Source organism: Sus scrofa, chromosome 18, assembly GCF_000003025.6.
Source record: "Sus scrofa isolate TJ Tabasco breed Duroc chromosome 18, Sscrofa11.1, whole genome shotgun sequence".
Taxonomy (NCBI): domain Eukaryota; kingdom Metazoa; phylum Chordata; class Mammalia; order Artiodactyla; family Suidae; genus Sus; species Sus scrofa.
The window spans coordinates 50,379,163-50,518,566 of NC_010460.4; the positions used below are offsets into that span (position 1 = coordinate 50,379,163).

Consider the following 139,404-nt stretch of genomic DNA (forward strand, 5'->3'; position numbering starts at 1 on the left):
AGCCTGCCCTTCGTTTCTGTTTTGTTACTTTGGGGATGTGCTGTAGAGGAATTGTTCAGTAGATAACCTTTAGAAATTGGGTTTCTTCATGGGCAGTTCTCCGAAGCTTCATCCAGCATCTCCCAACATCCTTACTGCTGTTGGGCTGTAGTTCACCCTGTGTGGGGGCGTCCCTGCAAGCCTGAGTTTTCATTTCTCTGGGACGAGTCCCTGGGAACGCAGCTTCCAGGTTGTATGGGATTTATTCATTGGTTAAGAAACGGCCACGGTGTGTTCCGGAGGTGCTGTGCCATCCTCCGTTCCCCCCAGCGGTGTGAGAAGCGGTAGGTCCTTGGCATCCCTGCCCGTAAATGGTGTTCACGGACTACTATAGCGGCTCCGATGGGTGCGGAAGGATACCTTCCATTTCATTTGCTCGTGACTAGGCATGTTGCACACTCTTCCCTTCCAGTCATCTTGGTGGCTGTGGAGTGCTATCATTGTGGCTTTAATGGTCATTTCCGTGATGATTGATGATATCTTTTCATGTGCCTGTGGCCCGTTTGCACATACTTGTCTTTGGAGAAATACTTACTTAGATTCTTTGTCCAGTTTTTAGTTAGGTTGTTTCATTGAATTGTAGGAGTTCTTTGTATGTTCTTGAAGCAGATCCCTTGGCGTTCTCACGGTGGCACAGTGGGTTGAGACTGCAGCAGCTCAGGTTGCTGTGGAGGCACAGGCTCAATCCTCAGCCCCGAGCAGGGGGTTAAGGATCCTGCAATGCTGCAGCTGTGGCTTGAATTTCATTCCCGCCTGGGAACTTCCATATGCTCTGGGCATGGCCATAAAAAGTAAAATAATTAGATCCCTTGTCAAATATTTTCTCCATTCTGTAGACTGTATTTTCACATTCTTGATGGTGTCCTTTGCAATACAGAAGTTCTAAATTTTGGTGTAGTGGAGTCCTCTCCCTCAAGTGGGGGCTAGGCAGAAAAGAGAGCCCCACCCCTTGCCTGGGGCTCCACCTCAGCAGCAGGAACCTCCCTGGAAGAAAGCCCTGTGGCAGGAGCAGCGTGGGGTGGGGGCCAGGGGTTCTGGGCCCTGCAGTGGCTGCTCCGCCTTGTGAGGGAAGGAAGACCCTGCTTCAAGTGGTGGGCTTCCTTAGCACGCTGGCACAGATTTTCTTGGAGAAGCTATTTCTTTACCTGTTTGCCCTTCAGACCCTTCCATGAGCTTTAAATGTTTGTTGTTTTAGAATTTTTAACAATTTCCCTGGGGAACTGGTCAGTGGAGCTCCTCCTGCTTTCATGCTCAAGTCCATCTCCCTTTTTGTTTTCTTTCCTTATTGCAGGGGTGAGAATTTCCAATACTATTAAAAACAGAAACAACACTTCTGTTGAGAGCAAGCATCCTTGCCTTGTTCCCAGTCTCAGAAAGTGTTCAATCTTCCACCATCAAGTGCGAAGCTGGCTGTAAGGCTCTTATATATGGTCTTTATCAAGTTTATTTTAACTGGCTGCAAAGTTTCTTAAAAATCTGAAAGGCTCTTGGACTATGTCAAGTGCTTTGTCAAATGTCTCTGTCAATTGATACATGATCTTTCTTCTTCCGTCTGTTGGTGTAGTGGATGACATTGACCTTCAAGTGTCAAACCACCTGGAACAAATTCCACTTGGTCATGGTGTATAATTATTTTTACACATTCTTGGATTTGATTTGCTTCTATTTTATTGAGAATTTTTGTGCCTAAGGTCATGCGAGATATTGGGCTTTAGTTTTGGTTTTTGGTATTATCTTCGCCTGGTTTGGGTATCAAAGGACTTCTTGTCGCATAAAATGAATTAGGAATGTTTCCTCCTATTGTGTAAAAGAAATTGTTTAAAGTCATTGTTAATTCTACTGTAAATACCTGGTAGGTGGAGGTGCCACGGGCACATCCCAAACCAACACCTGGTAGAACGCCAGTTGACACTAGCTGGATCTAGAGACTTCTTTGGGGAAGATTTAAGTTACAAATTCAACTCTTTCATGGTTATAGGACTATTCCTATTATCTGTTTCATCTTGTTTGAATTTTTGATCATTTGAATGTTCAAGGAGTTGTCCATCTCTTCAAAGTTGTTGCATTGATGAGCATCGAGTTGTTTGCAGCCTTACCTTCGTATCCTTGTACTGTCCTCAGGCTTTGTAATGTTAGCCCTGTTGTCAGCATTCTCCAGAGAAACAGGATCTATGTACACACACATAAAGGTAAGAGGAGATTTATTACAGGAATTGGCTCACGCAGTTATGGAGGCTGAGAAGTCCCATAATTTGTTGTCTGCACCAGCAAGAAAGCCGTAGCCGGTGGTCTAAGTTGAGTCCAAGTGCAAAGGTTTGGCAGGAGGAGGGGGTGTCACTGGTGTCAGCCCTGGAATCCAAAGGCCAGAGAACCAGGAGCTCCGGTGTCCAGGGGCAGGAGATGGTGTCCCAGCTCAAGAAGAGAGTGAAATCCGGCTCCTTTGCCTTTTGTTTCTCTCTGCCCCCGCCCTCGCCCCCCCCAACAGATTGGCTGGTGCCCGCCCACATGGGTGAGGGCGGATCTCCAGACTCCGAATCACATGCCAATCTCTACAGAGATGCCCTCACAGTACACACCCAGAAATAGCATTTAACCCGTTCTCTGGGCCTTCCTCAGCCCAGTCAAGGTGACACATAAAATTAACTATCACAGCAGAAATTATCACAACATTGTAAATGAACTAAACTTTAATACAACTTTGTTTTTAAATGAAAAAAAAATAATTTAGGCCTAAAAATAGAATTAAATGATCTAATAAATAAATAAGTAAAATCGACCATCACAGCCCCCATTGCATGCTGATCATTTCTGTCTGTATTTTTGCCCATCTTGCCATTTTATCGAATTTTTTCAAAGAATTATTCTTTGTTTCATTGATTTCCTCTGTTGTTTTCCTGTTTTCAGTTTCATTGATTTCTGCTTCTGACTTTGTAATTTCTTTGTTTCTGCTTGTGTTGCTCTTCTTTTCCTTGTTTCCTGAGGTAGGAACTTAGACGATTGATTTAGACCTTGCCTCTTTAGATGTGCTATAAAAACCTCTCAGCACTCTTATCTGCAGGCCACATAATTTGATAGTTTGTATTTTTGTTTCCATTCACTTCAATTCTGTGTTTTAAAATTTTCTATCTAGTGGTTTTCCTGTTGGATTGACTAGTGATTTTTTTTTTTTTTCTTTTTTGTACCTTGGACAGCTAGGCTCTTATGTTCAGGGTTTTTTGTTTTTGGGGTTTTTTTTTGTCTTTTTGCTATTTCTTTGGGCTGCTCCCGCGGCATGTGGAGGTTCCCAGGCTAGGGGTCCAATCGGAGCTGTAGCCACCGGCCTACACCAGAGCCACAGCAACGCGGGATCCAAGCCATGTCTGCAACCTACACCACAGCTCACGGCAATGCCGGATCGTTAACCCACTGAGCAAGGCCGGGGACTGAACCCGCAACCTCATGTTTCCTAGTCGGATTCGTTAACCACTGCGCCACGACGGGAACTCCTCTTATGTTCAGGTTTTTAATTTTAGCAGACAGTCACCCTGTTTGGGTTCAGGATGCAGGTTCTGGGCAACTTTCACAGCCTGCGGCTCTAAAGAGAGTGTAACACTCAGGCCTCTCTGGCCTGCATTGGCTTCATCCTGCTGGTCCCTGCTGGTGCTCTTGAGCGGGTGGGAGGCACTCTGTGGGCTGAACCCTCCCACGCCTCTGGGTGGGGAAAAGGGAGCCTGGCCCTGGGGAGAAAGAGTGACTGGCTGGACTGGAAGCCAGTGCCCCCACCCCCTAGAGCCTCTGCGGGGAGGGGGAGGAACGTGCTTCCCTTGGTCTCTTATCTGGAGGCTGCCCCTTGGTCCTCAGGCCAGTTCTGCTAGAGTTGTCACAGACTCCAGTCCATGTGGGGATGGATACATGATCCCCCTCCGGTAGTAGCTGGGGTCAGGAGATGCTGGGCCTCGGTCCCCTTCTGTTGGGGGTACGGCTCTGCTGTTCTTCCAGTCCTGGAGCCCCTCGCCAGCTTATCTTCCATCTTTCAGAGTTCAGGTGGGGTTTTTCGTTTTTGTTTTCTTTTTAGGGCCGCACCTGTGGCATAGGAAAGTTCCTGGGCTGAGGGTCGAAAAAGATCTGAGCTGAATCTGCAACCTCTGCTGCAACTTGCAGCAGCACTGGATCCTTGGAGTTCCCTCTGTGGCACAGTGTGTTAAGTGTCTGGCTGCAACAGCTTGGGTTGCTGCAGAGGCTTGGAATTTACATATACCGTGAGTGCAGCCGTAAACAGACAAACAAAAAAGTAAAAATATTTTCCTTGGAGTTCCTGTTGTGGCACAGCAGAAACTAATCTGACTAGTACCCATGAGGATGCTGTTCGATCCCTGGGCTTGTTCAGTGGGTCGGGGGTCCAGCATTGCCATGAGCTGTGGTGTAGATCACAGACTCGGCTTGGATCTGGCATTACTGTGGCTGTGGCCAGCAGCTGTAGCTCTGTTTCAACCCCTAGCCTGGGAATCTCCATATGTCACAGGTGCAACCCTAAAAAACAAAAACAAAAAACACTAGATCCTTAACCCACTGAGCAAGGCTAGGGATCGAACCTGCATCCTCTAGTCGGGTTCTTAAGCTGCTAAGCCACAGCAATTCCAAGAGTTCTTATTTAATGGTCTTGTTTCTGCATTTTTACTGGATTGGTCGGGAGAAGCAGAGAGAAAAGCTTATGGCATCTTGTCCAGGCTGGAAGACACTCAGGCACTGATGAAAGTCTTTTGGTTTCTGGAAAGTCAGTAGTGTTGGCCAGGCATAGGGGTTGGCAGAGCAATGAAACTTATGAATGATTCAGCTAAGGCGATTGGAGACGGCAACTTAGAAACTCCTGGGAGGTGAGGATGAAGATGGGTGCTGAGGAAAGGGAGGAAGAAGAGGAGCCCCCCCATCAGTGGGATAGACAGGTTTCCAGAGACTGAGAGGGATGCAAAATGCAGGGCTTAGATTGGGATACGATGGGTCTGGCGCCGGATGCAGTGGGGAGATGCCCAGCAGGCAGCCCCTGGCTCTGCGGGCTCCGGGATAGAGCCAGCAGAAGACTGAGGAAGTAGCAGACTCCCCCCACCCCGCCACAATGGCCGCTCTGATTGCCTGCCCCCGCCCCTGTCTAGCTCTGGGGTGGTGACAATGTTCTCTGTCTCTCGGAGCCTGGCACAGGGCGGGTGCTCGGCGAGTCCGACTGCAGGAGGGCCTGTGTGGAAGCAAGGACGCATCTCCGGAAAGCTCAGGGAGGGCTTGCGTCCTTGGGGGTGTGGCAGGGGCGGCTGCGGAGAATGGAGGAAGGCGTGTTTCTGCATCTTCCTTCCACTGTCTGGGAGTTGAGGGATGGAACAGCGCTGAGGTGCTGGGAGCCCCGGGGACCGCTCAGCCGAGGCTGCCTTCCCTGCTGCTCTCCCGCCAGCCAGCCTGCTCTAGTTGCCATGGAGCCAGGAGGCGGTTGCCACGGAGACCGACGTGTGAGAACCAGCCAATCAGTGAGGAGCTGCAGCGCCAGCTCACCTCTTGGATGGAGGCACCGGGCTAGGCCCCCGGGGCAGCTGCGGGCCGGGAGTTCGAGCAGGGGAAATGCGCTGCCACCTCCCCCAAAGAGCCTTGGCCACCTATAACCTCCAACCACCCCCTCGACCCCGCACCCCCTCTTCCCCACCCGGCTAAGGGGTGATGCCTGGAATGGCCCTGAAGCCCTCTCCCGTTAGTGGAGGGGGGGAAAGGGGGAATACTGCGGGAAAGGCGGGGCCGCGCACGCCAGGAGGAGGATGCGGCCGGGGGAGGGGAGGGGGAGGGGGGAGGCTCCCCCCCCGCTACGCCCGCCCCCTCCGCTCTGGGCGCACCGCAGTGCCTGGCGCGCCCGCGCACGCTCACTCAGGGCGCTGGGCGGGCGGGGCGGTGCTTACGTCATCCACGGACGCCCCCCCCAACCCCCTGGCAGAGGGGCGGTGGCCGCGCAGGCTCCCGCAGACGGACTCACGGACAGACAGGGGACGGAGGGACGGGCGGACGGCCAGGCCATGCCCGGGGAGGCTGCCCGCGCCGAGCTGCTGCTGCCCGAGGCAGGCGGGCCGGGGCCCCGCACAGGTGAGACCAGGGCGCTCTCCCGCCTGCGTGTATCTCCGCCGCCGTCCCTCTCTCTGTCCCTGTCCCCTCTCTACCCCTCTTTCTCTGTCCCTATACCATCTCTGTCCCAGTCTCACTTCGCCCCCCCCCCCGCCTCCGCCCGTTCTCTCTCCGTCGCTCCCCCTCTCTGTCCCTCTTCGCCCCTCTCCCTTCTTCATCCCCCCTCAGGCCCCTTCCTTGGTCCCCTGCCCTCCGTGCCCCTGAATCCTAGCCCACCCTGGCCCCACTCAGGACTGCAGGGAAGGGCGTGGCGGAGCAGGGATGTCCTCCAGGAGCCAGAAGCAACTTGAAGGCCTGCGGGCGTCCCAGGCTCCGTGGGCTCCCAGCCGCTCCGCCGCCGCGCCCCATTGTCTGAGCGGAGTAGCTGGCCTCCCTGGGACCACGCAGCTCTGGACCTAAGGCTGCAGGTCCAGACAGCACCCAGGCCGCTATGGATGCACCAGGCACCGGGGGCCTGCCCCTCAGAGCTGGGGACAGCTCCTGGCTCAGGAGGGAGGACCAGGACGGGAGCTGGAGCCTGGGGAAGCCAGAGGTACTGGCTAAGGTCTGGAAGGTGGGAGGCCCTGGGAGCGTGGCCTGGGGAGCAGCAGCCCCGGAGCACAGGCCTGAATCCTTGGAGAGGCTAAGTCAGCAAGTGTGGGTGGAGGCTGAGGGGAGCAGCCTCGGCTGGGAAGGCCAGCCGGGATGGCCCCTGGGCAGGTCAGCCATGTGTGACTCTGGGAGGGCCAAGGGCACCTTGCTGTGGGTGAGAGGTCACCTGGAGATGACACCAGGGCTGGGTCCAGGGACCTCCCTCTCGGTCCAGTAAAATGGGTTGGGGCCAGCTCTGCTCGGACCGTTTGATGGGGCACAAAATGGTTTTTGTGCCTTGAATGAAGCACAAAAACCTCTGACCTTTGGCTTCCCTTCCTCTGCCCTCTTGGACCCACTCCACCCTCTGCCTGCCTCGGGGCCCTGGCATCCACTGCAGGTGCGCAGAGGTACCACATCAGGCTCGGTGCCCAGAGCCCCGTCTCCGGCACCCAGCCCTGCCTGCCACACCCACCTCCAGAATTAGCTGTTCCTGGGGCGTGGGGACCCAAAAGACCCCTTTTCTCAGGACCCTGTTGCCACACCAGCACTCCAGCTTCGTGGCCCAGGGGCCTGGGATTCTGCCTCTGCTGCAGCAGCCGAGCAGCCTGGGGAGGGGGCTGTCCCTTCTGTCAGCTTCATCTCTAATCCTGGCAGAATCTTTGCAGATGGAAAGCTGAGGCCCAGAAGGTGTGCTTGTGGGTGGCCGGGGTGAAGGTGGTAGAGCAGGAACCCTCTGGAGAACTCAGCAGGCCTGGGCAGCCCCTGTCCACCACCATGGGACCCACTCAAATGACCCTGGCAGAGGGAGCTGCCCTGAAGATTCCGCTGGATGCTCTCACAGCCCCCAGAGCCCACAGCCCCCCAGAGCTGGATGCAGGGCAGGGCGGGGCCCCCTCTGTGCTCCACCCGATGACTGTCACCACTGCCAGCAGTGCCCCCTGGCCTCAGGCTGAGCTGGGGCGCTGTGGCCCTGCTGCTCCTCCTCTGTGTGCCAGCTCTGGGCACAGAGTCGGGGTGGAGCCCAGTAGGACCCTGCCAGGTCGGCCTTGGGGGTAGGCAGCAAGGAAAGGGGAGAGAAGAGGCCGAGAGGCAGGACCCCCACTTCACAGCAGGAATGATCCTGCCCTGGAATGTTCCAGAGCTGAGCGGAGTGCAGGCCTCCTGCTCCCTGGGGGCCCACAGGCCTGGGGGGTCATGAGCGGGCCTCTCTTGCAAGCCCGGCCGAGGCGGCACAGATTACGTGCAGGAAGTCAGCAAGCTGCTGTCTGAGGAGAACAGACCTGGTCTCATCTGTACCGAGCGTCTCGGAGAAAAGCCAGACCCCAAGCTGCTCACTGTGGTCAGAACTCTTGGAAAGCCTCCCCCAGGCACAGCCATTCCCTTTGCCTCTTCTGTCCTCTCTCTTCGGGGACACCTGCCCCCGCGGCCCCTGGCCCTGAGCTCAACTCCCATCGGAGGGAGGGGTGGCTGTGGTCTGGGAGCTGCTTCTCTCGGGGAAGATGCCCGCTCTGCTCATGCCCTTCTCTCTCCACAGATCTGTCCTGTGATGCGGCTGCAGCTACCACCCCGAAAGGGGACCGGCTGGAGCACTGTGCCCTGAGCCCTGGCCCCAGCACCCTGGCCCTCACGTTCCTGCCCAGCAAGCCGGGTACCCGGCCCCCGCCCGAGGGAGCCAGCTGGGATGCAGGGCCGGGCCGCGCCCCCTCGGCCTGGGCAGTGCAGACAGAGGGCGGCCCCAGCCCAGGGAGCCCCGAGGTTCGGCCCGCCGAAGGTCCTCTCCCAGCCTCCCTGGAGCCCCGGATCGTGATGGGCGAGGAGACGTGCCGCCGGGCACCCCCACTGCCCAGGGCAGCCCTGCCAGAGCTCAGGGACTGGGAGGGTGGGCACGCCAGCCCCCACCCACCCCCCGAGTTGCGTTCTCAGGGTGACCCTCCTGTGCCTTTCCCTGCCCCAGACTCTGACTCCTTCTTCACGCCTCCCTCCACCCCCACCGAGACAGCCTGCCCCCTGCTCCCCGGCCCCGGGCCCCGCAGGGACGCCGGGGATGCCCAGGCCGAGCTGGGGGACTCGCCCCCAGCCTCCCCCTCAGGCTCCTATGTCACAGCAGATGGGGACAGCTGGGCCTCCTCTCCATCCTGCTCCCTGAGCCTGCAGGCCCCGGCCGAAGGGCTGGATGTGCCCTCAGGCTGGGGCTTCTCCCCAGCCGGGTCTGTGGCAGATGAGAGGGAGCTGCCCCCGGCGCAGACCTCGGACACCCCCTCCCCAGAGTCCAGCCTCTCGGGGGACAGCAGCTCTTCCTGGGACCAGGAGGGCCACTTCTTCGACCTGGACTTCCTGGCCAACGACCCCATGATCCCTGCTTCCCTCCTGCCCTTCCAGGGCAGCCTCATCTTCCAGGTGGAGGCGGTAGAGGTGACACCGCTGCCCCCCGAGGAGGAGGGGGTGCAGGAGGAGCAGGAGCAGGACGAGGAGCAGGAGGCCCCCGTCCCCAGGGGGGACCTGGCCGGGGAGGGTGAGGACGACAGCACGTTCGCCTCCTCCCTGCACTCGCTGTCTGACCTCTCCATCACCGAGGGCATGGACGAGGCCTTCGCCTTCCGGGATGACACCTCGGCCGCCTCCTCTGAGCCCGACTCGGCCTCCTACGCGGGGGCTGACGATGAGAGGCTGTACAGTGGGGAGCCGCATGCACAGCCCACCACTCTGCTCCAGGACAGCCCCGCTGACGCCGCCTTCTGGGGCCCAGAGCCTGCTCTTGGAGCGGCCCCCAGAGAGGCTGGCACTGCTGCCAAGAGCCAGGAACCAGGCTCTGAGATACCCGAGGTGGGTCCCACGTCAGGCCAGGCATCCGCGGCTGGCGTGGGCCCTCACATCCCACAGGAAGCCCCAGGCCTCACTGGGGTGACCCCTCAGGCCCAGGTAGAAGAGGCAGGCTCCACCATGGGACCAGCACCTGTTGCCATGGTTGCACTCGGGCCCCTGAAGGAGGGAGACAGCCCTGCCTTGGGCACAGAGCCACGGACTTCGAAGGGAGAGGAGGGCCTCGCCTCCCTGCAAAACCGGAAGGAAGAAACAGGCCAGGGGTCTGCGGCTGCAGCCAGCCCCGAGCTCCAGCCGGAAGAGGATCCGGCCATATCCTCACCCTTGCAGGATACAGGCCTCCCCTTGGTTCAGGGGTCTGCCACCGAGGCCAGCCCTGAGCCCCAACCAGAAGAAAGGGACCTGGTGGCACCTTTGCCCCTGCAGGATGCGGGTCTCCCCTCAGACCAAGAATCTGCCACCGAGGCCAGCCCTGAGCCCCAACCAGAAGAAAGGGACCTGATGGCACCTTTGCCCCTGCAGGATGCGGGTCTCCCCTCAGACCAAGAATCTGCCACCGAGGCCAGCCCTGAGCCCCAACCAGAAGAAAGGGACCTGATGGCACTTTTGCCCCTGCAGGATGCGGGTCTCCCCTCAGGCCAAGAATCTGCCACCGAGGCCAGCCCTGAGCGCCAACCAGAAGTGGACCTGGTGGCACCTTTGCCCCTGCAGGATGCGGGTCTCCCCTCAGACCAAGAATCTGCCACCGAGGCCAGCCCTGAGCGCCAACCAGAAGTGGACCTGGTGGCACCTTTGCCCCTGCAGGATGCAGACATCCCTTTGGTCCAAGAATCTGCCACCGAGGCCAGCCCTGAGCCCCAACCAGAAGAAAGGGACCTGATGGCACCTTTGCCCCTGCAGGATGCGGGTCTCCCCTCAGACCAAGAATCTGCCACCGAGGCCAGCCCTGAGCCCCAACCAGAAGAAGTGGACCTGGTGGCACCTTTGCCCCTGCAGGATGCGGGTCTCCCCTCAGACCAAGAATCTGCCACCGAGGCCAGCCCTGAGCCCCAACCAGAAGAAAGGGACCTGGTGGCACCTTTGCCCCTGCAGGATGCAGACATCCCTTTGGTCCAAGGATTTGCCTCCGAGACCAGTCCTGAGCCCCAGTTGGAAGAAGACCTGATGGCATCTCTGCCCCTGGAGGATGCAGACCTCCCTCTGGTCCAGGGATCTGACTCCGAGGCCAGCCCTGAGCCCCAACCAGGAGTGCACCTGATGGCACCTTTGCCCCTGCAGGATGCGGGTCTCCCCTCAGGCCAAGAATCTGCCACCGAGGCCAGCCCTGAGCCCCAACCAGGAGAGCTGACTGCAGCCCCACCCCTGCAGGATGCAGACTTTCCCTCAGGCCAGGGGTCTGCCTCTGAGACCAGCCCTGAACCCCAACCGGAAGAAGACCTGATGGCATCTCTGCCCCTGGAGGATGCAAACCTCCCACTGGTCCAGGGATCTGCCACCGAGGCCAGTCCTGAGCCACAGCCAGAAGTGCACCTGATGGCACCTTTGCCCCTGCAGGATGTGGTTCTCCCCTCGGGCCAGGAATCTGCCACTGAGACCAGTCCTGAGCCCCAGCTAGAAGTGGACCTGATAGCATCTTTGCCCCTGCAGGATACAGAACTCCCCTTGGTCCAAGCATCTGCCTCAGAGGCCAGTGCTGAACCTCATCCCAGAGAAGGAGACCTAACTGCAGCTCCACCCCTGCAGGATGCAGGGCTCCCCTCAGACCAGGGGTCTGCCTCTGAGACCAGCCCTGGACCCCAGCCAGAAGAAAGGGACCTGAGTGCACTCCCACCCCTGCAGGATGCGGTTCTCCCCCTGGTCCAGGCTTCTGCCTCTAAGGCCAGCCCTGAGCCTCAGCCAGAAGAAGTGGACCTGATGGCATCTTTGCCCCTGCAGGATGCAGGCCTCCCCTTGGGCCAGGAATCTGCCTCCAAAGCCACTCCTGAGCCCCAGCCAGAAGAAAGAGAGCCGACGGCATCTTTGCCCCTGCAGGATGCAGGCCTCGCCTTGGACCACGAATCGTCCACTGAGGCTGGTCCTGAGCCCCAGCCAGAAGGAAGGGACCTGAGTGCACTCCCACCCCTGCAGGATGCGGTTCTCCCCTCGGTCCAGGCATCTGCCTCTAAGGCCAGCCCTGAGCCTCAGCCAGAAGTGGACCTGATGGCATCTTTGCCCCTGCAGGATGCAGGCCTTGCCTTGGGCCAGGAATCGGCCACTGAGGCTGGTCCTGAGCCCCAGCCAGAAGAAAGGGACCTGAGTGCACTCCCACCCCTGCAGGATGCGGTTCTCCCCTCGGTCCAGGCATCTGCCTCTAAGGCCAGCCCTGAGCCTCAGCCAGAAGAAGTGGACCTGATGGCATCTTTGCCCCTGCAGGATGCAGGCCTCCCCTTGGGCCAGGAATCTGCCTCCAAAGCCACTCCTGAGCCCCAGCCAGAAGAAAGAGAGCCGACGGCATCTTTGCCCCTGCAGGATGCAGGCCTCGCTTTGGGCCAGGAATCGTCCACTGAGGCTGGTCCTGAGCCCCAGCCAGAAGAAAAGGACCTGAGTGCAGCCCCACCCCTGCAGGATGCAGTTCTCCCCTCGGTCCAGGCATCTGCCTCTAAGGCCAGCCCTGAGCCTCAGCCAGAAGTGGACCTGATCGCAGCCCCATCCCTGCAGGATACAGGCCTCCCCTTGGGCCAGGAATCTGCCTCCGAGGCCAGTCCTGAGCCCCAGCCAGAAGAAAGAGAGCTGACGGCATCTTTGCCCCTGCAGGATGCAGGTCTCCCCTTGGGCCAGGAATCTGCCACTGAGGCCAGTCCAGAGCCTCAACCAGAAGAAAAGGACCTGAGTGCAGCCCCACCCCTGCAGGATGCGGTTCTCCCCTCGGTCCAGGCATCTGCCTCTAAGGCCAGCCCTGAGCCTCAGCCAGAAGTGGACCTGATGGCATCTTTGCCCCTGCAGGATACAGGCCTCCCCTTGGGCCAGGAATCTGCCTCCGAGGCCAGTCCTGAGCCCCGTCCTGAGCCCCAGCCAGAAGAAAGGGACCTGATGGCATCTTTGCCCCTGCAGGATGCAGTTCTCCCCTTAGGCCAGGAATCTGCCACTGAGGCCAGTCCTGAGCCCCAGTCGGAAGTAGCCCTGACCATATTCTCGACGCTGCAGGATGCAGGTCTCCCCTCAGGCCAGGGAGCTGCCAAGGCCAGCCCTGAGCCTCAACCAGAAGAAGTGGACTTGACAGTATTTCTGCCCCTGCAGGATGCAGACCTCACCTCAGACCAAGAATCTACCACCAAGGCCCTGCAGACAGATGCGGGCTGCACCCCAGGGACCGGGCCCATGGCCACTACCGCCCAGCGGAAACGAAGCAAGACCTCAGGACTGAGGCCAGAGCCTGAAGAGAAGGACCCAGACCACAGTGGAGGCGCAGACGCTCTGGCCTTGGATCAGGCCCATCCCAGTGGCTCGGAGCCGGCTGCAGATGCTCGGACACCTTGGGCCTTGCAGGGAGATGTGGGCCCCCCTGAGCCTACCACAGAGACCCCGGACCGCCCTGAGCCTACCACGGAGGCCCCAGATCTTCCAGAACCTGACTCCAGTGGGGAGGAAACGGCCAGGGCACCTGAGCAGGGAGCCTGTCTTGACGGCCATGTGCGCGGGGATGATGAAGCTGAGCCCAGCTTGTCCCCGAAGGAGGCCCTGGGGGCTGAGAAGCAGGGCGGCAAAGTCCTGGAGCCGGTGGCCCTCAGCCCAGAGGCGAGTCCTGCTGCCTGTCTGGAGGCTGGCCCGGTGCGGCCCCCAAGCCCCGTGGAGGAAGGAAGGGCCACCCTGGGGCCCAGGCTTCCCAGGGCTGCGGCCTCAGAGGCTGGGCTGGGTCCCGGCTCAGAGTCTCCATCGAGGGCTGTGCCCAGGTTGGGAGGTGGCTGTCCCAAAGATCCTGCCCCAACACTTCCACTGCCCTCAAGGCAGCCAGAGCCCATGCTGGGCCGGGGCAGTGGAGGACAGGCCCGGGCAGCACTCAGAGTCCTCAGCCCCTCCCCGCCGCAGCCCCCGGAAAGCCGCGCCAGGCACCTGGCCAGTGCACCCCAAGACAGGACGCGGAGCCCTGAGCCACCTGCTCCCGGGGTCCCCATGGAGTCAGCCCCCACCCCATCCGGCCCCCCTGCCCCCTGCTCTTGCCAGGGCCCCCGGGAAGACTTAGGGGAGGGCCAGGAGCCCCTGGGCTCTCCCGGCCTCCCACCGCCACGGGCAAGAGCCCGGCGGGCAGCGGCTGCCTTCTCAGGGACTCCGAACCCCCCTGGGGCCGGGCAGGTGGGCCTCCCGCCCCAGCCCCTGCCCCTCAGCCCCAAGGCAGCCCCCAAGGGGGGCAACCATGCCAAAGACCTGGCCTCGAGCATCTCACCCCCCTGCCAAGTGCCTCTTGGCTCTGGGCCCCGGAGCCCAGCCGGCCCTCGAGGGCTCCCAGCCACCGAGCAGCAGGATGATCAGGACAGTGTGGAAGAAGGTGAGCGGGATCCGGGCTGGAGCCCTGGCCTGAGCAAGGAGCTGCAGCGGGCGGGGGCGGGCAGGGGCCCCGCTCCTTGGCACGGAGCCAGAGCAGCTCGCCCCCGGCCCCTGCCCGGAAGGCAGAGGCCACCCTCACACCTGCCCGGTCCGCAGACTCGCCACGGGCTCCGGGCTCCGGGCAGCACTCGGACAGCCACGGGGAGTCGTCGGCCGAGCTGGAGGAGCAGGACCTCTCAGGACCGCAGACCGCGCAGTGCCTGGCCCAGGTGCTTGACCACGGGGGGATGGGGGGGGGCAACGGGCCACTGGGAGGGCTCCGCACCCCACTCTCGGGTGCTCAGACAACCTCTTGTCCCCAGGCCCCGGCAGGCGGCGCGAGCGAGGAGACTGTGGCCAAAGCCAAGCAGAGTCGCAGTGAGAAGAAGGCCCGAAAGGTGGGCTGGGGGGTGGTTTCCTGGGGGGACCGGGGTGAGGCCAGACGACCCCAGCCACCCCAGGTCGGAGGCGGGCTGCCTAAGGGGACCCTTTACACCCCATGGCTGATGAAACCCCCCCCGGGGCCCTTGGGTAAATGCAGCAGCGGGACACCGTGGGAAGTCAGCCGCGGCGGCCCTGTCAGCCTGAGTCCACACGGGGGGCCCCCAGGAGGGTCCCCTTGGCCATGTGCCGCCTCCCCCTGGGCCCCGCTTCTTCCCCCAGACCCCCGACAGGGCCCCTGGGGCTTAGGCCCTGGTCTGAGCCTGCTGTGCCCCCAGGCGATGTCCAAGCTGGGCCTCCGGCAGATCCAGGGCGTCACCAGGATCACCATCCAGAAGTCCAAGAACATCCTCTTCGTCATCGCCAAGCCCGACGTCTTCAAGAGCCCGGCCTCCGACACCTACGTGGTCTTCGGGGAGGCCAAGGTCAGACGGGCTGGCGTGGGCACTGGGCAGGGGCTTTGAGCGGGAGCACAGCTGACAGCGGGGCTCTGTGCTGCAGATCGAGGACCTGTCGCAGCAGGTGCACAGAGCTGCTGCCGAGAAGTTCAAGGTGCCCTCCGAGCCCTCCCCGCTGGTCCCCGAGTCAGCACCTGGGCCGAGGGTGAGGCCAGAGTGCGAGGAGGAAGAGGAGGAGGAGGAGGAGGAGGTGAGGCCCAGGGGCGCGGGGCCCCCCCTTGCGAAGGGGGGCAGCTCTGCCTGGGGGCACCCGGGGGCCTCTTCCTGGGGGATGGGGCCGCTCCAGCACCTCCCCGCTTGCCCTGCTCCAGGTGGACGAGGCGGGGCTGGAGCTTCGGGACATTGAGCTGGTGATGGCACAGGCCAACGTGTCAAGGGCCAAGGCTGTGCGGGCCTTGAGAGACAACCAGAGCGACATTGTCAACGCCATCATGGTGAGTGGCCGGCAGCCCCCGCAGTGGCCCCGCTGCTCTCTGCTGGGTCCTCCCCCAACGTGGCCTTCTTTTGCACTTCCTGCAGGAGCTGACGATGTAGCTGCTGACCCGCGACTCGGCGCCACCCCTGCCCCCAAGCCCTGCTGCTCAATAAATGGGTGTCCCTCACGGCCTCTGTTCCTCCATCTGTTCCCCAAGTGCAGGCTCTGGCTAAATGGGTTTCCTGAAGCCACGCGAGGAGGGGGGCGGTCCTTCGCCCATGGTCCCAGAGGGTGGCAGTCCATCCCCAGAGTCCCAGGAGGCCCAACTTGCCCAGAGATTGCGGGCAGTCCAGTCACCTGCCTGTGGCCCAAGGTGTGGGTCTGGGGACTGCAGGTGCTGGAAGAAACTCCCCAGACAGAGGGGCCTGAGAAGTCTCTGCAGGAGTTCCTGTTGCGGCTCAGTGGAAACCAGTCTGGAACTAGTATCCATGAGGATGTGGGTTCGATCCCAGGCTTCGCTCCGTGGGTTAAGGATCCGGCATTGCTGTGAGCTGTGATTTAAGTCACAGAAGCGGCTCGGATCCCTTGTTGCCGTGGCTGTGGTGTAGGCCGGTAGCTGCAGCTCGTTTGACCCCTAGTCTGGGAACCTCCATATGCCCCACGTGTAGCCATTAAAAAAAAAAAAAAGAAAGAAAAAGTCTCTGTGGGGGCACCTGAGCTGGCGGGGCTGCGGGAGGCGGTGTCTGCTCAGGGGTCGGCAGTTAATCCCCCAGTTCTCGGCCCCTTAACCACAGCCTGGCTCCAAGAGCCGCCCTTCTCTCCGTGTCCTCTCCTCTTCTACAAAGTCCAGGGACCCACCGGGTAGGGCCACGTACAGTGGCGGCCCTGCAGAGGATCCTGGCTGGCCACAGAACGTGCACAGGGCACCAGGTCCCCCTGTGTTGAAGCACAGTTTGGGCTATGGCGGGGCCAGCCCCTGGACTGAGTGGCTGTCTCTAGCTCTTCCAGATGCTTCCAGGGCTGGTCCGTTTGCACACGCACACGCCCACGCCTAGAGACAGCATCTGCCAACTGTCTCCCTAGCTTTGTCCGGCCTGGGCCGACAACCTGCTCTGGGACAGTCGGCGCCAAAGCAAAGTCTGAGACCCCATCTCCCATCCCGCCCCGGCCCCGGTCAGCAGGGAGCCCAGGGGACAGCAGACCCTGCCTGGTGCCCGCACAGCTGCCCTGCACACCCACGGCCCTGCCCGCCCTCCGAGGCTTCCTGCACGTGCAAGCGTGGGTCTCTCAGGGCGAGGCCTCCTGTGGGTGAGGAGGGGGTCACGGAGCTGGTTCTTCCGCACCTGCCCCAACCTGACGGCCCCACCCTCCCCACGTCCCAAGGGCACAGGAGGGGCCAAGCCCGGGGGGGCCTGAGGCCAAGGGGTGAGCACAGTGCCCCCGCTGGCCTCCCTGCCCACCAGGGACCCTGGGCCCCAAAATGACCCTCTCTCAGGATGGGAACGCACTTCTGGTGAACCGGCTGGCATCCAGGGTCTGCCGCAGAGACCACACGAAGGAGGGTGAGACCCGGGAACTGGGGGCGTGGGTCAGGGGCTGGAGAACGGCCAGCCCCTCAGAGAACCACTCCCGCCCGCGTGCGCCGAGGACACCTGCTCGCTGCCCTGGGTCCACGAAGCCAAAGCCCAAATCGGGCCTCTGTGCAAGCCGGCGTGAGAGCCCAGCCCAGCTCCCCGCGGCCAGCGTGCGCCCCAGGGCAGCCCAGGGCCCAGACACCCCGGCTCCTACCCGACTGGAGCAGAAACACACCGGCAACCAGAGATAAATTATTCACATTGCGGTAAACTTTTAAGGTCTCTGAGAGTTTCAATAGAAATGTCATGTGCAAAACTGACAGCTGTCCAGGGACGGGCTGACAGGACCACCCCCCACCCCCGAGGCAGGGTCTCGTGCGGGTGGGGGCAGCGCTGTCTTCGGCGCCCGCGCCAGGGTTCCGCCTTCACGGTCCAGCCCCCGCGCCCGGCGCCCCCACGAGCAGGAGCAGGGCGGCCCGCGGGCCCGGCGGCGTCAGGCCGAGTCCGGGTCCATGCTGCAGCCCAGCGCCTCGATGTCATTGCTGATGTCCGAGATCATGCGGTCCCACTCGTCCCCCTCCGAGGGGGCCGACTGGTCGTCGGAGCTGCCCGCGGCCCTGTTCCCGTTGGAGGTGGAGGTGGAGGTGGAGCTCATGGTCCGGCGGTACCTGCCAAAGCTGTCGGTGATGATGCCGCGGCCGTCCTTCACGCCGATGGTCTCCAGAAAGTTCTCGAAGTGCTGGCTGTCCTTCTCAGGGATGAAGGGCCGCAGACCTGCAGGCATGCAGCACGCCTGCCCCTGCGCCTCCCGCGGAAAGCACACGCCTGCCGGCCACTGGGGCCCCACGGCCCGGAGGCCCCCACCCCGCCCGCCGCCCTGTCTGGCCCCACCCTGGCAGTGGCCGTGGCCCCACTGGGCCTGGTCTGAAACGGGGCCGGTGCAGGCCAGGAGCACAGCCGCGCGCCCACGCCGCTCCCTCGAGTCCTCGGAGAAGCCCCACTCCACTCCTCTGCGGAGCCTCCCCGGGCCCTCGACAGGCAGCACGGCTCCTGCCTCGCCCTCCGTCTGGCTCCCCTGGGGCCCTCTGCTGCCTCCCCGGGGGCAGGACCCCTCGGGCCCACTGGCTGGGACCCACTCCTAACGGGGCCCCTGTTGGTCCGGGACTCACCGAGCAGCAGGAACTTGCGGCTGTCCCCGTAGAGCTGCCGCAGGTTGATGCAGAACTCGTGCACCGAGGCCCCGTCGCGGTACTCGTGCAGCAGCGCCGCGAACTGCTGGATCTCCTGCGACGACAGCTTGGTGCGCAGCTGCCGAGGGGGCCCGGCAAGGGGTGGGTGGTGAGTGGTGCTGCCAAGCCCTGCCGCACCCCGCCCAACCCCGGACCACCAGCAGCTTCACTACCCTGGATGGCAGGGGGTGGGCACCAGAGCCCCAAGGCTCCCACACTGGCCCAGAGAGCCTCGGAGACCAGCAAGGAGCCCTTGCCGCCTGCCTTAACCTGTGCCGGGGCCACCAGGGCCGCCGGGGCCGGACCACAGTGGGGCCAAGGGGGCGCCTGCGCACACCACTGCGGGGGGGCCAGCATCCTTGGCGCCCAGAGTAGTGCTCAGCCAGGTGACCGGGTTTCTAACGCCAACATCATGTGCGGTCGGGGGACGGGGAAAGAACGTCTGCTGAGTGGTGACAGGGCCCATCTGGCCCTTTCAGGGGGTGACCCGGTCCCCCTGCCACCATTCACCACCAGAGACCCAGGGACAGGCCCGTGGTCCAGGCCCGGAGGCCAGAGCAGGCCCCACGCTCGGGCCTTGGTCAGCGCACGCTCTCCCAGCGACTGGCCTGGTGGGAATGGCAGCGACGCTCAGGCATAAGCCAGGCGTCTGCGCCTCCCGCCCCGGCTCCCCCCATGAAGAAGCCAGCCTCTCCCCCTCCCCTCCTCACCCCCCACCCCCAAGGAGCTTCTGTCCCCAGGTGCCACGGGGCCAGCACGGAGGAGCACGTGGGCGGCGTACCGTGAGCATGTAGTCCTGCAGCAGCTCGGCAGCCGTGGCGCTCAGCTCGCTCTCACTGACCGTCTTGGCGTGGGGCGCCGTCTGCATGCAGAAGGACAAGGGCGAGACGCCGCCTGCATGCGCACACTCGGGGAAGGTGCTGCGGGGACACAGCTGAGTGTGGGTGGGTTGCCTCCCAGCCCTGCTCCGGACCTGCAGCCCGCCACCTCTGCGGGGGGGCCTGGTCAGGGACAGGGTCTGAAAGGAGGCGGGCCTGCCGTGGAAGGACGGGCTCGGGGCAGAACAGAGAGGACACGTGCCAGGAAGGACCCAGAAGGAGCCAGCAGCCTGGCAGGGTCTTGGCGGAGTGACAAAGTCACCGCTGCCACCTTGGGGAGCCCACTCCCTGGAAAGGTCCTGAAGGCAGACTGGGGCTGGGGGGTGGGAACTGATGAGGACGCGGGGGGGTGGGGGTGGGCGGGGAGCCGTGCTGGGGCTCTGGGACGGGGCGGACCACTCACAACGTGCTGGCTTCCGTCTCATAGGGCTCCTTCAGGTCCACCTTTGTGGAAGAGTCGTCTGTACAGAAAGCACAGAACACAGAAGCTTCTGGTTACGGGAGGGAGGGGGCACTGAGCCCAGCGTCCAGGCTCCCAACAGGAGATGCAGAGCCCTGGTGGTGGGGAGCCTGCAGGCCTTCGTGGGCAGAGGCAGCCAGGCTCCTGGGGTGCACCCCACGGGCTGCTCCCGCTCCTGCGCCTCCTGGAGGCTGGAGGAGTGCACCACGTGCGGCTGGACTGGGCAGGAGCCAAGGCAGTGCTTCGGTCCTCGGAAGAGGTGCCAAATGGCGGGCCTGGAGGGGACTCCCTGATGGCCAGAGACAACAAAAGCACTATTTGTGGACATGGGCACCACAGCCGGCAGCGCCCTAGGCACTGTGCTACCTTGCCTCCCCTGATCCCAACAGGTGTTACCACTGCCCCAACTTTTAGGTGAGGAACTGAATCAGAGAGGTTATGCAACGTGCCCCATGCCACACAGCCAGGGAGGGCAGGAGGCACGATTAGAGCTGGCAGGTCTGACCCCCAGCCTGGACCCAGCCGGGCTCCATGTATGAATGACTGCTCGCCAAGGACAGGGCGGGGCCTCCAGATGCCCGAGACCCTCGAACCAGCAAAGGGCCTGGTAGCCAGCATCCAAGGGTGACACTGAAGCCAGCAGGTAGGAGCGACACTGAAGAGATGGCCTACGGTCCCCATGCCACAGACCACGAGGGGCACCAAGCACTGCTACTTACACGCAGCAGGTGAAGCTTTCAGAGAAAAGGGGTGAGGACGCGTGGGAGTGCGGGAGCGGACGGGGAGGGCAAGGGGACGTGGCTGGCAGTGGGAAGGAAGTGTGTGGCGGGCAGAATAACAGCCCCAAGATGCCCCCATCCAAACCCCAGAGCCTGAGCACCTGCTAGGTGACGGGGTGATGGGGGCGGAGGTCACCGGGCAGCTGACCCTAAAGCAGGGAGACACCCTGGGCCATCTGAGCTCAAAGTGTGCCCGGGGCCCTTCCATGGGCAGGGGCAAAGGGGCAGACAGAGCTGTGACAACAGGAGATCAGAGATGCCACCATGGCTGTGACATGGAGGGAGGCTGCCAGAAGCTGGAGAAGGCAGGAGACGGCTTCTCCCTGGAGACTTGAGTAACAACGGACCCACAGTGGACACACCTACAGAACTGTGAGCAGTAATGTCTACGTGGCTTAAGCTGCTCGGTGGCGGTGACCTGTCACAGCAGCAGGACAGAACTGAGGCAAGGAAAGCCCCGAGGCAGAAACTGGCAGACGACACGTGTGTGAGAGCCTAGCATGGCGTGTCTGTGTGCGTGAGCGTGTGTGTGCCGTGCGAGCATGAGACAGGTATGTGTGACATTTGTGATGGGTGCGTGCGTGCAGCTACGGGGACCCCCCGGGAGCCCTGGGGGCAGGGCACAGAACACACCTATGCAGAGCGGAGGCAGGGAGGAAGCGGGCTCAGGGAGGCCCTGACAGGAACGTCCTGCGTTCACTTCATGAAAACTCATTCGACTGTACACTTAGGCTTGTGTGCTTTTCAGTAAAAAAAGTTTATTTTTTTAAAAAAAGGAGGAAGTTCCCGTTGTGGCTCAGGGGAAACAAATCTGATGAGCACCCATGAGGATGCAGGTTCGATCCCCGGCCTTGCCCAGTGGGTTACGGATCTGGCGTTGCTATGAGCTGTGGTGTAGGCCAGAAGCTATAGCTCCAATTTGACCCCTAGCCTGGGAACCTCCATGTGCTATGGGTGCAGCCCTAAAGAGACAGCAAAAAAAAAAAAAAAAAAAAAGAGAGTTCCCACTGTGGCACAATGGGATCAATGGCATTTCTGGAGTCCTTGACGCAGGTTCAATCCCTAGCCCAGCACAGTGGGTTAAGGATCTGGCGTTGCCACAGCTGCAGCGTAGGTCGCAAGTGCGGCTCAGATCTGATCCCTGGACCTGGGAATTGCATGTGCCATGGGGTGGGGGGGAAAAGAAGACCCTATTGGAAATTTTAATGCACCAGGGACCAAGCAATCACACCAAAGCTGAATGTTTAAATCCAGCTCAATAAACTACCTGCTACCCACTGGGGAGGCCGCTGGCCTCTGGGCCTCAACTTCCCGCCCGCAGTGAGGACAGACTACCAGCCTGGCTGGGCCGTCTCGTCTCTGCGGGTTCAGCATGAGCAGCAATAGGAGGAGGAGCAGGTGAGAGAAGCAGTCCTTCCTCAAAGAGCTGCCCTATCTTCCCGAACGCACAGAGCTCCGAGCTGTGTGCCGAGCAGTGCGAACCGCTGAGGAGGGGCGAGGGGCTGGGTCTCATCTCCACAGAAAGACCAGAGGCGTCCTGCACCAGAGGCGACAGCCGTGGTGCCTCCAATACCTCTCTCTGCTCATCTGACTTACAGAAGCCGTGAACCCACAATAAACTATAGATTTGAAAAACAGATGCTCTTGGCGGCTAGATTTAGCTGAAGTGGGCAACGCGAGAAACACAGTGTCCCGCATGCACTAGTGGATGCGTGAAACTGCTCCTCAGATACCCAGGCGGCTGCACGGCCTTTAGGCTCCTTCTTCTTCCTGCCCCCGTGCCCTCCCCACACCCACTCTCGGCCCCGGCGCTGAGAGCCCTTCCTGGCCCTCTGCTCTGGGTTCTGGGTTCTGCTCTGGGTTCTGACTTTAGCCACAAGTGGGTCCAGAAAAAGTGACCGCAGCCCCTGAAGTTATGGCTTAAAGGAGGGGGTGAAGGGAACACAGAGTACCATCCACAGCGAGGTCTGGGGACAAAGGATGCCTGCTCAACCCCCCAGGACGGTGCCCTGTTCTGGGCGGACCCGGACTCCCAGCTGACAGCAGGGCCCCGGTGGGAAGGGGGAGGCCGCCCGCTGGCTCACGTACCGCTGTGAAGGGACAGGTGGTGGGTGGGCGTCGAGGCCCCGTCAAATATGGCTCTGTCCAGGAAGTCGATGGTGGACTCCGTGTACACGATCTGGAAGACTTGGCCGAGCAGGGAGCACAGCTCTTCGGCGGCGACCTGCCGACAGAGCACCAAGCTGAGCCTTCCCGGGCAGCCTCCGGACACCTCTGCGGCCCGCTGCCCACCGGGGCCGCCAGGACACCAGCCCAGGCCCCGGAGGCCCTCCAGACCCCAGGCGCGCCTGCCGCCGGCCCTCCTCTTGCCACCGCCCTGGCCGGCCACCACCGTCTCCCCGCTCGCTCATGTCCCAGCCTCGGAAAAGGTGCAGGGAAGGCACAGCACTGCTAACAGGTCACATGGACGCAGTCCCAACGTCTGCAGGAGCCTCCAATGGGGACAGGCCAGGGAGGCAGCCCCATGAGGAACCACCCGGTGGGGAGGAGGGCAGAGCTGGGGAAGCCACCTAAGGTGGGGGCCTTACAGACGTGAGGACTAAGCAGAAGGGTATCAAGGGGCTTGCGGAGGGGGCACCCGAACCCTAACTTGCCACCCCCAAGAACCCTCCCCAAGGACGCAGCTTGGGGTGCAGACCACGGCCCCCGTCAGCATGGGGGACGGGGATGAGGCCAACCCAGAGAAGCAGCAGCGGGAAGGCGTCAGACTGGGACCCCGACGGCCCTGGAGCAGACGGTGGGCCGCGCCTGGGTCAGGAGCTGGGACACGGGAGGGGCAGGCTGCCAACGCCGCTCACCTTGCTCTCCGCGGCCAGGATCACCAGGCAGCAGGCCTCCACAGGCCCCACGCCGCTCTCCGACAGGGAGCCTGTGGTGAGGCCTCTGGAACTTTCTGCACACAAGCTCTGGCTGGGGGAGATGCCGGGGTCCTGGGCTGAGAAGCCAACACCGTGGCGGGTTAGGGGAGACGCCGGGCGGCCCCTACCTGACTCAGGTGGGACAGACCCAGAGCAGGCACCTCCCCTCCGTTCCCTAGACAAGGGCACGAACAGGAGAGCCCCCGCCCATGCTCACGGTGCCCCGCCACTGCCCGAAGTCATCACCTTCCATGACCTTCCAGCATCGCCCTGGCTCTCACAAAGGCCTCAGACACCCCCTGAACTACCGACCTCAAACAGAAATACAGCTGTCCCTCTGCGCTGCCTGGGCCTGGGTACTGCGTGCAGCCCAGGCAGAGGCCCCTGGCCACCCTGGCCTTCGGGAAATAAATGGCTTCAATGCTCAACCCAGCCACCACCGGGACCCAAAGGAGCCCAGATCGGTGTCAGTGCTGCGGCAACAACCTGCCAACCGCCTGCAAAGGGCCCAGCGCGCTGGTTTCTCCCGTTTCTCAGGGGCTCGATGCCAGAGCAGAGGCTCTGGCCCCTGACCACGGTGGGGGCCGCTGGGCAGAGGGAGCCGAGGGCTGGTTTCAGCTTCTTTCCTGTTCTCCTACAAGGGCCCGCCCGGAACGTCTCCCCGACTGAGGGCTCCTCACTGGCTGGTCCCGTCTCTGCACCCCCGGCTTTGGGAAGACCGTGCGGCCGAAGGAGGGCCCGGATGCTGGCTGGGCTGAGCGGAGGCCCCACCTCAGCCTGCGGAGCTGCCTGCTCCCGGGGTCCACCCTGCCTGGACACCAGAGGCCACTCGGGCACCCTGGGTGGAGGCTGTGCCAAGCGGAGGGCAGGCCCGCAAGGCTCTAAGCTCAGCACCTGCCCTCAGGGCCTCCCGGGTCACTGCCCTCTGGCCGAGGCTGACCTCGGAGCCTGGAGGGCTGGTTCTCGGGCACAGCTGGGCACCCCCTCGAGTCCACAGACTCTCCCCAGGACAAAGGCACGGGCTGCTCCTGCCAAGGACCCCCGAGCCCGCCTCGCAAGGCGCACCTGTCTTCAGCACCACCAGGTGCGAGGCGTCATCCCGCACGTAGGACACGGCGGCGATGTCATGGATGGGCACCCTGAGGATGGTGTCCTCCCCGTCCCTCCAGGCCAGCTTGACGTTGTAGGCAGACAGGCTGATGACAGCGTCATGCTCCTGGGTCAAGTGTCCGGGGAGCTGGTGGGCTCGCTGCGAGGAACCAGGGGGCATCGGAAACCCAGGGCCCGGCCGCGGGCTCCCCTGGCCCCCGCAGTCCACACCGCCGAGGAGCCGGGAACTCTCCCTTCAGGGCAGCCCAGCTCTGCTCTGAGGCACGGCCGGGGCGGGGCGGGGGGCGGGGGGGCGGGGGGGCGGGGACCAGCATGTGGTCTGGATATCTCGAAAATGTGAATTTTGAAAACATCCCAAAACCAAGAGGAACAAATCTGGAGAATAAAATTAATGTTGAGACCGAGGAACAGTCACTGTGGCCAAGAACCAAAGCCCCCCTTAAACATGATGGGACCGGGTCAGCCCTCTCAGCCATGGAGGCCCAGGGTCAGAGGACCAAGAGCTGGTGTCAAAGAACAAGGGTCAGAGGTCAAGTTGGGAGGTGGAGCAGGCCGAGGGTCAGAGGTCAGGTTAAGAGGTGGAGCAGGCCGAGGGTAGGAGGGCAGAGTCGGGAGGACGCGTTACCTTTGCGTTGTCTATGAAATGCAGGATTTCCGTCCTACTGGAGGGATTCAGGTACCCTGGTATGGACGTTAACTGACCTAAATACTGAAAGTGAGGAGAAAAAAGAGGAAGATGCGTTAGCACCGTCACAGGCCCCAGAGCCTCGGACCTGCAGGCCACTTCTGGCACCAGGCCCAGGCCTGCAGCTCCAGCCAGAAGCGGAGGCCTCCTCCAGGCAGCTCCCAATCCCCAGGGACATCTGGCCCCGGAGACCAGCCACCCTGCCCGCCACGCTGCATCCAGGCTGTCATCAAAAGCCCTGCGAAGGACACTTGGAAACCAGTTCGCTGGAATCTGGATTCTAAGAGGACAGACAAGGACGGCCTGTGTTTCCGGGTCACCATCGGAAACTGACAACAGCGGCTCTGCGCCACCATCCAACCCAAGGGGCCAGGCAGCTGAGAGGTGAGCAGAGCAACGAGGTGCCACAAGGGCACGGGGCCGAGGGACCTCAAGGACGAGGGCCTTGAGTGCGGTCCGACACGCGTCCCGCCAGCTGTGTTCGTGTCACATCTTCACCACCTGACCGTCTTCCAATGCGATTTAACAGGTGACTGAGTTCTCTCACACTCGACATGTCTCATCCTCTCACTAGCTCACTTTCTCTGTGTTTTGGGGGGGTTTTTTTGGCTGCATGCTTTTGCCCTGTGGAAGTTCCTGGGCCAGGGATCAAACCCACACCACAGCAACAACCCGAGCTGCTGCGACAACAATGCCGGATCCTTAACCCACTCTGCCACCAGGGAACTCCACTAACTCGAGTGTTTAAGGTCCCCATTAAACAGAGTGACACGGACTTCAATCTCCATTCCGACATGTCAAGGGCTTAGGGGCCATCGCTCCTGTCCTCACACACACACACAAAAGCCGAACAAACTGAAAATCAACACACCTTCTCAGGTCCAGGAGCAACCACAAGGTCACAGGGCAAACCGCTGCCCCCAACCTGGAGAGAGCAGTGGGGGACAGAGAACCGCAGCCCCCAGAGGAGCCCCGGGAGCCCGCGGGGACTGGCCAGGGGCTGGACACGGGCAAGGACGAACTCGAGACAAAACTGTGGGGGCCCGTGCTTACGTGAGCTCTGCCCCAGGAGCCCTTGGTGCTCACGGCAAAGGCTGGGGAGGAAGCGCGGGGAACCACGTCCAGACTCTGTTCCCCTCAACAAGCGCCTTCCGCCAGGAAGACCCGTCTGCCAGCACCTGGCCCACCAGGGGCGCAGCCAAGCCCACCCCCCCAGATCTGACCCTCCTAAGACAGGAACCCGAGAAGTGAGCAGTGCGTGTGACAGCCACAGCCCCGGGCATGAGTTCACAGGGACCTTCAAATGGAGAGGACTAGAGGGCGCCCCTCCCCAGCACCCCCACCACCCCAATGGGCTCCCGGACAACAGATGGCATGTCTGAGACCCTAGTGAATGGCCCCCAGCCGCAGCAAACAGTAAACACAGCCTAACCCCTGGCCACATAAACACACAGCCTCATATGAAAGGCTCCTTTCACCTGAATCACCGCACCCAGCTTTGTTTTCTTTTTTTTCTTTTTAGGGCCGCTCCCACCGCATATGGGGGTTCCCAGGCTAGGAGTTAAATCAGAGCTGCAGCTGCCAGCCTACATCACAGCCACAGCAACGCCAGATCCTTAACCCACTGAGCAAGGCCAGTGATCGAACCCACAGCCTCATGGATACCAGTCGGGTTCGTTACCGCTTAACCCCAATGGGAACTCCCGCATCCAGCTTTCAACAAAAAATTACAAGGCATGTTAAAAGGCAAAAAACACTGAACAGAATCAGACTCAGATATGGCAGAGACTTTGGAATTATCGGACCAGGAATTTAAAACAATTATGATTAATATGCTAAGGGCTCTAACAGAGAAAGTGAGCATCACATGAGAACTGGTGGGTAATGCAAGCAAAGAGATGGAAATTCTAAGGGGAAAAAACACAATGGGAAATGCTAAAAATCAAAAACATCACAACAGAAATGAAGAATGCTTTTGATGGGTTCATCAGTAAATGAACACAGCCAAGGGAAAAATCAATGAGCTTGGAGATATGTCATTAAAAATCTCCAAAACTGAAAAGCAAGTAGAAAAAAAAGAAGAGGAAAAAAAAAAACCCGAAGGAAAAAAAAAAAAAAAAAAAAGCCCACAGAAAAAAAGAACAACATACCCAAAGAGAACTGCATATGATTGACATCTACAGAATACTCCATCCAACAACAGCACACAGGAGAATTCATATTCTTCTCAAGCTCCCATGAACATTCACCAAGACAGAGCTCATTCTGGGCCATAAAACAGACCTTCACAAATTTAAAAGAATAGAAACCACACAAAACATATTCTTAGACCCCAATGGAAGGAATTCCTGAGATACAATCTACCAAGATTCATATGAGGAAAAATGGACAATGTGAATCTGATCTGCTAAAGAAATTTAATCAATAATAACTTTAAAAAAAACACACAAAAAGACTGGAGTTCCCATCGTGGCTCAGTGGTTAACAAACCCGACTAGGAACCATGAGGTTGCAGGTTCGATCCCCAGCCTCGCTCGGTGGGTTAAGAATCCAGCGTTGCCGTGAGCTGTGGTGTAGGTCGCAGACACGGCTCGGATCCCGAGTTGCTGTGGCTGTGGTATAGGCCGGTGGCCACAGCTCTGATTCGACCCCTAGCCTGGGAACCTCCATATGCTGCAGAAGCAGCCCTAGGAAAGGCAAAAAAAAGACAAAATCATAATAACAACAACTTTCTAGGGAGTTCCTATTGTGGCTCAGCAGTAACAAACCTGACTAGTATTCACAAGGATGTGGGTTCGATCCCTGGCCCCACTCAGTGGGTTAAGGATCTGGCATTGCCATGAGCTCCTGTGCAGGTTGCAAACTCGGCTCAGATCTGGTTTTGCTGTGGCTGTGGCATAGACTGACAGCCACAGCTCTGAGTCAATTCCTAGCCTGCGAACTCTAATATGCAGCAGGTTTGGCTCTAAAAAAATAAAATAATAATAACTTTCTATAAAGAAAGTATCAAGATCAAACAGGTTCACTGGTGAATTCTACTCAATGTTTAAGAAAGAAATTATGAGTTCCCTTGTAGCACAGTGGGTTAAGGATCTGGCATTGTCACTACAGCAGCTTGGGTCCCTGATTGATCCCTGGGCCCAGGAGCTTCCACATGCCATAGGCATGGCTGGAAAAAAAAAAAAAAAAAAAAAAAGGAAAGAACAGTATTTCCTTTTTTTTTTTTGTCTTTTGTCTTTTGTCTTTTCTAGGGCCGCACCTGCAGCATATGGAGGTTCCCAGGCTAGGGGTCTAATCAGGGCTGTAGCCGCTGGCCTCCACCACAGTCATAGCAACGCCAGATCCTAGTCACATCTGCGACCTACACCACAGCTCATGGCAACGCCGGATCCTTAACCCACTGAGCGAGGCCAGGGATCGAACCCACAACCTCATGGTTCCTAGTTGGATTCGTTAACCACTGTGCCACAATGGGAACTCCAGACCAATATTTCTTATAAACATGGATACAAAAACCCTCAACGAAATATGAGCAAATCGAATCCAAAAATGTATAAAAAGAAATTATACACCCAAAGCAAGTAGGATTTATCCCAGGTATGCAAAGCTGGCTCTACACTGATAAATAATTTAATGTGATCCATCACACGAACAGGCTAAAGAAGAAAACTCATATGCCCATAATCAATAGATGCAGAAAAAGCACATGACAAACACTCTCAGCAAACTGCAACTAGACGGGGAACGTCCTCCACGCGAGCAAAAGCACGTACAGAACCATGACAGCTAACGTCACACGCGACGGTAAGAAGCGCCAGGACGGCCTACGGTCAGGAGCAGGGCAAGGCCGTCCCCTCTCACACCGCTTCCCAACACTGTACTGGGAGTCCTGCCAGACGCGGGGAGAAAGGAACGAACGCTGTATGTGGGAGGAAGAGACCAGAGGGGCTTTGTGGGCAGATGCCCTCTCTGACCTTGGAACCAGGCGAGTGCAAGCGAGGCAAACAAAGAGGCCTGAGCCAGTCCACCTTCTGCTGTGCCAGGCAACCACCTGCCCACGCAGAGCAGGAAAACCCGCAGAGGCTCACACAGGGCACCGTCAGATATGCGCTGGTCCAGGCACAGTCCGGTGGGGACCCTAAACGTCAGAAAAATTGCTTTCAAACGCGGTTCAGGGAGTTCCCTCGTGGTGCAGCAGGTTAAGGATTCGGTGTTGTCACTGCAGCGGGTTGGGCTGGCGCCATGGTGTGGGCTTGATCTCTGGCCTGGGAGCTCCCATACACGGCAGGAGCAGCCAAACAAAAAAAAAGTTGTTCAATGTGTGCTGGGTGGCGCCAAAACTACTAAGCTGTGTAGGAGAGTTCCCCGGAGGTCCAGTGGTTGGATTTGGCACTTTCACCACCGCGGCCCAGGATCAATCCCTGGTCTGGGAACTGAGATCCCACGTCCAACCAAGGCACACCGTGGCCAACGACAGAACGCAAGAAACCCAGCTCAACTGTGTATTAGTTTCCCCACTTTCTACAGGGCCTGGAACCCCCCTGATTCCTGACTCAGACTTAGTTTGTCACGAATGAACATTCCAGAGCATTTCCACAGAGCTGCAGCCAGCAGAGGCCTTTCCAGTCAAATGCAGACCCTGGCTAACACTTATCGGCATTGCATTTCGTCTCTTCTCTCACTTCCTGATTTCAAAGCTTATTACAAGTTCCTGCTGTGGGACAGTGGATGAAGAATCCGACTGCAACGGCTTGGGTCACTGCAGAGGCGTGGGTTCAATCCCTGGCCTAGGAACTTCCACATGAGCTACAATAACCAAACAGTGTGAGACTATGCAGTCTAAGGAGAGACACACAGAGCAACGAAACAGAATAAAGAGAGAGCTGAGAAAGAAATCTTTACATAAAGGGTCCCCTGACCTTCGCCAAGGGTCGCCAAGACCATTCAGTGGGGAAAGGACAGTCTTTTCAACAAAGGCGCTGGGAAAATACGAGTCCACGCATCAAAGAGTGAAGGTGGCCCCTCACCATATACGAAAATTAACGCGAGTGGACCAAACACCTAAAGTGAAGACCCAAAACTATGAGACTCTTAGAAGGAGCCACAGAGGAAAAGCGTCGAAACACTGAATTGGCCAATAATTTACTGGGTATGACACCAAAAGCACAGGCAGTAACAAAAGGCGGAAGCAGCCCGATTCTTGACGGAAAAATGGATAAACACAGTGTGTTATAAACAACGGGTATCATTCATTGTGGAAAAGGAAGGAACTCCTGACACATGCCACGACAGCGATGAAACAGTACATCGTGCTAAGCCAGTCGCAAAAGGACAAACACTGTATGATGCCACGGAGATGTCCCTCGAATCAAATCCATAGAGACAGAAAGTCGAGAGGCGGCTGCCAGGGGCTGAGGGAGGAGGAGCGGGGAGTTGCTATTTAGTGGGAAGGGTTTCGGTTTGGGAAGACGGAAAAGTTCTGAAAGCGGATGCTGGGATGGCTGCACCACTATGAGAATGTTCTCGGCGCCACTGAAACGTACACTTCAACATGGTTAAGTCTGTGTCATCCGTTTTTTGCCACAATAAAAACAAATCTTAGCTTTACTCAATAATTTCACTTGCTAAAAACTTTTTGAATCATAATCCATATTATACTGTACATTACTGTATATTTGCTATCAGGTCTAGATTTGTATCATCCAAAATGATTAATTTCGGTTAAATTTAGGTGGTAATAAAAAATATTGTCTAGGAGTTCCTGCTGTGGCTCAGCAGTAATGAACCTGGCTAGTACCCACGAGAACACAGGTTTGATCCCTGGCCCTATTCAGAGGGTTAAGGATCTGGCCCGGGAGCTTCCACATATCACAGACGCAGCCGGAAAAAAAAAAATGCCCTCTTATTACGTGCACAGGACCAGACAAGGATTGCCCCAGCTCCGTGTGGCCTGGGGAACTCAGTGTCACCACCCACATCCGACTCGCCTTTCTCAAAAAGCCACCACGCTCCAAATTCAGGCGCACAGATCGCCAGAAGGATTCCACTTTCTTCACAGAGGTGAGTCCTCATTCATTCAAGATTTTTTTGCCATAAAATATGTGTTAGTGGGGAGTCCCCATCGTGGCACAGCGGAAACAAATCCAACTAGGAACCATGAGGTTGCGGCTTCAATCCCTGGCCTCGCCCAGTGGGTTAGGGATCGGGCGTCACCCTGAGCTGTGGTGTGGGTGGCAGATGCGGCTCGGATCTGGCGTGGCTGTGGCTGTGGCTGTGGCGTAGGCCGGCGGCTACAGCTCCGATTTGACCCCTAGCCTGGGAACCTCCATATGCCGCGGGTGTGGCCCTAAAAGGACAAAAAGACAAAAAAGAAAACAAAAACAACAGTAGGAAGCATTTCCAAGAATAACTGCTGATGAGACGCAAGAGATGTTCATTTCTACCTTTTTTGGGGGGGGGGGGCACCCGAGGCACCCCCCCCACACACACACACACACTATTCTTAGAAATGACACGCAGGCCTCACTGGGACAGGCGCCTTTCATGACAACGCCTGTCTGCCTGGGATCCGCCCCCGCCTCCTGTCCCTCCCTCCCGGCCACAAGACTCCTTCCTGGGGTCAAACCTCAACGTGGCACAACTGGGGCCTGCTGGTCCTACTCAAGGGCGGGGACCGAACACCCCGAGCAGCTGTGCCGGGCAGAGGGGGATGGAACCCCGGCTGGCTGAGCGTGCCCATGGGGCTCTGCCCAGGGCACAGCGCTTAATCCCGCTGAGGGGCCCGGACGCACCTCCTACACTCCTAGCACAGCAAAAGCTCAGCAGAAAGTGAGGCCCAAATTAAACTCGGCGGAGACTGCAGACCTGCAGGGCAAACGGTGGATAAAGGTTTTAAAAGATGCAGAGGTGGGCCTGCTGGGTGGGATCTACCGTGTCAGACACGGAACCTCCTTGGGAGGGCTGGGAAGACGCCCCACTCTCAAGGTTGAGCTGGAATGAGAGGCAGGGGTGCCGGCACCCCGAGCAGCTCTGTGCTGGCCGCTCTCTGGGGGAGCGCTCATGGGGGAGATGCTTTAAAACCAGGCTTCCTGGAGCGAGGGGGCCCCCAGGCCCCCAGGAGAGCAGGAGCAGGTAGCGGCCCTTAACTACCAGGACGGGCAGCGACTGTAAACCGTCGAATGGCAGTGGGGCGGGGGTGAGGAGGCAGGAGACCCCATGGAGCTGCAACTAGAGCAGAGAGGTTCCCAGGGGCAGGCGAGCTGTATACGGACAGCTCGTGGACACAGACTGGGACACCCGGGAGTGCGGCTGCACTGCGGCTCCACTGCAGAGCGGGCAATCCCTGACCCCGTTTCCAGTCCCAGAAACGGGACTGGAGAGCGAATATGTAACACCAACCGAGTGTTCGCTGCAGCGATGCCCCCAGTTCCCTCCAAAGGGACTCCCGTCACGCGCCCGAGTACCAGCCGACTTGGGAGTGAGACGCTGATAAACGTTTGGAGAAGGGCGCCTGAGACAACACCGGGACTCAGCGGCCCAGGGTGCCAATGAGGCCCTCTAAAACGCAGGGCATTTCCAGCGCAGGACACCTGAAAGGATGCCCCATCTCTTCAGGATGCAGGGCACAGCATGAGCCAACAGTGTTACACCGGGCTTTGTCCCAGGAGACAGATGCATGGGTCTAGGGTCCAAGGTAGGGTAGCAGGAGTGGCTCCACTGCCGTCAACCCAAGAGACCCATGTGGGGAACATGTGCTCCCTGCCCTACAAGCTTGGGCTCTGGGGGGTTTGAGAGCCTGGCTCTAGGGGGAGAATGCTTCTGTGAGGGGACGCGAAAAGGATCTAAGCGTAAAACTGCAGTCATGGAGTTCCCTGGTGACTCAGCGGGTTAAGGATCCAGCGTTGTCACTGCTGTAGCTTGAGGCGCTGCTGTGGCTCGAGTTCAATCTCGGACCTGGGGATGCCACCCCAAGCCGGTAGGGGGAGTCACCTCCAGACGGCAGCAGACAAGCAACAGAGAAAGGAGGTCCCGTTCTGCAGGGTGACCGGCCTTGACCGTGATGAGCGGGGGGAGGCTGCCAGGCGCCGGGGACAGAGAGATGCCGTGGGGTCCGGGGGGGAACCTGCAGGCCCAGAAGCGGGCAGATTCAGATCTTTTCTCTCCACCCAGTCCTGCATCCTTCCCTCCCCTTCTCCTGAGAACACGCCCTGAACTGTCAAGCTTGCTCTCCGGTTTCAGGTTCTGCTTCCACAGAACCCAAGCATCTCCAAACACAGACACGTGACAGACAGGGAAACCCTGAAAACAAACTTCACGGCAAAGGGCAAACTCACCCGCCACGCCGGGCACTACGGAAAATGTATGGGAAAACCCACGAACCACCCAACAGAAAAATGGCTACAGAAAGACATTTAGGAGTTCCCGGAGTGGCTCAGTGGGTAACGAACCCGACTAGGAACCATGAGGTTGCGGGTTCGATCCCTGGCCTCGCTCAGTGGGTTAACGATCCGGCATTGCCGTGAGCTGTGTTGTAGGTTGCAGACATGGCTCGGATCCTGCGTTGCTGTGGCTCTGGCGTAGGCTGGGGGCTACAGCTCCAATTGGACACCTAGCCTGGGAACCTCCATATGCTGCAGGTGAGGCCCTAAAAAGCAAAACAAAAAAAGAGAGAGCGATTTAAGAGATCTGACTGGACCATTTGAACAGACACACAACCTCACTGATGAGTACACACTGAAGAAACAGGCCACAACCATCAGACTGGCGAAGGTCAGAAAGTGTGCAAGGACACCGTGCTGCTCTCTAGTGTGGACAAAGAGGTGTCACGCTGGCTTAAATCCTACACGATGGGCAGCCTGGAAATGTCAAAATAAAAAGTAGGAGTTCTCTTGGGAGTTCCCATTGTGGCAGAGTGGAAATGAATCCGACTAGGAACCATGAGGTTGCAGGTTCGATCCCTGGCCTTGCTCAGTGAGTTAAGGATCCAGCATCACTGTGAGCTGTGGTGTAGGTCGAAGACGCGGCTCAGATCCCACGTTGCTGTGGCTCTGGTGTAGGCTGGCAGCAGCAGCTCCAATTAGACTCCTAGCCTGGGAACTTCCATGTGCCATGGGTGTGGCCCTAGAAAAGACCAAAAAAAAAAAAGTAGGAGTTCCCATTGTGGCACAGCATAAACGAATTCAACTAGGAACCATGAGGTTTCCGGTTCCATCCCGGGCCTTGCTCAGCAAGTTAAGGATCTGGCATCACCCTGAGCTGTGGTGTAGGTTGCAGACGTGGCTCAGATCTGGCATTGCTGTGGCTGTGGTGCAGGCCAGCAGCTACAGCTCCGATTAGACCCCTAGCCTGAGAACCTCCATATACATATAGGTGCGGCCCTAAAAAGACAAAAACAAAAACAAACAAAAAAAACTGTAAAAAATAAATGAATAAATAAATAGTAACGGAACCTTACACCCACAAGTTCTACTTCTGGAATTTCTCCTATAGGGTTAGTCGAATGTGCAACAGACAAACTAAATATGTCTGAATAGATCCCTAGACAAATAAAATATGGGCCAGCCCTGTAATGGAATACTACGCAGCCACCGAAATGGAAGAGGCAGCTTTATGCATCCCTGTTCCCCAAGGCACCTGAGACAGACTGCTACGTGTAAACGAGGTGCAAAGTGCACACGAGGTGATCATTCGGCTTTTCTTTTTAGGGCCACACCTGAGGCATATGGAGGTTCCCAGGGTAGGGGTCGAATCAGAGCTGCAGCTGCCAGCTTACACCAGAGCCACAGCAACACAAGATCCGAGCTACACCACAGCTCATGGCAACACTGGATCCTTAACCCACTGAGCAAGGCCAGAGACTGAACCTGCATCCTCGAGGATACTAGTTGGGTTTGGAACCCGATAGGCCATGAAGGGAACTCCTAGGTAATCACTTGGAAACAAATGTGCATGTGTGCTTGTGTACAGACAGACGACCAGTGCCAGGATACGGGAGAAACTGATGCCAATGACTCCTTCCAGTGGGGAGATCTGGTGACCTCTTCTCACCAAGAAGCCCCTCACCATAGGAATCTTGTACCACGTCCGTAACATACACATTCAACTTTTAAAAATACAGTAAATAGGAGTTCCTGTCGTGGCGCAGTGATTAACGAATCCGACTAGGAACCATGAGGTTGCGGGTTCGGTCCCTGCCCTTGCTCAGGGGGTTGACGATCTGGCGTTGCCGTGAGCTGTGGTGTAGGTTGCAGACGCGGCTCGGATCCCACGTTGCTGTGGCTCTGGCGTAGGCTGGCAGCTACAGCTCCGATTCGACCCCTAGCCTGGGAACCTCCATATGCCGCAGGAGCAGCCCAAGAAATGGCAAAAAGACAAAAAAATAAACAAAAATATAGTAAATAAGAGATAATAACAAATCTCATCAAGAAGCACCTTGGAGAGTTCCCTGGTGGCCTAGCAGTTAAGGACTCAGCACTGAGGCTCAGGTTACTGCTGTGGCACAGGTTCGATCACTGGCCCAAGAATTTCTGAATGCTGTGGGCATGGCCCCCCCAAAAAAGCAGCAGCAGCACCTTGGGTTTCAATCACAAACTCCAGAATTAAAGGCCAGAGTGTCCATTCACGGGTCCTGAGCCTGCACCACACTGGACCCCGCTCAGACAAATGTCAGCTTGTGATGGAAAATATGAGGAGGACGCCTCTGCTTTAAACAGCCTGAGTGAGGATTAAATGAGAAAATACATTTAAAATGTTACACAGGGAGTTCCCGTCGTGGCGCAGTGGTTAACGAATCCGACTAGGAACCATGAGGTTGCGGGTTCAATCCCTGCCCTTGCTCAGTGGGTTAACGATCCGGCGTTGCCGTGAGCTGTGGTGTAGGTTGCAGACGCGGCTCGGATCCTGCGTTGCTGTGGCTCTGGCGTAGGCCGGCGGCTACAGCTCCGATTAGACCCCTAGCCTGGGAACCTCCATATGCCGAGGAAGCGGCCCAAGGGAATAGCAAAAAAAGACAAAAAACAAACAAAAAAAAAAAAAAAAAAAAAAAAAAAAAAAAAAAAAAAAAAAAAAACAAATAAAATGTTACACAGGAGTTCCCACTGTGGCTCAGCAGATTAAGAACCAGACATAGTGTCCGTGAGGATGTGGGTTCAATCCCTGCCCTCACTCAGTGGGTGAAGGATCTGGCACTGCAGCAAGCTTTGGCACGGGTCACAGATCCAGTGTTCCCATGTCTGTGGCATAGGCACCAGCTTCAGCTCTAAATCGACCCCTAGCCCAGTAACTTCCACGTGGCACAGGTTCGGCCATAAAAAGAAAAAAAAAAAAAAGGTGAACAGAGTTAAGAGTTCCTGTTGAGGCTCAGCAGTAATGAACCAACTACTATCCATGAGAATGTGGGTTCGATCCCTGGCCTCACTCAGTGGGTTAAGGATCTGGCATGGCTATGAAGCTGTGGCATAGGTTGCCGATGCAGCTCAGACCATGTGTTGCTGTGGCTGTGGTGTAGGCCAGCAGCTGCAACTCGGATTAGACCCCTAGCCTGGGAACTTCCATAAGCCCCAGATGTGGCCCTAAAAGAAAAAAAAAAAAAAAAAAAAAAGGTACGCGGTGTCGCGGTATACAGTAAGCACTCAGAAAAGAGAAGCTGCTCTTAAGTGCCTCCCACATGCATGTTATTTATGTTCATTCTAAATTCAAAATACTTTCCATAAAGAACCACGGTGGAGTACGTGGGGGTAAAACGTTTCCTCATCAATTACGGATTGTGCTGTTGGCATGGTTTTTATTTTATCCAAGTCACACATGCACAAAGAAGACATGTAAGTGGGTCCCAAAAACGTACAACAAAACCCGACCATCTGGTCCCAACCCAGGCAATCCTACAGACCACTTCCCAGAGACAGCCACACACACCCCCCCCCCGCCCCCCGCCCCCGGGGCCAGATGGAGGGCCAGCTTTCTTTTTTTTTTTTTTTTTTGTCTTTTTGCTATTTTTCTTTGGGCCGCTCCCACGGCATATGGAGGTTCCCAGGCTAGGGGTCTAATCGGAGCTATAGCCACTGGCCTTCGCCAGAGCCACAGCAACGCAGGATCCGAGCCGCGTCTGCAACCTACACCACAGCTCGCGGCAACGCCAGATCCTTAACCCACTGAGCAAGGGCAGGGATCGAACCCGCAACCTCATGGTTCCTAGTCGGATTCGTTAACCACTGCGCCACGACGGGAACTCCAAGGGCCAGCTTTCTAAATTGCTACTGCCCATCGCTTCTCGGCCTTTTGGCTAAGATCAAGTGTAAATTGCTACTGCCCGATGCATCAACTTAAGACACTATCTGTTGATTTCCAGTTGCCGTGGAGAAAGCTTCAGCTCTCCTGTATCACCACCTCCACCTCGCCTTCCTTCTTTCTTACAGTGTAGATCATTGATTACTTACCTATTACTTGGGGTTGGTATCATTCTATTTCACTGTTGCACCAAGAAGTAGTGAAATCACAATTTTGTTCAAGCATGATTATTTCTTTTTCAATCTTTAATTTTAAGATAATTATAACTCACATGCAGTGGTAAGACATAATACCCAGAGATGCACGCGCCCCGTACTCTGTCACACCCAATGGTAACATCTCGTGATTAACACGCATCACCGCCAGGAGCGTGGCTACACAGTCAAGTTGCAGAAAATCCTGTCACCACAAAGGCCCTCCCACTCCTTTTACAGGTGTACTCACTTCCTGCCCACCTGGTCTTCTCCTTAATCCCTACCAGCCCTTTCTATTCTCCATTTCAATAATTTTGTCATATCGAGAATGTTACACAAAGGGGATCACGTAGTCTGTAACTGAAGATTGGCTGGTTGGTTGGTTTGGTTGGTTGGTTTTGTTTTGGCTACACCCACAGCATTCAAAAGCTCCTGGGTCAGGGACTGAACCTGTGCCACAGCAGCCACCCATGCCCTTGAGGTGACACCAAATCCTTAACCTGCTGAGCCACCAGGGAACTCTGGGATTGGCTTTTTTCACTCAGCATAATGCTCTGGAGATTCCTGGGGGTTACTGAAGGAATCAGTAATTCATTCCTTCTTTTTTTTTTTTTTTTTGTCTTTTTGCCTTTTCTAGGGCTGCTCCCACAGCACATGGAGGTTCCCGGGCTAGGAGTCCAATTAGAGCTGTAGCCACTGGCCTACGCCAGAGCCACAGCAACTTGGGATCAGAGCTGCATCTGCGACCTACACCACAGCTCACGGCAACGCCAGATCCTTAAGCCACTGAGCAAGGACAGGGATTGAACCTGCAACCTCATGGTTCCTAGTCGGATTTGTTAACCCCTGAGCCATGATGGGAACTCCAGTAATTCATTCCTTCTTACAGCTGACCAGGGTTCCACGGGAGGGATCACATCAGCTGTTTAACCAGCTACCCACTGAAGGACCTCTGGGCTATTTCTAGTTTTTAGCTATTATGAATAAAGCTGCTCTGATTTCCGTGTACGGGCTTATGTGTCAACAAAAATGTCCATTTCTCGGGATAAATACCCAGAGGACAACGGCCAGGTTATATGGTGGTTGCGAGTTTAGTTTTTTTTGTTGTTGTTGTCTTTTTGCCATTTCTTGGGCCGCTCCCGCGGCATATGGAGGTTCCCAGGCTAGGGGTCAAATCGGAGCCGTAGCCACCGGCCTACACCAGAGCCACAGCAACGCGGGATCCGAGCCGTGTCTGCGACCCACATCACAGCTCAGGGCAACGCCGGATCCTTAACCCACTGAGCGAGGGCAGGGATCGAACCCGCAACCTCATGGTTCCTAGTCGGATTCGTTAACCACTGCGCCACGACGGGAACTCCCGAGTTTAGTTTTCAAAGAAACTGCCCAACCGTTTTCCGCGTGGCTGCACCTCTTTACACTCTCAGGGCCACGCCTGGGGGATCCTCCGCATCCTGGCCAGCGTTTCGTGTTCACACTACTTTCTTCATGTTAGTCATTCTGGGGGGCATGTAGTGATGTCCCCCTGAGGCTGTAACTTGCACTTTTCCCTAATGGCTGGTGATGCTGAAAATCTTCGTGTGCTCGTTGCCATCCAAATATCTTTCTTGGCGAAATGTCTCTTCGTGACTTTTGCCTGTGTTCTAATCCTGTGAGCCGGATTCTAATTCTAATTGGATTGTTTGGTTTTCTACCATTGGGTTGTTTTTTGTTTTTGTTTTTGTTTTGTCTTTTTGCCATTTCTTGGGCTGCTCCCGCGGCATATGGAGGTTCCCAGTCTAGGGGTCTAATCAGAGCCATAGCCACCGGCCTACGCCAGAGCCACAACAACGTGAGATCCGAGCCGCGTCTTCGACCTACACCACAGCTCACGGCAACGCCGGAGCCTTAACCCACTGAGCAAGGGCAGGGACCGAACCCGCAACCTCATGGTTCCTAGTCGGATTCGTTAATCACTGCGCCACGACGGGAACTCCCTACCATTGGGTTTTGAGAGTTCTTTACATGTTCTAGATGAAAAGCCTGTGGCAGATGTGCGCTTTGCAAATACCTTCTCTCAGTCGGTAGCTTGTCTTTTCACAGAGCAAAAGGAGAGTCTTCTGCAGAGCAAAAGTTTTTAAACTTTATGAAGCCCAGTTTACCAATTGTTTCCCTTTTTGGTGTCAAATCTAAGAACTCTGCCTACCCTGGGTCCCGAAGTTGTTTTTTTTTTTTTAAGCATTATCGTTTTACCTCTAAGTCCATGGTCCATTTTGAGTTAGTTTTGGTACTAAGGTGCGAGGTTCAGAATGAGGTTCACTTTCCTCTCTGGGGGTGTCCAGTGGCTCCAGGACCACTGCTAGGATGGTCCTTCCTCCCCTGACTTGCTTTTGCACCTCTCAGTGATCGGTTGGATGACACGCATGAGTCTGCTCCTGGGTTCACGATTCTGTTCCCCTCATTTCTGGGTCAGTCCCTCTGCCGTGAAGTCCCAGCTTCGTTGCTGGACCTCCAAAGTACATCTTGAAATCAGATGGACTGACTCCTCTCATTTTACTCTTCTTTTTCAAAACCGGCTCTTCTACTTCTTGTGCCTTTCCATATAAATTTTAGAATACTCTTGTCTATATTTACAAAATATCTCGCAAGGGTTTTGATGGGAATTACATCAAACCTATATATCAATTTGGGGAAAACTGGCATGTTAACTAGATTGAATCTTACAGTCCATGAACATGGTATGTCTCTCCGTTTATTCAGATCTTTGATTCTTTCATCAGCGTTGTGTCGTTTTCAGCACACAAACCCTACAGATGTTTTGTTAGATTTGTACCTACGTACCTATATTCATGTCTGCGATTTATTTCTGTTTTGTACTATCTGGTTTTGGTTATCGGGATAATACTACCCTCACAAAATTAGCTTAAAAGTGTTCCTGTCCCTTCTGCTTTTCTGGAAGAGATCGTATAGAATTAAGTATTAACTCTTTAAACATCTGACAGACTATTCCAGGAACCATCTGAGCCTGGAGATTTTCTTAAGGAAGTTTTCAAATTAGATATTAAATTTCTTTAATAGTTATAGGAGTTTCCAAACGATCTATTTATAGCAACCTGTGGCAGTCTGTGCTCATCAAGGAACTGGTCCATTGGCCACCTGCTGCCTGAGCACAGAGTCACCTTCTGTGCTCTCATCATCCTTTGATTCTTCGGGGTCTCCCGGCACTTGAATGTCAGTCATTTCCCTTTTGCCCTGTGGTTCCAGATGAGGATCTATCATTCTGTGTCCCTACAGGTAAAGCGTTCTTTCTCAAGACTCTGTCTTTACTTTTGAGAAGTTTTACTGTGATGAAAAACTTGGTGTGGGCTGCTTTGGTTTATCCTGCTAGTGGTGTGCTCAGTTTTTTAAATCTCTTACCACATCAAGAAATTTCAGCCATGATTCCATTGATCAGTTTTTCAGCACCCCGCCTCCTCCAGGACACTGATGACACAAGTGTCAAAAAATCTGCTCTAGTCCCACAGGGGGAGGAGAGCACACCCTGTTACCAGGTAGGAGGTGACGCCCCCTGGCCTCTGCTGTCACCTGAGTGACAGCATGCTGGGCATGGCTGGCATTCTGGATCCCCAACTACGCCCCACTGACATGAGGGTGCTGTGTGTCTCACTGCTGCCATCGGAGGGCAGAACTCCAGACTCCCCCCAGTCTCCACTGACACCCCTGTTTCACTGGGGGTTCATCAGGGATGAAAGTCCCCACTCCCTACCTGGCCTTCTCTGGGGTGGGTATAAGCCCCCACTCGGCCTTTGCTGGCAGAGGCAGAGGCAGAGGTGGGGCCACAGAGTTTTAGCAGCGTTTGTGGAACCAAGCAGGTATTGCTAAACATGTTCTGTCCTGCATCCCTCTTCCGGTCCTCTGGTCAGAGGGAGCGGCTTTTGCTGGAGTTTCATCTACACCTATGGGCTTCTCCGGGATGTGACCTTCTTCAGCTCCAAGCTTGGGGAACATGAGGAAAAAGAGAGCTGTGGGGGGCTCACCAGTGGGTAGCCCCTTAGGTTCAGAGGTCCCTGGCTGGTCTGCCATCTCTCTATGTCTCAGAGTCTTCTTGTTGCTGCATATATAACACCCAGGATTTTAAGGTGTACTTGATGGGAGGAGCAGGGGGACACCTGTCGACTCCAACTTCCTGGAAGCAGAAGCCCCCAGACTTCACATTTTCACGTAATATGGGCCTATCCTTCCTTCCACTTGCCTTGTTCTCAAGGCTCTCTCCCCAGTTCTTCAGCAGCCGCTACCCAAACACATGGAACCAGCCGTATTCCCTTCTTCCAGGGCTGCTTGGCCTGTTCCTCAGATTCCCGCCATGCTGGCAGAGGCAGAGGCAGAGGTGGGGCCACAGAGTTTTAGTAGCGTTTCCCTCGCTCCTTTCCATGCTGGAGCCTCAGTTCCGGATCTGCATCCTCCGCCTCCCGGGTGCGTCCTTGTGCTCTGAGGCACCACGTCCCCAGGAACCTCCTGAGAACAGCCTCTGTGGGCTCACGTTTTGGAGACCTGACTTTCGGGTCACTGTTTCCATCTGACAGTCGTGTGTGCTGGTGATTTTGCAAAATGTCCCTTCATTACTGTCTGAACAACTTCCTCCCACGCTCCTCTGTTCTCTCTTCTCATGAGTCAGATGCTGAAACTCCCAGTTGGATCCTGTGATTTTTTTTCTCTCTCGATACCTTTGTTTACTAATTTTCTCTGTCTTTTTGTTATTCTTCTTGGGTGACTGCATCTTTCGACCCCTCTAACATTTTTAGGACATACAATTAAGGTCCTTTAATTCCAAAAGCTCTTATCTCTACCTCTTCTTTATTTAAAAGTAGATCCTGTTACCTCCCAGTTAACAGTATTTCATCTTATCTTCCTGAGAAGATTATGTATCTTTATTTCACCCCAGTTTCCGCACTGCTGCTGTTTCATTCAAGGTTACTTCTTGCATTTGTCTTGGGCTCTGACTTTAGGGTAAATGTTTTCCTCAAATGAGTGCTTCTGCCTGGCTGCCCAGGACAGAAGCCATGTGCAGGGACAGAGGTGTGGACCATCCCGGGCTGGCCGGCCGGCCGGGCACCCCAGCATTACCCTCGGGGGCCCTTCTGTGCACTTCTCAGCTTCCACATAAAAGCACCCCTCCCAGGATCCTCTTGTGGGAGAAGCCTGGCTGCAGGTCCTCCGGAAGCACGAGGGAAAGGGGGTTGGCGATTCTCACCGTTTGGGACACAGACTTTGACTTAACCTGCTGGTCTTTACACCGGGTCTCTCCCCGCCCTCCTCGGAGCCAGGGGTCCCCATGTCTAAAGCCTCCCTCGTGCCACGTCTCCACCAGGGCACACAATGTGCTCCACGGCCTCTCCAGCCCCAGGCCCAGCTGGGCAGCTCCCTGTCCTCTGAGGGACTCAGATCGGCTCGATCGGCTCTGGGAGCTCGTTACCCGACCCTCATCAGTTCCCTCTGCCGGGGTACGGGCCTCACTCATCTCTGCTGCCCCTTCCCTGTTCCCTCTGAGCCCGTGGGCGCAAACCTTTTTATTCACTCCTTTCTACTGTAGTGTTCGGTGGAAACACTAACAACACACGGGTGCACGTCGTTTTTATCCACGAGTGGCCACAGGCTCTGACAGGATTTGGGAGCCCTGGTTCTAGGCTGTGACAATGACACATGAAACAGTGCCAAGACGTGAGCAAGGAACCGAAACACACAGCCAGCCTTCACAAGAAAGGAGGCGGCTTGCTGCTGTGAAGAAAAGCAGACACGGGGCCAGAAGACAGACATCTGGGGTCTGGGTACCCGGTTACCAGTCACAACACCCCAGGCGGGACCACGGGTGGGAGAGCCAACACGGCGTGCGTGGGGACGGGTCCCAGAACCGCAGCCCTCGGTGCAGCCGAGGGGTCTTTGCTGGCGACGGGCAAGCGCGTCCTGCAGCCGTGAACTTACCTTCACCTCCTTCTCGATATAGTCGCTCAGCAGTCGGTCGGGCTCGACGCGCTCAGGCAGGGACAGCACCACGGTGTGCAGAGGGCGCCTCTCTGTCACCTTCTCATGGGCTTTCTTATCTCTACTCTTCTCACCCTTTAGGAACACGCGTTTAAACGGCGACACAATTCCAGGCTGCAGGCAGAAACGGCAATGATTGCAGTTCATTATCCACAAAGGCTTTGCGTCGGACCTACGGCCGCCGAGCAGAAGCAGCCACGACCACCACCACGGTCCCCGCGCAGCCAGGGCGGGCCACGGCGGGGCCGCCTCGGGCGCCCAGGGGCTGGCCCCGCACCTGTTCACGGACACTGAGAAGGTCAAGGGCCACTTCTCAAGGTGGGTGGCCTCGGCAGGGGAGGAGAGGGCAGAAAGGGGAAGATCGCCCCGGAAGACAAAGATGCAGCACCGCTCTGACCCGCGCGGCCCCGCCGGGCCCCTTTCCTGCACAGTCCTCGGAGAAGGCGCAGAGGTGCAGCCGGGGCCGGGGCATCAAGACCAGGGCCCTTTCCCTTGCCTGTGGGAGCGCGGCGCCTGCTCTGCTTTGCCCTCCCTCCAGCAGGGCCTCGGGGCTCAGGGTGCTGACGGTACCTGGGCCACCTCACACCCTCGTCTGGACTAGAAGGGCCTGGAGGCAATGGAAGCAAACCGGCAGAGCAGAGCTCGGGACCGCAGGGAGAGTACAGTCAGCCTCGCCCCTGGGCCCCGGGAAAAGGCCGAGGATTCGTTCCCTGCAGCTCTGCAGGGTCCTCCAGGTCCTCGGCGGGCACTCACACACAGAGGCCGTCACCCAGAGGGACATAAAACCAGAGAACATAAGATGCCAACGTGCAGCCTTCGCGGAGAAACATCACCAAACACAGGCGTGAAACCCAAAGCTAGTGACCTACGCCAGCCCGAGAGCTCACTTTCCTCTGGCTTGTCCGTGATTCTACAGCTCGCCAGCCCAGGCGGGTGACCTGGCGCCAACAGCATCCGGGGCCCATGGCAGGCCTGGCTCTGACCGTGACAGAGACAAATATTTACACCGCACCTGTATTAAATGCTCTTGTTTCCATTTCTCCTCTGCACGGGGGAAGTTCAGCCACACGCCAGAGTCCCACCCCAAACAAGGTCGCAGAACCCCCAGTCCTGGGAGGCGCCTCGTCGCCTGTCAACCTCACAGACGGAGGAGGGAGAGGGGCAGCGCCTCCCCCACAAAGGCAGGCAAGGCCTCGGGGTCTCCCAGGAGATCCTGCAGAGCCCGCCCCACGGCCACCAAGAGGCTCAGCTGCCAACAAAGGACACCCCACGTAAAACACGCCCTCTGCCAAGCAAACCCCAACTCCCTTCCTGCTCCTTCTAGCCTCCTCCTTCTAGCCAGGCTGGCTTTTCTCCTCTGCTCCCTGGCTTGAATCCCCAGCCCTGGATATCGGCCCGCAGACGCCTACCTCTTCCTGGAGTACCCCCTCCTTGCCCTGGGTACCCGCCTGTTCCCACTCCCCACCCCCAAGGCAGGCCCTCGGTGCCGCTTTGCTGCCGTGAGGCCACGGGGCTGCTGCTCATCCAAGCCGCACGTCATGCATGTGGGGCTCCACCGACTTCTCTCCCTGCTTTTGTTTGTAGGTGAAATTGTCCACAACGGGGGGGGGGGGGGGGGGCAGGTTGTAAGGACGAGCACAGCTCCTTCCTGCGGCTGCTTCCACCTAAGCTGAGACAAGCCAGCGGCATGAAAAGTTAAGGGGGACAAGATAACCAAGGACAGATCCCCTCCACGGTCCATCAGAAGGGACAGAGGGTGGGTGCTTCTCGGAGGAGCCTGCAATGGCCGACCCCAGCTCTCAGACAGACCCCCCTGGGTCCCAAAGGCGCTGTCAGCCCCCCACACGCATTAGGTGGGTGGGCGAGAGGGTGGGGGCGCTTCAGGTGAGATCCCGGGGGGTGGGGTCTGGACCAGGCCGTTGCCTTGCGGACTCGCGTAGAAACAAAGGGAAAGGGTCGAGACCACGTGCCAGGTGAGCACCGATGAGGAACTTTCAGTGGAAAGTGACCCTGGAAAAGGAGTCCTGTACACAGCACATATCACCAGCCGGGCCGCGCCCGGGCCAGGCCATCCTCAACTGGGACTGCCTCTCTGGCTGGCATCCCAGGCCATCAGATGGCACACAGATGACACTTCCACCCCGTTCTGCCTGGTTGTTTATCTGCACAGAGAGCCTCCGAGTTCCGGTGATGGGCAAGGCACCGCCCTAGGGCTGTGGAAATACCACAGCATGTAACACAGTGTCACACAGATGATCCGAGTCTGAGCCTGGCCAGAAGTAAACATCTGTCCCTACACCCAGTCCACCTGGTAACCTCCTCCACGCTCCCGAATCAGAACCAGCAGGGGCGCAGCCCAGGATTCGGAATCCGACGGATCCCAACGGCGCGTGAGAACAGCTCGGCTCCGCGTGTCTGCTGTTCCACCTCGTTACTCCTCTACACCTGGGAGCAACGGGAGCTTATTCCGAGAGGAGAGGCTTGCCAGGCTCAGCCTCTGACCAAGAAGCCAGTGCCCCATCGCCAGGTCTGCAGGCCACGGGCAACCGACGCTGTTTTCACGCTGAGGAACCGGTCACAGCATCAGAGCCGTGCGCACGGAACAGGCTGTGTTGACAAGGTGCCCAAGTCCCGCGACCTCCCTTAAGGACACACCCTCTGCCGGCCGATACAGCCGCATCCGTCTGGCCCCCGCAGGCCAAGGGAACCAGGATGGCCCGCCGCAGGCGCCTCCGACTGCGGGGCCGGTTTCCCTCTGCTGAGCCCCGCTCCCTCTCCCTCTGCCTTTACCTCCTGGGACTCGGCACCCTTACAGCACCCCAGCACCCCGCAGGGCAGCAGTATAAGCTGGTCAATGAACGCCTGGTGCCTGTGCCAGCCGGGCATCGGGAAGGCCCTGCGGGGATGAGACATAATTCCCGCTTTCAAGGTCATGGTCAAGCAGAGGGGAATAAGCCCCGAGCAGACGAGCAGGGACTAAATCCATAATGAAAACTGCCAGCCAGATGCCTCGGAGGTGCGCTTTAGTGCCAAAATGCCCTGTTTCTGAAGGAGCTACCCCGGCAATGAGGCACGACCCTGTGATGAAGAGCGGTGCCCGCCCTCCACTGCTCACAGGGTGGCAGAGGCGAGGGGAGCCGCCCCTGTAACCTGGGCCCCACACCTAACCACCCGGCCAAGCATGAACTGGGCATGACCGATCTGGGAGCAGACACAGCTTCCCAAACCCATTCCTTGGCCTTGAATATACCAGGCACTACATGCTTTTTTCTTTTTTTCTAAATGTCCCAAATAAGTTAAGCTGGTGGGTGAGCCTTCCTAGAAAGTGGAATATTGAAACTATTATGTAAGGAAATGCACCCTAGCAACCCTGAGGCTTCCCTCTGCCACCTCACCCCATTTCAGTGCAGAACGGGGGTGGCTCCTCCACCCGATGACAGCAGACATGTGACACTGAGTGGCACATACCCTGCTCCCACTGCAGGAGCTGGAAGGCACACACAGCTGGGGGACGAAAGGGGGTGGCAGGCCCAGGCGCCCCAGCTTTTCCAGAAACACAATGAACAAGAGGGCACCTCAGGGTTTTAGAACTGATGCTGCTTTTAAACCTGAAAATGTGAAGGGCAGGAGTTCCCATTGTGGCTCAGAGGTAATGAACTGGACTAGGATGCATGAGGAGGCAGGTTCGATCGCTGGCCTTGCTCAGTGGGCTAAGGATCCGGTGTAGGCCGCAGACTCGGCTCAGATCTGGCATTGCTGTGGCTGTGGTGTAGGCCAGCGGCTACAGCTCCAATGAGACCCCTAGCCTGGGAACCTCCATATGCTGCGGGTGTGGCCCTAAAAAGACAAAAAAGAAAGAAAGAGAGGGAGGGAGGGAAGAAAGGTAAAGGGAAATTCTGGTTTATAAAAAATAAACTGAGAAACAAGACTATTGGGAGACACAGAATCAGGATTCCATTAAACAATCATGGATTCTTTAATTCCCTGTTATACCCTCCAAATCAGTATGGAGCTTTAAAAAGTGGTTTTAGCCCAAATGATTGTTCACTCTTCATTCAGTATTTTTATCCAGTGCTCACGTTCGCCATCACCAAAATGACCTTGTAATCTCTGACCCCCAAAGACACAAGGACTAGTTTAGCCCCTGGAAGAGCACAAGGCCAGGTGTGGTTTCTTTTGTGAAAGGAGCCCTGGCCCCAAGGCCACCTGGGTCCCTCTGTGCCTGAGTCTCTCGTGAAGAAACAGGGCCTAGGAGTTCCCACTGTGGCGCAATGGGACTGGCAGTGTCTCTGCAGCACCAGAACACAGGTTCAATCCCCAGCCCAGCACAGTGGGTTAAAGGATCTGGTGAGGCACAGGTCACGACCGTGCTCCCTGGCCAAGAACTCCACACGCCGCAGGGTGACCAAAGAAAGGGAGGGGGAGAAAGAAAGAAAGAAATGGACCTTTGAGTGTTGAAACAATCAGCCAACAGAGCTGGGAGGGAGGCGGGGCTTCAGAGGCCCCATCTGGCATTGCTCAGACTTCGCACCGCAGCTCACAGCAAGGCTGGGTCCTTAACCCACGGAGCGGGGCCAGGGATCGAACTTGAGTCCGCATGGATACTGACCGGGTCCGTTACCACTGAGCCACAACCACTGCATTTCACATTTGAAACAACTTTCGAACTCAGAAACCTCAAACGTAGCTCTTAGTTACATACACACACGCGTGCACCCTCGCGCACACACACACATGCACTAACACTGGTCCACTTAGCATCGTCCTAGAGGAAGGCCCAGGGGCCAGGCTGGCCTGGAGTATGGGAAAGCCTGACTTACAAGCTCACTTGGGGTGACCTGGCACCGAGTAACTGAGCCTCCTAAACAAATTCTCAGAGGTTAACGTGACCACCAGTGTCCGTCAGTTAATCAGTTATAAGAAATGCATGTTCTGGAGGAACCGGCACCACCACTCACGGGACTGTGCCCTCTACCTGGGGACCAAAGCGAAGGGTGACATATACCCATGCGAGCCGCCTGTGCGACGCTCAGAGCAGCATGTCCTGGAGGAGGCCTGAGGCAGCGAAGGGAGCAAAGCCGCACTGGGCACCTTAAACGCCCCAGGGCAGGGTCCAGGCGCTCTTAGTTAATCCTTTAATGACGAGACCGCCTCTGAACCAAGACCTCAGGCGCGAGGTCGGGGGTCCCTAAGTTCAGCACTCAGCACACGTCTCATGGGTGGTTAGCACGCGCCCGGCACGGAGGCCAGAACCGAGGGGACCTCGTCCCCACCTCAGGGGTCCCTTCTGCTCTGGGAGACAGAGCTGCGTGCCTGGAGGGTGCCAAGCTCTGCGGGGCTGCGGGGTGACACCTCAGGGAGACACCAGAGCCAGAGCGTGGGCCGGGTGGACGGCTCAGAGGCCTGTTTCCACAGCAAAAGCTGAAGCTACGGGGATTCTGTCCAGCTGCGCAAGTCAGAATGAAGTGTGTGTGTGTGTGTGTGTGTGTGTGTGTGTCCGCTTCCTTTAATGACAGCACCTTGACCACATTATAACCATGGAATAGAAATCAAGGTGAAACAAGAGATGTTCACGAGTGCAACAAAGCATTGTGCAGTTTACCAAAGTTTGTGTTCGCTCATAAATTATTAATCACTTCCATTATAGGTAATGCAGCCACAGACTCACACCTGCCCCAGGTCCATGAGGCACCCCAACCAATCCCCCCCTCTAAGTGCCACTGTTTAAATCTGCAGTGTAACATCGCCTATTTTAATTTCCATTGACTTCCAGCAGTTACTGCAATGCAAGCCAAGAGTCGCTATCTTTTTTTTAAAGTTAAATACTAAAAAAAAAAAAAAAAAAATTGAAAATAAATACGGAAAAGAGACTTTCTTCGGTGCCGAAGAGGCTGAAAGAACAAGCACGGCACAGCGGGCACCCCGGGACCTCCTACAGGGCCCAAGTTCCCCATCTCATGAGCAGGCGTGAACCAGACCTCCGTCACTGCCGCCGTCTGCTCGGTGACACAGGACCCTCCGGGGCGGCCAAGGCCACTCGGGCAGGGTTCTGTGCACAGCGCCCCCATCCGCCCGGGGCTGGCACAAATGAAACTCCAGGCTGCGGCTGGCCCCTTTCCTGACCTTTTCTTTTCCTTTTTTTGTTTTTTTGTTTTTTGGTGTGTGTGCGCGTGTCTTTTTAGGGCCACACCCACAGCATCTGGAAGTCCCCAGGCCAGAGGTCGAATCAGAGCCACAGCTGCCGGCCTACGTCACAGCCACAGCGATGCGGGGTCCGAGCTGCGTCTGCGACCTACAGCACAGCTCATGGCAACACGGGATCCTTAACCCACTGAGGAGGCCAGGGATCGAACCCCCATCCTTGCGGATACTCATCAGTTCTCAACCTGCTGAGCCACAACAGGAAGTCCCCGATCCGGGGTCCCAACTACAAATCCACACGGACTTTGCTCTTCCCCAGCAGACATGACACCTGCAGCCCTTACGCCCCAAGTGAGGACGGATGAACCCAACAACCCACAAGCAGCTCCTCGCCTTGCCCACCAGCCATCTGGAGCCGCCGGTTTTCAGACCCGGAAGCCGGCAGGGACGCTCCGCTCCACCTTCCCGAAGCAAAGGTCAAGGACCCGGCCAACCGAGCTCACAAACACAGGCCTGAGGGGCCCGAAAGGTCCTCCGAGGTGGCTCTTTCCAGGCTGCGTCAGCACCTACCTCGTTCTCCACGGAACACCCCGTCGGAAAGCCAGTGTGAGCAGCGATCTCTCGGGAGGAATCCTGGTTCCTCCCCCTCTGCCGAGAGCTACCGTGCATCCTTCTCTTTTCACTTGTGATCTTGTTGAAAAACAGAGTCAGATGTCAGCCCTCCCTCTGAAAAAAGCATGTGAATGAACAGGAAGACCAGAAACCACAGCTTCCTTCTGCACGCCCCAGTGAAGCCGTCCGCAGTTTTTAAAAAGGTTGAAGGAGCAGGCGACACCCCGAGACTGCTGGCAAAATCCAAAGAGACTGCGAGCACAAACGGTAAGAGTTTTTTTGTGGCACCGCGAGTTGAGCATAGGGGTTGTCACTGCAGCGGCTCAGGTCACTGCTGTGGTGCAGGTTCGATCCCTGGCCGGGAAATTTCCATATGCTGCAAGCACGCCCCCCGCCAAAAGACCCAAAGTAAACCCACACATCTTCGCACTAAACCAGCCCATCTAACTAAACCAGCCCATCTAACTAAACCAGCCCATCTAACTAAACCAGCCCATCTAACTAAACCAGCACACACACCCCCCCACTACCTCCAGCACGCAGAGCCCGTGGCCACCCGCACTTGCAGCCGATACCGTACAGTCGGCTCGAGGACATTGCTGCGGAAGTCTGGCCACGGTGCCCCTCCCAACACCCAAGCGAGAACACAGCCGACTGAGGGCACTGCTGGGGCTCCCCCTCCTGACCGTGCGGCGTCACCTACATGGCAGGACCTGCCAACATAGCTGTTTCAGGCTGGCTGCTGGCTGCCTCGGGGCACACAGTCCAGAGGCAGGCAGGGCACAGCTGCAGGACCTCCAGCCTGCAAAGGCCTCTACCTGCGTCCAGGACGCCCGAGTTTGAGACACAACTCTGAAACTGAGTGTCCCTCAACAGGCTCATTTTACCTTCTTCAGGGTTAAATCTGATCCTGAAAAGGAGAAGGTGGGTTTGTTGACGGTGAAGGTCCATACTCTGGATATTCCACAACGGCTGCCAACAGGAGAGGCTAGTAATTAACTGTAGTGGTTAACGAGAGTGACCCATATCCTCACAGCTCAAAACGAAACAAACAGGAGTTCCCGTCATGGCTCAGGGGCTTGTGAACCCGACTAGCATCCGTGAGGACCTGGGTTCGACCCCTGGCTTTGCTCAGTGGGTTGAGGATCCGGCGTTGCCGTGAGCTGTGGTGTAGGTCACAGACATGGCTTGGATCCCACATTGCTGTGCCTGTGGTGTAGGCCAGCAGCTTCAGCTCTGATTAGATCCCTAGCCTAGAACCTCCATATGCCGCAGGTGCAGCCCTAAAAAAAAAAAAAAAAAAAAAAATTTCACTAATACTTGGTTTGTTAATATTAATATTAGATTTGATCAAATCAAAGTGCTAATTTTCACAACAGTTTTCTGCCCATAGGAAAAAAAGGGCTATTTCAGGAGTTCCCATTGTGGCTCAGCAGTAATGAACCCGACTTGAAGCCAGGAGGATGCATGTTTGATCCCTGGCCTTGCTCAGTGGGTTAAGGATTGGGTGTTGCCATGAGTCGTGGTGTAGGTCACAGAGGTGCCTTGGATCTGGTGTTGCTGTGGCTGTGGTGGAGGCTGGCAGCTGCAGCTCCAATTCAACCCCTAGCCTGGGAACCTCCATGTGCCGCAGGTGTGGCCCTAAAAAAAAAAAGGGGGCTATTTCAGTTCAATTTAAACTGTAACAAAGCTTAGTATTTCCTGGTTTCGAAAAGACTGGTTCAGAACAATAATTCCACGCGTCAACTCCTACTGCCTACGGCACAGGCGTAGAAAGTGCAGTGGGCCAGGAAAGCAGTGCTGTCCTAGGTGGGAGCAAACATCTGGATCGCCTCCCTTTATCTTTCACAGACTCGAGGCACTGTGTACACAGGCTGGCTCCACTCTCTCCCTCCTACAAGCCGCCCCTGCAGAGCAGGACCAGGTGGCCCTGAGGGCGAAGGGGACCAGGAGTGAGACAGAGATTTCAGGATGCGGAGTGGCCCCCACACCTCATGGTGGTGATCGCAGGGCCTGAATCTTGCTGCCTGCTCCCCACCAGGTCCCCCTGCAGGTGACACACAGCTCTTCCTTTTTTTTTTTTTTTTTTTGTCTTCTTTTTTAACATTTCTTGGGCCGCTCCCGCGGCATATGGAGGTTCCCAGGCTAGGGGTCCAATCGGAGCTGTAGCCACCGGCCTACGCCAGAGCCACAGCAATGCGGGATCCGAGCCGTGTCTGCAACCTACACCACAGCTCACGGCAACGCCGGAGCCTTAACCCACTGAGCAAGAGCAGGGACCGAACCCGCAACCTCATGTTTCCTAGTCGGATTCGTTAACCACTGCGCCACGATGGGAACTCCTCACAGCTCTTTCTTAAAGACCGCAGCTGCCCCTCCTGGGGAAACAGACACAACCAAAGGAAACTGACCAGGTGCACACACAAGCCAACCTGCCCGGCTTTCACCCGTGGGCACCACAGAGAGTTCCCCTGTGGCACCTCAGGTTAAGGACCTGGCACTGTCACTGCAGCGGCTCGGGTCTGATTCCGGGCCCTGGGGAATTTCCATATGCCACAGGTAGAGCCAAAAATAAATAAATACATAAGAGCACCAGGGTCCACATGGAAGAGAAAGGCCAGTGAGCATGCATGAGCAAAGCCGAGAGCTGAGGGGAACTTAAATTCTGGAGCACTTAGAGGCGTTTGAGAACAGCATCCATGAATGCAGCTGAGACAGACAGCACAACTAAGAAAGGCACCTTAGAAATTACAAATATGATTGCCAAAATAAAGAGTTCAGGAGTTCCCTCGTGGCTCAGCAGGTTAGGGATCTGGCATTGTCGTTGCTGTGGCTCTGGCTATTGCTGTGCTGAGAGTTTGATCCCTGGCCAGGGAACTTCTGCATGCTTCCGGTATGGCCAAAAAAAGAAAAAAAACTGACAGGATTTTTTTAAAATATCCAATTGGTGTTCAAATTTTCCACCAAGAGACTCACAAATTTTTTAAACAATTCATTCAAATCAAAATGCAAATAAGCTCCACAGAGCACTGAGCAGATACGATTTTTTTTTTTTTTTTTTGTATTTTTAGGGCCACACCTGCAGCATATGGAGGTTGCCAGACTAGGGGTCGAATTGGAGCTGTAGCGGCCGGCCTACACCACATCAACGCGGGTTCTGAGCCTTGTCTGCGACCTACACCACAGTTCACCACCACACAAGATCCTTAACCCACTAAGCGAAGCCAGGGATCGAACCCACAACCTTATGGATGCTAGTCAGGTTCTCTAACCATTGAGCCATGACGGGAACTCCCCAGACACAATTCCCCTCTCTCTGGATAGTGTTCTTCTCTCTTTTTTCTTGAAATGCATTTGTTACAGAGACGGGGCAGGTTGTCCTGTGGACTACCCCCCTTTCTGGCTCCTACCGGCTGCATCACATCTTAAAGGATGCTTCTCAGCCCCTGTATTTCCTGTAGACCTGTGGTTGGATCTCGAGGCTTTGAGGCAAATGTGATGTTTTTTACAAGAACGCCTCCACCAGGGCGGTGCTGCGGGGGGAAGCACCTGCCACTGATGGCTACTGGCCCCTGCCTCTCATATTTGGATATGATACTTTTTTTTTTTTTTTTTTTGGCCACACCTATAGCATGTGGAAGTTCCCAGGGCCAGGGATCAAATCCAAGCTGCAGCCCCGTGACCTACCATAGCTGTGGCAACACTAGATCCTTTAACCCGCTGCCCTGGGGCCAGGGATCAAACCCAATCCTCCACATCAAATAAACTGCTGCAGAGACATCAGACCTTAGCCCACTGTGCTACAGCGGGAACTCCTCGGATACACTATTCTTCAACAGTCTGATTCTGCCCTTCCTTCTTCATATATTAATGGAAACAGTTACATAAGGCTACATTCTCCTGCTTGACTACTTGGTCACCCCGAGGTACACACCATTCAGAAAAGTCTAGCTAAATGCACCATCCTTAACCTTCGGTCATAGCTTTCGAAGTAACACGAGTTCCTCAGAGTGGCCCCAGGTAAACAACCCATTAGCCACCATTTCATGGACGCTCCAATTGTTCCAACCCTGGCCGAGGGCTCTTCAGACCTAGACGCGGCCACACCCCAAGGGGCACTGCAGCTTCCGGCGGTTCAGGCCCACCACCACTCCCCCAGCGTGCCCACTGCCTCAGCCTTCCTGGGCCTTTGCACCAGAGAGCGAGGAAACCAGCTTTTTGTGTTTGAGAGAAAACCCTCATGCGTTCCGAGGGATATTTCCAATTCAAATTTAGGAATACAAGGTTACCGATGACTGTCTCTGGTGTCATCTGCACCCACTCCTCCCAGGGTCAAAGCCGGCGTGTGATGTTACGGTAACTTCATTTCCACTGTATCCTAAAACACACGTAACGGCTGCGAAGTAACAATGCCAGTACTATTACTAATAAAATGACTATTGAAAACAGTTTGTTCCGTTTCTTTGTCGTTCTTCTTGGTCTTAGTTCGTCCCACTACGGGCCTGCAGTCAGATTGCTATGATGTAATTACTTGAACCCTTCTCTGTGGGATTATGTCTTTTGGTTTTGCCTTTTCTTTTTTCTTTTTTTTTTTTTTTGCTTTATGCTTTTTAGGGCTGCACCCACAGCATATGGAGGTTCCCAAGCTAGGGGGTCAAGTCGGAGCTCCAACTGCCTGCCTACACCACAGCCACAGCGACGTGAGATCCAAGCCACATCTGGGACCTACACCACAGCTCACAGCAATGCCGAATCCTTAACTCACTGAGCGAGGCCGGGATCAACCCACAACCTCATGGTTCCCAGTCAGATTCGTTTCTGCTGTGCCAGGACGAGAACTCCTGTTTCTGTCATTTTTATAAATACTTTGCTTTCATTTCTTTCAATGTTTGGATTCAACTTGTAACACTGTAAAACATGACATGGTTCCAAATTCACAAGGCCATGCTGCGAGGGGACCCCCTTTCCTCTGGATGAGACCCTAAGAATGGTCAGTGGTCAGACCACGCACAAGCAGGTCCTGGAGCCCACGCAGGGCTCCACGTGCCTCACACCCCACTGTGTGGCTGCATCACGGTTCAGCGAGCCTGCACCCTGGAGATGGAACATGGCCAACATGAACAGCTTGGTGCACAAACTGCTGCGTATTTTTGCCAAGTGTCCTTGGAGGAGGTTTCTCGAAGAGGGAGGCCAGGTCGTGAGAGCACCCGAGTTCAGCCAGGCACTGTCCCTGTTACCCAGGCAGGGGCCATGCCAGCCGGCCGATCCAGCCTGACCAGCCTGGGGTTTCTGCTGGCCTGAGAGGTGAGAAAGGGCAGCTCCGGGCAGGCTTCATCTGCATCTCTCTTATTGCACAGGAGTCTGAGGTGCCTTTTCTGTCACTTAAAAGCCACTTGTATTTCTTTTTTTTTTTTTTTTTTTTTGTCTTTTGTCTTTTTTGTTGTTATTATTGCTATTTCTTGGGCCGCTCCCGCGGCATATGGAGGTTCCCAGGCTAGGGGTTGAATCGGAGCTGTAGCCACTGGCCTACGCCAGAGCCACAGCAACGCGGGATCCGAGCCGTGTCTGCAACCTACACCACAGCTCACGGCAACGCCGGATCGTTAACCCACTGAGCAAGGGCAGGGATCGAACCCGCAACCTCATGGTTCCTAGTCGGATTCGTTAACCACTGCGCCATGACGGGAACTCCAAAAAGCCACTTGTATTTCTTTTGCAGTGAACTCTCTTTCCACCTCCTGGTTTTCCCTCTCTGGTCCTCGGCCCGTTTTCCCTATGGTTAGAAGCACCTTACTTAATGGGGATATGTATCTTTTGGGTTTGGTTTTGCTTTGGGCTGTGCCTGTGGTATGTGGAAGCTCCTGGGCCAGGGACTGAACCCAGGCCACAGCAGTAACCAGAGCCAGGGCAGTGAAAATGCCAGGGCCTTGGCCGGCTTGTCCAGTTAGCTCAACCCCACCCGCGAATCACGTCTCCCCACCGCGACGCAATGCCAGCTCGGCGCAGTTTCCCTGCGGAGTGGGGTCTGTGTCCGTATTTCCTCCTCTGTTCCTGCAGCCTCTCCCAGGACAATCCCAGAGTTTTTGGTTTCGTTTTGCTCAATTGTATTGAATGACCGTTGATTTACGAGGCTGTGTTAAGTTCCGCTGTGGAGCAGGGGGACTCGGGTCTGTATGGAGACCTTCTTTTTCACATCCTGTTCCGTTAAGGTTGGTCACGGGAGAGTGACTATAGTTCCCTGCGCGCCACACAGGAGGCCCTTGGTGTGTAGCCACTCTCGGCGTAACAGTGCGCCCCTGCCCTCCCGAGCGCTTGGCAACCACGAACCTGTTCTCTAGGCCTGTGAGCCGATGCCTGCTTCGAGCTATGTGGTGGCATGTTTTGCATGCCACACGTATCAGTGGTGTCACATGGCATTTGTCTTTCTCTAACCTTGCTTAACATGATCATCTCTGTTGGCATTCATGCTGCGGCAGGTGGCACAGTTTACCCTTTTTTATGGCTGGGAAATAGCTCAATGCCTATCTGTGCTGCATCTTTATCCATTCCCCTCTCATGAACAGTTAGGTTGCTTCATGCCTTGGCTATTGTGAACTGTGCTGTTATGAACATGGGGGTGTGTGTATCTTTTCAAATTAGTCTTGTCTGCGACCCTGCAGTTTTAATCAGGGGGTGACAGCACAACCCAATCTGGGTTGTTCCCTCATCGTTCTTTTTTTTTTTTTTTGGTCTTTTGTCCTTTTAGGGCTGCACCCGTGGCACATGGAGGTTCCCAGGCTAGGGGTCCAATCAGAGCTGTAGCCGCTGGCCTGCACCACAGCCACAGCAATGCGGGATCCGAGCCACGTCTGTGACCTACACCACAGCTCACGGCAACGCCGGATCCTTAACCCACTGAGCGAGGCCAGGGATCGAACCTACAACCTCATGGTTCGGTTCCTAGTCAGATTCGTTAATCACTGAGCCACAAAGGGAACTCCCCCTCATCATTCTTTTTCAGAGGTTGTTCTTGCTTGTTCATAGCAAAAATGAGCTTCAAGTCACGTGGTCTAGTTCCATTTAAAGGATCACATTATAAATTAGCTCAAGGAGAATGGACACCGTCACGACGCCACCACCTCACCCAGACACACGGTGTCCTCCACGTCTTTTAAGTCCGTGTTTCTGTGTTTCGGGAGTTTCTCCCATAGAGATTTTGGACGTTTCTGTGAATTTTAAGCTTAAAGCATGTATCTGGAAAAGCATTAACAGGATCTTCTTTTTTTTTTTTGGTGCCAAAATCTGGGATCGAACCAGGGACAGGATCTTCTGTTTTAAGCTGGAGCTCCAACAGGACTAAAGGAAAAGCCAAGCTGGCTGGAGGGGCTACAGAGCAATGGGGCGGGGGGGGAATGGCCGTCAACGCAAGAGCCCAGCTTGGGATGGGGGAGCTGGGGGTCGGGTAAGCGGGGAGGAGGACGAGGTCCAGGAGTCTGGGCCCCGACACCCCACATATTCCTGGGAAACATGAGGACAGCTCCACTGCAGTTTTGACCAGTTCTCTCCCAACTGCATTCTCAAAAGGTGAGACCCACCCCAGAAGTGCCCACCAAGAGACAGAAAGTCCACCTCCACTTAGAGGCAAAACCCAGCCACTTCTGTAAACAGGCAGCTGCGCGTGGTCTGGACCCAGAGGAAGAAGTGAGGTCCATCACCTTGCCCTCACTGCCGACTCAAGCACAAGTTTCCAGACACACGGGAAAAGGGCTGGAAATAAGGGTTTCCCAAGCGGGTGTTTGGTACCCTGGAACATTCATGGAATGTGGAATGTCTTCTTCCTTCCCAGCGTGTTCCAGGTTGATAAAAATAGCACTCATAGAACGTGCTGCAATAGGTTTTTCTACTTCTGGTAGTTATGACAAAAATACAGCTCTAGGGGAGTTCCCACTGAAGCTTAGCAATGAGGAGCCCAACTAGTATCCATAAGGATGTGAGTTCAATCCCTGGCCTTGCTCAGTAGGTTAAGGATCTGGCATTGCCGTGAGCTGTGGTGTGGGTAAAAGATGCGTCTTGGATCCCGAGTTGCTGTGGGTTGCTGTGGCTGTGGTGGAGGCCGGCAGCAGCAGCTCCGATTCAACCCCTAGCCTGGGAACTTCCCTATGTCACGGGTGCAGCCCTAAAAAAAAAAAAAAAAAAAAAAAAAAAATGTAATTAAAAAAAAGCAAAACAAAACAAACAAAAAACCCAAACAGCTCTGGGAGGGAAACAAAGTTCACACACACAGAAGAATCGCCCCAGAAACACGGTCCACGTATGTCTCCTAAGAGACAACAGAGCCTTTGGAAGGGATCCCCCTAACAAGTCACCCTGACTCCTCAGCCTACTGCAGGCTAAGTGACTCCACTCCCGATGGACCTGGAGGCCGCGCTCCATCGCCTACTTGCCTCTACACATGCCAGGCGTAGCGACAGAAACCTGGGCTGCTCATCACATTACACAAGAAATAATAATATGACACTAACTTACAGCAGCCTGTGACAAGTTATGGATGCATATACTGTAATCCTTAAAGGAGACACGGCTGAAGAGCAGTTGGCAACAGAAGGGAACACTAAAAATACGCAACCCAGGAGTTCCCGTCACCGTTCAGTGGTTAACAAAACTGACTAGGGGAGTTCCCGTCGTGGCGCAGTGGTTAACGAATCCGACTAGGAACCATGAGGTTGCGGGTTCAGTTCCTGCCCTTGCTCAGTGGGTTAACGATCTGGCGTTGCCGTGAGCTGTGGTGTAGGTTGCAGACGCGGCTCGGATCCTGCGTTGCTGTGGCTCTGGCGTAGGCTGGTGGCTACAGCTCCGATTAGACCCCTAGCCTGGGAACCTCCATATGCCGCGGGAGCGGCCCAAGAAATAGCAAAAAAGACAAAAAAAAAAAAAAAACTGACTAGGAACCATGAGGTTGCAGGTTCGATCCCTGGCCTTGCTCAATGGGTTAAGGATCTGGCGTTGCCGTGAGCTGTGGTGTGGGTCACAGACACGGCTCGGATCTGGCATTGCTGTGGCTGTGGTGTAGGCCGGCGGCTACAGCTCTGATTCGACCCCTAGCCTGGGAACCTCCACATGCCGCGGGAGCAGCCCTAGAAAAGGCAAAAAGATAAAAATAAATAAATAAATAAAAATTTAAAAAAAATAAAAATACTCGACCCAAAAAAAGACAAAAAAGGAGAAACAAAGGAGCAAAGGGCAAAGAGAAATAGAAAACAAAGAGCAAAACGGTAGACAAACACAATCATAGCAATAATTACATTAAATATAAATGGGGATGCCGGTTCAATCCCTGGCCTTGTTCAGTGGGTTAAGTAAGCAGCTGCAACTCGGATTAGACTCCTAGCCTGGGAACTTCCATATGCCTTGGGTACAGCCCTAAAAAGCAAAAAAAGAAAAACCAGCATTGCTGTGGCTGGGGTGTAGGCTGGCAGCTACAGCTCTGATACGACCCCTGGCCTGGGAACCTCCACATGCCTCGGGTGTGGGCCTAAAAAGCAAAAAATAGAAAACAAACAACCCCACACTTCTTGTTTTTGTTTTGTCTTTTTGTCTTTTTAGGGCCACAATGGCGGCATATGCAGGTTCCCAGGCTAGGGGTCAAATTGGAGCTGTTGCTGCCGGCCTACACCCCATCCACAGCAACACCGGATCCAAGCCGCATTTGTGACCTACACCACAGCTCACCGAAACTCCAGATCCTTAACCCACTGAGCAAGGCCAGGGATCAAACCCGAAAACTCATGGTTCCTAGACAGATTCGTCTCCGCTGCGTCACGGGGGGAACTCCCACACACAGTTTAAATACAAATTACAGACATGCTGAAATACATGCCAAGCAAACATGCAGCGTCTGCAGAGAGCCGGTGTGATGGGGTTCCCTGTGGCTATATTAATATCAGACAGAGTAGATTTCAAAACAAAGATTACTGCCAGACATAAAGATGGTCATTTCATAGTGCAAAAGAGCCATTTAAAGATACGATAACCCTGACTGTGTATGTATTTAAAAACAGAGATTCGAAAATACACACAAGCAAAGCAGACAGAACTACAGGCAGAAACAAACAAAGCTAAAACAATAACTGGAGATTTTAACACCCCCCTGTCAATAACTGACAGAATTAGCAGACAAAAAATTCAGTAGGGAACACTTTGGAAGTGTTTTTTGTTGTTGTTGTTGTTGTTGCTGTTTTTTTGTCTTTTTGCCATTTCTAGGGCTGCTTCTCGCGGCATATGGAGGTTCCCAGGCCAGGGGTCAAATTGGAGCTGTAGCCATCAGCCTACGCCAGAGCCACAGCAACACGGGATCCCAGCCGCATCTGCAACCTACACCACAGCTCACAGCAACGCCACATCCTTAACCCACTGAGCAAGGGCAGGGACCGAACCAGCAACCTCCTGGTTCCTAGTCAGATTCATTGACCACTGAGCCACGAAGGGAACTCCTGGAAGTGTTTTATACAATTAAAATACATGCACTGGGAACTATATCTAGTCACTTATGATGGAGCATGATAATGTGAGAAAAAGAATGTATATATGTATGTGTGACTGGGTCACCCTGCTATACAGTAGAAAATGGACAGAACACTGTAAACCAACTATAATGGAAAAAATAGAAATCATTTAAAAAAATTTTTAAATACATAGTTCCCAGGGAACTATGTGGCGCAGTGGATTAAGAATCCGACTGCAGCAGCTCAGGCTGCGGAGGAGATACAAGTCCCATCCCCAGGCCTGCAGAGGGGGTTAAAGGATCTGGCTTTGCTGCAGCTGTGGTGCAGGTCACAGCTGCATCTCAGATTCAATCCCTGGCCTGGGAACTTCCATCCTCCATAGGTGCGGCCATAACAATAGTTTTTTTAAAAAACCTGTGTATACAGTTCCTATATAACTCAGCAATTGCATTATTAGGTATTCGGCCAAGAGGACTGACCACATAATATGCACACGATCAGATGCTCACAGACGCTCACAGCAACTCTTCACAGTAACACAAAACTAGAAAGAACCCCACCTGTCCGACAAGGGATGGATAAACAAATGGTGGCGTGTACATTTAACAGAATACCTCTTAGCAACAACTGATACCCGTAATGTTATGGACGAATCCCAGAAACATCATGCAGAGGAGCTTCCTTGTGCTGCAGTGGGTTAAGGATCTGGCACTGTCACTTCACTGGTTCAGGGTGCTGCCGTGGCACAGGTTCAACCCCTGGCCCGGGAACTTCCACAGGCCAAAAAAGTTCCATGGCCAAGAAACAAAAACACGGAGTTCCCGTCGTGGCTCAGTGGTCAGCGAATCTGACTAGGAACCATGAGGTTGCGGGTTCGATCCCTGCCCTTGCTCAGTGGGTGAAGGATCCGGCATTGCCATGAGCTGTGGTGTAGGTCGCAGACGCAGCTCGGATCCCGCATTGCTGTGGCTCTGGACCCCTGGCCTGGGGACCTCCATATGCCGCAGGAGCAGCCCAAGAAGTGGCAAAAAGAAAAAAAAAAGAAACAAAAACACATTATGCTGAGTAAAGGGATCTTTGCCCACAAGAGTAAATGCATGTATACTGTTTGAATCCATTTGTATGAAGTTCTAGAGCAGATGAAGCTAACCCAGACACTAATCTATAGCGGAAACACCAGGAAAGGGATTTGCTGAGAGGTATAAGGGAACTTTCTGATTGATGATAACTGTCTATTTCTTGGCAGGGTTTGGGTTACACAGGTGTATGCTTTTGTCAAAAATTAATTAATGTACATTTAAGGTGTGCATATTTCACCATATATGAATTTCATAGCAAAAGAAAACTGTAAACAAATAGTGCATTCTAGTTAATAATATGCCTGCTGAAGTGTCCAGATTAAAGTGAACACATGCCTACAATTTACTTTAAAATACATCAGAAAAATAAAATGGGTTGGAGTTCCCGTCATGGCACAGTGGAAACGAATCCAACTAGGAACCATGAGGTTGCGGGTTCGATCCCTCGCCTCACTCAATGGGTTAAGGATCTGGCGTTGCCATGAGCTGTGGTGCAGGTCCAAGATGCGGCTCAAATCTGGCATTGCTGCAGCTATGACATAGGCCAGTAGCTACAGCTCCGATTAGACCCCTAGCCTGGGAACCTCCATATGCTGTGGGTACAGCCCTAAAAAGACAAAAATAAATAAATAAATAAATCATAAGAGCTATTTAGAGTGACACATCTATCAGCAATAATAAAACATTTAGGAGTTCCCTCATGGCTCAGCGGATTAAGGGTCTGGCTTGTCAGTGCTATGGCTCTGGTTGCTGCTATCGCTCGGGTTCAATTCCCGGCCCAGGAACTTCTGTGTGCCATGGGTGAGGCCAAATAATAATAAATAATGATAATTTTAAAATATTTAGACACAATCAAATGCAGAACACTTCGTGACACGTGACAGGCAGGATAACGTACCTAAGACGTAGGTCTGTCCGAGGGATTGAATTAATAAAACCGTACTCACAGGCCACCACGTGAACTGCAAGGGAGTATATTCCAAACCACACCTGACTGGAGAGCTAATGGTAACAACACACAGAAGCGAATCTGATGGGGCGGGGAGAAACTGCATGTCATTTCAAACTACAGAGTAGATTTATAAAAAAAAAAAGATTCAAGCTTCTCTCTTCTCAGAGTCAGAAGTAACAGCTTAGGTTTTCCTGAAGAACAGCAGTAATACAACAGACGGAGAATGACCACTTTTCTCACGTTCAGAATCCTTTTTTTTTGCTTTTTTAGAGCCGCACCCATGGCATGTGGAGGTTCCCAAGCTAGGGGTCCAATCAGAGCTGCAGCTGCCGGCCTCCACCACAGCCACAGCAACGCCAGATGGGAGCCGCGTCCGCGACCTACCCTGCAGCAGCTCATGGCAACCCTGGATCCTTAACTCACCGAGCGAGGTCAGGGATCGAACCTGCAACCTCATGGTTCCTAGTCAGATTCATTTCTGCTGCGCCACGACAGGAACTCCTCACTTTCAGAATTCAACTATGCTTTTTACCTCCTGGGTTACAAGATCTACACCGCAGTTCACCGTCCTAAGCCTCAAACAAAAGCCCAAATTCCAACTTCCTGCTGCCCTCACTAAAGAGGATTATTCTCATTGCACCACACACGTCTAATACCCGCGATCAAACGCTCTAATTCTTAACACAATCCAGCAGGAAACTGCTACTACTGAGCTCCACTTAGGAGGAAAAACAGCAACATTTTTGGCACTGGCACAGAACTAAGGAAAAAATCTATGAAACTGACAAAACCGAACCTCAACACCCTTGCAATGGAGTAACCATTACAGCGGAGCGCCACGTCTGAAGAAGAGCCACCGTCCTTGGACTGAGGGGTAAGGGCAAAGGGAGTAGAGGAAAGTGTCCACAAAGGCCGTGGGTCAGGACAGTGACATGAGGCGGTGCAAATGTGGCTCAGCCCAGAGGCCACGCGCCGGCGGTGCGCGTGCAGCATGCGGCCCCAGCAGAGCACGGGCACGTGGTCCCACCCCTCGCCCCTCGGAGTAGCCTGTCCGTGTCTGGGGCAACAGTGGAGACCCGTTCCTCAGAACTAGACTGAGCTCTAGTCCCACTGAGATGGTCCCGGCACAGGACCTTGTCACATCGGCCTGACCTCTAGGGTCTGCTTCCAAATAATGTGCCACCCAAATGACGCTTTCCAGAGAAAAGAAAATCATGGACATGGAGAAGAAACTCGGAGCGGGAGGGACTGGGAGTCTGGGGTTGACAGATGCAAACGACTGCCTTTGGAGTGGACAAGCAATGAGGGCCTGCCGTACAGCACTGGGAACGGCATCTAGTCCCTTGTGACGGAGCATGATCATGTGAGAACAAGAATGTATACAGGTATGTGTGATTGGGTCACCTCGCTGCACAGGAGAAAACTGACAGAACACTGTAAACCGGCTATAATGGGAAAAATAAAAATCATTATAAAAATTAAAAAAAAAATAATGTGCCATCTCTGTCTCTCTTAACAAAGCACCACAGAGCAGGCAGCTAAGGATCCAGTGGTGTCACTGCAGCAGCCTAGGTGGCTGCTGTGGCATGGGTTCAATCCCCAACCCAAGAACTTCCACATACGACAGGCGCAGCCAAAAAACACAAAAAAGAAAGAAAGCGTAGTTCCCGTTGCGGCTCAGTGAGTTAGGGACCCAATGTTGTCTCTGTGAGGATGGGGGTTCGATCCCTGGCCTCGCTCAGTAGGTTAAGGATCTGGTGTTACTGTGAGCTTCAGTGTAGGTTGCAGATGCAGCTCGGATCAGATCCCACATTGCTGCTACTGTGGTGTAGGCCTCACTCAGCTGCAGCTCCAATTCAACCCCTAGCCTGGGAACTTCCATATGCCGCAGGTGCGGCCCTAAAACAGAAAAAAGAAAGAGCAAGCACCACTTCCGAAGGAGGAGCTAGTGATGCAAGCGTGACGGCCGCTGGAAGAACAAGGAAAAAGGCGGCCCTTTCCCCTCCCCACTTTCCTTGGATGAGAAAACTGGAGGCCACCGCATCCTCGGGACAGAGCCTCCGTGCCTGCCCAGTGCAACTCTCACAAGCGTCCCATCTTAATACATCTATTTCTTGCCTAAGCAAGCACCACAGAGCAGGCAGCGACGGCAACTCGTCTGTTCTGTCCGAGTCCTCGAGGCTGGAGTTCCGAGCCCAGGGTGTCGCGGGGCTGGGCTGTCCTCAGCCTGGGGACGGCCATCTCCTCCCGGCTCCCCAACTGTCCTCGCCCCGAGTGCGCAGCCCTGGTGCCTCTTTGCCCAAACTGCCCTTCCTTTAAGGACAGCAGTCACGTGGGCTAGGGCCCACCCTAGTGCCCTCTTTTATTTATCCTTCGTCCCCTCTTTAGAGGCCTCTCCCCAAACACAGACGCCTCCCGAGGCGCTGGGGTCAGGGCTTCGCCACCGACCTCGGTGGGGCAGTGGGGGGCACAGCTCAGCGCATGACCCCCAGGGAGCAGGTGCGGGTGAGGAAAACGTGTTCTGAGACGAGCTGCCCAGGCGCGGCCGTATTTAACACTGGGGCGTGGGGCCGTCATCAGAAGATTTTCTTGGGAGTTCCCGTCGTGGCTCCGTAGTAATGAACCCGACTGGCATCCATGAGGTTGGGGGTTCAATCCCTGGCCTGGCTCAGTGGGTGAAAGTCCTGGTGTTGCCATGAGCTGGGGTGTAGGTCACAGATGCAGCTCCGATCTCACGTTGCTGTGGCTGTGGTGTAGACCAGCAGATGCAGCTCCGATTTGACCCCTAACCTGGGAACTTCTACATGCCGCGGGTGCGGCGCTAAAAAAAAAGAAAAAAAGCAATTTAGGTTGTCACCAGCAGTTTAAAAATAAAAACAGAATTAAAAAAAAAAAAAATCAGAGTGCATTGCTTATAGTGAGAATTGTTTTTTTAAACTTTCATCTCGGCCATACAAACATTTACACACACGCGTGTACCCCTGGAGAAGGTACAGCTGCCTGAGGGCTGGTCTAATTCAAGCTCCCAGCTCCTCACAGGCACTAGAGCTAAGGGATGATTTGCTAGTTACGTGAGCTGACACCCAGGGTCCATGGTCTAGAGGAGTTTTCTTTTCCCCACTCTGTATATGGAAACTTCAAGAATTCACCAAAGTAAAAAGAATAATGAATAGCCAAAGCATTCAGCTATGCCCCACTTTTTTTTTTCCAGCATGAGTAAAAAGCAAATCTCAGAAGTCACATTATTTCACCTCCTAATGTCTCAGTCTACACGTCTATCAGATTAGAACCAGACAAAACATAAGTAATATACCCAACAAAACTAATAATAACTCATTATCACTTATACCCAGTCCTACATTTCTGGGTACTTTCTAACCGTTTTCATTTAAAAATACAAATAGGAGTTCGCATCGTGGGGCAGTGGTTAACGAATCCAACTAGGAACCATGAGGTTGTGGGTTCGATCCCTGCCCTTGCTCAGTGGGTTAACGATTCGGCGTTCCTGTGAGCTGTGGTGTAGGCTGGCAGCTGTAGCTCCGATTAGACCCCTAGCCTGGGAACCTCCATATGCCACGGGTGTGGCCCTAAAAAAATAATAATAATAATAATAAATAAATAAAAATACAAATAAAATAAATCAACAAAAAAAGTATTTAACTTTGTTCAGGTTGAAATCATGGCCACTGTGGTGTGACCTATGACCCAACAGCAGAAGCAGCAGAAACTGGGACCTGAACAGGTGACTTCACACAACTGTATCTTCCCAAGGACTGTGATCCTCTGAGTCAAGTGTTTTTATAAACATGTACACAATCCAACCCAAGTGTTACACCTAAGTTTCTCACAAAAAGGAGATGCATCCTGACAGAATGAGCATCAAAATGCATGGAACTCGGGTCTGTTTTGCAAGGAGGCAGAGCCTTACTCTCCAAACCCCCAAGCAGGACTCATGGTCTGAAAGGTAGCCGTCCCTCTGGGGACAGGTCAGGCAAAGAGTGACCCCCAGGGTCATGCCTCCCCCCAGCCAGTGCACTTCTCTGTCCACATGCTCACCCCCAGGACCTCTCCACCAGCTCCTCCCACACCCCGGCACCCGGCACCTGCCGCGGGACAGGACTGCTCGAGTTCCCCTCATCACGTGCCAGGGGAGCCGAGGAAGGCCGGGGCGCTACCTGTGCGCTCTACGTGAAACCCACTCTGCTCTAATGGCTCTCTGGAAGCTCAGGGAGTCCTGTCCTGAGCAGAGAGGCCACATTAGAACAAGCCTGAATAACCGCTCAACAGAACACCAAGACAAGCATCTAAAGACCCGTGAAGCCTATCAATCCACTTTTTTTTTTTTTTTTTTTTTGGTCTTTTTGCCATTTCTTGGGCCGCTCCCGTGGCATATGGAGGTTCCCAGGCTAGGGGTCGAATCGGAGCTGTAGCCTCCGGCCTACGCCAGAGCCACAGCAACGCAGGATCCGAGCCGCTTCTGTGACCTACCCCACAGCTCACGGCAACGCTGGATCCTTAACCCACTGAGCAAGGCCAGGGATCCAACCTGCAACCTCATGGTTCCTAGTCGGATTCGTTAACCACTGCGTCACGACGGGAACTCCATCAATCCACATTTTTAAAGATTTAAATCGGCATGTTCTGAGGAAACTAACTTGGAAAGAGAATTTAAAATTTTTTTTGTTTTATAATGATTTTTATTTTTTCCGTTATAGATGGTTTACAGCGTTCTGTCAATTTTCTACTGTGCAGCAAGGTGACCCAGTTACACACACACATGTATACATTCTTTTTTCTCACATGATCCTGCTCCATCACAAGGGACTAGACATAGTTCCCAGTGCTACGCAGCAGGATCTCACTGCTCATCCATTCCAAAAGCAAGTTTGCATCTATTAACCCCAAATCCCCAATCCATCCCCGCTCCCTCCTCCTCCCCCTCGGCAAACACAAGTCTCTTCTCCATGTCCACAATTTTCTTTTTTGTGGAAAGGGTCATTTGTGCCGTGTATTAGACTCCTGATGTAAGTGATATCATATGGTATTTGTCTTTCTCTTTCTGACCTACTTCACTTAGTATGAGCGTCTCCAGTTCCATCCATATTGCTGCCAATGGCACTATTTTATTGGAAAGAGAATTTAAATGTCCAAACAGTACTTTCATAAAACTATCAAGTCATTACTCGCTGCTTTAGCTTGAATTTGTGTGTAAGTTTTAAAATAGCTATCTCTGGTTAATTTACCATAATGAGAACTACCTAAGCATCAAATTTATTGAGTTGGACGTGACCTCACACCGAATGCAGGAGCAGAGCAGGAAGGTTCTGCTGGCTTGTGACTGGCTGAGAGCAAGAGGTAAAGTGTGCTAAGTCGTGGCCTGGATAGGAATCCACGCCCCAGAGCTGTCTGTCTGGCCTGCCTATGGGAAAATGAGCCGGGGCATCGGCAGAGCACAAAGAAAACACAGAACGCCCAGCTTAGGCGACTCCGTAATAACCCATCACCTCCTCTAACAGAGAGAGTGACAGGTCCTGCCCTCCTCTGAGCCTCCACCTTCCCGGTGCCTGCCCCCGCCCCTCCCCCACTATAAAAGGTGGTGGGGTTTTTTTTGGTTTTTTTTTTTTTTGCCTTTTTAGGGCAGCACCCATGGCATGTGGAGGTTCCCAGGCTAGGGGTCAAATCAGAGCTGCAGCTGCCTGCCTACACCACTGGATCCGAGCCACGTCTGCGACCTACACCACAGCTCTCGGCAATGCCAGATCCTTAACCGACTGAGTGGGGCCAGGGTTGAACCCAAGTCGTCATGAATACAAGTCAGGTTTGGTACCCCTGAGCCATGATGGGAAGCAGTTGCACTGGTGTTTAACCTCTATTCCAAAGGCTCAGGAATGTGTTACCTCTTTGTCTCTCTCAATATTGCTGAACGCTCAAATGTTTCTACCAAAGCTGATAGAAGGCTCTAGAGAAAATGCAGTCATTCTCATGCTTCCCTGGCAAGACAGGATAGCATGCATGTGGAAGGAGTAACCCTCCTTAGCAGGCCCTGTTTGGACGGACTGTCGAAGACTCTGTGGGGCCAAAACAGGTCCTCTGCTAGGACTGGACAGGCTCCTCTATGGAACGCCGGCAGCCAAGAGCACTGGACACAGGCCATGCCCTACTAGGGCCCTGGCCCGCCTGCCCACCTGTGGCAGGGAACAGTAGAACTGACTGCATTTCACATGGTGCCTCCTCTCCGCTTTGGCAGAAACGCTGAACTCAGCGCTCCCGCTCCCGCTGTGCAGTGGCCGGCGTCCCCCTGAGGTCTGTCGCTTGCCGGCTGAATCCCCTTCTCGGGTTGCTTTCCAGACCTCAACCATCTTTGTAGAGAACTGCAACTGACACTGCACTTAAATTAGATACGAGTATTTTTTGTTTGTTTGTCTTTTTAGGGCTGAACACACAGCATACAGAGGTTCCCAGGCTAGGGGTCCAATCAGAGCTGTAGCTGCCGGCCTACACCACAGCCACAGCAACGCGGGATCCGAGCCGAGTCTGCAACCTACACCACAGCTCACGGCCATGCCAGATCCTTAACCCCCTGAGAAGCCAGGGATCGAACCCATGTCCTCATGGATGCTAGTCGGGTTCGTTAACCGCTGAGCCACGACGGGAACTCCAGACGTGTGTATGGATAACATAAGAAAGGAAGGAGTAAAGGAGGTGGGAGAAGCGGCATTACACAGTCCTCTGAAGACCACCTGCCTGCACTTCCCTTCAAATACCTCAGTAAAATGGGGCACCCTGCGATGCGTAATCATCGCCGCAAGGACGGCTGCCTCTGAAAAGCAGAGGGTCGCGGAATTTATCAAGGTCTTTTATTAAACTTGTGTATAAAAGTGCACACACATTTATCAAAACGAAAATAATAGGTAAGACACGTCAATTATAAAGCCTGTATTTGAAAAAGATGCACTGCATTGAAACCCATTTTCCATTTTGATGACAGCTTATCCCACGTGGTTATTTGTCTCCGAAAAATGGTGAGTTTATCGATTACTCTAGCCTGTAATTAAAGCCACACTTTTAAAATTACACAGACTGAGGAACCTCTTGAACTATGTCCTAAATCTAACTGCCAAACATAACATCACTGAAATCACTCAGCTGGGATTAGGTAGAGCAAAACTCGACCTCTGCGGGCCTACCGTGAGTGAGCCTGCTGTACCATGAAACACGGTTTTTGCTTTTACTTGATACCCCAAAATTGAAGTCAACTCAGCAGCAAATGTTTCTCCATTACCGTACACCCCATTTTCTCAAAGATACTAACCCTGGAAAACTTTCTGGCCCATAACCAGGGCCAGCTCCTCTGCAGCCCCTGGTCACTGACCCGCGGGGAAGGCCATGTGGACAGCCTGGGTTTGGGGCAGAGTTACTGACCGGAAGGGGCGGAAAGGCGTGGCTCCTTCCTCCCCCGCGCTCCCGGCCGGCAAAGGACCACCTAACCCCATTGTCCAGGGGCTCGCCTCGTACTCCATCGCGCAGAGACCGACTCCCACGACCCTGTCCGGGACTGACCGTGGACTGTCCACCGGGGGGCCCTGGCCTGCCCGCCACGCTCACCCCAACCGCGGGTGCCTCCGGGCCTCTCCACGCCGGACTTCCAACCTGGGGCCTCTCCACGCCGGACTCCCGCCCGGGACCTCCCTGTGCCTGGCCTCCCCACGCCGGAGTCCACACGCCAGACTCCCGTCCCGGACCTCCCCACGCCTCGCCTCCCCACACTGAACCTCCCAAATCAAAACTCCCCTCCACGGACCTCCCGAAACCAGACTTTCCCACGCCCCGCACCGGCAGACCGACAGGCGGCCCCGAGCGACCCTCCCGCGTCCCCCTCACTCCCCCCCTAGTCCCAGCCCCAGACCCTCCGCCTTCCGCCAGCCTCCTGCCTTGGTCGGGGGTCCAGCCCACCCCGCGCCCGGCCCTCGGGAGGACGCGCCCCGCAGCCTCACCTTCTTGCCCTTCTTGCTCTCTTCCTCCATGTCGCCGCGAGCGGCCCCCGCGGCCCGGCCCGCCCCGGGAGCCCCGCGCCGCCCGCGGCCGCTACATGCTCGCCCCGGCCCCGCGGCCGCCGCCGCTCCTGCGCCGCTAGCCTGGCCGCAGTCTCCTCCCGCGGCCGCCAGGGGCCGTCCGCGCCCTGCACCCCGCACCCCGCACTTCCGGACCGAGGGCGCAGCCCCGCCCCCGCGACCACGCCCCGCCCCGCGCGCGCACGCCCCCTCGGCCCACACGCTCCGCCCCCAGCCCTTCCAGGCGGCCGAGAACGCGCCTGCCCTGCCCGCCCCTTTCAGGGCCGCGGGAGCGCGCCTGTCGCGCCCCTGTCCCACCCCACGCCCTTCAGGGAGGGCCTGCAGCCCGCGCCCACAAGCCCGGCGCCTCAGGGCCGCACGAGCGGCTCCAGCGTTTCAATTCTGCCGCCATCTTTTGGGCAGCCAACTTCCCAGCCTGCCTCACGCTCAAGCAGATTAGGCTCAGGCCGCCAAGAAACGGTGGGCGGGGCCGGCGGGAGGGGCGGGGCCTGTGGGAAGGTGAGGACGGGAAGTGGGGGTGTGGGGGCTCTGGGAGGGGCTGGCGAGAGGGGGCGCGGTCATCGGAGGCGGGGCTGCGGACCGGAGTGGTTGGCGGGAGTGGGAGGGCGGGGCCTGCAGGAAGGTGAAGGCGGGAAGACCTGGGCGGGGCTGCTCGAGGAGCGGGGCCTCGGGGAAGGGGCACAGGACCACTCCCTTTCCTTTCTCCCTTTGCCCTTCTTTCGTGTGGGTGCAGTGAAACTTTTTGCTAAGACTTCCTGTGTTTCAGCGTCAGCCTTCCTTAGACAAACACGTTGGGAAAGTTTAAATGCAACAGCGAGTACGTCCGGACCCTACCAGAATAAAATGTAGAACGGGAGTTCCCTTCGTGGCTCAGTGGTTAACGAGTCCCACTAGGAACCATGCGGTTGAGGGTTCGATCCCTGCCCTCGCTCAGTGGGTTGGGGATCCAGCGTTGCCCTGAGCTGTGGTGTAGGTTGCAGACGTGGCTCGGATCCCGTGTTGCTGGGGCTGTGGTGCAGGCTGGCGGCTACAGCTCCGATTAGATCCCTCACCTGGGAACCTCCGTATGCTGCGGATGCGGCCCTAGAAAAGACAAAATGAATAAATAAATAAAACCTAGAACCTTTTTTTTTTTTTTAATGGCACATAGAGGTTCCCAGGCTAGGGGTCGAAATGGAGCTACAACTGCCGGCCTACACCACAGCCACAGCCACGCAGGATCTGAGCTGTGTCTGCGACCTACACCACAGCTCACAGCAACACGGGATCCTTAACCCACTGAGCGAGGCCGGAGATCAAACCTGCAACCTCATGGTTACTAGTCGCATTGGTTTCCTCTGCACCACAAAGGGAACTCCCACACACAGAACCTTAATAGTCACCTAGAAATAACAGCCACCTTTTACCGATGAGGTCCAGAGAGATGGTTTGCCCAAAACACACTGTGAAGTGGAGTCAGCAGCAGCAGGCCCACTGTTTTGCCACCAAACAGCTGCCAGTAAGAACCCTGCTGTTCAACTAAAATGTAAACTGATACCAAACAAAACAATATTTGTCTCGACTGGTTAACTTTTTAGAGTGTTAGATCCTGTGCCAGGGGTCAATGGTCTCTCTCTCGGCTCCCATCGTGGGATGGAGCTGGGCCCTTTGAGCTGTCCTCCCTTGCCAGGCGGCCCAGTGTGAAGCTTTGCGGGTAGAAACTGCAGGGAGGCAGTGCAGGAGGAAGGAGCTTTACTGCCTGGTTCCAGTGAGCTTTCTGAAAAAGCACCTGCAGAAAGAGGCCTCTAAAGCACCCACCTTCCTACATCAAGGGTAACTTCTCCAGCTCCAGGTTCTCGCAAGCACCTGGCTCTCCAGTGCCGGGAGCACCCAGCTCCCCTGTGGTCTGAGGTCGGCGAGACGCCGCCTTCAGGAACAGTTTTCCCACACTCTGGAGGGTGGACTACAGCAAGTTCTGCCAGCACTTCTCTGCCATTCCTTGAGCAGAGCTGTTCTCTACCAAAGGCTGGACCTCAGCCTGGGGGGGTTGAGGGGGCGAGGTTATTCCTCAGAAGCTTAGCACTCAGAATAGTAGCTGCCCTTATATCTACTATCATTGTGGCCTTCAGAGTTCTCTCCATTTTTTCTTAACTTTTTTAAAAATTGAAGTAGAGTTGATTTACAATGTTGTGTTAATTTCAGGCATCCAGCAAAGTGAGTCAGTTATATATATTCGTTTTCAGATTCTCTTCCCTTATAGGTTATTACAAAAATACTGAGGGTAGTTCTCTGTACTATCCAGTAGGTCCTGTTGGTTACCTATTTTATGTATAGTAGTGTGTATATGTTAATCCCAGACTCCAAATTAATCCCTCCCCCTCCCTTCACTTTTAACAGCCATTCCCTTGTTACTGTAATTCTCTGTATTAAACCCTTCCTGCACTGTTTGTCTCCTGATTGGACCCTATTAGATAAAGACACCAAAGAAACAAGTAGTCCCCAGCACTCCCTAAAGGCATTAGGTACTGCAGTCCCTGGGTACATAAAGCAGAAGTGTGGGAAATGACCTTTCAGTCTCCCTCCTGCAATAGTTTAGCTTGCCACATGCACAGACACGAATAACGCAGTGCATTCAGTGGTTGTTCCATCCACCACTACGGAACATTGGTCTGATATTTTAAGATCTTCCACTGATGTACCTTTCCATAGTTGTCTCTCTGTAACACTGTAAATAACGCTACTAAAACTTCCCTTAACCTAGGTTTAGGAAAAACTCACTCAACTCCTATATTTCTCCTTACTCTCACACGACAACCACTCTTGACACTTCTGACACCAGATGTGTGGGCATTTTTCCCACACCAAGCAATTCTTCAACACCAGCTGTGTCCTACACTTTAACTCAATTCTGGAGAGAGCATCAGATCCCACCGGTCAAGGGCTCAGTCCCACAAGACTGCCCTGCTCCCCACTTCAGATGACAACAAAAGTCCAGGTTGTTACCTCTGCCTCTGACCAGTCAGCTGTAAACTGAATGTTCCCAGGACTCCTCCTTGGGTTCAATTAATGTGCTAGAATGGCACAAAAACTCAGAAAAATAGTTTATTGTTTATCAGCTCATTGTAAAAGGATATGACAAAGATCCAGATAAAAGAGATGCCTAGGAGTTCCCATCGTGGTTCAGTGGAAACAAACCCAACTAGTACCCATGAGGATGTGGGTTTGATCCCTGGCCTCGATCTGTAGGTTAAGGATCCTGTGTTGCAGATGCGGCTTGGATCTGGTGTGGCTGTGGCTGTGGCTGTGGCATTGACCCCTAGCCTGGGAACTTCCATATGCTACACCAGCAGCCCCGAAAAGTTTTTTTTAAAAAAATGGGATTTCCCCATCTTGGACCACAGTGGAAACAAATCCGACTAGAAACCATGAGGTTTCGGGTTCGATCCCTGGCCTCAATCAGTGGGTTAGGGATCCAGAGTTGCCGTGAGCTGTGGTGTAGGTCGAAGACACAGCTCCAATCTGGCATTGCTGTGGCTCTGGTGTTGGCCGGCAGCTACAGCTCCGATTGGACCCCCGGCCTGGGAACCTCCATATGCCGAGGGTGCTGCCCTAAAAGACAAAAAGACCAAAAAAAAAAAAAAAAAGTGAGAGATGCCTGGGGATGTGTGTGGGAAGGGGCTTGCTCTGAACACCACACTCTTCTGGCCCCTTCATGTGTTCACCAACCCAGATCTTCTAACTATTGGAATTTTATGGAGACTTCATCATATAGGCATGATCTTATTTTTTCCTAGTAATGGTATTTATTTAAATTGTTTAAAAACTTTGAAATCATGTTGGTTTACATGGCATGATTGAATATTAACTGCATTTCCTCTCTGGAGGATGAAGGGTGAAGCTGAAAATTCCAAGCTTCTAATCACGGTCTTTCTGGTGGCCAGCTTCTATCCAGACACCATCCAGGAGCCCAACTTACATCAACTCAGAACAAAGACATTCCTTTCACCCAGGAGCTGTCACAGGATGTGGGAGCTCTATGCCAGCAACGGGGACAGAGACCAGTATGGGGGTTCTGTTTTGGTTTTTTTTCTTTTTCGGCCACGCCCTCAGCATATAGAAGTTCCCTGAGCAGGGATCAAATCCAAGCCGCAGCGGTGACCTATGCCACAGTTACAGCAACACCAGATCCTCAGCCTGCTGAGCCACACAGGGGAACTCCCGTATTCTGTTGTTTCACAGCCTGGCTGACCCTAGGCTGAGCCTCCTCAGGCTGCTCCTGTCCATTTGAATGCCTTTGCCTCCTCTCCACATACACACATCCAGGCTTCCAAGTAAAATTCTACCTACTAAGAATCAGATCACGGTAATTTTGGAAATAAAGGAGGACCCCCTAGATGAGACCAGGCAAAGCCTATTTGCTCAGAGCTGGCTCTAGGGAGGAGTCAGCCACCGTCACTTGCATGCGGCAGAGAGAGACCCGAAGGCAAGCAGAGCCGTGGGAGAGCTTTCTAGTGAAAAAGTGGCCTTCAGGGCCCAGGGACGCAGCAGTTGGGCTCACTGGAAGTGGGGTAGCCTTGGAGTTCCCGTCGTGGCTCAGCGGTTAACGAAGCTGACTAGCACCCATGAGGTTGCGGCTTCAATCCCTGGCCTCAATCAGTGGGTTAAGGATCCGGCGTTGCTGTGAGTTGTGGTGTAGGTCTCAGACTAGGCTCAGATCCTCTGTAGGCTGGCAGCTAAGCTCTGATTCGACCCCTAGCCTGGGAACATCCATATGCAGGCAGTGAGGCCCTAAATGACAAAAAAAAAAAAAAAAAAAAGGAAGCGGGGTAGCCCATGTGATAGGTTGAGGGAGCATGTATGGCTTTCTCCAGTTGGTCCTAATTTAGAAGTGGGAAAAACCAGGGAAGCCATCAGTTATTGAACGAGTTCTGGCCATGTGGCTTGTTTGGATTGTGACAGGTTTTACTGTGTGGCTTCCTGAACTGTCACTAGAGTTAACATTCTGACTTCCCCCAAGTCTGCCTCACAGCAGCTGGCTTCCTGGGCAGGCTGCCGAGACAAGGGCTAGGTTCCCTGGGCTGACTGCTGCAGGTTATGGGTCAGAATTCTATTTTTACAAACGGTCAGACCATAGTCTGCCTGTATATTCAGTCTCTCAGAACAGACATCAGGCCAGCTGCAATGTTAGTGGGCAACACTGTTTCTCCCAAGGCCACACTTCAGCTGTACAGGGGTCTAACAGTGTCCTTTTTCGGGATCACTGCTTTCCAGTAACTTCCGTAGCCTGCTCTGTGGCCCCCACCTGGTGCACAGAAATGTCTGTGAACCAACTACTAAACTGTCTGCACTTCGAGAAAGCAGCAGTCTGCAAGTGGTCCTTACTTCCCCTCTCCCCGTCTCAGAATTACTCAGTGCGGTAATGAGAGGTGGCCCAGAATCCACTGGGATTCTCTCTGGTTGGAGCAGGTTGATAAAACAGACTTCGCTGGATGCCTGGTTTGTCCCTGGTGGATTTGGCTGTTAGGCTTTATCATCCAGCTCAAGAAATACCTCTTCCCCTAAATCTATCAATGCAGTTCCCCCCCCCCAGCCCCCAGAGCACTTTATTTGCATATCTCTTTTCTCTTTTTGTCTTTTTAGGGCCTCACCCAAGGCATATGGAGGTTCCCAGGCTAGGGGTCAAATCGGAGCTGCAACTGCCAGCCTACACAGCAGCCACAGCAACACCAGATCTGAGCCGTGTCTGTGACCTACACCACAGCTCATGGCAACCCCAGATCCTTAACCCACTGAGCGAGGCCAGGAATCAAACCTGCATCCTCATGGATACTAGCCAGGTTTGTAACCCTCCGAGTCACATCAGGAGGTCTCTGAGAAGTTCTGAAAGGTGATGCACACCTGGTACATGGAAAAGAACTGACATTACCTTGACTTTGTACAGATGCTGCCCAGGTTGCTAACTTTTCAAGAAATTCATGAACAACTGAAAACTTACCCTCAATTGGCCTATTTCAAGACAGTTTTCCTGGACTCACATCTTTGCTAGATTCCAGTTTGTTTTTTTTTTTTTTTTAAATGAATCTTTTCACTCTTCCCAAGGCTGACTATTGCTTTTTCCTCTTTGTCCCTCTCGCCCATTGAGAATTAAATAGCTAGTAAATTACTAACTAGATGTTTCTGAGCTGTTTTTGGACATAGGCCATGCAACACTGCATAGCATGCTGTGCATGTGAGAAATCCAATATTGACTAAATTTAGTGAAGAATTTTTTTTTTTTCTTTTGGCTAGGCTCATGGTATGCATTAGTTCCTGAGCCAGGGATCACACCTTTGCCACAGTGGTAACCAGAACCACTAAACCACAGAGATGATTTGAGTGAATTCTCAATGAATTTATAAAATCCAGTTTCCAGGCCTGTAAATGATAGAGGATTAAATCAACACTAAATCATGACGACCCCTTGGAAGTAGAGCCACCCTATGTGACCCCCATGGAAGAAATCTTTCGGGCGCTACTTTGAGATCTTCTTGCCTATTACTGCCTCTGTATTCTTTCAGAGCCAAATTACTAATTTTCTTTCTAGGCATACATCCCAATTGGCTTGGAAGAATAATGGCATTACTCTTTGGACATGTGGTTTGAGGGAAAGTTCTTTTCAACATTCTAATAAGAAGTTAGGCTACTGCCGAAAGGTCTCTCTTTGTGCCAGGCTCATGCAGCCTTCTACTATAACGTAACTGAACTTTAATTATGTGTTTGGTTTTGGTTTTTGGCCACACCCACAACACGTGGACATTCGCAGGGTCAGGAATGGAACCTGTGTCACAGCAGTGACCCAAACTACTGCAGTACCAACACCAGATCCTTAACTCCCTGAGCCACAAGAGAGCTTCTTTTTTGTTTGTTTTTTAAGGCTACACGCAAGGCATGTGGAAGTTCCCAAGCTAGGGGTTGAATCGAAGCTTTAGCTGCCAGCCACAACCAGCTCTGAGCCGAGTATGCAACCTACACCACAGCTCAAAGCAACCCCAGATCCTTAACCCACATCCTCCTGGATACTAGTTGGGTTTGTTTCTGCTGAGCCACAAAGGGAACTCCAAGAGAACTCCCTGAATGCTAGTTCTTATCCATCTCTCCTTATGAAGACCCTACATTCCGGTTGAAACTTAGCTGTATCTCCAATAAGCCACACCCTTTCTAGTCTCAGTATCTTCCAATGTGCTTTCCTCAGCATGTGTGGGAGAAATAAAATTAAAGCCAAAATTTCCTTCTGCCAATTGAAAATTGGCACTGGCCATCTGCCTCTACAAGCATTAAATCACCAGCCGCTGCAGCTGCTGACCTTCACCTTCAACCCACCCTGAAAGGAGCTCCTGATGAAGATTAGGAGTGAGGCACTCTGTGCTCTGGGAAAAACTGGTGGAACAGGTCTTCAGATAGTTAGGTATTTTGAAGAGAAGATTTTATGAGCCCAATTCTCCTCCTATCTAGAAAAGCACCAAAATCATTTACGACATCTGCTCCTCGCGACTAGAAGCAAGCCGCTACTAAAATGTCTTCTTGACTGCAGTACCCGCTTCACTGAAATCGTATGTAACACTGAACTCCCCACCTACCTCTTTGGAATAGTTTTGCACAGCGCTCTAAAATGCTGTCCTCATTTTGCCCCAAATAAAATGACTCATAACAGTTGTGCTTTTTCCCCCAGTGGACACTGCCAACCCAGAAAACCTTTCTATAAAGATAGAAGAGAAAGAAAACAATTTTATTATCTGATAAGCATTCAACCAGAATGTGATGCGCATCACAGTTAAGCGGCTAAAATGACACAAACGGAAAGAAACCTTACTCTTCTATATAGCTAAGTGCACATAACCCATTACACTAGCTAGGCTGTGCAATGTGGAGTCAGGTGACAAATGGGTCCTTAACCTCCCTGGACACTGGGAGATCAAGGTTTGTCTCTCTTGACAATAACGTTTCTGAAAGAACGATCCCAGGCCTTTGGGAAACCTTCCTGAGCGGCGAGACTAATGGATTGGGCTTACTTAGCCACTAAGGGTTTACATTCATTCGAAAAGAACAGCGACTACAAAATCCTAAGAGTAAAGAGGGTTTCTCCCTATTTTGAACCGAGGCCCCAGCATCCAGCCTCCCACTTGTGCGGTGTTCCCGCGCCCCGCTCGCGGGCTGCCTCCCCTTCCCGGGTCCCCCAGTTGGGGGGCAGCAGGAGCGCGGGGCGTCTCCACGTGTTTACCGCACTTCTGCTTCCGCTCACACAGAAAACAACCCGAGGGCGCAGCTAACCCGCCCCCGGCCCCGCCCCGGCGCCCTCGTGACGTCATCCCCCAGGGCCGCTCGGCGCCGCCGATCACTTGGAGCCACGTGCGGCCGCCGGCGGGCTGCGTAGTGACGCAGGCGCGAGACTGTGCGGTGGCAGCCATGGCGGACGGTTGAGATGAGGCTGCTCCTGGGTCTCGCGGCTATCCAAGACCATTGAGGGTCCCCGGCGGCGCCTGCCGTCTGCTGAGGCTGGGTGAGAGTCACAGGAACTGGGGGCCCTGCTGGGTTGCGAGGTCAGGGATTTCGGGCCCGGTGGGAGCGGGCGCGCCCCCCTAAGTTATCCCGCCCCTGGCCCTGTCGGTTGGGTACTCGCTGCGGGTGTTCGGCCCGGGCCATTCCGTCCTGGGCTTGGCTGGGACGCGGGAAGGTGGCTCTAACTGAGCTTCTGAAGATTCCTTTGGAAATACACGTGCGGCCTTGGCGAGTGCCGCTTGAGGTGGGGAAATGGGGTCGTGGGGATGGCCTCCTAGGCGAAAACCAAGGTGGGGGCGGGACATGAGGACTGGCTTGAGCTGACCACGTGGCCCTTGCAGGTGGACTCCTCTGCGGCAGATCTCCTGTAAGATGTGCTGGTAAGTGACGCTGCCCGGGGCCCAGCTCCTCGCTCCCAGAACCGGGCGCGCTGGTCACTGTTACTTCATGGGGGAAATTCTTACTGAATCAACTAGTGACTTGGCCTACGGCTCCCAGGGGTTTTCTGAACTGTAAAATACATACCGAGAATAATATTCAAGAAAAGGGGATTTTGTGTATAGATGTGATCAGCGTCTTTGTAAAAGGAAGGAAGTTAGTCCACTGCTACCGCCACAATTCCGCCTCTGTCTGCCGGTGCCAAATTGAAACGCAGACACAGAGTTTGGGGTAAAGGAGGGGAAAAAAAATAGTTTAATTGCTTTGCCAGGCAAAGGAGGATCACAGCAGGTTAATGCCTTAAAGACTGTCCCTTCCCCCCCACCCCAGTTAGAAAGAATTGGAAGGAGTTTTATAGCAAAAAGGAGAAAAACAGGTTTTCAGATAGGAATCAGTATTGGGACAAACATGCATTCATCTTTCTTTGGGTCAGTCTTGGTCATCAAAGCTGGAGTCGGGAGATTTTCACAGTGGTGGTTTTCTGGGTTATTGCCTAGAATAACAGTACTTGCGAAAGGGCCGTATTGATCAGAGATCAGAACAAGCTTGGAAAGTTCCTGAAAAAACATCCCATGCTAATAATCTTTAACCCACAGGCCATTGTGCTCAGGATGCCTAATCTTTAGCTTACAGGTGATTGTGTTTAGGGTGTAACTAAGTCAGGAAGAAGAATAAGCTGTTAAATTTCAAAGTATTCATTTCAAAAAGAAGCGTAAGGAATATGATTTTTCTCTGAGAGGTATGATAAGACTGCCTCTCCCAAGGCTGCTTGTCTTCCTCCCTCAAACAGAAAGGATTGCTGTGTCCTTCTTACTATCAAGAGTTGTCGGAGTTCCCCTCGTGGCGCAGTGGTTAACGAATCCGACTAGGAACCATGAGGTTGCGGGTTCGGTCCCTGCCCTTGCTCAGGGGGTTAACGATCCGGCGTTGCTGGGAGCTGTGGTGTAGGTTGCAGACGCGGCTCGGATCCCGCGTTGCTGTGGCTCTGGCGTAGGCCGGTGGCTACAGCTCCGATTGGACCCCTAGCCTGGGAACCTCCATATGCCGCAGGAGCGGCCCAAGAAATAGCAACAACAACAACAACAAAAAGACAAAAGACAAAAAAAAAAAGAGTTGTCTCTGTCCAGGGGCTTCAGGAGGAAACCCAAGTAGGCCTAATCCAACCCCATGATCTCTCCTCTCAGCTTCTGGTCCCGGCTGGTGCTCAGTACAGCTGAATGCCCAGGGCTTTAGGGGCTTGAAGGAACGTGGGCTGCAAGCCTCCAGCGTGCTTGGGTCTGCGGTGACCCTGTGCATTCCTACAGTGCTTGCAAGAAAATTTTGAGATGGTTTGAGGCCTTGCCCTGCTTCATCCAGAGCAAGGTTATAGAAATTTCAGACACTGTTTTGCTCCCTTCCCTATCTGGTGTGCTGGGCACTGTGCAGGTCTGTACCATCTGAGGCGGTGACCACTTGACACATTCGGTTAAATTTAAGATTCCGTCTTTCGTTCACACTAGCCACGGTTTAGATGGATGCTCATTAGCCACACTTGGCAAGTGGCTGCTCTGTTGCACCGTGCACATTAGAGAGCGTTAATGTCTTTGAAGAAATTGTTTTGGACTTTGGGTGTTTACCGTGCTCCAGGCTTGTAAATTTTATTATATCCTTCAAACGAAAGCCTTAGAAAAGTTGAAAATGGGAGTTCCCTTGATGGCTTAGTGGTTAATGAACCCGACTAGTATCCAAGAGGATGCAGCTTCAATCCCTGGCCTTGCTCAGAGGATTAAGGATCCTGCGTTGCCGTCAGCTGTGTAAGTTGCAGGCAAAGCTTGGATCTGGCGGGGCTGTGGTGTAGGCCGGCAGCTGCAGCTCCGTTTGGACCCCTAGCCTGGGAACCTCCGTATGCCTCGGGCATGGCCCTAGAAAGATGTAAAGGAAAAGAAAATGAAGCTTGAGGGAGTGGTAAAGATGGAGTTAGACCAGCTAGTAGGAAATAGAGTGGAAAGGAATAATAGGGATGGGCCATGCCCTGGGGGATATTTACCATTGGCAGGGAAACCAAAGAGAAGGAAGGGCCAGCCAGGTTCTATAGCAGGGCCGAGTGTCCCCGGAGCTTACTGGGGGGCGGGGGTCGTTGCACATTGATCTTAAAGGAAGATCTAATATAGCAGGGCCGAGTGTCCCCGGAGCTTACGGGGGGGGGGGGTCGCATTGATCTTAAAGGAAGATCTAGTGGGAGAGAAGGGCACTTGTGTTGATTGAACTCTTGTCTTGCAGACTTAATTCTTAACCCGCCAGAAGTCTTCGAGGACCACCGTTAGGCCATCTTAGGTCCAGTACAGGTGGGGGGCCACGGTCAGGATTAAGTGTCCAGGGTTGCCTGGCCAGACACTGGAAGGTCAGGATTGGATGCCAGGCCTCTCCAACCCTACTGGCTCCACTCCTTTCCCGGATGCCAGATTGGAAGGGAGGGGTGGAATCTAGAGGCAATGGCTGGTTTGAGTCGGAGGGCAATGCCAGGATGGAGTAGGCAGCACAGCTCCTGAGCTCCTGGACGGTGGGGTCACACCACCACCCCTTCTCTCTTGAAGGTTAAGGCTTCTGGCAGATTCGGGTCAGTCCCAAGTGCGACCGGTCTTCTGGGGCTGCCGTCCGCAGACCCTTCTCGGTGAGTCACGCTTCTGCAGTCCTGGGGGCAAGTTAACCCTTTGACTTTCTTTTCAAAAACGTTCAAATAGCAGAGAGCCTTGGGATGTCTGCGCTAGTCTCTCCAGAGCAGAGAGCACGTGTGGCCACTGTGTGTGTGACTTGACTTTCCTGCGCTCGGAGTACCTCTTTTCTTTCCTTCTTTCCTTCCGTCTCCCCCTCTCTCTCTGTCTCTCCCTCTCCCTCTCCCCATGGCATACGGAAGTTCCCAGGCCAGGGGTACAAGCTGTGCCTCCAGTGACCTGAGCCCGGCTTCTTAGCCCGCTGCGTGTGCTGGTGCCTTCTGGCTCCCTTTGTCTCCCTGTAAGACATGGGGCTGGTGGGAAGTGCTGATGTTGTGGCCGCTGCTGTTGTGAATAATCGACTGGCTTTGCCCGTGTCTCCTTTCAGCATCCACGTACCTGGCGGCCTCCCTCATCGCGTGCTGTTGGTAGGGGGGCGAGTCAGGCCCTGTACACGTCCTGACAGGCACCCGGCCCACCCCCAGCCAACTGTGCGCTGTGTTCCTGCCCCAGCACGAGACCTGTGGGGTGTCCGCGGCAGAAGATGTCAGAGCTGGAAGAGACCTGAGAGGCGATCCCTTGGTGGGTGATGGGTTCTTCCGGGAATCTGGTGGTAAGTGTCGGGGAGGGTCTGGCCTGGTGGGGTGGGTCCCTTCACTTCCTTTTGAGTGTTGATTTTCTGTAAGTCCCTCTGTCCAGGAGTTCAAAACCACCCGCTTACCCTACCTTCCCATGTTGCCTATCAGGTGATGGAGTCCCAGAAAGCGTAACTGTCTGCCAGCTCACGAGGCCGTTTTGTGCAGATAGTTTGATTACCTCTGTGGTTGGGATTCAACTTGTCGCCTTTTCCCCGGGAATCTCCAGATGAGCGGTGTGTCAGCCTGGAAAAGGTGGGCTCCTGCCGCATCCCTGTGGCAGAGGCCTCTTAGCTCTCTGCAGTCAGGAGTGGGAGCCCAGGTTCACGCCCATTTATTGCCGCTTGCTCTCAATTGGCATTTGTTACAATCTCTTGTTTATGCTCTTACATCACTTAATTGTAACAGCAGGCCTCGGAGTTGTTTCCAGTTTCCTGGTTTTTAGAGACAAGGAAGTGGGAGCCGAGGGTGTGACCTGCTGCACTGACACCCCAGGCCTTTGGGCCTCTTCTCTAGGCAGGATCAAATCCTTGCTCTCTTTCCAGGAGGCTGGGAGTTCTGGTTCTCGGCCCAGGCTGGGGGGGAAGGCCTCCAGGCCACGTGTGCATGTCTGACCAACATTCTCTGACGCCAGGTTTGCGCGCCTTGTCGTCTGCTTCCAGAACAAGGATCTTCGCTGTACGCCAAGACCCAGACCCCTCTGACATCGGAATGACAAGTGGGATATTTAATAAAACAGTTTCAAATTTGGAGTCAGTCCAGCCTCTGTTGTTTTCTCTTTTCTGTGTTAGCTGCAAAGGGGAAGAAGACCCCGCCCTTGAAGGAGTTTCAGCCAAGTGTGAGGCATCCCTAGGGTGTCTCCCATTTTGTTGCTTGTGTCTTTGTAAAGTGCCCAGTGGGTGATAGAGCATCAGGATCTGTACCTTGGGATCCCAGAGTGGGTTCCGGTGGTTTGACGGGGTCTCCGCCCCGTCCTCTTCAGTGTGGGTCACACTGGGTCACACACTAGAGTATCCAGACCTCCGCCTGTGGGTTGATGCCTTAAGAATGCATGACCCTCGTGGTCTATTTTATTAGACACTTGGATAATGCACCGATGGGTTACACCCACAACTGGAGCCCGCACGTATCAGTCTTGGTGACCTTTTTGAAGGAGCGTCCGCAGGCCAGGCTGAGGCTGACTCGAGCCAGAAAAGACAGCCCGTTGGTGTTCAGGCTGTGAGTGATAGGAACGGAAAAGTCCCCAGAGGTCCCTGCACCCTGAGTCCCCGAAGCTACACCCTGAGGGGGCGGGAGGGGGGGGTAGAGCCTCACACCTCAGAACCACCGGATGCCAGGGGAAACCCTCCTGACAGCCTCACGGGCAGAGGAGGAAGAGAGGTCACAGCTCCTCATGCTATCAGAGTGAGTTGTGGCCTTCATGGGTACGTGCTGCTCCAGGCGACCTTGGCGGGACATTTTCCTGCTCGCCCAGCAGTTGGTGTGCCCTGAGATGAGATGAGGTGAATGTTTTATTTATTCATTTATTTTTTGGGGGGCTGCTCCTGCGGCATATGGAGGTTCCCAGGCTAGGGGTTGAATCAGAGCCGTAGCCGCTGGCCTACGCCACAGCCGCAGCAACGCGGGATCTGAGCCGCATCTGCAACCTACACCACAGCCCACGGCAATGCTGGATCTTTAACCCACTGAGCAAGGGCAGGGATCGAACCCGCAACCTCATGGTTCCTAGTCTGATTTGTTAACCACAGAGCCTCGATGGGAACTCCAAGGTGAATGTTTTAAGTCCCAGTGTGGGTCTGGTGATTCAGGGGAGCTGAGAATCAAAGGGACTAGGGACATGGTGCAAAAGCCTGGGGGGCGGGGAGCATCTTAAAATTGACCTGGATTAGGTGATGAGAGAAACTGCTGTCCTGCCCTCCATCCACCTGTTTACACCTGTCACTGTGCCCCAACTTGTTAGACCTGTCCCTGGGAAGTTTCAGTTAGGCCTCCACTTGCCCTGCCTGAGACAAGGCAGAGACAGTGGAACCAAAGGGGTCCAAGCCGGACCCAGGAAGGGAAAGGATGCTGTCTGTGCCATCATCAGCCACATGAAATAAATGAGCCAGTGGGTGGCCAAACTGCAAGCTGGCGAGAGCCCAGGATTGCAGTTCGAGGTCACACAGCAGCAGAGTAAAACCAGGACAGGCTAGCTTCGCCCAAGGTCCAATGCCCAATTTAAGAACTGTCATGACATATTTATATGAAAAAAAGAAACAAAACAAAACCCAAAGAAAACTATTATGTGGCTTGAAAATTTTATCAAGTTCAGGTTTCAATGTCAAGTTTCACTGGAACAGCCCAGTCTTTTTTCGAGTCTCGGTGCAAACCCCCGGCCCAGAGATAGTGGAAGCGAAACTCTGTGGCTCAGTGAGAACTCCCCAGATTGTCCTGAACATGGGTTTGGAAAACCCTTCAAAAGCACCAGCCCAAAACGCAGGGGTGGTGGAGGGTGTCGTCAGAGATCGGGGGAGGAAACTTCACTGGGACGTGCCTAAGTGAAGCCCCAGGCCTGGCACAGGGTGGTGCCCAAGCCCTGTCCTGATGGAAGGGCCCCCTCAGAACAATGATGGGAGACTTAAATTATCAAGCATCTGAAAATAAGCACTTAACAATTTTATTAGCCATGCATTCGTTTTAAAGTCATTGAAGGAGTTCCCGTCATGGTGCAGTGGTTAACGAATCCGACTAGGAACCGCGAGGTTGCGGGTTCGATCCCTGGCCTTGCGCAGTGGGTTAAGTATCTGGCGTTGCCATGAGCTGTAATGTAGGTTGCAGATGCGGCTCAGATCCCACGTTGCTGTGGCTATGGTGTAGGCCGGTGGCTACAGCTCCGATTCGACCCCTAGCCTGGGAAGCTCCATATGCTGCAGGAGCAGCTCAAAAAAAAAAGACAAAAAATAAATAAATAAAGTCGTTGAAGAAAGGGGTTCCCATTGTGACTCAGCAGAAACAAATCCGACTAGTATCTATGAGGGCGACGGTTCAATCCCTGGCCTCAATCAGTGGTTCGGGGATCTGGCGTTACCATGAGCTGTGGTGTAGGTCACAGATGTGGCGCGGATCTCCCGTTGGGAGTTCCCAGGCCAGGGGTCGAATTGGAGCTACAGCTGCCGGCCTACACCACAGCCACTGCCACACCAGATCCAAGCCTTGTCTATGACCTATACCACAGCTCCCAGCAATGCTGGATCCTTAACCCACTGAGCGAGGCCAGGGATCGAACCGGCATCCTCTTGGTGCCTAGTTAGGTTGGTTAACCATTGAGCCACGAAGGAAACTCCCAAAACTAGCTTTTTGAGTACAGAATCCCAAAGGTAGCACACAGGTGACTCAAATCCTCAAATCCCCCCGTGTGAGCGGAGGGATGAGAAAGAACTGCCCTCCCTGCTGCCACTCCCCTCCACCCCTGCCATGTGGTCAAATCAGAGCTGGCCAGTCTGGCCATTTCTAAAGGGGCCGCCTGGTTTACAGAACAAAGTGACAGTCCTCATGTCACAGAGGTAGGACAGGAGGGCTCCTGGGGCAGTTCCTGGGCCTTATTACTAAAAGGGCCAGGCAGATGGGCCCCAAGGACACAAAGGAACCTCCTGGAAAACGTCCAGAAGCCTGGACCAGCCGCAAGACTCAGGCACAGTGTGATGAATCCAGGCCACCAGCCCCGTGGCCGTGACAGGAAGCTGGCTTCATCGTTTAGGTCCCAGTGGGGTCTCGCACACTTTGAGGAATTATGGCCTGGGTTCCTCCCCCACAGATCTTGTGTCAGCATTTTTTTTTTACTCTTTATCAAGGCATCTACCCTAAAATCCACCTCGTGTTGAGGTCTGAGAGTTTACAGACACGGGGCTTTGCAGCCACGACTGCGTCAAGAAATCTCTCCTTACAGGTCCCACAGGTGACTCAGGTGTGGCCGGCGGGCCCCCCAGAGCCCACTGCTGGGGGAGAGGATGAGCTCACAGAGGGTCGGAGTTTCCCAAAGACGGCGAGCAGGAACCGTCCAGAGCATCAGCACCTCAACCGCCTCGACCGTTAGGCACGCCCTGAGGGGAACCAGGAAGCAGGGGTCAGAGCCCCTGGGGAGGGGACGGCAAGTGGAGAGGACAACCCCTCCCCGGGGCCAAAAGAACCCACTTCCTACTTCACCACACCGCTGGGGCGGCAGGCAGGGAGGGCTGTGGGCAGAGAGGGCTGGGCCGGGGCAAGAGCACCCCTCCCCTCCGCCCCTCTGCACAGGAAAGTCAGGCAACCTGGCCTGGGTGCCTCTGCCGGCAGGATGGAGGACGAGGAAGGCCCCGAGTGTGGCAAGCCCGACTTTGTGCTCTTGGACCAAGTGACCATGGAGGATTTCATGGAGAACCTGAAACGCAGGTAAGCCCAGGACACGGGCTCCCCGTCTCCCCCTCCCCACCACAGGTCTCCATCCATCAGCCCACCGTCTGGGTGATCGCTGGGGGACATCAGGGCAGGAAGGACTGTCCCCTCAGGGCCAGGGCAGCCAGCCAGTGCTGGAGCGGGCTCCCCAGAACTGTGCCTCCCCAAAATCCCAGGCGCCTCGGACCCCTCCTCCTGGCAGGTGCCAGGCACCCAGACCGGGTAGACGCTCCCCCCTCCCTTGTGGGGCTGTGCTGAGCCCTGAGAGCTCCCAGGGAAGTGGCCAGGTCCCGCTCTGGGGTGCAAGTGGACAAGTTGAGATGACACTTTCGGGGGGGGGCACGTGCGGTGCTTTGGGGTGTGGCTGGTAGAAGTGACATGGGACCCCATTTGCCAGAAGGTGGAGGGCAGGCTGGGGAAGAGGTGGTGACATAGGGCCGCACCAGGAGCTGGCTTCATCTCTGCACAGCCAGGGGAAGCAGAAGGCAGCCTGCTGTGTGGAGCTTGGGGACTGGTCCCACTGAGCCCAGATTGTGGGAGTCAGGCAGCACTGGCCCTGGACCAAGGCCACGGCTGTGGGATGGAGAGGAGAGTCAGACAGGAAATGAGCTTCTCTTTTGTATGGTGCACAGAACCAAGCATGATTCCCCTTCATTCTTAGGAACTAGCTTCTGGGACAGTAGCACCACCTGCATATTAACCATGAAACATTGAGCCCCAGGCGGCACAGCTCGCAGATGGGACAGTGTCTCCAGCAGGGGTCTCGGGCAGTCGTCGAGAAAGGGTGGAGGGAGCCAAGCTGGGGAACTCGCGTGTCAGAGGCGGCGGGGGAAGAGGAAGCCCGGACAGGCCGTCAGGGCAGGGCGGTCGGGACACCACGGGAGCCGGCGGGCCAGTGCTCCTCCCTGGGGCAAGAGAGGGCTGGACGCCGGCACCCGGGCCGGTGATCAGGTTCCTGGAGGCAAGGCCTGAGAGGTCTGGGGAGGTGCCGGGGAGGGTGGAGGCGCTGCAGCCGCAAGCCGGGTGTCAGCCCTGCTCCGGGTCCCTGCTGCCTGGGTGGGGCCGGGCGGGGTTGGCTTCTGCTTCTGGGTCCCCGCCCAGGTCTCGAGACGGAAACAGCCGAGGCCCCTCCCTCCGCTTCCCACCCCCACCTCCTCCCAGTGCCCCAGCCCATCCCCCACACCGCCGTCTGGGCCGGGGCCGTGGGCAAGTCAGTCCATTAATAAAATGGGTAGGCATGATTCTTGGAAGGTCAGGACCCTCGTGGACAGCAGCTTGGATCCCAACGCTACACTGCCGTGGGAGGTGGGGCATCCAGCAAGTGGGCACCGGGAAGACTCCCCGCCCCCTTCTCTGCTCTCAGCCCTGGGGGTGGGCCTCCCCTCCCCCCAGGGGCCCAGCACGTGGGTCCCAGGCCCCAGGACCTAGGTGTGTGTCCCCGAGGCCCTGAGCGCTGAGGACTGGCCCTGCCTGTGCCAGGTTCCAGAAGGGGCGCATCTACACCTATATTGGCGAGGTGCTGGTGTCCGTGAATCCCTACCAGGAGCTGCCCCTGTACGGGCCCGAGGCTATCGCCAAGTACCAGGGCCGAGAGCTCTACGAGCGGCCGCCCCACCTGTACGCCGTGGCCAACGCCGCCTACAGGGCGATGAAGCGTCGGTCCAGGGACACCTGCATTGTTATCTCAGGTACCTGCCCCGCCGCCAGGGGCCCAGGCGCGGGCTCCCAGCCTCCCCCGGGCTCCAGAGCGCAGGGTCTTCGTTTGTCAATGATGAGGAGGTGACTGGAGCACCTGGGAGTCCGGGGGGTGGGGGGGGCAGGGAGCTGGATAAAGGGAAGCGGCCAAAACTTCTGACTGTCCGGCTGTCCAAAAACTTCTGACTGTCCATCTGTCCGGCAGGGGAGAGTGGGGCAGGGAAGACAGAAGCCAGCAAGCACATCATGCAGTACATCGCTGCCGTCACCAATCCCAGCCAGAGGGCCGAGGTGGAGAGGTGAGGACCTGGCGGGGGCAGTGGGCTCAGGTCTCATGCCTGGTGGGGGAGCAGGAGGCGTCTTGGACCCCAGCTCAGGCCAAGCTCAGCGGGCTCCTCTGTCAGCAAGGCTCCAGGTGACCCACAGCCTGGACCTCTCGACCCAGGGAGAGGCGAGGCCCGGCGTAGGTACCCTTCCTCTGGGGATAGAAAGCAGGTGAGGGGCAGAGCGCCCGCAGTGGGGAGGCTGGCCAGCTGGTCAGAAGGGCTCAGGATGCCAGACCACCTGCCTGCCATCTGCTCACCCGTGGGGATTTGTAGGAGCAGCTTCCTGTGTGGGAGCCCCGGCTCAGGTGGGATAAAGTGGGGTTCGGGGCAGGGGTGGGGTGGGAACCGCGATGGAAGTTCCCCAGGACACAAGGCTGGCAGCGTCCACTCCTGGGGCTGGAGGTCAATGGTGAGCAGCTAGACACAGCTCTTCACTGCAGGCCGCGGCTTTGATCTGGGAAGGGAGGGCCTGTGCCTGCCCAGGCTCAGGCTTTACACCACATCATGCCTGACAGGGGACTCTTGCAGCGTCTCAGAATCAAGGGCCGTTCCACAGCCTGCCGGGGGGCCCCCTCTCCTTGTGTGATGGGGAAGCCTCAGGTGCGATGCTGGACCAGGGCTCAGTCCGCATTGTGAGGTCTTTGCATTATAGCCCCGGCCCCTCTGCCCCACACAGGGTCAAGAACGTGCTGCTCAAGTCCACCTGCGTGCTGGAGGCCTTCGGCAATGCTCGAACCAATCGCAACCACAACTCCAGCCGCTTCGGCAAGTACATGGACATCAACTTTGATTTCAAAGGAGACCCCGTCGGGGGACACATCCACAGCTACCTGCTGGAGAAGGTGAGCTCTGCTGCTGAGGCTCCGGGCAGGTGGGGGGCCAGGCAGCGCTCCCCAGCCATGCTGACCCTCCCGGGACTTGCAGGCACCCCGGGGGCAAGAACATACCTTCCCTGAAGTCCCAGGTTTGAAAGGGGGGGCTCCCGCTGTGGCCAGGTCTGCCACCACCCGCCTACCTGCACTGCCCTGGGGGCTCTAGGGCAGGTACCCTGGACTGGGGGTCAGTACCCAGGCATGGGTCCAGCTGCCCCTCTCTCCTCAGTCTCGGGTCCTCAAGCAGCACGTGGGCGAAAGGAACTTCCACTCCTTCTACCAGGTGAGCCGAAGCAGGCGGGAGGGACCCGCCTGGAAGCCCTTCTCATTGCCCCACTCGGTTCCCTCCCTGCCCCCTCTCTGTGCCTCCCCCTGTGCCATCCCCCATCCCCCATTCACACCAGGACCGGAACTCCCTGGAATTGGCTGTGCGTACACCTCATCTGACCCTGACACGGGGTCTCCCTGGGCTCAGGCAGTGTCTACACCACGTCTGACCCCAGAAATAGCATTACCCGGACACTAGTGGTGTCCACACCGAGTAAGACCCACTAAGATGGGGTCTCTCTGGACTCAGGTGGTGTCTACACTGTGTCTGACCACGGAAGTGGGTTCTCCCAGGACACAGGCGTATCTACATCATCTGACCATTCCTCACTGACTCTCTGAGGAACTCTCTGAACATTGGTGGTCTACACTGTTTCTGACCCATGGAATTAACTTCACATTGGTTATGGGCAATGTCTACACCCTGTTGACCACTGAAGTGGGAACCCCACGGACATATACATGTGTCTGATGCAATGAGATGAGATCCAGGACTCAGCTGGTGTCTACATTGTGTCTGAACACAGAACTAAGATTCTCCTGGACATTGCTGGTGTCTACACTGTTTCAGTCCAACTGTGGTGGGATCTCCCTGGACTCAGGTTGTGGCTGCACCCTGTCTGACCCACTAAGGGGGACTCTTCTTGGATATGGGCAGTGTCTGCACCCTGCCTGACCATGGGCTCTGCATCTCACTGAAGTGGGATCTGCCTGGATATTGGCGGTGTCTACACCAGAGTCCAACCTACTGAGGTGGGATCTCCTTGGACTTGGGTGGCATCTACATTCTTCCTGACTCCCTGAAGTGGGATCTCCCTGGATATGAGTGGGGTCTACCTTGGCCCCTCTGAAGTGGGTCTCTGTGGACTCAGGTGGTATCTACATAGTGTCTGACCACTGAAGTGGACAGGGGGGTGTCTACACTGTGTCTGACAATGAAGTGGGGTCTCCCTGGACTCTGGTATTGTCTACTCCATGTCTGACCTAGAAGTGGCTTCTCCTGGACCCAGGCAGTGTCCACACTGTCACTGTGCTGACGCACAGCATGTGTTGGTCGGGTCAGCAGTGGTTGAAGGATGTGTCTGTTTGTCCTGTGTACGTCGGTGGGGTCTTTGGAGCTCAGGGGCCTAACGGAGGGGTGTCGGGGTCCTCCAGGTGCTGCGGGGCTGTGAGGACGAGGAGCTGCAAGAACTGCACCTGCAGAGAAACCCTGCCCTGTATAATTTCACCCGCCAGGGAGCGGGGCTCAGTGTGAGTGGGGGTAGGGAGCCTAGGCCCCAAACACGCCTAATCCCAGCGCCCTGGTGCTGGTGACCAGGGGCTTCAGCAGGCCCTAGGATGGTGTGACTAGTTCAGCAGGACTGGTGGGGCCCTGATTCAGCAGGCTGGCAGTGTTGGAGGAAGGGTGGCTCAATGTGGGGACGGGGTGCTATGGCTGAGCACGCGTGCTGGGACAGAGGAATCCAGGCTCAGTGTGGCCCTGGGAAGCTGAGCCCCTTCTCCCCCAGGTCTTGGACAGCGACGAGAAGAGCCACTACCAGGCAGTGATGGAGGCCATGCGGGTGATCGGCTTCAGTCCCGAGGAGGTGGCCTCTGTGCGCCGGATCCTGGCTGCCATCCTGCACCTGGTGAGCTTGGCCGTGAGGGCTCTGCGGCCACTTCCTCATGTGGTGCCCGCGTGGGCGCCTGCCCAAGAGAAGACTGGCCTCTGACAACGCAGCCACGTAACCGGCCCACTCCTTGCTCTGCTGAAAGCGAGTCGCTCTGGCTGTGGGTTCCCTCAAGGCCGGGCCCTGAGCCGCGGGCTCTGCATGCCCGGAGCATGCGTGGTCCGTGTCTAGATTAGCTCATACTGAGCGGGCAAGGGCAGTCTGGACTTAGTGAAGCTGAACATCGTGCAGACATGGCTCTTGCTTCTGTCATTTAAGAGCTGGGTGGCTTTGGGCAGGTGACTCAGCATCTCTGGGCCTCTGTTCTCTCTGCGGAAGTATGAGGAATAGGCGGCACGCAGCTGGCTGCAGCAGGATGCGGTGGCATCCTTCCCATGACATTCCGGGGGGGAAGCCTCTGGTGTGTTCCTGGAACTGCTTCCGTATCTCCGGTTGTGTATGTGGCAGAAGCCAGCCTTTGCTATACCCTGTCCCTGCCCTCCCTTCCTTCTCCCCCAGCAAAGTCACGCGGGCTCCCCAAGACACAGGGCCTGACGCTTCACGGTTCCCCCATCACCAGGGAAACATTGAGTTCGTGGAGCTGGAGGAGGGCGGTCAGGAGCAGGGGCGCCTGGCGGTGACTGAGGAGGTGCTGGTGGACCACGTGGCTGAGCTGACTGCCACACCCCGGGAGATGGTGCTGCGCTGCCTGCTGGCTCGCACTGTGGCCTCGGGAGGCAGGGACCTCATTGAGAAGGGCCACACTGCAGCCGAGGCCAGCTACGCCCGGGACGCCTGTGCCAAGGTACTCTGGGGGTGGGTGGTGATGGCGGGGAACCCAAGAGGCCTTCCTGGAGGAGACAAGGCCAGAGGCAGTCAGAAGCAGCTGGCTCCTGGCCTCTGCCCAGGCAGTGTACCAGCGACTCTTTGAGTGGGTGGTGGACCGGATCAACGGTGTCATGGAACCCCGGGGCCGGGACCCCCGGCGCGATGGCAAGGACACGGTCATCGGCGTGCTGGACATCTACGGCTTCGAGGTGTTCCCTGTCAACAGGTGGGCAGTCCAGCCACCACATCATACACTCTGGTCACCCCAGCCTCCAGGACCGTCTCAGTCCTGGGGAGCTTGGCTGTGCTGGGGAGCAGAATGTCTGGCATTTGGCGCAGTTGGTCCCTTGCCCCAGGCTGGCAGCCTCAGCTATGCCACCATCCAGTGGCTCCCAGAAAGGCAAGATCTCAGGTCACTCCCGCTTGCTGAGATGCCCAAATCCGCTCTAAGGCGTGTGTGCTGGACTTTGGGGCAGCAGGTAAAGGAGCAGCCCAGAGAGGGAGATGCACCCCCAGAGTGAGGCCGCCAGGGCGCCTGGCTCCAGAGCCATTAGGGGAACTTCAGGGGATCTAGCTGGGGGGAAGCCTCCAGCCCTCATGGAGCAAAAGCCCTAAGGTGGGTGGGCAAGGCATGACTCTGAACAGCCCATCCATGCCCCAGCTTCGAGCAGTTCTGCATCAATTACTGCAACGAGAAGCTGCAGCAGCTCTTCATCCAGCTCATCCTGAAGCAGGAGCAGGAGGAATACGAGAGGGAGGGCATCGCCTGGCAGAGCGTGAGTGCCCAGGCCATTCTCGCACACTGCAAACCCCAGAGGGAGAAGCGTGGTACTGGGCGGGAGGATGTGCAGGGGAGGGCTGGGCGGAGTGGGCGCTGGGCAGAAATGTGGGGCAGAGGCTGGCCGACCGGGCTCAGGAGCTGCCCTGCTTGCCCTGCGGCAGGTGGAGTATTTCAACAACGCCACCATTGTGGAGCTGGTGGAGCGGCCGCACCGGGGCATTCTGGCCGTGCTGGACGAGGCGTGCAGCACCGCGGGCCCCATCACCGACAGGATCTTCTTGCAGACCCTAGACACGCACCACCGCCACCACCCACACTACACCAGCCGCCAGGTGCACCTCTGCCCCAGGCGGTCGCCCCCCCACCCCACCCCCGCTGGTCCCAGCTCTGGCAGGTGCCCCACATGCTCCTTGTCTGGGGTGGGGAGCTTGCTGATGGCTCGGCCTCCTCTGCAGGACTGTCTCCCCCTCTTCTCTCCCACACCTTCGGTGTCTTTACTCTGGCCTGTCCCCTGCCCACAGCTCTGCCCCACAGACAAGACCATGGAGTTTGGCCGAGACTTCCGGATCAAGCACTATGCAGGAGATGTCACGTAAGCAGCCCCTCCCACCACCCTGAGTGTCTGGTCTTCCCATCAGCCCCTTCCCCTTTTTTCTTTCCTGTCTTTTGAGGGTCGTGCCCATGGCAACACTGAAGTTCCCAGGCTAGGGGTCCAATCAGAGCTGTAGCTGCCGGCCTACACCACAGCCACAGCAACGCCAGATCCCAGCCGCATCTGCAGTCTACACTGAAGCTCACAGCAATGCTAGATCCTTAGCCCACTGAGCAGGGCCAGGGATCAAAACCAAGTCATCATGGGTACTACTCGGGTTCGTTACCACTGAGCCACAGCCAGAACTCCCCTTCCCCTTTTTAAGACACTGAAAATATGCCCTTCACCAGATTCACCAGTGAAAGGCGTGAAATGGGGCTTTTAAGATAGCAGTTCTCGGATTCTCATTGTGACTCAGCAGGTTAAGAACCCAGCTAGTGGAGTTCCCGTCGTGGCTCAGTGGTTAACGAATCCGACTAGGAACCATGAGGTTGCGGGTTCGGTCCCTGCCCTTGCTCAGTGGGTTAAGGATCCAGCGTTGCCGTGAGCTGTGGTGTAGGTCGCAGACGCGGCTCAGATCCCGCGTTGCTGTGGCTCTGGCGTAGGCCGGTGGCTACAGCTCCGATTGGACCCCTAGCCTGGGAACCTCCATAGGCCACGGTGGGGCCCTAGAAAAAACCAAAAAAAAAAAAAAAAAAAAAAAAAGATACAGCACCAGTTGTATCATAGAATTTTCTGGGGAGCTGTAAAAAAAGACACATTTCTGGGGGAGAGGCTGGAGATTCCAAGGTGCAGCCAGGGCAGGACCTCTCCTCCTAGCCCAGGATCCATTTTTGTCACCCTCTGAGCAAGGCCTGCACGTGGAGGTGCGGGCGGGTGACGAGGGACAGAGGAGGAGAGGCTGTGTTTCTAACCAGCTTCCAAGCCAGGTGGACACTGTGACGCCTCAGGCCACTCACTGAGTGCCAAGACCCTGGGTGTCCTCCAGAAATCGCCGTGACTCTTTCCTTTTCCTTTTTTTGGCTGCCCCTCAGCATATGGAAGTTCCCAGGCCAGGGATCAGATCCAAGCTGCAGTTGTGACCTACGCCACAGCTTCAGCAATGCTGACTCCTTGAGCCCACTGTGCAGGGCCGGGGATTGAACCTGCACCCCGATCCATTGCACCACTGCGGGAACTTCTGAAACGTAGATTTTGGTGCTGTTTTCTAGCAGTCAGAGGTCGGGACGATGAATCTGAGGCTCTCAGTGCCACAGGCGCAAAACAGACCAACACCTCCGGAGTGCCTGGTTGTAACTGCAATCGCTAGTATTTACGGAATTTCAGTAGGCACGGTTCCGAGCGTATGATGTCTGTTGAGGCACAGAGAGTTTAAGTAACTTTCCCAGGTCACACAGCCTGTATGTGCTAGAGCCAGGATTCAGTGATGGGACAGAGCCGTGAGCATAAGCACTTGGCTCATCTGTCAAGAGAAGAAACTTGTGAGGGAACAGGTCTTGTGTGACAAGAAGGAAAGCAGGCAGGGGAGGGGGAGGAAGGAGGGAGGCTGGCCAGGTGGGAGGGGGCGCGCCCCTTGCCTCCTCACTGGCCCTGGCCCCCCAGGTACTCGGTGGAGGGCTTCATTGACAAGAACAGAGACTCCCTCTTCCAGGACTTCAAGCGGCTGCTGTACAACAGGTGAGCTGGCTCTCTGGGCATGCATGTGGATGCCAGAGGGCCAGGGCCCTGGGGCTTTGGCTGGAAGGGCCTTCAGACGCTCCAGTCTGACCCTCTTGGGCAGCCTGAGGTTCAACGCTGAGGCCTTGACGCTTACACGTGGCCGAGCTGGTGTGCGAGCTGTCCTCCTGGAGGGCAGCTGGGCATGCAGCCTGTGTCCACAGCTCGGATCCCACTCTGCGGGCCATGTGGCCGGACGGGCAGCAGGATATCACAGAGGTGACTAAGCGCCCCCTGACGGCCGGCACGCTCTTCAAGAACTCCATGGTGGCCCTGGTGGAAAACCTGGCCTCCAAGGTACAGTCCCCACCCCTGCCCTCACCCTGGATCCTTCCAGAGCCTTCTGTCTCCTGGATGTCAAGCTGGGCCCCCGACACCTCCGTACATCATGGGGAGGGAGGGTGTTCATTTCCCATCTGCTGTGAGTCGTACGCCCTCCAGTGGGGAGGGACCTGCCACTGCACAGGTTAAGATGCCCTGGGCAGAGCGGAGGATTATGTAAACACAGGGTCCCAGCAGCCTTCCCCTGGCCCTGTTGGCCCCTTGGGGGTGGGCTGGGAGGGACTTTGCTCAGAGTTTGGGTTGATCCAGCTTTGGTCCTGCCTGGAGCCGGGATGAGCTTCTGGAAGCTGGGGCCACAGGGACAGGAAAGAGGCACTCGTTTCTTGTGGAGCTTGGGGCCCAAAGACAGAGGGGGCAGTGGGAAGATGCCAGGGCTGGCTTCACAGCAGAATATCCAGACCCTCAGCCCGGCCCCTGGGAGGGTGAGCGGAAGGGCTGATGGGGCTCGCTGCTGCCTTTTCGGACTTGGTCCTGGGCCCAGCCTCCTGCCCACACTGGGCACTGGGCTCCTAGGTCCCATTCTGCCCTCCATCCTCTCATCCCCCAGCTCCTCCTGGCACCACGTTCTCTGCCTGCCCTTGGTCTCTTGGCCTCCCCCTCTCGCTGGGAGAGCCTCTTCTCCATGCAGATGGCGGGTCGCAGGGGAGCGAGGGAGACGGCAGGCCTGAGCTCACTTGCTGTCTGTCACCTGCCTGGTGACCCTGGGGCTGTGACACTGGCCTCTCCACGTGCCCTCTGTCCCTTACAGGAGCCCTTCTATGTCCGCTGCATCAAGCCCAATGAGGATAAGGTGGCTGAGAAGCTGGACGAGGGCCACTGTCGCCACCAGGTCGCATACCTGGGGCTGCTGGAGAATGTACGGGTCCGTAGGGCTGGCTTCGCTTCCCGCCAGCCCTATCCGCGTTTCCTGCTCAGGTACGGCCCCTCTCCGCCGTGGGCGTTTGCTTGAGGAGCTCCAGCCGCAGCCAAGAGCTTTTCAGATGTCAGTGCTGCTGACCTTGGGGCACTGACAGTCATCAGGCCACCTGATGCGCGGGCTGGGGTGGGCGTGGTGGGAGTGCGCGTGGCGCGAGGAGGGAGCGGGCCGTGGGCGGGGCGGTGCCACGCGCTCCCCTGCGTCCAGCGCCCACGACCCGGTCCTGCTGTGACAGGTACAAGATGACCTGTGAGTACACGTGGCCAAACCACCTGCTGGGCTCCGATAAGGCGGCCGTGGGCGCCCTCCTGGAGCAGCACGGGCTGCAGGGGGACGTGGCCTTTGGCCATAGCAAGCTCTTCATCCGTTCGCCCCGGACGCTGGTCACACTGGAGCAGAGCCGGGCATGTCTCATCCCCATCATCGTGCTGCTGCTGCAGAAGGTGCGGGGCTGGACGCCCGTCACGGAGGGGGTGGGGGATGGCAAGGAGAGCGTTGTGCGCTTTCCCGGTGGGGGAGGGGAGAGACGGATGGGGACCACCGGGAGTTAGGGGACCGTGCGGGCACACTGACGGGACCAAAGGCACACTTCCAAGTATGGGGGGTTGCTGCTCACAGGTGACAAACCAAGATTGAAACAGACTTAAGCAAAACGGGTGAATGTTGTTCAGGTCGCTGCCATCCTGTGGCCGCCAGCCTCAGGCCCAGCTGCTCAAAACAAGATATTAGGGAATCTGGCTTCCTTCTTTCCTTCCTCTTACCCCCCCTTCTTTTAGTCTATTTATCCTGAGAGATTTCAGACCTGGAAAGTGTCCAGGCTGGTATATACTAAATCCCCACACTCCCACTGGCCTGCATCAACCATTCAGACATTACGCCTTTTTTTTTTTTTTTTTTTTTTGCCTTTTTTCTTTTTAGGGCAGCACCTGTGGCATATGGAGGTTCCCAGGCTAGGGGTCGAATCAGAGCTGTAGCCGCCGGCCTACACCACAGCCACAGCAACTCGGGATCCGAGCCGCATCTGCAACCTACACCACAGTTCACGGCAATGCCAGATTCTTAACCCGCTGAGCAAGGCCAGGGATCGAACCTGCGTCCTCATGGATACTAGTCGGGTTCATTAACCACTGAGCCACGATGGAAACTCCAAAGACACCACACTTCTATCCCAGTTATTTTGAAGCAAATCATTTCATTTATAATCATTTCAGTATGTATTTTCAAAAGATAAGGATTCTCCCACCTCTTCTCATAACTTTTTATTCATTTATTATTTATTTATTTATTTTAGCTTTTTTTTCTTTTTTTTTTTTTTTTTGCCATTTCTTGGGCCGCTTCCACGGCATATGGAGGTTCCCAGGCTAGGGGTCGAATCGGAGCTGTAGCTGCCAGCCTATGCCAGAGCCACAGCAACGTGGGATCCGAGCTGCATCTGCAACCTACCCCATAGCTCACGGCAACGCCAGATCATTAATCCACTGAGCAAGGGCAGGGATCGAACCTGCAACCTCATGGTTCCTAGTCGGATTCGTTAACCACTGAGCCATGACGGGAACTCCTATTTTAGCTTTTTACGGCCATACTCGTGGCATATGGAAGTTCCCAGGCTAGGGGCCGAATCAGAGCTGCAGCTGCCGGCCTACACCACAGCTCACGGCAACGCCGGATCCCTGACTCGCTAAGTGAGGCCAGGGATCGAACCCGAATTATCATGGATACTAATTGGATTCGTTTCTACTGAGCCAAGTTGGGAACTCCCAACTTTTTAACATTTCAAACCTACAGAAAAGTGGAAGGACTCATACAATGATTACTCTTCACCTGGATTGCTACAACTGTGTGCTCCCCCAACCCTGTCTCTGTCTCTCTGTCTTCGTGTCTTTATCTTGCTCTCTCCACTCCCACATAAGAGACTCATATATGCATGTATTTGCATTTTCTCCTGAACTCTGTAGAGTCATGACTCCCAAATTCTCCCAAAGCACAAGGACATTCACCTTATAACCGCCCTGACATCAGCACACTCCAGAAACCCAACGCTGATCAAACGTAATCTACAAATCTGAATATCTAATATGCAAGCCAAACTCAAATATCTGAAAATGTCCCGCTATTACCTATTATATCTTTTAAAAACCCAGGATTCAGAGTTCCCATTTGTGGCTCAGTGGGTTAAGAACCCAACATAGTGTCCATGAGGATGCAGATTTGACCCCTGGCCTTGTTCAGTGGGTTAAGAATCCGGCTTTGCCACAAGCGGCAGCATAGGTCTTGGATGCAGCTTGGATCCCGAGTTGCTGTGGTGTAGACTGGCAGCTGCAGCTCTGATTGGATCACTGGCCTGGAAACTTCCATATGCCACAGGTGCAGCCCTAAAAACAAAAGAAGACAAAAACCAAGTCAATCAGTGAGGACACACCGCATTTCATTTTTACTTCTGCTATCTCCTCTAACACACAGGGGTTGTTTTTAAGAGCGTGGCCCATACCATCGCAGAAACGGGACTTAGAGAGTTCACACTGACTCGTTGCTGTTCTGTCCAGTCTGTGATCCCACGGCTGGGGAATCGTGTCTTCAGTCTGCTCAAGTCAGGGTCCACACATCGCAGTCAAGGGCGACATCACTTAAGTCTGCTCTAATCTCTGCTGGGTCTGCCGGGCTGCTTGCCTCCTAGGGTCTCCAGTTGCCTCAGGGCCTCTGAGTTTCGATGGTTACATTCTTGGGGTGCCGCTCCATTTCAAGGTCTCCTAGGGTGAGGGAGGCGGGGCCTGCAGGGCCTGACAGAGGGCTGCTCCCCCCTCCCCACCCCCCCCAGGCATGGCGAGGCACCCTGGCCAGGCGGTATTGCCGGCGACTGCGGGCTGTCTACACCATCATGCGTTGGTTCCGGAGGCATAAGGTGCGTGCTCACCTGACAGAGCTGCAGCGGCAATTCCAGACTGCACGGCAGCCCCCGCACTATGGCCGTGACCTCGTCTGGCCGCAGCCCCCCGCCGTGCTGCAGCCTTTCCAAGACATCTGCCAGGCCCTCTTCTGCAGGTACTCGCCCTCTGCCACCACCCCCTCGCTCCTTCCCACGCGGCTAGAGCCCACGGAACCCTGGAACCAAGTCATCAGAACTCCCTGGTGCCAGCTAGGAGACACATGGTCCCGTTGCATAAGCAGGAAAACGGGGCTGCGTGGATCAGCTGACTGCCCACACCCCACAGCTGGTGGCAGATTCCTAATGACCCCAGCACGCTGCTGGACATTGGAGGGATGCAGGCCTCTGTTTCCTTGCTAGAGGCCTGCGGGGAAGGTGGCGGGTCAGAGACAGAGGTGGAGGAAACCGCAACTGAGCAGGGCTCTGAAGGCTCAGTAGGAGTTCTCGAGGAGAAGAGCTGAAGGGCAACCAGCGTGCTCAGGGCAGGAGAGGCCACCTGCCACTGAGAGCAGGGAGGGTGGGTCACAGAGGGTGGCCAGTGCCAGGCCGAGGGGCTTGGCCTTCTCCTGTGGGGGAAGGGACATGAGAAGGCATTAATGTGTGTCTGGGGGAGAGGGCAGAACCAGGAGGGGGGAAGGGTGAGGCCTGCACGGGGGTCCATCTAACCAACCTGGCCCCCTCCAGGTGGCGGGCCCGGCAGCTGGTAAAGAATATTCCCCCTTCAGACATGGCTCAGATCAAGGCCAAGGTGGCCGCCATGGCGGCCCTGCAGGAGCTACGGCAGGACTGGGGCTGCCGGCGGGCCTGGGCCCGGGACTACTTGTCCTCCGTAAGTGCCTGGGCTGTGGGGGCTGGGTGCCAAGGAGGGGCTCGAGACAGAGACCTCCCCCTGTGTCCTTAGCTGTCCTCTCCCTGGGCCTGGCTGTCCGGTGGGCTGTACCTCTCTTTTCCACCTCTCGCTCTGAAGGTTAAGGGTTAGTCACCCAGACCCAGCTGGCCTGGCCTTTACCAAGCACCTCCCTCTCTGCTCCACTCCTACGCCCCTTCCTGTGTTCTCGGGTCAACAGCCCCCCTTCTTAGGCACAGCCTTCACGGCACCCCATGCCATGGCTCCCCTTGGCTCACACGGGTACTGTGAGTAGGCTCCTGGCCTGGTTCTACAGGGCATGAAGCCTCAGGGGAGCGAGGTTTGCCCAGGTGGGTGGCTTGGCATGGAAGAGCCAGGTCCCGGCTGGCCCATTCCATCTTAGCATCTGTCCAGGCCTGAGAACCAGAGCCGGTGGGTGGGTGTGGAGGGCTGCAGGGGTCTGTGCGGTGGGCCCTCGGTGAACCCAGCGTGGTGGGTGGACCCACTGGGAGGCTGGCGCATGGCTTGATGGGACTTTCTGAAGTCAAAGATAGCTGTGCTAAGTAGAAATTAATCTGACTAGGAACCATAAGGTTGCAGGTCAATTCCTGGCCTCGCTCAGTGGGTTAAGGATCTGGCATTGCCGTGAGCTGTGGTGTAGGTCAGCAGCTGTAGCTCTGATTAGACCCCCCGCCGCGGGTGCGGCCCTAAAAAAAAGCAAAAAGAAAAAAATAAAGAAAAAGGTAGCTGTGCCAGTTTCCCAGGGGTCCCTGTCAGTCACTATCAAGCATGGTCCCAAGACCCCATCCCAAGCAGTCCCCATCTGTCCTCAGGCCACAGACAACCCCACAGCCTCAGGCCTGTTTGCTCAGCGACTGAAGACGCTTAGGGAGAAGGATGGCTTTGGGGCTGTGCTCTTCTCCAGCCACGTCCGAAAGGTGAGCAGCACATGCAGGGGTGCGGGGCGTGTGGCAGCCCTGGCCCAGCTGAGAGCCTCCACGGCTGCTCCCGAAACTCTGAAAACGACCAACCCGGTCAGTGGGAAGGTAGCCCCAGGGAGGGGAGGCCACCAGCCACACCTGCTGAGGAGCCCACGGGGGCCAGGCAAGTGGTCCTGAAAGCACCTGTCCCGCAGGTGAATCGCTTCAACAAGAGCCGGGACCGGGCACTGCTGCTCACAGACCGGCACCTCTACAAGCTGGAGCCAGGCCGGCAGTACCGCGTGATGCGGACCGTGCCCCTGGATGCGGTGAGCCCTGTGGGGGGTGGAGGCGTTCCTGGGGCTTCGGTTACCCGGTGGTCCTGCCGGGCACTGCCGTCTCCTCCCCTCACGTCTGCCTGGGATGGCCTGGGCTTTCTAGAATTCAGCATCAGCTCAGGATGGTAGCCTCGCCCCACCCCTACTGAACAGCCTGCGGAGGCTTTTCATTGCTCAGGGGTGTCGGTCCCAAACCCTCACCCTCATTTTCCCCGCCCCTTCCTGCTCCACTCTTTGCAGAGCCAAATGCCAAATGGGCCCTCTTCCCCACATCTGCACCTGCCCGGGGGTCTCCCCCACCACCCAGACCACACGGGCCTGGCTGCGGCATGTGGCATGTAGCTGCCACCTGTAGGACCCTGTCCCCTCTCTCTCACCCCTCTGCCCCGGAGTTGCAGCTCATATTCGCAGAGGACAAGGGGCAACCCAGGTCAGAGATGGATGCTGAGGGTCTCTATAATTGGCAAGGTGGGGGACCATCTGGTACGGTGGCCACAGCCAGGTGGCTATTTACATGCAATGAGGGAGAGTTCCCATTGTGGCTCAGCAGTAAGGAATTAACCAGTATCCATGAGGACTCAGGTTCAATCCCTGGCCTCGCTCAGTGGATTAAGGATCTGGCATTGCTGCGGGCTGTGGTGTAGGTCACAGACATGGCTCAGATCTGGTGTTGCTGCAGCTGTGGTGTAGGCTGGTAGCTGTAGCTCCAATTCAGCCCCCAGCCTGGGATCTTCCATATGCTGCAGGTGCAGCCCTATAAAGCAAAACAAGAAAAAAGAAAAGCAATGAAAAAGAAAGAAAACCTGGAGTTCCCACTGGGGAGCAATGGGATCAGGAGCATCTTGGCAGCACTAGGACACAGGTTCAATCCCCAGCTGGGCACAATGGATTAAGGATCCAGTGTTGCTGCACCTGCGGCTTAGGTGGCAACTGTGGCTCAGATCTAGTCCCTGGCCCAGGAACCTCATATGCCACAGGGCAGGAAAGAAAGAAAGAGAGACAGAAAGAAAGGAAGAGAGGGAGGGAGGGAGGAATAGAGGAAGGAAGGAAACGAAACTGAAAAGGCCAGCTGCTCAGTGGCGCCAGCACTTTTAGGTGCTGGGTGGGGAGAGATTGGTGGGGCCTGGGCAGATGCTGGGTGCGGGGTGGGGGGAGGCCCTGGGGCACCCCTGACGCTGAGGCCCCCCCATCCCCAGGTGACCGGGCTGAGCGTGACCAGCGGGCGGGACCAGCTGGTGGTGGTGCACTCGCGGGGCTACGACGACCTGGTGGTGTGTCTGCACCGCTCCCGGCCACCGCTGGACAACCGCGTCGGGGAGCTGGTGGGCGTGCTGGCCTCGCACTGCCAAGGGTGAGGGGCGCGGGGGGCGCGGGGGGCTGCGGGGCCGCGGGGTCCTGCCGCCCTGACCCTGACCTCCCTCCCGGCTCTGCTCGCTCCAGGGAGGGACGGCCCCTGGAGGTGCGGGTCTCCGACTGCATCCCCCTGACCCAGCGCGGGGCGCGGCGCCTGGTCTCCGTGGAGCCCAGGCCGGAGCAGCCAGAGCCGGATTTCCGCTGCAGCCGCGGCGCCTTCACCCTCCTGTGGCCGAGCTGCTGAGCTGGCGCGGCTCCACCCGGGGCGGAGGGGTTTCCAGCGGCGCCCACGCCGGGCGAGCTGGCAGCGGCGCTGTGCAATAAAATGTTCTGTGTCGGTGCTTGGCGTGCGCTTGTGTCCGTGGGGGAACGGTCTCCGGCCGCTGCCAACTTGGCAGATGTCACCCCAGTGTCCTCCGCTGACCCCTGCATCCAAGACTACACTTTTTTTTTTTTTTTTTTTTGTCTTTTTCATCTAGCACCGCCCCCGCGGCATATGGAGGTTCCCAGGCTAGGGGTGAATTGGGGCTGTAGCCGCCGGTCTACACCACAGCCACAGTGGGATCCAAGCCGCGTCTGCGACCCACACCACAGCTCACAGCAACGCCGGATCCTTAACCCACTGAGCGAGGCCAGGGATGGAACCCACAACCTCATGGTTCCTAGTTGCGTTCGTTAACCACTGTGCCACGACGGGAACTCCCCGTTTGTGGGTTTATACTGACCCACAGCCAGGGTCTCTGTCTCCCTCCAGGGCGCCATTGTTCCCAGTGGGCCACTGAGAAAGCTTGGGGGTCTCAGCGCATACACTAGGGGCACAGAGCAGCCCCGCTGGCTGACTAGGGCTACACACTGTCCCAGATGCTGTGTTGGTGTTGGGTATGCGGGTCACTGGGAACCCTACCTCTGGACCAGTAGCCAGGAACTTCCAGAGTCTGAGAGCCCTTCTTTGTGTCTGGGCTTCTCTAGAAAGCCAACCAGAGTTCCCGCCATGGCTCAGCAGTTACAAACCCACCTAGGAACCATGAGGAAGAGGGTTTGATCCCCCGCCTTGCTCAGTGGGTTAAGGATCCGGCGCTGCCATGAGATGTAGTGTGGGTTGCCAACTAGGCGCTGATCCCGCATGGCTGTGGCCGTGGCTGTGGCTGTGGCTGTGGTCGTGGCTGGCAGCTGCAGCTCCAATTCCAGCCCTAGCCTGGGAACTTTCATTTGCCACAAGTGTGGCCCTAAAAAGAAAAAAAAAAAAATGCTCTGGCCCCTTTCACGCGTTGGCCCTTTATGATTGCTGTGGGTGTGGCCTGTCAGAGCCTGTCAGCACCTCCTGCTTCCTCTCCAAATTCTCCCATGTTTCATGTTTCTTATTTCTCAGAAGCTCAGCTGCCTGGCTGAGAAGAGAAGGGCTCAGCGAGGGAGTGAAAACTTCACGGAGCCCAAGGCAGGACACTGCACACACCACCTGGCAATATTTGGGGGTCCAGCCCTGCTGGGGACCACTCCAAGCTCAGGGCCCAGAGCCAAACACAGTTTGTCCAAAGGAAGAAAGGTCGCAGCTGCCAGGCAGGTTCTCGCACCTGCAGGATTCTGAGATCCAGTCCGAGGGGTAGGGGTGACGTGCTAGGAAGAGAAAGGCTCTCTCTTGGGCTCCAACCTTGTATCCTGCAATTCACATATATTACTTTACTTGACATGTAAAACCCACTACGTGCCACCATGCTAAGCGCTTGGCAGTATCTCCTCACCCCCTACCTGTGAGGTGGATGCTCCCTTTATCTTCCACTGCTGCAGGTGCAGGAACCGAGGTTCCGTGACTTGCTGGGGCCACCCAGCTGCTGAGCAGGACAGAGCCAGGGACAGACAGGCACACAGGCCCCATGCCACATCAATGCAGAGCCCCCTGTAAGTAGGGGACTCCCTTTGCCAACAGAGATTGCTGTCTTGAGCGTTGGCATGGGATGGCTGGCTCTCAAGGAACAGGACCTCAATCAGAGTCCAGCTCCATTCCTGTGTCCCCTCCCGTGGATGTCCACACCTGTGCAGGCTTCGTCCTGTGGTCTGGGCTGGCCTTGGGTGTGGCTTTAATCAGGAGGTGGGGCCACGTGAAAGAGGAGAGGCCCTGAGGGAGAGGGAGAAAGAGACAGGTTAAGGGAATGGAGAGCCATCCCACCAGCAAGACCAGTAGATTTCGAGTAGAATCTTCAAGCAATAAAATGGTTGTTACAGAGTTCCCTGGTGGCTCAGTGGGTTAAGGATCTGGCATTGTCACTGCTGTGGCTCTGGTTGCTGCAGTGGCATGGGTTTGATCTCTGGCCTGGGAATTTCTGTGTGCCTCAAGTGCGGCCAAAAAAAAAAAGTTTATTTTCAGCCACTAAATTTAGTGGTGATTTTTAAAAATTTTTATGACAACACCTGAGCATATGGAGATTCCTGGGCCAGGGACTGAATCCAAGCCACAGCTGCAACTACACTGCAGCTGCAGCAACACCAGATGCTTTAACCCACAGCTCCAAACCTGAAACCTCTGCAGGCACCAGAGCCGCTGCAGTTGGATTCTTGGGTTTTGTTTGTTTGCTTTTGCTTTTTAGGGCCATACTTGCTGTATATGGAAGTTCCCCAGCCAGGGGTCAGATCAGAGCTGCAGCTGCTGGCCTACACCACAGCCACAACAACACCAGATCCAAGCCGAGTCTGTGACCTACACCACAGCTCACAGCAACATCGGATCCTTATCACACTGATCACGGCCAGGGGTCGAACCCGAATCCTCACAGAGATTATGTCGGGTTCTTAAGCGGCTGAGCCACAACCAGAGTGCTTGAGCTTCTACTTTTTACTTAGGGGTGGAAAAAAACACCCTTATGAGCTACAAAAGGTTAGAATATTCTAGAAGCCAAATCCAAACAAGCAGACCATCTGTTCTGTTTAAATCTTCACTGAGCTGAGCCCACATTGTTCCAGAGAAGAGTGCTGCACGTGGGGAGAGAGCAGGAAACACAAGGTCCCCACCTCGGTGGGGTGCAGTAGCATCCGCAACCCCACTTCCCACCCACCCTCCATCCCTCCATCCCTCCATCCCTCCATCCTCCGTTTACAAGACTCGAAAACATGCCACCAAGCAATCAGCACATTTTCCAAGTGACTAAAGCAGGGCAGAAGCTCCTGACTTTCCTCTGCTGTCAGCCAGGCTGGATTCCTCCCCAAAGCAGGGAGAACCGCATCTGCTGCCACGACCCCAGGTTAAGCAGAGGGACCAGGGCTGCTGAGTGGGGCTTGGTCTCAACAGCAGGCTGGGCGTGGAGGTGACACGCCAGGGCAAGGAGCAGCCCCTGCGTCTGAAAACCCTGCGAGGGTCAGGAATGAGCCTGCTGCTGGGACAGGAACGAGGATGGAGTTAGAGGCCAGAGAGTGGAGGCCGGGGAGGCCAAGCTGCCAGAGTGAACAGGACCTTCCTTGTGGCTGTTCAGTTTCAGGTCGTGTCTGGAAACAAGTAAACGTTCATAGGAGAGGAGTGGTCTTCCTAGAGTCTTGGAAAGAAGAGTTTAAGTGATAAGCATCTACAAGATTCAAATAAAAGTCCCACGGTTTGATGGGTTGGTTAAAAAAAGAAAGTGACAAGCATCTGGCATCCTGCTCCTGATCACCATCAGTTGGGCCTGAGCCTCTCCACCGAGGACTGTCCTCTGCCTCCCCTCGAGGCCCTGGCCCCGGTCTGCTCACCAGGCGAATCCACGGGAGTGCTTTTGTGGCATGTCACGGGCCCCCCTGAGTTAAGTGCTGGAGCCCATCCCATCAGCAGAAGGGCTTCACCCCCCAGGATGCACGCTGGCTGCCCTGAATCCCTCAAGCCTCAGTGCTCACAGGGCTGCACCCAAGGGAGGAGGGGGCTTGTCCTCCTCGCAGCCCGTTTTCAGGGAGGAAATCTTTCCCAGAAACCCCCAGCCAGGGTCAGAGCTTGTGCCAGCGCCTGAGCTTATTGCTGGCTGGGAAGATGGCATGTGCTTGACCGGGGTGGAAAGACACAAAGATCAACCGATGAGGATGGCAGAGGCGTGTGTCCAGAGCTGGCTGTGGTGAGGGAGTCACCCCATCCCTTGGTCTGGCAGAGACTCAGGGCTGGCAGGGGAGTAGGAGGGCTTCCTGGAGGAGTACAGGGCTCAGGGGTGCCCTGAAGGGGGCTGTGGGCCTGGGGGAGCCAGAGGCGCCCTCGCCAGAAGGGGGCGTCCCACGTGATCGGTTGGGGGAGCGTGTCTGGCTTTCTCTGGTTGGTCCTGAGTTGGAAGAAGGGACAGAACTTGGGGAAGCAGCAGTCAGTTATTGACCAAGTCCTGGCCGTTTGGAGTCGCTTGTAACAGGGGCTGTTGTGTGGCTTCCTGGGTTGTCCCTAGAGACAGCAGGCTGGCTCTTCCCTCAAGTGTGACTTACAGCCTCTGGCTTCCTGGGCGGGGTGCTGTAGCTTGTAGGTCAGAGGTCTGTTTTGATAAACAGTCTGGCCATTGTGTGTTCAGTCTCTCATTGGCCGGGACTAATCGGCATCCACTCCCCTAGGGGGGACCCCTGCCCCAAGCCCAAGGGGTGTCATCTGAACACAGTCATCAAGAAAGTGGGACGCTGGGTCCTAGCGACAGTCTCATGACACTTCCAATCACTGGAAAAATGGAACCCAGTAAATTAAAGACCAGTGATTTGATTTATACATTCACCTGTTAGATTTTGGTTAGTAGGAGTCGGTCCCCAAAACTCAGGTCAGCTCTGGGTGCACTCTGGCAGAACTCCAGCAAAGATCATACCAGGATCTGATAATGGGACCAAAGGGTCAGAAAGGGCGCCTTCCTGGAAAGGATGCCAATTTCTCTGAAAACCATCACGTGGCTTCTGGTTAGAATTTCAACATTACAGCCGCTTTGGGGGAAAAGTGTCTATCAGACAGCACGGTTCTTTTAATTTTATCATATAGTGGAATATAAATATAGTGAGAGAGTTGAGCTGGACTGTTTATGACCGCTCAGCTGAGGACTAAAGTCAGAGTTAAGTTTCCTGTTGAAATAGTATTAGGTTTAAGGATAAATTTAGAGCTGGAGCTGGAACTGGGCTTGGGGTTAAGTTAGCATTAGGGCTGGAGTTTGTCTCAGCTATATAGCTAGGGCTCCATTTAGGATCAAGTTTAGGGTTTACAGAGAGCCATGGGATTTTTTTGGCTTTGGTTTTTGGCCATGCCTGGGGCATATGGAAGTTTCTGGGGCAGGAATCAGAGAGTTGTTGTTATAGTTAACGATTGGGTTAGGGCTGAATCTTGCTAGACTTCATATTGGGGTCAAGAATTGAAGTAGGGGGAGTTCCCGTAGTGACTCAGTAGAAACGAAACTGACTAGCATCCATGAGGATGCAGGTTCAATCCCTGGACTCTCTCAGTGGGTTAAGGATCTGGGGTTGCCATGAGCTGTAGTGTAGGTTGCAGACGTGGCTCTGATCTGATGTTGCTGTGGTGTAGGCCAGAGGCTACAGCTCTGATTTGACCCCTAGCCTGGGAACTTCCATATGCCGAGGGTGCAGCCCTAAAAGGACAAAAAAAAAAAAAAAAAAAAAAAAAAAAAAAAAAGAATAGAAGTAGGGCTTGGTGATCCTGTTAGGGTTAAATTTTAGGGTTAGGGTGAAGGTTAAGGATAGTTTTAGGTCTGAGGGTTAGGATTAGATTAAGCTCAGGTTAGGGTGAACGTGGCAGTGTGCTTGGACTGCTATTAAGAAAATACTGCAGACGGGGCAGCTCAAATGACAGACATTGATATCTCACAGGTCTAGGGCTGTTAAGTCTGAGATCAAGGCGCTTGGCCATCTGGTTTCCTGGGAGGGCCTCCTCCTGGCTTGCAGATGGCACCTTCATGCTGCACCTCACATGACCTATCCATGTGGAGAGCACAAGCTCTGGAGTCTCGCTCTTTTTTCTTTTTCGGCCGCCCTGTGACATATGGAGTTCCCAGGTCAGGGATCAGATCCAAGCTGCACTTGAGACCTACACCACAGCTGTGGCAATGCCAGATCCTTAACCCACTGTGCCAGACCAAGGATCAAGCCCTCCTCCCAGAGCTGCAGAGATGCTACCAATCCCATTGCACCATAGAGGAAACTGCTGGTGTCTCTTCCTCTTCTTCTTCTTTTTTTTTTTTTTTTTTTGTCTTTTTAGGGCAGCACCCATGGCATATGGAAGTTCCCAGGCTAGGGGTCAAATCGGAGCTGCAGCTACCAGCCTACACCACAGCCACAGCAATACCAGATCCAAGCCACGTCTGAGACCTATACCACAGCTCATGGCAACGCCGGATCCTTAACCCACTGAGCAGGGCCAGGGATCGAACCTCCCTCCCAGAGCTGCAGAGATGCTGCCAATCCCATCGCACCATGGTGGGAACTCTTGGTGACTCTTCCTCTTCCTTTTTTTTTTTTCCAGGGTGGCACCCATGGCATATGGAGCTCCCAGGCTAGGGGTCTAATTGGAGCTACAGCTGCTAGCCGACGCCACAGCCACAGCAACACCAGATCTGAGCCACATCTGCAAACTACACCATAGGTCACAGCAATGCCAAATCCTCAACCCACTGAGAGGGGCCAGGGATTGAGTCCCCCTCCTCATGGACACGAGTTGCATTCATTTCCACTGCACATGACAGGAAGTCCAGAAAACATTATCTTGATGGGGGGTGGGGATGGACTGGGGGTTTGGGATCAGCATATGCACACTGAGGTGTACGGAATGATTGGCCACCAAAGACCTACTATACAGCACAGAGAACTCTACCCAATATTCTGTGATCCTCTATGCGGGAAAAGAATCTGAAAGAGAAGGGATGTGTGTACATGCATAACTGACTCACTTTGTTGTACAGCAGAAATTATCACAACTTTGTAAATCAACTACTTCGATAAAACTTTACAAATGAAAAACAAAGCAAAACTTATCTTGAGCCTAAATCATACCCTTGACAAGCAGCTATGCCAATAAGCCTACAGAGGGTGGGCCCAGAATTTGGCCTCCCCAGGCACATTTCTCTGCACCCCTGAACAGAGCAGGGACCAAGGGACAGTGATGGGATTCCACAATAATAACTTTAAAAAAAAACAAACCTGGAGTTCCCGTTGTGACTCAGTGGTTAACGAACCCGACAAGGAACTATGAGGTTGAGGGTTCGATCCATGACCTCGCTTGAATAAGGATCGAATAAGGATCTGGCATTGCCATGAGCTGTGGTGTAGGTCACAGATGAGGCTCGGATCCCGTGTTGTTGTGGCTGTGGCTTAGGCCAGCGGCTACAGGTCCGATTCAATCCCCAGCCTGGGAAACTCCATATGCCACCAGTGTAGCCCTAAAAAGCAAAAAAAAAAAAAAAAAAAAAAAAAGCTTCCAACAAACAAAAGACCAGGGCCAGACGGCTTCAGGGTGAATTCTATCAAACATTTAGAGAAGAGCTAACACCTCTCCTTCCATTCCAAAAAAATGCAGAGGAAGGAACACTCCCAAACTCATTATATGAGGTCACCATCACCCTGATACCAAAACCAGACAAAGATACCAAAAAAAAAGAAAATCACAGGCCAATATCACTGATGAACATAGATGCAAAAATCCTCAACAAAATACTAGCAAACCAAATCCAACAATACATTAAAAGGATTGTACGTCATGATCAAGTGGGCTTTATCCCAGGGATGCAAGGGTTCTTCAACACCTGCAAATAAATCAGTGTGATACACCACATTAACAAACTGAAGAATAAAAAACCATATGATCCTCTCAATAGATGCAGGAAAAGCTTTTGACAAAATCCAACACGCATTTCTGATAAAAACCCTCCATAAAGTGGGTATGGAGGGAACCTACCTCAACATAATAAAGGCCACATAAGACAAATCCACACCTAACATCATTCTCAATGGAGAAAAGCTGAAAGAATTCCCACTGAGATCAGGAATAAGACAAGGATGTCTGCTCTCACCATTACTATTCAACATAGTTTCAGAAGTCTTAGCCATGGCAATCTGAGAAGAAAAAGAAATAAAAGGAATTCAAATTGGAAAGGAAAAAGCAAAACCATCACTGTCTGCAGATGACATGATACTACACCTAGAAAATCCTAAAGACGCTACCAGAAAACTGTTAGAGCTCATTAATGAATTTGGCAAAATCACAGGATACCAAATTAGTACATAGAAATCAACTGCATTTCTATATACTAACAATGAAAGATCAGAAAGAGAAATTAGGGAAACAATCCCATTTGCCACTGCATCAAAAAGAATAAAATACTTGGGAATAAACCTATCGAAGGAGACAAAAGACCTGTTCTCTGAAAACTATAAGACGCTGATGAAAGAAATCAAAGATGACACAAACAGAGGGAAGGACATACCATGTTCTTGGATTGGAAGGATCAACATTATCAAAATGACTATATTACTCAAGGCAATCTACAGAGTCAATGCAATCCCTATCAAATTGCCAAGGACATTTTTCACAGAACTAGAACAAAATATTTTAAAGTTTGTTTGGAAGCACAGAAGATCCAGAGCCATCCTGAGAAAGAAAAATGGAGCTGGAGGAACAAAGCTCCCTGACTTAGACTATACTACAAAGCTACAGTCATCAAAACCATATTGTGCTGGCACAAAGACAGAAATATAGATCAGTGGAGCAGGATAGAAAGCCCAGAATTAAACCCATGTATCTACACTCAACTAATCTATGACAAAGGAGGCAAAAACATACAGTGGAGAAAAGACAGCATCTTCAATAAATGGCATTGGGATAAGTGGTCAGCTACATGTAAAAGAATGAAATTTTAACACTTCCTAACACCATACACAAAAATAAACTCAAAAGGATCAAAGACCTAAATATAGGACTGGATACTATAGAACTCTTAGAGCTAACATAGGCTGAACACTCTCTGACATAAACCACAGCCAATATCCTCTCAGATCCACCTCCTAGAGTAATGTCAATGAAAACAACAATAAGCAAATGGGACCTAATTAAACTTAAACGTTTCTGCACAGCAAAGGAAACCCTAAACAAGACGAAAAGACAACCCACAGAATGGGAGAAAATATTTGCAAATGAAGTGAGTGACAAGAGAGTAATCTCCAAAATTAATAAACACCTCCTGCAGCTCAATACCAAAAAAAACAAACAACTCCATCAAAAAAAGGGGCAGAAGATCTAAACAGACAGCTCCCCAAAGAGGACATACAGATGGCCAAAAAACACATGAAAAGATGTTCAACATCACTCATGATTAGAGAAATGCAAATCAAAACTACTATGTGGTGCCACCTTACACTGGCCAGAATGGCTGCTATCAAAAAGTCTACAAACAATAAATGCTGGAGAGGGTATGGATAAAAGGGAACCCTATTACACTGTTGGTGGGAATGTAAATTGGTGCAACCACTGTGGAAAACAGTATGGTGATTCTGCAGAAAACTAAAAATAGAAATACTATTTGATCCAGCAATCCTACTCCTGGGCATCCAACAAGAGAAAACCATGACTTGAAAAGATACATGTATTCCAATGTTCATTGCAGCACTAGATGCAATAGCTAAGACATGGAAACAACCTAAATGTCCATCGACAGAGGAGTGGATAAGGAAGATATGGTACATATACACAATGGAATATTACTCAGCCATTAAAAGGAAAGAGGCAATTGCAGCAACATGGATGGACCTAGAAATTATCATGCTAAGTGAAGTTAGTCAGTGAGACACCAACATCATATGCTATCACTTACATGTGGAATCTAAAAAAAGGACACAATGAACTTCTTTGCAGAACAGATACTGACTCACAGACTTTGAAAAACTTAGGGTTTCCAAAGGAAACAGGCTGAGGGGTGAGGAGATAGGCTGGGCGTTTGGGATGGAAATGCTATAAAACTGGGTTGAGATGATTGTCGTACAACCATAAATGGGATAAAATTCATTGAGTTAAAAAAGAAGCATATGTGACAAGTAAAATAAATAAAATTAATATCACATTTTACCTTGGGGTGTATTGTCTTTGACACCCAGTGTGTGTCTTTCACTGCCCGCACATCTGTTTGGACTCGCCTCACTGCCAGTGCTCAGAGCCCTGTGGCTGGTAGCACAGCTCAGCTCAAGAGCTCTGGAGGCCAACAAACCACTGAGGACCAACCAGGGAGGGGACTCAAGAACTCAGAGAAAGGCGGCGCGGCAGAGGATGCTGCCCGGGAGGAGGAGCGCCGCGCAAGGTGCATCCGCCGGCCACCAGGGGGCGGGGGCGCTCTGCTAACCTCCCGGGTTACGGGGTTTTTTTGGTTTGGTTTCATGTTATATTTTTATTTTTGTTTTTTCCTGCTCAGCTCGCACTGGATTCAACTCTATGGTGCAACTCTGGCCGGGAGTGGGGACGTTTATGCAAATACTCTGGTGGCATCTCCACCCAGAAAAAGAAAACAAAACCAAAAAACCCAGCCCTCCGGGGGTGGTCTGCCCCCTCTGAACTCCCCTTCTTAAAGTTGAGGCCCTTGCTAGAAGGCCACGCTCAGCAGGGGACCTATCAGAAGGCCACGATCAGTGGGAGGCCAAAGGCATTGGTGGGACAAATGACTGATTCTTATCAAAGGCACTGGCGGGATGAATGAATGATTCTCAGTTGCACTGAGTGAATGATTCTCCTGCTCCGTCCTCCACATCTGCCACCTTAAGCCCGATCTCAGTATTTGGGCACAAGGGCAGCACTGGCCTGTGGGCAGACTCGATGCTATTTCTAACATTCCCAAAGCACTTTGAAACACACCTCATCTGATCTTCACAACTAACTTCAAAGTAAATGCCCCCCTTTCTTTCTCTCTTTTCTTTTTAGGGCTGCACTTGAGGCATACAGAAGTTCCCAGGCTCAGGGTTGAATCAGAGCCTCAGCTGCTGGCCTACACCACAGCCATAGCAATGCCAGATCCAATCCGTGTCTGCAACCTACACCGCAGCTCACAGCAATGCTGGATCCTTAACCCACTGGGTAGGGCCAGGGATCGAACCTATATCTTCATGGATACTAGGTGGGTTCGTAACTGCTGAGCCATAACGGGAACTCCAAATGCCCTCATTTCTCAACTGAGGGAAGTGGGCATCTTTCCACCTGGGGACCCCAGGAGAGACAAGCAGGGGGATGAGCCACTTTCCTAAGCCACCCACCCACCTCAATCCGCTTTCTTCCCAACCAGGTGTGTTCAGTGGATCTGAACCCAGGGTCTTACAGAGTAAAAATAAGTATTTGGTGTTGGCTTTCTGTCCCAGCATGGAGCTCCCAAGACCCTTGGAACTGCCTGAGTGGTGGGAGTGTCTGTCGTTAATTCACTTTGCCTCAGGATGGGGGCTGTTCACCAGAAAGACCTGGAACTACCAGCTGCCACCTCAACCTCCAATCTCCAGGGGGCAAGGGGCCTGGAGCTGGAGTTCAGACTGTGGCAGTGACTTCATCCCCCCGGCCCACGGAGTGAAATGGCCATTGCCACTCTTGGACAAGTTGTGGGCTTCTGAGTCACTTAACACTTCCCTGTGCTGGGAGGGTGGCACACTCTAGCACCTCCCATCCACACCCAGCCCCAAATTCCTATGAAAACGAAAGTTCCAGGCCCTCCTCCAGCCTCATGAAGTTCTTTCAGGAGTTTACCTGTCATTAAATCATTTAAAATGTGGGCTCAGGAGCCTGCCCAACACAAACACGTGGTCTCACCAGCAGAACACATGGGCTCTTATCTCTCTTTCTTCTTCCTCTTTTTATAAAATATTTTTTAATTGTGGTTAAATACACATAACATAAAGTTTACCACTTTAACCATTTTTAAGTGTACGGTTTAATGGCATTAAATACACTCATGTTCTGCAGCCACCACTATCACCCATCTCTAGAACTGTTTCATTTGGGAGTTCCCATTGTGGCTCAGTGGTTAACAAATCTGACTAGGAACCATGAGGTGGCAGGTTCGATCCCTGGCCTTGCTCAGTGGGTTAAGGATCCAGCGTTGCCATGAGCTGTGGCGTAGGTCGCAGACGTGGCTCGGATCCTGCGTTGCTGTGGCTCTGGTGTAGGCTGGTGGCTACAGCTCCGATTAGACCCCTAGCCTGGGAACCTCCATATGCCACAGGAGCAGCCATAGAAAAGGCAAAAAGACAAAAAAAAAAAATTAAAAATAAAAATAGAACTGTTTCATCTTCTCAACTCAACCAATTACGCGCTAACTCCCAGAGCTCCCGCTGTGGCTCAGCATAAGCATCCGATGTAGTGTCCATGAGGATGCAGGTTCAATCCCTGACCTTGTGGGACAAGGATCCAGTGTTGCTGCGAGCTGAGGGTTAAGGATCTGGTATTACTGCAAGCTGAGGTGTAGGTCACAGAGGTAGCTCGGATCCGGGTTTGCTGTGGCTGTGGTGTAGGCCTGCAGCGGCAGCTCCTATCTGACCCCTAGCCTGGGAACTGCTATATGGCACAGGTGCACCTAGAACAATACCAAACCAAACGAAAACGCTAACTCCCCATCCCCCTCTCCCAGTCCCTGGCACCACCCTACTCTCTGTCTCTATGAATGTGACTCCTCTGGGAGCCCCGTGTAAGTGGAAACATTCAGCAGTTTTCCTTGTTTTTATCTGTAACTGGCTTCTTTCACTCAGTATAATATCCTCCAATTTTATCCACATTGTAGAATATTGCAAAGTTGCCTTTCTTCTTTTTCGGCTGAGTCACACTCCATTGTGTGTGCAGACCACATTTTGTGTATCTATTCACCTGTCAGTGGATGCCCTGGTTGCTCCTACCTCTTGGCTACTGTGAATGCGGCTGCTGCTGTGTGGGTTCTGCAGAGAGAGGAGTCCTTGCCCCAGCGGGGGTGGACTCAAAGCTGCACTGAGCTCCCAGAGTTACAGCTGGTGATGGGTGATGAGCTGAACCCTGACCTCCCAATCCCCATGTTGATGCCCTGTACCCAGGACCTCAGAACGCAACAGTGTTTGGAGACAGGGTCTTCAAAGAGGTGATTAAGGTACAAGGAGGCAATAGGTGGCCCTAATACAAGACAGTGTCCTGACAAGAAGAGGAGATGAGGGGGAGTTCCCGTTGTGGGGCAGCAGAAACGAACTGACTAGGAACCATGAGGTTGCGGGTTCGATCCCTGGCCTTGCTCAGTGGGTTAAGGATCCAGTGTTGCCGTGAGCTGTGGTGTAGGTCGCAGACACAGCTCGGATCCTGCGTGGCTGTGGCTCTGGCATAGGCCAGGAGCTGTAGCTCCGAATAGGCCCCTAGCCTAGGAACCTCCATATGCCGTGAGTGTGGCCCTAAAAACCAAAAAAAGAAGAAGAAGGAGAGGAGATGAGGGAGTTCCCTGGTGGCTCAGTGAGTTAAGGATCTGGTATTGTCACTCCTGTGGTACGGGATGGATCCCTAGCTTGGGAATTTCCATACAGCATGAGCGCAGCCAAATGGAGGCGGAGGAGAGGAAGGGGGGGCAGGAGGAGAGGAAGGGGGGGAGATGAGGACACAGACACACACACACACACACACACACACACACACACACACACGAGGAGAAGACAGTGTGCGGACACAGGGAGAAGTCCTCCATCTACTCGCCAAGGAGAGAGGCTTCGTGAGAAACCAGCTTAAAGATGCCTCGATCTTGGCTACCAGGCTTTGGAGTTCTGAGAGAATAGAAGTCTGTTGTTTAAACCCCCCCAGTGTGTATCTGTGACAGTGGCCAGACCCAACGAATACACAGCCACCTTCCAGTCCCAACAGGCTCCACCTTCCCCAGCAGGTGTCCCTGGACTTGGCTTGTTTCCAGCTTGTGGCAGAGATTGCACACCAGCCCACATGCCTGGGGTCCTGCTTCTGCAGGTGCACGTCCAGCAACCCACTCTTCTTTCAAACTGCCTGACATCCTGGAGGGAGACAGCCTCTTCCTTCAGACTTACGTCCAGCTCCAGCCACTATCCCAGTTTCCCAGAGGCCACTGATGCTCCTGGGAGCCCTGGCTGGTCCTAAACCACCAGATATGGGTAACCCAGCTCCCAAGATGGCAGCCCACATGAGAGGTATTGGGGTTTCCCAAAGCACACAGAGAAGCCCCCATGGAGGAGGAGGAGGCTATTAGAGCTCCATCCAGGAGCTTAAGAGGAGTGGTGGGGGCAGGGCACAGGAGGGCATGCTCCCCCGCCAAGAATGTGGGACACAGGGCACTCGCCAGCCAGTATCACACAGTCTTTGTCCTGCATGCATTTCAATCTTTGACTCAAATCTTCCCACGTGAAGTTACTAGTATGTCATCTCTTTTTCTTGGCCATGCCCACGGCATGCAGAGGTTCTGGGCCAGGGATCAAACCCACACCACAGCAGTGACAATGGTGCGTTCTTAACCCGCTGAGCTACCAGGGAACTCCCTAGTTTCCAATTTCTTAAAACACATATTTAGAGGAAAATGACAATAACGAGTTGTGGGGAAGTGGGTTCAGAGGTCTACACAGTGTGCCCTGGATGTGCAGGAAACCGATTTGGAAAATGCAGACGTCCAAGGGCCACGTCTGACCCAGTGGACCAGTCCTGCAGATCTCCTGAGTGAGAATAACTGTTCATGGGAGCACTGCTTATAACAAACACAACCCTGAAAACAACTGAGACTTCCAACCACAGGACGATGTCAGCTCAATTAAATTGGTAAATCACTAAAATGACAAGTTTTCATCATGCAAAGTGGGGGAGGGAGGAGAAAACGATTTCATCTTAATACACACTCTATACAGCCACACACCTGTCTACAACATAAAAAGAGATGTGTGCCTGTTGACAGAAACCAGGAGGGAATCAGAAAAATGAAAATGAGGGGATTGGTGCACTGGGGCCGTAGGAGTATGTATGAAATCTTTTTCCCTTTAAACTGCTTTTAACTTTTTTGTGGGGGGATCTTTTTAGCGCCGCATCCTTGGCATATGGAGGTTCCCAGGCTAGGGGTCCAATTGGAGCCGTAGCCACCAGCCTACGCCAGAGCCATAGCAACGCAGGATCTGAGCCGTGTCTGAGACCTACCCCTCGGCTCAGGGCAACGCTGGATCCTTAACGCACTGAGCGAGGCCAGCGGTTGAACCAGCGTCCTCGTGGATGCTAGTCGGGTTTGTTAACTGCTGAACCATGACAGGAACTCTTGCCTTTGATATTTTAGTAAGGTTTTTTTAGGTTTTGTTTTCTTTTTAAGTCCACACCTGCAGCATATGGAAGTTTCCGGGCTAAGGGTCGAATTGGAGCTGCAGCTGCTGACCTCCGCCATAGCCACAGAAATGCCAGATTCGAGCCGCATCCGTGACCTACACCTCAGCTTGCAGTAATGCTGGATCCTTAACCCACTGTGCAGGGCCAGGGATCAAACCCTCATCCTCATGGATATTAGTTGGTTTTTTTTTTTTTTTTTTTTTTTTTTTTGTCTTTTTGCTATTTCTTGGGCCGCTCCCACGGCATATGGAGGTTCCCAGGCTAGGGGTCCAATCGGAGCTGTAGCCACCGGCCTATGCCAGAGCCACAGCAATGTGAGATCCGAGCCGCGTCTGCAACCTACACCACAGCTCACGGCAACGCCGGATCGTTAACCCACTGAGCAAGGGCAGGGACCGAACCCGCAACCTCATGGTTCCTAGTCGGATTCGTTAACCACTGCGCCACGACGGGAACTCCTTAGTTGGGTTCTTATGTGGCTGAGCCACAATAGATAAGTAAGGTCTTTAATAAATGACACTTTAAGAGTTCCCATTGTGCCTCAGGGGTAAGAAACCCAACAGTATCCATGAGGATGGGGGCTCAATCCCTGGCCTTGCTCAGTGGGTTAAGGATCCAGCATTGCCATGAACTGCAGTGCAGGTCACAGATGAGGCTTGGATCTGGCATTGCTAGTATGCTGTGGCTGTGGTGTCGGCTGGCAGCTACAGCTCCCATCTAACCCCTAGACTGGGAACTTCCATGTGCTCTGGGTGTGGCCTTAAAAAGACCAAAAAAAAGATACTTAGAAAATATTTCTATCAAAAAAAAAAAAAAAAAAAAAAAGGAGTTCCCTTAGTGGCTCAGTGGTTAATGAACCCGACTAGGAACCATGAGGATGCAGGTTCGATCCCCAGCCTCCCTCAGTGGATCAAGGACCTGGTGGGTTGCCGTGAGCTGTGGTCTAGGTCACAGATGTGGCTCAGATTCTGCGTTGCAGTGGTGTGGGCCAGCGGCTGCAGCTCTGATTCGACCCCTAATCTGGGAACTTCCACATGCCATGAGTGCAGCCCTAAAAAAACAAAACAAAAATTTAAAAAGAGAAAAATATTTCTTTCTCCTGAACTAAACTTCATGTTAAAGAAGTAGCTCAACCCAAGGAGGATGTCTTGCTGTTTATCCCACCAGGCACTAATTGGAAAGAGAGAGAAAGAAAGTATAATCCGCTCCCTGGGCCTGGAGTTTGCCCTTTTCCACTCTGAAGACAGGAGGAGCCAAGCTTTGGAAATAAAGGCATATTCAAGGCTGTGATGCAGGGCTCTGACTCTTGGTGTCAGGTTCCATTTTGGGGTAAATTCAGCTACAGCCAGTGGCTTGGGAGCAGATGGTGTGACTGAGGCTCCAACTGCGGGGGTCGGGGGGGGGGGGCTGGGGCTAGAGGAAAACGGGGGCTGGTCTCGGCCACATGGAGTCCAAGGTGGAGGCAGGACAACAGGCTAGAGCCGCCCTATGCAAGGCAAGCGAGGGAATCCAACGGAGACAGAAGGACCAGGGCTTCGGTGAGGACATGGCCTGCTGGAAAGCAGCAGGAGCTCAGGGAGCCCCTCCACACTCCAGGGCAAGGCTGGAGGGGCCGAAAGACCCCAAGGGGATGGCAGTGGGAGGTGACCAGGGCTCCTCGCCCAATAGAAAGAGGAACAAGAGCCAGAAATAGGCATTATTACCCCAGTGAAGAAACATGCCTACAGCCAAAAAGCACACAGAGAGGCCTGGCTTCCTTGTTAATCAGGGAGCCACAAGCCAAGGAGGCAAGAAAGAAGCTTTTTTTCTAACTAATGTTTACCAAAAAGGGAAGTGGGGGATACATTAGGAGTTTGGGGTGACACATACACAATTCTATATATAACAGAATCGACAGGGATCTACTGCGGAGCACAGGGAATTATAATTATACTTAATATTTTGTCACAACCCAGAAGGGAAAAGAATCTGAAAAAAAAGATATATATGTATATATAACTGAAACCCTTTGCTATACACCTGAAACTAACAGAACATTGTACGTTAACTATACTTCAATAAAAATAAATACATACATAAATAAAATGTTTTGAAAAGAAGTGTTTTTTTTTTATCCACTCCCTGACAAAAATGAAGACTGTGACAACACCAAGGGCTGGGGAGGCCTTTGATCTGGGGGTGTTTGAATCCACGGACACAGAGGGCAGACTAAGTCATACTTGGATTTTTGAAAATGGGGAGGGTTGGCACCCCTAACGTCCTTATTATTAGAGGCCAACCCTCCCCACTAGATATTTTACTGAGTGTTCACTGTACAGGAGACACAAAGATAAGACACAATCCCTCTCCTTGAGGCCAGCAGGCCCGCAGGAAAAGAAGCCTTGGGAAGAAACTGACCACAGGGAGCTCTCGGAGAGCCCAAGACTATTTCAGCCCAGCGAGGACACCCCGCTGCCCAGAGATGCTTCAAAAACCTTGTCAGAGATTCTAAGTGGGCAGGCCACCAGTCCCAAAGGGCTGAGTGCTAAAGGAGGCAGTGAAAATGGAAAGGGCACAGTGGGATAAGAAGGACCAACATTTATTTTGGGTGATTTGGGGGGGAGGGAGGTGGTGTGCCTGTGGCATGTGAAAGTTCCCAGGCAGGGGATCAAACCCACACCACAGCAGTAACCTGAGTCACTGCAGTGACTATGCCAGATCCTTAACCTGCTACACCGCCAGGGAACTCTGTGGCTCTGGCATTCTTTTTTTTTTCTTTTTAGGGTCATACCTGTGGCACATGGAAATGCCTGGGCTAAGGGTCGAATTGGAGCCGCAGCTGACAGCCTATGTCACAGCAATGCCAGATCTAAGCCGCATCTGCCACAGTTCATGGCAACGCCAGATTCTTTTTTTTTTTTTTTTTTTTTTTTTGTCTTTTTGCTATTTCTTGGGCTGCTCCCGTGGCATATGGAGGTTCCCAGGCTAGGGGTCGAATCGGAGCTGTAGCCACCAGCCTATGCCAGAGCCACAGCAACGCGGGATCCGAGCCACGTCTGCAACCTACACCACAGCTCACGGCAATGCTGGATCATTAACCCACTGAGCAAGGGCAGGGACCGAACCCGCAACCTCATGGTTCCTAGTCGGATTCGTTAACCACTGCGCCACGACGGGAACTCCATTACCTACTTTTTGATACAAGATATTCCAGGCTGAGCTTGTACTTCCTCTCCTCCAGCCCTGGAAACAGCCATTTCTCCAAGAAGCTGTGGTTCCTTCCGGTAGAAAGTGATATTAAGAAACCAAGATCTGGGTGCCAGGTGTGCTTATTGCTACTGGGGTGTCATTGCTTCTAGGAAATGTGTGTGTACAGATACACCCAGACCTGTATATTTGTGTGTGCGTGTATGTCTACGTGTCTCTGTGTCTGTGTTTTCCTATCTATCTGTGTACATGTGTATCTGTTTATTTGTGTATCTGTGATGAAACTACCCCAGCTCATGCCGACCCCTCCCACCCGAATCCACAGGGTTTGTTCTCATCTCCCCAGGCCATGCTCCTGACTTCCGCCTGGTCAAGATTCTGGAAAGTGCGGATGGGGTTCAGTTCCTCACCTTTACTGCTGGCCCGGAAACCGTGTCTCCTGACCATATGGCCTTGCTTGTGCTCAGCATGGACTTGGGCATCGCCAGCCTTTGTCTAATTGGACGAAGGGCAGACGGAGTAACCTGGCGAGGGCCCAGTTCAGAGCCAGACAGCCTTTCGGGAGGGTCAGGGGAGCCTGCAGCAGAACCCCTGGGGCGGGGAAGAGTGGGATTTTCTGGATGAAATGAGAAGCAGAACAGATGGCTGTTGTCCGGCTCCACAGAAAGACCACAAGTGACCTCAGGGCGCTTGGAAAGGGCAAACCTGTTCCCCACGGCAGCTGGGAGGAGAGCCCTGACTAGAGGCTTTGTGGGCACAGCTGGCTCTGGCTGAGCCACCAGGGCAGCTGGGAGGAGGCCCCTCTCACCCCCTGCAGCTGAGGAGAGACCAAGGGGATGGGGGCTGCCTCCCTGCTGTTTAGAACGTGAGTGGGTCCAAACACTAGCGACCTGAGTTACAGCCTCCTCAGAACAGCTTATCCATCCCAGCTGATACATTTTCTGCTGTTCTATCTCTAGGGCTCCAGTTCCTTTTTTTTTTTTTTTTTTTTTTTTTGTCTTTTTGTCTTTTTGTCTTTTTAGGTCCACACCCAAGGCGTATGGAAACTGCAGGCCTATACCACAGCTCATGGCAACGCTGGATCCTCTACCCACTGAGCAAGGCCGGGGATCGAACCTGCGTCCACATGGATACTAGTCAGATTTGGTTCTGCTGAGCCACAACAGGAACTCCTCCAGTTCCTTTCAAGGTGGTTGTGTTTGGCGTTTCAACTCTCTTGTCCAACAAAAGTCCTTTGCAAAGAAAAAGTCCCCCTGGGTTTTCTGTTCACATTCTCGCAACTCAGCACTGGGTCTTTTGCAGAACATGGGGTCTGTGGGAGCATCTGCAGGAAGCTCAGCCACACCCGTGAGTCACTCCAACAGGGCACGGCCATTTGGGGCTCCTGGGTGCCAGCTGTGCCCGCTGAATGGTCTGCACACATCACCTCCCTGACTGCCCTGAGAACACATTTCACAGCTGGGAAGCGGGCGTGAAGCAACTCACCCAAAGCGCTGGGTAGTGCAGGCCCAGAATGTTCTGAGGAACACACGTGCCTCTCAGGGAATCAGGGGGCCGTGAGGGAGGTGGTGGATGTGGGGGAGATGGGGCTTGACAGATGTGCTTAAAGCAGCCTCCCGGCCTCTGGGAGTGCCCTGAGAGGTTTTTTTTTTTTAATTTATTTTGTTATTTTTTGCTTTTTAGGGCCGCACTCGTGGCATATGGAAATTCCCAGGCTGGGGGTTGAATTGGAGCTACAGCCGCCAGCCTACACCACAGCCACAGCAACGCCAGATCCAAGCTGAAACTGCAACCTACACCACAGCTCACAGCAATCCCAGATCCTTAACCCACTGAGTGAGGCCAGGGATCAAACCTGCATCCTCATGGATTGTGTTACCACTGAGCCACGATGGGAACTCCAAGAGTTTTATTTTTAAGGGCAGGAGGAGCTACAAATCACGGGGGGCTACTGAGTTGAGTCCCGAGGCTAAGAGACTGTGCCCCCTGGAACCCAACACCAATGCAAGGAATTGATTTTCTTCCTCTCGGGAGACAAACATCCTTAGAATCAACAGCAGGTGCAGCCCTTCTGCCTAGCCCGGATGAAGCAATCTCTTTAGGTTGTGCAAAACCACACTTGCTTCCAGTCACATAAACCCAAGAACATGTCAGGGGAGGCTTCAACGCATGCCAGCTGGATGCTGGGTCCAGAGCGTCAAGCTGAGCTGCATCTGCAGGGCTGGGTGCCTGGCCCAGGAAGCTTGGTGCCAGTGCCCTGGGTGGTGCCCCTCAACACCAGGTTCTCCTAAGCCACCAGCCCGCCTTCTTCTCTACAGTTCCGTTTCCTCCTGGATGGAAAAGGAAGAAACAGGCAAGGGAGGGACACAGCTTCTGAGCAGCGCTCAGAAGGAGCGCTGGAGGGCCATTTCCACTACTCATCCAGTCTCTCCTGCCACCCCTGCCCTCCCTGTGGACGTTGGCACACACTACCATCTCACCTTCTTCCCTGCTCTGGGGTGGCTAAGCAGCATTTCACTCGCTGTGGGGAGCTGAGTCAGCCACAGGGCCAGAGGGGTTTTCAGACTGAGGTCAAGAAGGGCATCCAAGGAGTTCCCGATGTGGCACAGTGAGTAAACAATCTGACTGCTGCATAGGCATGGGTTCGATCCCTAGCCTGGTGCAGTGGGTTAAAGGGTCTAGCGTAGGTCGCAGCTGCAACTTGGACTCAGTCCCTGAACCAGGAACTTCCATGCACTACGGGTGCAGCCATGTTTCACATACATGGAGAACAAGCTTGTGGTTGCCAAGAAGGGAGGCGGGAGGGAGCGGGATAATGGGGAGTGGGGGTTAGTAGATGCCAACAATTACATCGAGCATGGGTAAGCAATGAGGTCCTACTGGGAACTATATGCAGTCTCTTGGGCTAGACCATGAGGTAAGATAATATATGAAAGGGGGTGTATGTGATATATATACATGTATATATTATATATGTATGATGGATCACTTTGCTGTACAGCGGAAATTGACAGGACATTGTAAATGACTATAATTAATTTTTTTTTTTTTTGTCTTTTCTATGGCTGCTCCCAAAGCATATGGAGTTCCCAGGCTAGGGGTCGAATCGGAGCTGTAGCCACCAGCCTACGCCAGAGCCACAGCAATGCGGGATTCAAGCCGTGTCTGCAACCTACACCACAGCTCACGGCAACGCTGGATCCTCAACCCACTGAGCGAGGCCAGGGATCGAACCCGCAACCTCATGGTTCCTGGTCGGGTTCGTTAATCACTGTGCCACGACAGGAACTCCTAATTAAATTTTTTTTTAAAAAAAGAATCCTGAAACATTGTGTACTCCTTTCAAGCTTTTTTGTGTGGGTATCTGAAATTTTTCATCTTAAGTCTAAGGAGCTGCAAAAGACTAATGTCCACTGTAAATCTGAAATATTTTAACAGTTTAAACATCTTAAAATAACTGTTGTCACTCATTGAAAATGATTTTTATTTTTTTCCCTTATAGCTGGTTTACAGTGTTCTGTTTCTCCTGTACAGCAAGATATTGTCACTCATTTAAATGTATCCAAATAGAACTGCAACATTAAAGCAATGGATGTCCTAAACACAACTGCCTCCAAATACAAAGCGGGAGACAGTCTATAAAAAATAAGGCCCCTTTGCCTCTCCGCTGTAGCAAGGCCGGGAAAGACACAGACAGACTGAGAGAGGAGCAAAGCCAGTAAGGATGGTCAAGAGAGCAAGGCTGAGGGCCCAGCGGATGCAATAGCATCTTCAGATGCTGCAAAGAACATAATTGGGACACTTGGCAAAGTCTGACTCAAATCTGTGGATTCGCTGAGACTCTCGGGTCTGTGTTAAGTTCTTGACCTTGATCACTGGCTCTGGTGAGACAAGAGACAGCCCTCGTTGTAGAAAAGAGGTGCTGAAGGGAAAAGGGGCATCGTGTCTGCAACTTATTCTCAGGGTGGATCAGAGGAAGAGAAACTGTACACAGAGATGATGAAGCGAGTGTGGTCAAATCCTACCATGTGGGGGATCTGGGTGAGAAGACCTACTCCTCAACTGTTCTGGGAATTTCCATTCTAAGCTTAAGGGAAAACAACAGGAAAACAAAGTGGGTCCCACAATGTCTGACCCCTTCCTCCTTCTCCTGGCCTGAAACCAGGGGAAGGCACAGGCCATCTGAGGCCATTGGCCCTGGTCCCCCAATTGCCTCACGGGTCTCCCCAGCCCTGGCGAGGCCCGCGTCCATCTGCTGCCTCCTGCCGCACCTCCAAGCTGTTCCAAGTGCTCCTGGCCCAGCCTTGGTGGGATCCTGGGCTACTCAGGTCCTCACAGCCTCCTCCTCAGTATGTGGCCTCAATCTTGGGCCCTGGCACACATGCAGGAACAGCTCCAACTTTGCTCCTCTCCACCAGAGGCTCCTGTATCTCTCCTCCACTCCCTCCCAGGCTCACAAGCCAAAGGATGCCTTCTTGCTCCATCCAGCCCAGCCCCTCTCCCCACGTGCCCACCGTGCCCACCATCCTCCCTCGATGACCACGCCCCCTCCCAGCCCCTCCAGCTTTGGGGCCTGCTCAGGTCTCCTGGGCAAGGCAGCTTCATGCGTCTCTTTGCCAGTTATCATTCCCTTTGTCACCGGGTCAGGTCCTCAACCCACACTCCTGCCCTGGTTGGCACGGTGACAAATGGAGCTGCAGTTTCCGCTCCACCTCTTAGGAGCGGTGTGCTTCTCGGCACATTTCCAGGACGGGTGGCAAGTGTACAGTTTCCGTATGAACGGTGACACCCGACCCCGGTCTCCTCTCTCTCCCCATCTTGTTCACCTGTCCCTGTTTTCTCTCCAGAGCCCCCTGGGAGCTGGGGTCAAATCCACACTGTCTGCTGGATGCTCCTAAACCTGCAGCCCCGCTGCTGCCCTCCTGCCTGGCTGCGTTTGTCTGGGCCCCACAGCTGCTTGGCCACCTCCCCTCTGGCGTCCAGCTGGCTCCTCCAACTTAACACGCTAACACTTAAGACTCACACTCACTCGAGCTGGATTTGCCAAAAGGCAGTCACAGCGAGTGCTTAGGGCCACTGAGAAGGAATGAACGGGGCGGAATCGGATACTTCAAAAACGTGTGAGAGCAGATCTTCCCGTTGTGGACTGTTTCTTGGGAATTACATGGGGGCGGCGGGGGGGGGGGGTACCTAGGATTCGCAGCAGCTGGGTGTCTGAGGTCTCGCTGCATCCTCCTATCAGTTCCATCAAGGGCCTTGGCTCTAGTCACTCAGAGCACACGCTCCCAAAGCACCCTTCATTCCTTTCTGCCCCACGTCTGTTTTTTAAATCTTGACCCTTCTTATGGCCCAAAGGTCTCACTGGCTCCTTGCCTCTCTATCAGCCCCATTTAGTGCCCGCGGGCTTTTGGGCCTACAGCGTGGTTGTTGCCTCTTACCCAAGCCCACCCAGGCTGTCTTCCACCATGGGTCACCTCCTCCAAGCACACCGAGACGGTGGGTGTCACACTCCTGTTCACATGGCTCCAGGGGCTCCCCCTCGACTTAAGCCCAGTTTCTTGCCTGCCAGTGAAGGCCAGCCCCCGGGTTCAGGTTTAGCTGCCTGCAACTCCTTTGTTCACCAACCCCTCGTCACAGGCCCTGGGCTCCAGCCAAACTTGACTTCTCGCCATCTGGGAACACATGTTCCCTCTGCCCAAAATACCCTGCATTCATCTCCACCTGTCGAGATCTGTCCTTGAAGGGTTATTCGATAAATAGTACTGGGACAATTGGTCATTCGAAGGAAATTTTTTAGATTCTTCACTTCATACTACGGACCAAAATATATTCTAGATAGACTAGCGTTAAACATAAAATATAAATATATGACACAATCACATATATTAAAAAAATCAAACTGTAGGGAGTTCCCTGGTTGCTCAGTGGCTTAAAGATCTTACACTGTCACGGATGCGATATGGGTTCAATCCTTGGCCCAGGAACTTCTGCATGCCACAGGTGTGGCCAAAAAAAAAGAACGATAAAAAGTCTGGAGTTCCCATTGAGGCTCAGCAGGAACACATCTGACTAGTAACCGTGAGGTTGCAGGTTCGATCCCTGGCCTTGCTCAGTGAGTTAAGTATCTGGCATTGGAGTTCCAGTTGTGGTGCAGTGGAAATGAATCCAACTAGTATCCATGAGGATGGGGACTCGAGCCCCAGACTCGCTCAGTGGGTCGGGGATCTGGCATTGCCGTGAGCTGTGGTGTAGGCTGATAGCTGTAGCTCCGATTCCACTCCCTAACTTGGGAACATCCATATGTCACGGGTGCGGACCTAAAAAGCAAAAATAAATAAATAAACAAATAATAAAAGCTAAAAAAAAAAAGTATCTGCCATTGCCTTGAGCTGTGGTGTATGTACGTTGCAGATGCACCTCGGATCCTGCGTTGCTCTGACTGTGGTGTAGGCCGGCAGCTGCAGCCCCAATTCGACCCCTAGCCTGGGAACTTCCGTAGGCCGCACATTCACCCCTAGAAAGAAAAAAAAGATAAAGTTTGGAAAATGTGTAACTGCCAAGCATACGAAAAGGGAGAAGATCCTAAGCTTAAAAGCCAAGAATGAAATTTCAAAGGAAACAGCAATAGATCTAACTCATTAAATAGAACATGACTCATTAAAACCAAACTAGTAGAAATGAACAGAAGGGTAGAGAGTGCTTCACATGAGCTGAGTGCTGGGACCCCCTATACAGGGAAGTTGCTTGCTTAGCAAGAAATTAGAGGAGCGTCATGGACATCTCCTGTAAAGGCATAGTGGTGCCTGACATGGCCTTCCTTCCCTAGGGATTTGAAATGTCCAAATCCTCTCCAGGACTGAAATGTTCAAAGCCCCAAATTTGACATCTTTCCCTGGACGACCTTGTGTTTGGTTGATAGCGATTATTTTAAATTTGTTTGATTGGGTCTTTCTTACCAAACAGGAAAAAGGGTGATTAAGTACTTGGAAAGTGCTTCCTTTGTTGCAGGTTATGTGCTTTGTGTGCATTAGAGCAACCCCACAAGACAGGTACAATTACTCCCATTTAACAAGCGAGGCAACGGAACCTTAGAGATGAACTGAACTGCGCAAGACCTCACAGCTACAATGGGGTTCAGACCCACGTAGAGTGACTCTCAGCACACACCTCCTCCCATGGAAAGACATGCTTTGCACTTTTTTTTTAAGGCGGGTGGAGGCATGTGGAAGTTCAGGGGCAAAGACTGATCGCTGGCCACAGCCACTGTAGCTGAGGCCACACTGGATCCTTTAACACACTGCCCCTGCCAGGGATCCAGCCCGTGCCTCCGCAGGGACCCAAGCGGCTGCAGTCAGAGTCTCAACCCAATGGGCCACAGTGGGAACCAATTTTTAAATCCATTCCGGTTTCTCCACACAACGTGAACATGGACACACGAATTCTTCCGCGCAAAATGGTTGTCAGTACCTGTACATAGGTATTTGATAAAAGTTAACTCCTTCCTAGGCGCTTCAGCCCCACTACCACTGCTTAGTTGAGTCCTTCATTTTTTCTTACGTTGTTGTCATGGTGAAGATGATATTATCATGTATGTTTCAGGCACTATAGGAAAAAAAGGCAAGAGGCCACACTTAGTGAGCATCACTATAACTCAGGTATCATGCTAAACATTACTCACAGATTACTGTCCAGCAATCCTATAAAACTCGTTTTAGTTCTTTTTTTTTTTTTTTTTTTTTTTGTCTTTTTGCTATTTCTTGGGCCGCTCCCACGGCATATGGAGGTTCCCAGGCTAGGGGTTGAATCGGAGCTATAGCTGCCGGCCTACACCACAGCCACAGCAACGCGGGATCCGAGCCGCGTCTGCAACCTACACTACAGCTCATGGCAACGCCGGATCGTTAACCCCACTGAGCAAGGGCAGGGACCGAACCCGCAACCTCATGGTTCCTAGTCGGATTCGTTAACCACTGCGCCACGACGGGAACTCCCCCGTTGTAGTTCTTAACGCAGACGACCTCAACATCCTCTCTCCTTTAATTCCTCTGTTTACAAATAATAACTGTATTCGGTATAATTTCCCTAGAATAAACCGCACTTATTCAAAGAGTACATTTCAAAGGTTTTGGCACATCTGTGAAGCCACCATCACAAACAAGCGCACACTATTTCCAACACCCTTAAGCTTCCCAGGGATCCTTCCCAGCCTACCCCTCGGGTCCTCCGCCCCGCGCCTGCGGCCCCGTGACGTCACTGCCCTGCGCCCCGCCGCCGCCGCGCTCGACACTTCCGGCAGCGAAGACGTAATGGGCGGGGCGGGGGTGGTGTCACGGAAGCGCGCGCCGGAAGCGGGCCCGCCGGAAGTGGCGGGGCGGGGCGCGGGGGCGATGGGGGGTGGCGGCGGCGGCCGGCGATGAGCAGCGGGAGCGCGTGAGCAGGCCGGCGGGCGAGGCTGGGGGGCCCCGGAGAGCGAGCCGCAGGGCGGAGGGCGGGGGCGCGAGCGAGGCGGGCGGCGGGCGGCGGCCTGGGCGCGGTGGCGGCGGAAGCCGAGAAGATGGCGGACGGCGATAGTGGCAGCGAGCGCGGCGGCGGCGGCGGCGGCGGGCCCGGCGGCTTCCAGCCCGCGTCCCGCGGCGGCGGCGGCGAGCAGGAGACGCAGGAGCTGGCCTCGAAGCGGCTGGACATCCAGAACAAACGCTTCTACCTGGACGTGAAGCAGAACGCCAAGGGTCGCTTCCTCAAGATCGCCGAGGTGGGCGCGGGCGGCTCCAAGAGCCGCCTCACCCTGTCCATGGCGGTGGCCGCCGAGTTCCGCGACTACCTGGGCGACTTCATCGAGCACTACGCGCAGCTGGGCCCCAGCAGCCCCGAGCAGGTGGCAGCGGCGGCGGGCGCCGAGGAGGGCGGTGGGCCGCGGCGCGCGCTCAAGAGCGAGTTCCTGGTGCGCGAGAACCGCAAGTACTACCTGGACCTCAAGGAGAACCAGCGTGGCCGCTTCCTGCGTATCCGCCAGACGGTCAACCGCGGCGGCGGCGGCCCCGGGCCCGGCGGCCTGCAGAGCGGCCAGACCATTGCGCTGCCCGCGCAGGGCCTCATCGAGTTCCGCGACGCGCTGGCCAAGCTCATCGACGACTACGGCGGCGAGGACGACGAGCTGGCAGGGGGCCCGGGCGGCGGCGCCGGGGGCCCCGGGGGCGGCCTCTACGGAGAGCTTCCGGAAGGCACCTCCATCACGGTGGACTCCAAGCGTTTCTTCTTCGACGTGGGCTGCAACAAGTACGGAGTGTTCCTGCGCGTGAGCGAGGTAAAGCCTTCCTACCGCAACGCCATCACCGTCCCCTTCAAGGCGTGGGGCAAGTTCGGGGGCGCCTTTTGCCGGTATGCGGATGAGATGAAAGAGATCCAGGAGCGGCAGAGGGATAAGCTTTATGAGCGACGCGGCGGAGACGAGTCGGAGGGAGAGGAGGTGGATGAGGACTGAAACGCGCAGCTTTCCCTACGGGCCTCTCCACCCCACCACCGTCCCCTTGGCTAGAGAGCTCCCCTTCCTGTTCATCCCCCAGTGAGCTAGAGGAGGGGGAGCGAGGGAGGCCCCAGAGGGAGAAAACAAAATTTAAAGTAATATAGTTAATTAAGAGAAGTAACCAGAAGAGAACCGTCACGGACACTTAGCGAAAAGCAGTGAAGTTCCAAGATACTGACAGCAACCTGCAAAGAGAGGAGAGAAGACAAAACAACAGCGTCTCCTCACCTGAGCAAAACAGTCTCAGCTTCTGTTGCTTCCCAGCTGAGGTTCCTGAACCCTGGGTGGGTCAGATCCTTGCACATTGGCCAAGGAACACCTTCGAGTTACCCAGACCCATTGCTGACAGTTGAGTTTGTGTTGTACCTGGGTAACCTGTTGGGAAGATTTTTCCAGACCACACTTTGGCCGTGTCTATCCCTTCACCTCCGTTGAAGTCAGCGTTTTGAACCTAGATCTTCATGGAATTCTTGTGAAGAGAGAGGCCTTTTCAGTTACCCAGTTCTGAGGGTACACGTTTCCTAAAGAGGAGCAACTAAGTAACCACAGACAGGGCAAAATCATTTCGTGAAGCCACCAGGGAATACAGAAACAAACTGGGTCCATTTTGTTTCACATGGTTTTGCATGGGACCTGAACCAAGGCCCATGTCTTTGCAGAATTGTTTTCCGGGATGCAAATGGATTCAGATATCACTCCTTGAACTAGAAGCCGTTACTATAATATTTTGAAAGCTGGCAAATTTTTTTCAAAGCTAGAAGAGCAGTTTTGCATGGGGGGTTGCTGAGGTAGGCACAAGAAGAAATCGGACATAAAGCACAAGGAAAACTGTTTGAGTGGATTGGTTGCTGCTCACTAAAGTTCTTCCCCGATCTCCAAATATGGAGGTCATTACCGAGAAATGGCTTAGATGTGAATGAGAGCCAGATCCCTGTGGCTCCACCGCGTGAGCCAGTGAATTGTGGCTAATTCGGCTGTTTCGGCCACTGGTTGGCTGGATTTTAAACCATAAAACTTGAAGATAGCTACAAAAGGAACAGTTTGGCTACAAGCCTGAGCTTTAATGGAACATACGTCCTCACAGAAAAGTTGGAAGTAACCAAAACTGAAGTTTTCATCTACCTTCAGTTTAGTCTGTGGATTTGTTCAAATACTAAAGATCCTCAGGTCCAGAATTCCAGCATCATTTATTCTTTTAAAATAAATTTTTAAGAACTTGATCCGTTGTATCAGTACCTCACAATCAAAGTTGGCAAATGATGGATGAGTGATTCAAGCAGCGTGCCCTTTGGAAGCTGAAATCCATCTGGATGGAGCCGAAGTGAACGTGAATATGCTGACTATATCCTGGAAGCATTTTTATACCATCTTGCGATTTCAACAAACTGGCTTTTGCCAGTTTATCCAGCTGTCTTTCAAGAATAAAAGTTGGGGTTTTCAAGGATCGCCTCTTCTATATTTTAAATGGATTTTCAGTATGATTTTTACTAATCAAGTTAATCCCACCCCATCCAAAGGTATTCCTACAAATGTTATAGACCTAGGTAACTTTGAATTGAATGGGAGCTAATGTTCTTTCCAAAGTTTTCAGGTATACTTTGTGTGACACCTTCTCAACCAGGAGGCAAGTAACCCCACCTCCACAATCTTAAGTTTGTTTTTTGTTTTTTTTTAACTGCATGCCTGCCCTTTATTTGAGCTGCCTTTTAATTTATTGCATACCCCTTTTATTATCTTATTTTGGTATTATTCAATCTATACAATCTTTTTGTATTTATTGTGAAATAAGTAATATACAAAAAGGTCAATTTCATGACTTGTGGCTGAGAGGGAGGGAAATGTGTATATAAAATTAGGCTTTTTAAAAAAATTAGATTTGATTCAGAATATCACTGATCTTAGATTTTTTTTTTTTTAAAAAAGGAAGAGCCACAAACATTGGTGCCCTTTTCAGACTATTTCTCTACTCTCATCATCCACAGTAGACTTTTTAAACAAATTTTTTTTAGGCTTTTCTTTTTTTAAAATTTTTCTCCGTTGCAAAGAATGGTTCCTAAATTGTATGGGAGCAATAGTATTTTTGATGTTTTAATGACATCTGTATACTCGTACTGTATTTTGTACTACAAGGCAGCTGTTTTCAATAATGTCCTGCTGTATTTACCTATGTGTTTTGAGTGTTTCTTTCTTTGCTGCGGAGAACAAATCCCTCAATAGTTTTAGTAGTAAAGGAGCTGAGAAGCTAGCTTTAGTAGGCTTGCAGAAACTGTTTAAGTTTCGAACTCTGAGGCAGCAATGAAAAATCAAGGTTGCAGCTCTTAGTTGATTGCTGTCACTTTTTCGATTTCAAAACATGTATAATTCCTGTATAGACCAACTTGTTTTCTTGCTTCAGCGGTGGTTCTCTTGCTCAGCTGCAGTGAGCCAGTTCAATTTTGCAAAGGTGCAGTACCTCTCCTTTTTAAGGGGTTGGTTTATTCTTTCTTCTTTTCTTTTTGTTTGGCTGAATTGCAGTAACTAGCCTTGCCTTTCTATTCTGTAGAAATGACAGGGTCTTCACAATCCTTCACCAGTGGCTACTAAGCTATAATTAGCTGAATAGAAAGAATGTGGAAGTGGTCTGAGGCATATAGAGTGTATGCCAAGAACACTGCCATATATGGCATCAGCTTTGGTTACCAGAGAAATTTTCTTAGTCATTAGACCATATAACAGTAATATATCATATGTAAATCTTTAGATATCAATTTGAGAATCCTCCAAAAAAAGGAGCAAAGAATGCATAAGCTATGTGTTGGAAAAGTAATTTATATTAAAATTTTGACCTGCCTATGTAAGATTAAGTGGTAAATGTCATAGTGGTGGGTTTTTCAGTCTTAACCAATCTCAGAGGTTTGTTTCTCCTGCAGGAGGCGGGTCCTGGCCTCTTCTCCCTGCAGGAAGATGACTGGAGGAGGTGGATTAATTGTAGCATTCACTGATCCTCATCCCAGTCAGTGGGGACGATAGAACGCTGCCAAGCACAGACACTACACTTGTGGCTTGTGGTTGGTTCGTTGAGCAAGGTGATGTGGACAGGCTGTCTCTCAGAACGCATTCCTGACTATTGCTACTAAAGGAAGGGATTCCCCTCCGCAAACGGCATGGTACAGACTATGGGAAACCAATTTTTTTGGTTTTGTCTTTCCCCCTCTACTGTGAACAGTGATTTAGGGCTGTTTTTCAACCTTGGCAAACATCCCAGCTAATCACGTGTTCAAAACAGTCATGTTCCTAAGAAGGAGGGAACTAAAATTCCCTCTTCGGGTCGTTGGTGGAATGTTTGTTTCTCAAACTACTGCAGTCACAGGAGAAAACAAATTTTAGGAACAGAATCAAAAGAGCGAAACCTGGAGTTCCCTTGTGGCTCAGCAGGTTGAGGATCTGGCGTTGCCGCTGCTGAGACTCAGGTCCAATCCCTGGCCCAGGAACTTCCCCATGCCACAGGCACAGCTTAAAAAAAAAAAAAAAAAAAAGGCAAAAATCTGTGACAAGATCTTCCTTTCTGGTTTCTATTGTCCCTACCTATCATTCAAGTCGAATGGCAGTTCTAGTCAGCAGAGAAAGTTTTCTGTGCGAATGCTGCGCAATACAAGATGCAAATCTGTATGGCACCAAAAATCAAAGTGAAAACCAAACCAAAAACCCAGACACCCTATGTTACTGTGGGAGGCATGTAGGTGGTTTAAATGACTGTAGTTGTGATACACACATGGCTACACGTCGCTTCACTTTCCATAATTATTTACTGCAAAGTGATTGAGGAGCTTTGGTGCAGAGGCGGCCGAGACCTGCTGCTGCTTCCTTTGTTGCCTCTCAGTCACTTTGCAATAAATTGCAGGTCTTTTAAGAGATTCAAGCTTCAGTTTTCTCAAAACAAAACAATTATCCTGGCTTATCTGACAATGCAGGGTTGTGGGCAGAAGAGGCTGGTTATACTAATGCCCTCATATTGAGTGGTCTGTAAATGGCTGCACACTTCAGGCGCTACATAGTGGCTGAGAATGCTTTGTTAAATGTAACCTTGACTGGCTGTACAGGGGGTAGAGTGTGCTCTACACAAGGTGTTAAAAGCTAACTATTGGTCTGTGTCTACCTTGCTCTTGAGGTAGATGAAATTGAGAAGCTTGAGTGTGTAAGCCATGTGCACATAGGTATTCTTCACTGTAAATTTTGTTTTCATTTTTAACCCAGTTATGGTACTTTGTCCAATGCACAACTGATCTCTCAGTAGATATTCACTTGAGAATAGTGTGGCCTTGATCAGTGAGAAGGGGAAGGAGAGAAGTGACTTTTCGATTATGTAAAAATGACTCGTTTGCCGAGAGTCGTTCTGCAGCACTCTTAGTATCTAACGCGTTTGTGGTCGGTCTCCTTGTTGATGGGGGGAAGTTAATGTTTTTTGACCCCGGGAGTTATGAATTCAATTGAGTTGTCTTCTATTTTTAGGAAGTATCAGAATTGCTCTGATAAGTAACAAAGTTTGACTGCTTTGATGTCCAATCTCAGGTTTTAGAATATATATAGTGGCGTAAAATTCCACTGTTAACTCTTAAACAATTTTAATCTAGTACGTTCCCTAAAAGTCACACGCAGGAGGCCTGTTCAGAGAGCAGAGCCTCCCACCTTTTTGCCCCTTTTCCACTTTGTACTTCACTTGAGAAAGTGTCAAGTGATTTTCCATTGAATGTTTCCATTTTAACCCTGACGTATTTCTCAAAGATAAAGCACTTTTTGATCATGAAATACACGGAATCTGTGTGTGATGTGGATCATGGTTTCTCAGGCTCCCCAGATAATTTGCTTAGGAATATCGTTCTAACTCTGTGAGAAGAGTAGAAGTCTTTGCTAATGTGAGAGCGTTTGTAATTTTGATCTAGAGTGCATTCTGCTAGCTTCCAATGGATGGGAGAGTAAACAATGCTGCATTCACGATGGAAGAAGTTACTTTCCCTTGAGCCTTAAAGTAGCTTTTTTTTTCTGTCAGTAACGAGGCACTGAAGTTATAGTAAATGAATGAGATTTCTAGTTTTCAGGGTTGGTTTTAGAGAGTACTGTAAACCAATTAGCTGTCTTCCTAAACAGTTACTATTCCCACTGAATAAACTGGATAATGGGTGTGTGGGTGGGGCTTGAGGGGGGCGGGATTATTTGTAGGAAAAAAAAATTATTTTTACCTTAAGAAAAGTACGGACACAAAAGGAAGAAGTCCATATCAATGCTGTTTGAAATTCCAGGTATAAGGTGGAAATGGGAAGTTGTACCCTCATTTCACCTGTTTTTAATCTAGAGAAGCAAAGTCATTAATTTTAACATGTTAGCCCCCAGAAATTTCAAGAGATAACAGACTATTGAACGGTGACTTCTCTTCATGTGTATCTATCTGCTATTTAAAGTTGCTCTTCCCAGCCCTCAGTCTTAAGACTTAGTTTCATTACTGATGGATTTAATGGACTCTTTTTTTTTTCAGTAAATGTTGTTCAGAGTTCCCTGGTGGCTCAGCGAGTTAAGGATCTGGCATTGCCTCTGCTGTGGCACAGGTTCCATCCCTGGCCCGGGAACTTCCACATGCCATTGCCCCCCCCCAAAAAAAATGGTCCAATTGTCAGTATGAAATTTGGATAATATTGTATGTGAAGACTTTTTACTCTAGTAATTTCCAATTGATATCTGTATCCCTGATCCAAGTAAGACCTTTATGAATGTATTTTGCATTTCCTCGTGAAATAGGGAATATGCCATCAATGTAATCACCTTTATTTGCAGTCTTTTCCTTTTCGTTTGAAAAGCTGACTCACACCTCCTGGATTAGACATTCCAGTTGGGATAGGTAAAGCCATGTTAAAACAACAGCAAATGCCACATTGGTAGTTTTCACTGCTCCGTAGGACTTCTCGTAACAGGAGGGCAGAGCTTTGTTTGATGCAAAAATGTTATTTTTCTTTTTCTATAGGTGATTCTAACAGATGGTTTAATGAAAGCGTACGACTGTACTTTTGATTAACATGGGATTTTAGGAGCCAATTTCCTTTCCCTTTGTTATATGTAAAATATCCATTGACTTGGATAAGAGAGGGCTAGTCATACCTTTAGTATGATGAATGTGGGCCCAGAGGATTGGAGGGAAAGCAGTATTGAAGTTCATTGTCCACTAGCATATTGCAGGAGACATGAGTTTGTCTTTTTTTTTTTTTTTTTTTTTTTTTCAATCCCTGCTCTAATACATCAGTGGCTGAGTCGTTGAAGAAATTGATTTAGATGATCTCTTATTTCTTAAGGCAAACTCTCATCCCTGGGCTTGCCCTACATTGCAAGATCAGACTGGGCTTAAAAAATCCTCACCCATATTTGGAACTAGAATGGCAAGTAGTAGATTTTTCCTCTTTTAAAATTCCTTTTTCAGGGACATAACTGGGGAGAGAAAGTTGAAAATTGAAAAACAGGTACATTTTAAACTGTTCAGATATGAGGCTTAAACCCTCTCCCAGCCCACATGTCACCTCTGTGGCAAAAGCTCTCTGGATCCCTAGAAGTTAATAGATTGGACAAAAGTCTAGAAACTGATTTTCTTTTTTATTTTTCCCTCCCTCCCCCAAGAAAATGATTTTAAATAAGTACAGGGCATACTTAAAAAGAGTCTATAGTTTTGTATGTTATGGTAGCAGATAAGTAAATTTGAGGGTTCTTTTTTCAATGATATCAATATTTGAATAATAACTAAGATTATCAGTGTATTTGGACTTTTTTCTAAAGTTCTGGAATGATTAGTAGGGATTTATTCTTCCTTTTGCACCTTCCTGCAGATGTTTTTTCCAAGACCATTGTTAGAAGTCTGTTCATCTTCTGATAGAAATGTCCAGATAACATACTTCCTTCACTGCCGGTTATGTCTGCCAGGGGCCTCCTTAGACTAGATTCTTCCTCACTCCAAAGTTGGGACTCATGTCCTGCCAGTAGCGAATCTGCAGAAGTAATTTGAATGAGTTAAAACCAAATCTTGATAGCAGGAGACAGAGCTTCCTGATCTAGATGTACCACTAGAGTTTAGATTGGAAGTTCCTTTAAAGGGGGTTTTTTGGGATGTCTTCAGTCTCTGTGTAAATATCCACATGCTTGTGCATTGTAAACCAAGTGTGTATTCCTACGTATGAATTTGTAGAACTGATCTCTCTGCTTCAAGAGAAGCTGCACCTTTAATTTTATAAGATCCCCTCCACCTGTTACCCTATAAATATTTGTAAATAGAACACTAAAATTTGTAGTGATAGGATCAATTTGGGAATATCTGCTGAGAGACCAAAAAGTTCATTTTTTTAAGTACCTTGGTTAAAGAGTAAAGATTATTCCTCTTATTTTTTAAAAGAAGAATGCACTTTA

The 139,404-nt window shown here is 53.8% G+C and overlaps 4 protein-coding genes and 3 long non-coding RNA genes across 20 annotated transcripts in view; 4 read left to right on the forward strand and 3 right to left on the reverse strand.

Annotated features, from left to right (window-relative positions):
- NACAD (NAC alpha domain containing) lies at window positions 5,954–15,625 on the forward strand. Of its 2 annotated transcripts, XM_021079068.1 has the most exons (9): window positions 5,954–6,132; window positions 8,279–10,125; window positions 10,408–14,086; window positions 14,242–14,354; window positions 14,448–14,522; window positions 14,844–14,990; window positions 15,067–15,213; window positions 15,335–15,457; window positions 15,543–15,625. In XM_021079068.1, the coding sequence occupies exons 1-9, from the start codon at window positions 6,066–6,068 to the stop codon at window positions 15,555–15,557; spliced, it is 6,213 nt and encodes a 2,070-aa protein (XP_020934727.1). In that variant the 5' UTR covers window positions 5,954–6,065; the 3' UTR covers window positions 15,558–15,625. The 2 variants fall into 2 exon arrangements, with proteins under 2 accessions (XP_020934727.1, XP_003134919.2); XM_003134871.6 differs by having other exon boundaries at window positions 5,955–6,132; window positions 8,279–14,086.
- CCM2 (CCM2 scaffolding protein) lies at window positions 17,261–71,280 on the reverse strand. 7 transcript variants are annotated; one of them, XM_003134872.6, is made up of 11 exons: window positions 50,852–50,952; window positions 50,280–50,399; window positions 43,509–43,682; window positions 25,012–25,095; window positions 24,342–24,525; window positions 23,217–23,353; window positions 22,447–22,582; window positions 19,523–19,580; window positions 19,023–19,161; window positions 18,182–18,320; window positions 17,261–17,786 (listed from the first exon to the last, which is right to left on the reverse strand). In XM_003134872.6, exons 2-11 carry the CDS (start codon window positions 50,376–50,378, stop codon window positions 17,506–17,508), a joined length of 1,431 nt encoding a protein of 476 aa, XP_003134920.3. In that variant the 5' UTR covers window positions 50,379–50,399; window positions 50,852–50,952; the 3' UTR covers window positions 17,261–17,505. The 7 variants fall into 7 exon arrangements, with proteins under 7 accessions (XP_003134920.3, XP_013841268.1, XP_020934730.1 ...); XM_013985814.2 differs by having other exon boundaries at window positions 50,280–50,435; window positions 50,852–50,947; XM_021079071.1 differs by lacking the exons at window positions 50,280–50,399; window positions 50,852–50,952 and adding an exon at window positions 70,828–71,280.
- On the reverse strand, window positions 31,508–33,054 carry LOC110257600. Its single transcript, XR_002340447.1, has 2 exons — window positions 32,470–33,054; window positions 31,508–31,935 (listed from the first exon to the last, which is right to left on the reverse strand). It is a non-coding gene; the product is annotated as an uncharacterized LOC110257600 (long non-coding RNA).
- On the forward strand, window positions 71,350–83,938 carry LOC100739791. Of its 5 annotated transcripts, XR_002340444.1 has the most exons (7): window positions 71,350–71,364; window positions 78,376–78,473; window positions 79,167–79,420; window positions 79,761–79,799; window positions 82,431–82,507; window positions 82,936–83,160; window positions 83,817–83,938. It is a non-coding gene; the product is annotated as an uncharacterized LOC100739791 (long non-coding RNA). The 5 variants fall into 5 exon arrangements; XR_002340443.1 differs by having other exon boundaries at window positions 78,376–79,420; XR_002340445.1 differs by lacking the exon at window positions 78,376–78,473.
- MYO1G (myosin IG) lies at window positions 87,288–104,358 on the forward strand. 3 transcript variants are annotated; one of them, XM_021079178.1, is made up of 22 exons: window positions 87,289–87,589; window positions 89,072–89,280; window positions 89,493–89,586; window positions 90,290–90,455; window positions 90,715–90,768; window positions 91,968–92,063; window positions 92,321–92,440; window positions 93,042–93,266; window positions 93,370–93,515; window positions 93,951–94,065; window positions 94,232–94,402; window positions 94,592–94,662; window positions 96,265–96,339; window positions 96,543–96,675; window positions 97,469–97,635; window positions 97,872–98,079; window positions 100,452–100,675; window positions 101,244–101,388; window positions 102,240–102,344; window positions 102,542–102,655; window positions 103,861–104,015; window positions 104,105–104,358. In XM_021079178.1, exons 1-22 carry the CDS (start codon window positions 87,495–87,497, stop codon window positions 104,259–104,261), a joined length of 3,045 nt encoding a protein of 1,014 aa, XP_020934837.1. In that variant the 5' UTR covers window positions 87,289–87,494; the 3' UTR covers window positions 104,262–104,358. The 3 variants fall into 3 exon arrangements, with proteins under 3 accessions (XP_020934838.1, XP_020934837.1, XP_020934840.1); XM_021079181.1 differs by having other exon boundaries at window positions 87,402–87,589; window positions 88,254–89,280; window positions 104,105–104,356; XM_021079179.1 differs by lacking the exon at window positions 91,968–92,063 and having other exon boundaries at window positions 87,288–87,589; window positions 104,105–104,356.
- LOC106506854 lies at window positions 100,040–130,670 on the reverse strand. The gene is made up of 5 exons (XR_002340473.1): window positions 130,579–130,670; window positions 129,933–130,067; window positions 105,764–106,130; window positions 100,548–102,113; window positions 100,040–100,383 (listed from the first exon to the last, which is right to left on the reverse strand). It is a non-coding gene; the product is annotated as an uncharacterized LOC106506854 (long non-coding RNA).
- PURB (purine rich element binding protein B) overlaps window positions 130,848–139,404 on the forward strand; it is an 8,956-nt gene continuing 399 nt past the window's right edge. Inside the window, exon 1 of the mRNA XM_013985807.2 lies at window positions 130,848–139,404. This exon is cut by the window's right edge and continues 399 nt beyond it. Within this exon, the coding sequence (XP_013841261.2) occupies window positions 131,020–131,946 (927 nt within the window). The 5' untranslated portion in view covers window positions 130,848–131,019 and the 3' untranslated portion in view covers window positions 131,947–139,404.

Bases quoted from the DNA above. Each gene is read 5' to 3' on its own strand.
- NACAD (XM_003134871.6), top strand. From the start codon at position 6,066: ATGCCCGGGGAGGCTGCCCGCGCCGAGCTGCTGCTGCCCGAGGCAGGC. The intron at 6,133-8,278 runs GTGAGACCAGGG...CTCTCTCCACAG, and splicing joins CGGGCCGGGGCCCCGCACAG to ATCTGTCCTGTGATGCGGCT. The intron at 14,087-14,241 runs GTGAGCGGGATC...CCCGGTCCGCAG, and splicing joins TCAGGACAGTGTGGAAGAAG to ACTCGCCACGGGCTCCGGGC.
- CCM2 (XM_003134872.6), bottom strand. From the start codon at position 50,378: ATGCACGGTAGCTCTCGGCAGAGGGGGAGGAACCAGGATTCCTCCCGA. The intron at 43,683-50,279 runs GTAGGTGCTGAC...TTCTGCCTGCAG, and splicing joins GGTGTTCCGTGGAGAACGAG to CCTGGAATTGTGTCGCCGTT. The intron at 23,354-24,341 runs GTGCGCCTTGCG...TTGGCTTCTCAG, and splicing joins CCTGGTGGTGCTGAAGACAG to CCCAGGACCCCGGCATCTCC.
- MYO1G (XM_021079178.1), top strand. From the start codon at position 87,495: ATGGAGGACGAGGAAGGCCCCGAGTGTGGCAAGCCCGACTTTGTGCTC. The intron at 89,587-90,289 runs GTGAGGACCTGG...TGCCCCACACAG, and splicing joins CAGAGGGCCGAGGTGGAGAG to GGTCAAGAACGTGCTGCTCA. The intron at 104,016-104,104 runs GTGAGGGGCGCG...TGCTCGCTCCAG, and splicing joins CTGGCCTCGCACTGCCAAGG to GGAGGGACGGCCCCTGGAGG.